The 123,489-nt window shown below is 41.2% G+C and overlaps 2 protein-coding genes across 8 annotated transcripts; both read left to right on the top strand.

Annotated features, from left to right (window-relative positions):
* The first annotated feature begins 2,258 nt into the window (after positions 1–2,258).
* REEP3 (receptor accessory protein 3) lies at positions 2,259–46,113 on the top strand. 4 transcript variants are annotated; one of them, XM_074830322.1, is made up of 8 exons: positions 2,259–2,277; positions 24,650–24,722; positions 29,027–29,103; positions 29,599–29,719; positions 31,032–31,145; positions 38,520–38,667; positions 41,135–41,298; positions 42,079–46,113. In XM_074830322.1, exons 2-8 carry the CDS (start codon positions 24,663–24,665, stop codon positions 42,133–42,135), a joined length of 741 nt encoding a protein of 246 aa, XP_074686423.1. In that variant the 5' UTR covers positions 2,259–2,277; positions 24,650–24,662; the 3' UTR covers positions 42,136–46,113. The 4 variants fall into 4 exon arrangements, with proteins under 4 accessions (XP_074686423.1, XP_074686422.1, XP_074686421.1 ...); XM_074830321.1 differs by lacking the exon at positions 2,259–2,277 and adding an exon at positions 2,675–2,755 and having other exon boundaries at positions 41,147–41,298; XM_074830320.1 differs by lacking the exon at positions 2,259–2,277 and adding an exon at positions 2,675–2,755.
* A 2,583-nt stretch (positions 46,114–48,696) lies between these two features.
* Positions 48,697–74,380, top strand: LOC141925778 (solute carrier family 22 member 15-like). Of its 4 annotated transcripts, none has more exons than XM_074830316.1 (12): positions 48,697–48,787; positions 50,488–50,634; positions 54,358–54,490; positions 55,158–55,322; positions 56,955–57,084; positions 58,805–59,026; positions 60,652–60,792; positions 62,492–62,577; positions 67,093–67,201; positions 71,652–71,724; positions 72,222–72,385; positions 73,389–74,380. In XM_074830316.1, the coding sequence occupies exons 1-12, from the start codon at positions 48,698–48,700 to the stop codon at positions 73,399–73,401; spliced, it is 1,473 nt and encodes a 490-aa protein (XP_074686417.1). In that variant the 5' UTR covers position 48,697; the 3' UTR covers positions 73,402–74,380. The 4 variants fall into 4 exon arrangements, with proteins under 4 accessions (XP_074686417.1, XP_074686419.1, XP_074686418.1 ...); XM_074830318.1 differs by lacking the exon at positions 48,697–48,787 and adding an exon at positions 49,100–49,670; XM_074830317.1 differs by lacking the exon at positions 48,697–48,787 and adding an exon at positions 49,100–50,386.
* Positions 74,381–123,489: the final 49,109 nt, after the last annotated feature.

Raw genomic sequence — 123,489 nt, 5'->3', positions numbered from 1 at the left:
TTAAAAATATCCTGTAGCTGTAAGTCTCTTCCTTACATAAAAGTAGACAGACATATGAGTAAGACACCCCAGTGTAAGTACATGGCACAAATTTAATTGCCATGCTGCTTCCTATGTTCCTGCTATGCAGGAGCATGGATTATGATTCCGTGTGAACTGAAATACAGCCCATGTGGCATCCTTGTGCCTGTCTGCCTGCTGCCCAGCAAGCACCACCCAGCTTCTTGCACTGAATTAAGTCTCAAAACATTTGATGAAGTAAAGCATAATCTTCTTGGCAAGATAAATTATTCTTAGGAGCCATCTGCCTTCACCTTTTAAAAAAATGCCTCTTTAAATGTAAATTTAGCTTTCCACCAGGCACAGTATTGCCATGGCAACAAATGCAAGAAAAATAAATACCTTTATACAAAATAAATAGTGTATACATTAATTCCATAGCTGGCATATTTTATTTCATATGGAGTATGTTTAAGAGAAAAAACACTATCTCAGACAGTAAAAAGGAGTATTAATCTTTTCCTGGAATGGTTCTCTGAGATAGTATCAAACACACAATTGCTTGCAGTAAAGAAATCTATTGTATGCTTATTTAATATGCTATAAACTAGAGATCTCATCTTGCAGCTTGCACTAGATGGTCTGGAATGCTACAAACTTCAGCAGAGTGTTATGCAGGCAGCAGGATCTGCCTCTGTGAGGGAGTTTACAGAACTAGAGTCTAAAATGTAATCTCTCCCAAGTAATTTATATTTTGAATGCTTTGCTGTGCGAGTTTGCTTTGTACAGTGTATCACTAGAGAGGTTTGTTATTCAAGAGGCATATAAGTAGTGGTTCAGATTTTTCCTTTTGTTGAATGTGATGAAGAATGCATTCATGTTAGGTCTGTTTCAAAAATAAGATTGAGTGGTGTTCTTCAAATTGCCCACAAACAAATTCCTCTCTACCTCTTTTTGCATTGGTTACCCCCTACAGAGGTCAAGGTAAGGAGAGACCCAAGATGGCCAATATAATTATTTTCAAGACCCAAATCCCTGCATGGTAAAAATAAAGTTTATTGTTATATTATTGTATGCTTTCCTATTTCAAGCTTCAAATTTCACAGTGTACAACAAGGGTTTTCAAACAGTCATTGTTGAAATGTTCCATGTCTGTTTATTTACGCTCTTCTTTCTTTCCAAAGCCACTTTTAGCCTTTTGACTGTATGTGTTTGTGTTTGAAGGCTGCAGAGGAGTGACGATGCCTGTGGCTGGGTTTTACTCATATGAGGAGGTGAGGAATTGTGGTTCTTGCCTGTGGAACAGAAACCATCTGGCACTCACCTCAAACCTCTCATCTCAATAAGGCAATAGTTTACAAAGATTAAGCCATTTCTTCTCACTGTATGGCAGGCAGGAGACCTATATGTTATCCTCACTCAGACATGTTGAAGAACTAATTTGTGCTACAGATTGTGATGCTGACCTTGACATGTCACTCACTGTGAAAGTCAGCAGGAATGGTGCTGAAAACAGTAACCTCTTTTTCTACCTTAACTGCCGAGTGGCATGTTCAGCAGCATCAGTATCTATCGCTTGGGTATCACTGTTGTGTTTGTTGGAAACATTCAATTTTCCTCTTCTGATACCAGCGATGGCACAGTAAGAAATTTCTACAGCCTCTGCTTCTGGGAAAAGACAAAGCAGTCTGTTTCAGGAAACAGTTCTGCATGAAGTGTAAAGCTGGTATGCGGAGATGGATTGTAATGGATTACCTAAGGTATCGGGGAGTAGTCACCTTCTGCATGTCTCGACCTGCCAGACCATGAGCTTGTTGAGTACGTGGGCTGGGTCATGCCGTGGACTGTCTTGCCTGGTGTCCTGCCTTGGGCAGTGGCTGATAACAAGGTGTCTAGGGAGGGAAGAAAGGTAACAGGGCACACAGGCACTAATCCTCCCCACACTTACCCTTCAGGTCACCTGGAGTTTTGTATGAACTGCACGTAGCAGTCTGTGTGGGCCACGTAAGGATGTGTCCTTAGACAGCCTTTGGGACTGAGCACTTTTAAACAAGTACGGAGGAGGGACACCTTCCTGCGGTGGTTCAGATGGGTGCTGGAGCTCGGCTCAGAAGGGAGGGCTCCAGCCCCTGGGAGCAGGCGGGGAGTACCGCGCCCTTATCTCCCGCCGCCAGCCCGCACACGTGCCTGGGTGTGCTCTGTTCCCCCGCCAGCCAGCAGCCGCGGGGGCAGCAGGGCCCGCCTCAGGTGACTTGAACGCGTGACACGAAAGTTTTGGTAGGTCCTACCGCAAAGAGGATGTAAGCGTAGGGAACGCAAGGACAAGGCGAAGGGCCAGCATCCCAACCTGCCTTTCTCGCTAAAGGGGGTCTCTGCTTCGAGGGGAAGACATGAGAGGGGGCGAAAGGGTGCCTTCTTAATTATTTCTGCTCCTTCCCCTTCACGCACCCGCCGCAGGCCCAGCCCCGCGGCGCTGGCACGAGGCGGCGGGCAGGAGGGCTGACGCTGTCCCCGGGCCGAGCCGGCCCGGCCCGGCCCTGCCGCCGGCGGGGGGACACCGCCTCCCGCTCCCGCCGCCGCCGGGCACGGAGCCGCCCCGCCCGGGCCGCGCCGCCGCCAGGGCGCATGCGCGCCGCTGCCGAGCCAATGGGGGGGCGGGGGCGGGGCCGCGGCCATTCCGGCCCGGCTGGCTGAGGGGACGCGCCGCCGCCGCGGCCGCCGCGATGGTCTCCTGGATGATTTCGCGGGCCGTTGTGTGAGTGCCGGACTGGGGGGAGCGGGTGGCACCGGCCCTTGGCGAGGGGGGCAGCGGCGTCTTGACTGGGGCGGAGGCGGGCCCGGGGCTTCCCCTGGCGGGGCTGGGCCGGGGCGGTGGCGCCCCTTTTCTCCTCCCCGCCCTTTTCTCCTTCTGCCCCCCCCTCGCCTTTCATTCCTCTTCCCCCCCGTTCCCCTCAGCTGGGTGCCCTTCGCGCCCGGGGGGCGGGCGGCAGGGCGGCTGGCCTCGCGGCTCCAGCACGGCCCGGCCTGGCCTCGCCGCTCCCGGCGCAGGTGGGGCGGGGGGCGCCTTCCCCCGGTGCGGCGGGGCCGTGTCGGGCGGGGCGGTGCGGGGGGCGGGTATCTGGGCCGAAGCGTCGCGGTGCTGCATCAGCCGACGGCTTAGAAGTGTTGGTTAAAACAAATCACTCCGCTTTTAGGAGTTGAAGTAGTTCAGAGCGCTCTCCTCCCGCCCTTGAAAGGCGTGAGGTAGCAGGAGCTGCGGCTCTGCCCAAGAGTGACACTTGTTCGGCAGCGGTTGAGCTGTCTGGTGCCTTAGAGGGTCCTTGTGCTCCCAGAAGCGCCCGCAAAACCCGCGCCAGGTTCCTGGTGAGCACAGCTTGGCTCTCCTGGCCGCACTGTGTGTTTCCCGCCGTAAGTGCATGTTTCCTAAGGCTGTAGAGCCGAGAAGCTCAGGCCGCTGGCGCCTGTCACACATAAATTGTAAGCGTTGCTTGTAAATTGATCCAAATTAACCTATAAAATCTGTTTGGTAACTGTTTTCCTTTTTAACTTGTGGCAGAGCTGAAAGGGCTAGGAGAACGCTTGTGAGTGTGAAATGGGGGTCTATGGTGAGTATAGGTCATCAGCTGATGGAGAGAGACTGGCAGTGTTATTGTGTACTGGTCTTTGTAAAGTTGAGTTTATGGCAACCAAAGGGGCAAACTTTCTTAGGTGAAAAGTATCATCTTACGTGTTTTCCACATTCTGTTTGAGAAAGAGTAAACTCCAGTGCATCCTCTGGTCTTTTTCTTAGGCATTGTACTGTTCTTTCATGAAACTGATGGGTTATTTTGCTCATTTGAATAATATTATCTAATAAATGTTGAGTAATATTTGAGCACCTGAGTCTTCCTTGTGCTCCTTGCTGAGTAGCTCTGTGACTCCAGAGGCCCCAGTGCTTACTGGGTCACTTGAGCTGAGATTTGCTGTGTGTGACTTTTTGCCAGGCATATGAAGTGAATCTGCTCACAAAGCAGTCCAACAACATCTGAATTAGTGCAAAGTATGTAGCAGGAGTGTATGACCCAAAGCAGGGGGTAATAGGATTTCCCTGTTTTGTTGGTGACAAACATCCCCCTTAAACTGTCTGGTGTAATTTCATCTGAAAGCTTTCTTGTCGGGAAGCCTTCTTGTACTGCCATGTACGTTTTCCTGCTGCGATCTAGTCACCCAGATAAGTAGCAGTCCTCCTCCCTCTCCCTGCCCTCCCTGAGACTTATCAGATAATTGAAACTTGCAAAGTAGAGCACGGTGTTCTGGGATTGGCAAAGGACGACATTGGTTTGGAAGAGAGAGGCTGTGGGAAGAATTGCTGTTCGTGCACTTTGTCAATGTGGTCTTCCCATGGGCAATACACAGCAGTAGAGGCAAGAGGCTTACACTTCCTTTCTGAACATCAGATGTAGCTGCTGAACCTGTTTCTACTTTGCTATGTAAAAGCACCAACCAGAAAGTTTTTATTTTAACAACTTAGATGAAGTTGGTTGTAAGGGTAATACCAGCAATGTTGAGCACCGCAATTTCTAATGGCCAGGTTCTTGTGCAGTTGTTTGTTCCCTGAAATGAATTGCTAAGGGTTGTATTTGAATTTTGAAGCTTAAGTCTTCTATAGGCCTAACCAATAGCACAGGGCATGAAGAGAATAGCTACTGCTACCCACAGATGTATTGCAAGGGGCAATAAAGGACAAAGTATTGTGCAGTTCTGTGTAGTTTGGTTTTCTGGTTGCTGTTGGTCACTCATTTGTGTGCCCTAATTATTTTGGCTAAAAAGGGCCTCCTTAATGTTATTTATAAATCCACTTCACCTTCTTGTGTCCTTGTTTCCTAGCTGTGGGACTTAACTAGTTTGCCAGTGTTCAGCTTCCCAGGAAGGGGGAAGTGTTCAATGAGAACTTGGACAGCTTCGAGACTATTGTTTAACTTTGCCTAATAGAGCAAAATTCATGTGGAAAAGGAAGATGGGAAGTAGCACAGAAGTAGGTGTGGCGTGACATAAGAGGTCTTGATTTCAATGGTCTTGAGACTGTCCTTGTCCTCTTTTCTCAGGGTCCATTATGTTATCTTCCTCTGTTTGATCCATTTTCCTTTTTGGTTTCTTTCCAGACATACCTGTTCCAGCAGCTTTTTTTTCTCTGACTTGTTTGTCATGTTTGGAAGGCGTGTATTGCCTTTTCCTTAAACAGCATAAGAAAGATGGAAATATTTTTAACCACTATGTAGCTGCCAAGACCTGAGGTTCTCTCTTACATATGTAGTGTTTTAATTTTGGTGTGGTGACTTTCTGTTCTGTGTGAGAGCTATTCTACGCTGTCCAAGGCAAGTCCAAGAAGGCCTGTTGTCCTGTGTGGGCAGCCATCAGGAATACCTATTGTCTTGACTGGTGATTGGAAGGAGCAACAGTTCTTTTGACTGTAGCAGAATTCTCCTCTCCTGACTGACTTGCTATTTTTCAGGGCCAACAAAGCAGCAAAAATATTAATTTGTATGTGTGTCACAGTGCCCTCTGCTGACCTTTGACGTGGAGGACTTGTTCTGACATGCATGTCCCAAGCAAACTGACTTCTGATTCTTATTTGAGAGTTGGCAGTTTGGGGTTAATCAACTCCACTAAACCAGTTCTGTTAAAACCTTAAGAAACTAGGGAATGGAGCTAGTAGAGAATTACAATTCTTAATTGCATATGAATTGTCTTGAAGAGTCATGCACAGGAAACAGGGAGTGGAGTTCAAATTCACTGCTCCACATAATGATCTTTGGCAAAACTTTGTTTTATTGAAATCTTTTCCCTTTACTCTGTAAATGCTATTATACTTAGGCATCTAAACATGTGAAATACCTTGTACTAATTGCATGTCTTCTTTCAGTCAAGAAGACGACTTGAAGCATATAATTAAAACATCTTTTCATTTTAAAGTTTTGTGTCTATGGGGTGCTGCTGTAGGAAGTATAGGTCGTTATTAATTCTGAAACACACTGGCTATTGCAACAATTTTCAGAATGGTGGCTGCAGGGTTTTTCCTTTTTTCGTTTCCAAAACCAACAAGAAGGTAGTAACTTATTTCAGTCTCAGAAAACTTCTGGAAGTGGTACACCTTGTCAAGTTCTTAGTCTTTAATGGTGGGAATAGCTTTTTTAATTTGTGGCTGCCCATCCTGTTAACTTCTAATAGGGCCTGTGCCTGACTTTTAGTCTGCTTTGATTGCTCATTCTTCTCATTTGTAAGGTCTGAGCAATTGTGTACACATCAGTTGCTGAGACAGTATTTAATAGTAAACACACTGAGTACTTGTCAGTCACAGCCTGGTATGGATGAGATCAGACTATCCTCTTGTGCCAAGCAAAGATGTGAAGCATCCTAAATACAAAGTAGATGGCCATTTTGTTCACGCAATCTGTTAAAGCAGACTGTCTGCTGTAATCTGTTAACTTTTTTTCCCCTCCTCACTTAAAAATGAAAGTTCCCCCATCTGTGTTGCTTTGCAACACTGTCTCTACCCTCATATTTAAGTAGATGTTTTGTTTTCAGTAAAGTTGGTCAGCAGTCACGACTGTCGGAAGGGAGAGTTGTAGTGGTCCACAGGAGGATGTATTTGTCTTGTATACTAGTAGTTACTTTTCTGTCTGCTTGTACTTACAGTGCCTGCCTTCCCCGCTCCCATTTTAGAGCCTTGCAAGAAGCAAGAGATGTACTAGTAAAAGATTCAGCAAGCACTCCTTGGTTTTGATACTCGATTCGAAGTGTAGCTACATTAAGCTGGACAAAGTATTTGTTGCTTTCAGCATTTGCTACTTCATAGATTGGAGCTGTTTCTTTCATGATAGCTTCCAAGGCATTCTCTTACTCTAGTTTTAATATTTTTGTTGTTGTTCAACAATTCCAGACATCCAGCTGCCCCTAGAATTACTAGGCAGCTGAGAATGGGTGGCCAAAGCCATAGCTTCTGTGTTGATTGGATTGTTGTCAGGAATATCTGGCTTAGTGCGGTGATGATGTTTTATGTAACTGTGTATGCTTTGTTTGTGTCTTGCTCTTGGAATACAAATTTTTTTAATTAAAAGCCATAAGTACAAAAATATTTAGCCGTTGTTTGCTAATCAGCATGCTGTCAAACATTTTGTCTTGAAACAACCATAATTCATCAGATGGAATTAAGTAATGATACCACTACATGCTGTGAGGAAGGAATAGCTATATACAGCCTAATCTTCAAGTCAGAAGGGCCATTTGTGGGAGAGTTTCTTTGACTGTTAGTAGGCTGCTCTTCTCCTGGTAGGATGGTTCCGGCTGAAGCCTGAAGGATGTTGAGTGCTGTTGGATGCTGAATGCCTTCCGGTATCTTTCCAATTTAAAGACCTATAAATTGTTGCTGCACCTGTGGGGAAAAAGGAGTTGCTGTCATAGTGTGAGTGACTGAGATGGAGAGAGATGCTGAAATGTCTGTCTCGCCACAGACCTGCAAAGATTCAGTCACCACGTATCAGTTATCGTTGGTGCTTCATGCTATGCTTAAACAGATCTCACTGGCCTGTTGCTGGGAGAGGCCATCCTGCCCTTCACCCTCTCCTCCGTTTTCCACAGGGTCCAAAAGTTGTGTGGCCACAGGGTGAGTCTGCTTGTTTTGTCAGCCCAAATGAAAATTAGCATGCTTGAAAGAGGTCAAGCTTTTGTTAGTTGCAGCGAACTGCACCAGCTCATGCTGCTGTCGTGTAGTTGCTAGGTAAGTGCCATGCTGAGAATGAAAAGTTGCAGGACAAAACCAGCATTGTTTTTGGCATCAGCGTATTACCAGACTGGTTAAAGCGTACTCTGAAACTACATTCTTCACTTGCACACTGCTGTTTATTCTTGTAGTGAAACTAGTTCCAGTAATAACGGTGCAGCTGTTCTAATCAAACAAGGTGTCAAATTTTTTTAAAGGGTCTTAAATTTTATAGCTCGAAATCTGTAAGCATACCTAAGTCTAGGGATTAAGCCTATTGTCTGTTGTGAAAGTTTAAAATAATTTACGTAATTGAGCAATGAAATCATCAGAGCGCTTCAATAGTTCAGCTTCTCAGTTAGGCAATCCTAGTAACATACAGCAAAAAGTGTCTGCTCACTAAACTTGACTTGTAATGCCTATTCTGTAAGTCAGTGCAATGCAAAATGACTAGCTCTGACAGTTTGTTAGAAATAAGTATCCCCACTGCCTGCCTGGCACACCTTTCCTTAAAGCAATGTTTGCTATGCAGTCTAGCTGCTCTTTTCTCTCCCATGTTTATGGGGCTCTGGAGGCGCAGAGCATGCGTGGTCAGTGTTCACAGCCTGTGGCAGGCGGGTGGACTAAAGCTTGCTCAAAACAGATGGAGCACTAGAGGCATACTGTGGAGTCTGACATTCTTACTTAATGATCTTGGCATGTACTCTGTTACAAAACGTGCTGAAATCCACATCTGTGTCCTATGCGTTGTAGATAAAGAATCACCAAGCACTGCATGGTCTGGCACAAAAGGACATTTCTAATTAAAACAAACGACCTCCACTCTTGCATGTTCCACAAACCAATGTCTGCTTGGACCGAGCATATTTTAGGCTCTTGAGCATTTCTGCAACCTAGATGGAATGGCTTGTCTTTCCTGGTTAATTTGTATGTAGAGCCAACTCCTGATATGCTCATATAAGGCTCAGGAAGTTCCCAAGCCAAATTCTGATTTTTAAAAAAAAAGTTGCTTTGGCGCAATACTTTAAATCCTTGATAAGAAATTACTAAAAAATGGATGTAAAAATATGTCTGGCAAAACCCCCTGTTCTGGTGCTTCATGTGTAAAGAATGTGTAAAGCTTTCTCTAAGCTTTTTGATCCTTTTTATTCTGCTTTTGAAATTTTGGAATTTGTTTTTTGAATTTACATGAAAGTATTAGGTTTTTAGAGAAGAAAATATTACAGCTGAAAACAATACCATCTGTCTGTTGTGAATCTTTCAAATTTTAAAGACCTGCCAAACTAGTCTGTAACAATTTACTATTGGACAAATGAGATGAGATCTAGAGAATCTAGGTAGGAAAGATCATTGCAGGTTTTTTGCTGACCAGTCTGACTTTAAACATGACTGGCCTCGGTGGCACTGAATAACCAATCTGATGAGATGCTTTTGGACATAGGGGGAAATAAAACGCTCTGTAGTGGCTAACTTTTGTCAGCCATCACTGTTACTTTCCAGCTCAGTTTATCACTGACAGACTAATAGGGCGTAACTTCTGTTTCTGTTGTGTTTTATAGCCAGTCTGCAAGCATTGACATGGACGTGGGTTTGACTAGATGAATGTTTTGCCTCTCTATCATCTTTTTGAAATATTGCTCACGTATCCTGAAGACAGTTGGAACTTGCATTTGATGTTGAAAACTAAGAGCAATTTCCTTCAAAAGCCTTTAACCCAGCTTTTAAATGCAAGGATTCACAAAGTAGATTTTTTTCCTGAAGTGAGAAGTGTGACATAATGCTTTATTTTCTTCTGTTAGTAAAGCTGTTGGAATTTGCAATGCTCAAAGGGGAAAATCGGAAGACAGTTTGTGCTTGTGCCTTCCTACCACTGTCTGGTTTTGTTGTTTCCTCCCCCCATTCCCTTTTGTAACTCATTGATCAAAACGATGGAAAAGAGAGTGAGGAAAATGGTCTCTAGCTTAGAGACATCTTGATTAGTTTTGATAGTATTGGAACATTACCTTCAACTGTAATGTTAAAAAGAAAAGCTAATTTTTTGGCTCTATGCTCTTATTCACTTTTGTCTGCTAATATTTTTTCCCAAACTATGACTTTGTTCTAGAACACAGGTTTTCCCTTATGTCTAAAAGCATGTAGTGTTACTCAGTTGAAGTGTATTTACTATTAGACTGTTTTAGAAGCCAGAGAAGCAGCTGACCTATTCACATTTTTCAGCAGCAAACAGCTTGAAGTTGGAAGACAATATATCTACAGAAACATAAAATACATGTTTTAAACGACTACTTTAATAGTCGTTAGCTTGCCACAGATGCAATATAAGCAGTGTTGGTTTTACTATTCTACATATAGAACTTTGAGTGGTAGTTTTTCTAGAATAAAAGATAACCTTGAATGCTTGATACAAAATGGAATTGGCACTTGTATAAAGAGGATAATGTGTATCAGGCAAATTACCTTTCAGATGCATTTGGCAAATGACCTTTCTGAAAAGGCACACTTAGGCTCCCTCTGTATCTTCTGGTTTCTCAGCCTGTTCACGTATTACCAATCAAGCATATTTGTTTTAACAGAATTCTTCTCTCAAAAATGAATCTTTGGTTAATTAGCATAGTGTGCATTATCTGTTTTTCAGAACAAAACCTACCCCTCAGACTACTTTATTAATTCATGAGTCTCTAAAGAAAAGCCAGTCAATGATTGGGGTTCAGAAGGGAGGAAATTAAGGTATCTTTTAGCATGATATTTTTGACAACTAAGTTACTAATACAACTACATAAGTAAGTTTGGTAGAGATTCTGCGTGTTGTCAGGTCTTGGTGTCAAACAGCATATTCACAGAGTTCTCTAAGTACCGGTTGTAATTGAGGAAACACGTATACTTTGGAATGACAAGTCTAGATGTTATCTCAACAGTATCTGCCAAATACAAATTTCATAGAAGAAGCCTTTTCCTGTGTACAGTGGGGAAGTTGGGTTTTTGAATGCTCTAAGAGGCTTCAGAAATACTTTTCTGGGTCATAAAATTAACAGAATTGTTTGGAAATCAGGGACCTTAAGGCCAAAATGGAGATGCAAGTAACAACTTCATGATCAAAAGCAAAAAAAAAAAAAGACAGCTCTCTGGGGAAAAGATAAGACAGGCTAATTTTTACTTCAAGGGTTGGTGTTGCATGGTTGCACTTCTTTTTTGGTGCAAATTCTTGTCTTTTTGTAGCATTTTCTTGGGAGAGGCAGGACCTTGAGGCTGGTCTGCAACAATACCCTTAGGTTCTAGGATGTGTAACAATTAAGTAGGAGCTTTCTGGGCCTTTGGCTTATGAATTTCATGTTTCTCTCTAAAACCAGCCAGCCAGATTAATTTTCCACGTAGTGTGGCATGTAGCAGTGTTGGACACTTTTTTTTTTTATTTAAAAAAAGTGCAAGCCATATGATGAATGTACGGTTACATGCAGTGTGGTTTGTCTTTCACTTACAAATGGCTCAAAAATAAAATGTGGGTTTCCTTGGAAAAAGCAGAAGCAATTCTTAGTTGGGACCACTCCTATTTTAAATGTTAGTTTCCTATAGGCAGTTATTTCGATGTTGATGGTGCTCCAAAAACGTTGAGAGAAGATATTCTCTTAGAGCAGCAAGCAATGGCATGATTGTGGATTTTAACTAGTGAGATTCTCCAAAGTCTCTGGCAGACAAATGTAAGGTAAAAAGGCAAAGCTGATGAGGTAAGAATCAAAGTGGAAATCCATTTTTTGTTAACTATATGGCATTCTGAGGTATTGGAGGGAATGCGTCTAGATGTAAATGATGGCCAAGGCCAGGATGGGGAAACTCCAGTGCAGTGACTAGCTTTAATGCCACTTTCCAAAGCTGAAGAAAGCGTTAGATTCCAAAAATGGTTGAGAATGAGCATGACTTTATAGTCTTGAGAGAATGCAGACTGTTTATCATCTAATAGGGAACATGATATTAGACGTACTAGATTACTGAACTTCCACAGTTTGAGTGTTGGATATGTCAGGTCACTTCTTCCTTATGCAGCGGCTGAGAGAGTAGAGGAAATATGCTTGTATATATTAATATAAAAATTTTCTCCCCATCTCATGCAGTTGAGACTTGGATGTCTATATAATATTTGCAATTATGCATGGTCTTCCCATCATGACTTCCGTAACTTGATTGAAAATAATATAATTTAGGGTAAATAGGCCCAAGTTAGTGCTAACAAAAAAAAAGCTGGCCATGGATCCTTTCAGACAGCCAAAAATTTCTTTTCCAATCACTGAAAGAGATTACTGCCATGTAAAATACTGAGTTTTCTTGCTTTGGGACTTCAGTACATTAACAAGTGAGGCTACTTTAAACATTAAGTACAGGTGCTGTAATGAGAATGTATTTTGTTGGAGTTTCCTGGGTTTTGTTCTGGAGATGTGGTGTTCGTGTATTTTTAACAGCATTGGTTTCAGATTTGTTTCTATCAACTGAAGAGCTTTTGTCACTTAATTTGTATTGCTATTCTTCAGCTATACTATCTTACTGCTTCTGTTCCAGTTTTGTACTGGATAAAAGATCATGTTAATATGCAAATCTGATTCTTACCTGGTCATTTCACCAGGATTGGGATCTTTGAGGTCTCCAAGAACTGAAGCGTTCAGGCTGTTAAATGTGTTTAAAAATGTGCAGGAGTTGGCAGTACTGAGGTGATAGTAGTTGCTTTATTTTTTTATGCTAGCTTTGGCTCTCCAAGCATCCGTCCCTCTTTGCTTCTTTCAAAATTTAGTGTGGTATGGAGCAGAGAAACCTTTGAAAGGAAGTGGCCACTGACTTGACATGAGTTATTGTAATGAATGATTTTTCAGTGTACCAGTTAGATTAAAATGGAAGGTGTTTGCAAGACCTCTCCTGGATTCTTCTAGAGTATCTTTGGTATCAAGGGCTTCATATTCTTATATAGAAATTAAGACCTAATTAAAAAATGGTAGGAACTTCCAAAATTATTTGGAAGACACTAGGCACAAAGCTAAGAGTAGTAAGTAAGTAACTAAGAGAGCTGGTAGTTTTTTACTTCTATTTATCAAAGCCAAGAAACTAAGTATCAAATGCAGATGTAACTTTAAACCTCATGACAAACACCTCATTCTTGAATTTGTAATGTTTGTGTTAATCTTGTTCAGCACTTAATCTGCATTAAATTAGTGATGTCTTTTAGGAGCTCATCAGTAGTATCCTAAATTGAGAGGATCATGTTGCTCATGAAAACTGTATGTGTAGGTTGTAGTAACTCTGAGAGAATTAAGTGTAAAGAACTTTTTCAAAAACAAGGAAGCTCGTTAATGTGTTTCTTTCTCTATCACCTTTGTTATGTAAACTCTTTTAAAGCATAATCACCTAAAATAGAGTTTATGCTATTTGACAGTTTCTTTGAACGTCCCTGTAGGTATCAGCTTTCATCTTTAACCTTAAAAAATAATTGTGGTCTTAATTGTGTTCTTGCTCACCTGCTCCATGGAGTAAGCTTATTCATGCATGTACTAAACAAAAATAGAAAATATCTGCTGAAAACTACAGTTGGTTTGACTTTTTTTTAAAAAAAAAAATGTAAAATAACAAATTAGTTGGTTTCTTCTTGCTGATCATAAAAAACAAAGCACAGTTCAGTGCAAGGACACATCTTTGTCTTTGAACAGTGTCATGCCAGGCTCTCTTAAGAGCTGTGTGAGAGGTAGATGCAGTCATTCCTAATTGTTGGCTAGTTTTCAGTGTTCAGTTGTGCTCCTGCCTGATGCCACAGGTGGCTGCTGTGAGGCCACAAAGACTTTGCTTCCAGTGGTAAACAGTCATAGCAACAGGTGAAATCTGGGACTATTTAAGGTAGATTTGAAGGAAGGTAATTTATTTGAGGTTTAAGTAAGTGTGAGCGGCTTTGGAAATTAATACTTCTCCAGCAGGGATTAAATTCTGCTATTGAGTTTGAGGTACGAGGCAGGTGAAAGATTTAAGTTCTTTAATAGGGGTTACTCTGTACTGAAGGCCTTCAGTGTTTGCTCTTTATCATGTGGACGTTGTTATAGATGCATCTTGTTTCAGTTCCTTGGTGTGGGTGCTTGGAAGTTCTGAGCTCACCTGCTGACTGTTCTGCACACGTGGTTCAGCTTAGTAAGTCTGTAAACAGGAAATAGTCCAGGGATAGGAAGCTATTACAGTAGTGATCAAACATGTATGTTAAAATGAAGCAATGACTAGGTAGGTATGCAGAGAAGTGACTAAGTGTTTTGTAACAATTTCTATTCCTACTATATTTTCTATTTTGCTTTACAGTACTAGCTTTGTGGAATTTTCTGTACTGCTGGGTTTGTTGGGCCTTTTGACTGTATGTTTTGAACAGGATTTGAGAACTGGTGGTGCTGTTTGGTGTGTGGGTTTTTTGTTGTTTGTTTTTTTATGACGTTGATGGTGTTAAAGGCTGTCCAGCAGCACAAGGAGAGTTGGTTGGACACAAGTTTTGGACACCATCTCCAGACATAGGCATAGCTTTAGTGAGATTGATATGCAGTAGCTTCTCCCCAAGTACTTCTGCACTATATGTGATCTATACGTGAACAAGAGGTGAGTTGTTTCACAGGTTTGTGTACCAGTAATGCCCTGTGAACTCTGAGAAGAGAGTGATGGGGAGAGCTGTGTTCCTAGAGCACTGATGCAGCTTGTCTGTGTGAGAGACAGTCTCCAGGCTGACTCGTTAACAGAGGGTAGCCTGGATTTTGCTTTGGGAGTTGTTTTTCAGCAGTACCTTGTTCAGACTGCCACAGGCACCTGAGACAGGGTTGTTACAACACACATGCAGTAGGTTCTCACATGAGAGAGCGGAACTCAAGCGACTTGTGTTTGGGATATATTGCTGGCTGACTGAACTGGCCTAATAGGCTGCAAGCCATATGTAGGCTGTGAGTTGAATATTCAAGGTTAATTTTTGCTGAAGGAGGTAGAGCATCTAATGTGTGTTCAGGTATCAAGTTATTTAAGATCGCTCTGATCTTTATTGTGTTACGTAGGGTTTTGTAGTAGCAAGTAGAATGAGTAACAGGCAACCTAGAAAATGCTGTGAAGTTTCCAGTGCTTTCAACTCTTTTTGAGCATATGGAGAAAACAAATGGAAATTCTTAGGAGGATGCATTTATAGGTGAATTTTGCTTAAGGTAATGACAGAAAAGGAGCATCCTTATTTTGGACAAATGGCTTAGAAGTTTAAATGTTCTCTTGGCATCTAAATCTTGTTTTCTCTGAGAGAAACCTGGTGACCCTATGTGAATAAGTGATGAAGCTTACTGATGTATCTTGCCCATAAGTACGTCAGTACTTGAGCACAGATTCCAGTACAGAATGTCCCTTACAGAAGGTAATTTTTTCTGATTTTTTTGCTGTTCTCTTTTTAGACTTCTTTCAAGGTTCAGGCAGGGCTGTTTTGTGTTGAGAGCACTTGAAGAGTATCTGGCAGCAGGTTCCCTGTTTTGGGATAGGTCAGTAAAGTAGTATTCCATAAACTTGAGTGGATAGGCTACATGTAATGAAGCCTGAAGCTCTGCATTGGAAGAAAGGCTTAATTGTCTCCTATCAGACTACTTGCAGTTATTATACTTAGGACTTATTAAATAAATGTTTCTGACATAGGAAAGTCCTGCTTTCTAGTGGGATTGGTAGGGAGGTCACATTTCCCCTTAAAACTTTAAGGTGATTTTTGGCTGCTTGAGTAATTGCATTACTTTCGGTTATGTTGTGCTTTGGAAGAATCTGGCAGTTGCTTTGGAGAATTCCAGCTTCCTAAGCTGGAAAGTTAATAGCCTTCTTGCTCTGCTCAAGAATGTGCTTTATTCAGAGCTGTCAGTGCTTCTGGGTGTGTTTTTTAACTGTTAAGACATTTTTTCTATGGCTTTTGGGGATACTCTCTATATAAGACTGGTATGAGGATTTTAACAGACCTGTTTCTGATTGCATTCCTGCCTTTTGGTAACTGTAAATCTGCTAAAGGTGTTGCTGAGTTTAAGGCTTCCTACTGTTAGCAGACATGTTCTTTTAATAGTATTTATGTGATTTCCCCTGCTCCTTGCCCAAGGCGGGGGGTGGAGAAGAAAGTAGGATACAATTTGGTGTGAGCTTCAGGAGCTTATCCTCATGGTCCCCTGTGCCTGTAAGAGACTAGCGTTCTGGTCCAATTCTAGTCTTTGTAATTACTTGAAAACACAGTCTTTTAATGTAGGTTGTTATGATTGGTGTTGTATATCTGAATGTTGTCCGGTAGCAGAATGGAACTAAATTCTGTCAGGTGTTGGAGAGAAGCACTTTGTTTAGTGTAGTGCCTTTCAAAAACATTCAGGACAAAAATGCCAGGGTGAACTTTTGTTTGTCTGAACATGTAAAAACCTAGGAGATAGCTGGCTTAGTCTAGAACTTACTACCCATTTGTAACCCTCAGGGGGTGTTGGCAGGCATGACTGAGGGTCTTGCATTTTCCATTTAATTGCAGTGTATTGGGTTTGCATTGCAAGGTTTTGATAGCAGGGGGGCTACAGGGGTGGCTTCTGTGAGAAGCTGCTAGAAGCTTCCCCCATGTCCAATGGGACCAATGCCAGCCGGCTTCAAGATGGACCTGCTGCTGGCCCAGGCCAAGCCCATCAGCGATGGTGGGAGTGCCTCTGGGATAACGTATTTAAGAAGGGGGGAAAAAAGCCTGCGCAACTGCAGCCGAAGAGAGGCGTAAGAATATGTGAGAGAAACAACTCTGGAGACACTAAGATCAGTGAAGAAGGAGGGGCAGGAGGTGCTCCAGGCGCTGGAGCAGATTCCCCTGCAGCCCGTGGTGCAGCCTGTGGTGAGGCAGACCTCCACCTGCAGCCCGTGGAGGTAACGGTGGAGCAGACCTCCACCTGCAGCCCGTGGAGGACCCCACACTGGAGCAGGGGGATGCCCGAAGGAGGCTGTGACCCCGTAGGAAGCCCACGCTGGAGCAGGCTCCTGGCAGGACCTGTGGCCCCATGGAGAGAGGAGCCCACTCTGGAGCAGGTTTGCCAGCAGGAAGAGCTTGTGACCCTGTGGGGGACCCATGCTGGAGCAGTTTGTGAAGAACTGCAGCCGTGGGAAGGACTCACATAGGAGAAGTTCATGGAGGACTGTTTCCCATAGGAGGGACCCCATTCTGAGCAGGGGGAAGAGTGTGAGGAGATGAGTGCACCTGAGGAGAAAGGAGTGGTGGAGACAGTGGGTGATGAACTGACCGCAACCTCCATTCCCTGTTGTTCCCTACACCGTTGATGGGGAGGAGGTAGAGAAATTGGGAGTAAAGCTGCACCCAGGAAGAAGGCAGGGGTGGGGGGAAGGTGTTTTTAAGATTTGGTTTTATTTCTCATTATCCTACTCTGATTGGTAATAAATTAAATTACTTTTTTTCCCCAGACTGAGTCTGTTTTGCCTGTGACACTAATTTCTGAATGATATTCCTGTCCTTGTCTCTACCCATGAGCCTTTTGTTATATTTTTCTCTCCCCTGTCCATTTTAGGAGGGGAGTGATAGGGCAGCTTTGGTGGGCACCTGGCATCTAGTCGGGGTCACCCCATCACATGCAGGGTGTTTTTTTCCTGAATAGGATTCTTACAGATACTCCTTATGCCTTATTTTGAGCATGAGGGTACCACACAGAGATGCATAGCAGTTATAACTTAGTGTATAACTGATTAGCCTTATTGCTTTGTGGCCAAAAAAAGAGGAAAAAAAAAAATCCAAACAGCTTCTCTTTTATGGGAGTGGCTTACAAGTATATGAGTAGCACACAGTTTAAGCCAAAATGTTTATGCTTTTCCAGTGTGTGCTGATTGAAACCTCAGTGGACATGTTGAGGAGTGTGGCCACATCTGCCTTTTTAAAGCCAAGGACAGCCAGCCAAAGACTTGAGCACTGTTCTTTAGACTAGATTTCATTCTGTTGTTTTTCATTGTGTTGCACTGTCCCACATGACATCCTTGTTGCTAAGCTGGAGAGACATGGATTTGATGGACGGACCACTCGGTGGATAAGGAATTGGCTGGGTGGTCACACTCAAAGAGTTGTGGTCAACAGCTCGATGTCCCAGTGGAGAGCAGTGACGAGTGCTGTTCCTCAGGGGTCGGTGTTGGGACCAGCACTGTTTAACATCTTTGTTGGTGACATGAACAGTGGGATTGAGTGGGATTGACACCAAGCTGTGTGGTGGGGTCAACACATTGAAGGGAAGGATGTGCCATCCAGAGGGACCTGGGCAGGCTGGAGAGGTGGTACCATGCAAACCTCATGAAGTTCAAATAAGGCCAAGTGCAAGGTCCTGCCCATGGGTTGGGGCAATCCCAAGCACAAATACAGGCTGGGCGAGGAGTGGATTGAGAGCAGCCCTGCAGAGAAGAACTTGGGGGTAGTAGTGGATGGAAAACTGACTGTGAGCCAACAATGTGCACTCGCAGCCCAGAAAGCCAACCGTGTCCTGGGCTGCATCAAGAGAAGTGTGGCCAGCAGGGCGAGGGAGGGGATTCTCTCTCTCTACTCCGCTCTCATGAGACCCCTCCTGCAGTGCTGTGTCCAGCTCTGGGGCCCCCAGCATAAGAAGGACACGGACCTGCTTGAGCAGGTCCAGAGGAGGCCATGAAGATGCTCGGGGGGCTGGAGCACCTCCCCTGTGAGGACAGGCTGAGAGAGTTGGGGGTGTTCAGCTGGAGAAGAGAAGGCTCTGGGGAGACCTTAGAGCTGCCTCCCAGTACTTAAAGGGGGCTACAGGAAAGCTGGGGAGGGACTCTTGATCAGGGGTTATAGGGATACGATGACGGGTAATGGGTTTAAATGGAAGGAGGGTAGATTTAAATTAGGTATAAGGAAGAAATTCCTTACTGTGAGGGTGGTGAGACACTGGCACAGGTTTCCCAGAGCAGCTGTGGCTGCCCCCTCCCTGGCAGTGTTCAAGGCCAGGTTGGACGGGGCTTTGAGCAACCTGGTCTAGTGGAAGGTGTCCCTGCTCATGGCAGGGGAGTTGGGACTGGATGATCTTTGAGGTCCCTTCCAACCCAAACCAGTCTGTGATTCTGTGGTTTAGTTTGCATTAGTGAACTTCCCTTCAAAAGAAATCTTGCTTAAACTGAACTCACTAACCATAATGTGGAACAGTAATTAGAGTTTATATAGAAGCAAAGTAATACTAACAACATCAGACCTAGTTTCTGCATAGATACTGCAGTACAGTTAAGGCTTTCATACCACATGTGGAGCTGGGAGTAGTCTATGTTACACTTGGTATTTCTGTGGTGTCTGACCAGCTCTTAGAAAAGCTTGTGTGTGCATATGCCAGGAATGGAAGATGCTTCTTTCGTAACTTGCAGGTAAAGACTAGTACTGGGAAGGGGAACTGGGCATGGTCAGCAAAGGAAGTAAGTATATCAGGTATTTATATTTGCTTCCATGGTTTTGTGGAGATGGGGAGAATTCTTTTATTCCCCAACCTGCTAAATGCTGTCAAGTGATCCTTCAGGGTGTAGGTGCATATTACCACTGTAGATGCACACATTAGCAAATGTCTGGCTCTGTACCAGCCAGTGCCAAGATTACCAGTCTGTCCGTGGGTGGACAAGTCGGTGTCATCTCTGATAACAGACTTGTTAAGGAAAGGGAGCTTAGCGAATGGCATTGTCTCCGAAGTATCTCATACTGAACGAGTCTCCTGAATGGCTTTTACTATTAGGGAACACTTGTGACCCCTTCTGTCTGCATTTCAGAGGAACAAAAGAATAAAGTGCCAAACGCTGTTCCTTGCTTCAGGCAATTCTTGGGCAATGTGAACAGACTGAAACAACAGTCTTAAATGCGCTGTTGGTTTAATGGCTTAGTGTTTTGGGAGTCGGGATGCAGGTAGTCTTTTTGAGTAATTTGGTGGCTTTCATTTGTGTGGTTTTTTTTTTTTTTTAAACATCAGCTTTAGGGTTGTTTACTATCCAGGTTAAATGTGCTCAGTGCAAGAGCGATGTGTATACAGGTGACTAATTTTTCAATTATCAAATGCAAACTCAGTTGCTTTGCTTCAAAAATGAGTTTTTCAAATAGTTGTGCACTCTAAAGCTATTTTAACTGTAAGACTAGATTATATGATAATACAGGCAGTAGGTTATGTTTGTTTTAATACAGCTATATGGCTACACAAATACATTGTTTTATTGAGATTTCAGGGCTTTCTGATAGTTTTTTTTTTTGTTTTGTCTTTTGATTTTAATCTCCTAGTATATTTGAGAAACATTTCTCTTAAAATGACCAAGATGTCTGTAGAGGAAGTGGCTGTACCAAAAAAGGAATTGCTACATTAGTTGCTGAGTACAGCTGGAAAACTGAAATAGCTAGGCATACAACTGGCAGTAAAATTACATTGGTAAGCAGGATTATCCATATATCTACTAGTAAAATCAAGTAAATGACATGACACTCGGCTGAAATCTCCTTCCATCTGTGGAAACTGGCTTTGTTTTTGTCTGCTACCTTAGTGCAGTGTGCTGATATCCAGCATGAAATACAAACTGCACTTTTAAAAATAACACTTAAGCTTTTAAATTTGAAAAACCTTGGAATAATTGGGCACATCCTTGAAGTGTGTTGTACAGTTACTGTAGAAATACCAGAGGAGGGATGTGCTTATATTGCATAACAGGAGGTGTTGCTAACAACTTTGAGATTTTTGGAGGTATTGATGCAAACAGGAAAACTACTAGAAAATGCTCAGCTGTTGTAGCTATCTATGTCAATGATACTGATTGTGCCCAGGCTCCCTACTGCTCCTGTTCTATGTGTTTCTGCTTCAGTCAGCTGCAGTGATTTCTCTTTTGCCTGTATACTAATCTATGGTGTATAGATTGAGGGTAAAAGTGAATTTGCTGAGCTTCAACTACACTCCCTGGTGTCGAGTTGGCTTGTCTACTGTTAACTTGCCTGGTAGCTTTAACTAAGATAAGATGACTTTGCCTATGTGAAGGAGCTAGTGATGCCAGAGTTGGCAGCAGTGTCATGCCACGCTGAAAATGCCAGCTCTGGCTGTAAGGAGATAAAAATTTCATGGTACAGGTTCCTGTTATTAATGGCTAAATGTGCTGATGTTTTTCATTTTAGTCCTATCTACCCACTTTTAGTGAACAAGTGGCAGTTTTTCGAGCACTTCCATGTTACAGCAGTATTGAACACTAGTAAGTAATAATATATTGTGATGTTAAGTTTCTTGTTCTTTGATTTTAACATTGATTTCAGAAGAATTCTTTAAAAGAAAAAAAGTGAGTACTAAACCAGGGATTTTTCTGACTTCTGATTTGACCAGTATTGAGTAACATAAAGATTCCCTAGTTGATGAAAACTAGCTATTTTTATTGTGTTTGTCTTGTTCTCATTTAACTTGATGTTGTCTTTACCTTAGCTTTATGATCATCTTACTGCTTGAAGATCAGTTGTTTCCAAAGCTGTGTTCTCAAAATTCCATTCTGTCCCAATTCTTGTTTCTGCCAGGTTTTAGAGGATGACACATTCAGAGGGTAAATTCTGTTTAAATTTTAAAATATGTATTTTCTTTTTTTTAAAAATAGAAATGGTGCTACTTGACAGTGAAGAGAGTGGAGAAGTATAGACCACAAATCTTTTAAGTGAAAGATTCAAACTGTTTTTCTTTCATGTGCTTCATAGCAAGAAACTTATATGTGCAGGCTACTAGTAGCTATTTAAATAACTTTGGACTGTTTTTTGAGAATTTGGGAGCAGTGCATAGATGGCCAGTAACTGCTGTCGTATAATTATGCAGCCATCTGACAGTTGGTGACGGCTATGATGTTCAGGATCATCTTTTGTATCTTTTTTTTTTTTAACAAATAGGTTTCTGCCCTTATAAAGTCTGTGCTATGTTATTAAGATTAACGAAGTTTTCCTGATCTCTGATACTTAATGGTTATAATTTCAACCAGAAGAATAAGGAAAAGTGAGAGCCCTTAAAGCTGATGTGTTAATGAACAGGGTATTCCACAGGGACAAAAATGAGAGGAAGAGCTGTTGTCTACAGAATTTCATAAAAATGAAGGGTGTTTGGTCTCTTGTTCCTTCTGTTGCCAGATCTCCTGTTACTTGGGTGAAGTGAGGTTTTTAATTTGTAAGGCTTTTCTCCTCATCGGGAATAAAACCATTCAGGGTTTTTTGATGGTTGTTTTTCTTGGCGTTAGGATAAAAGGTCTTTGGATTGTAGTGGAGCTGTATTTGGATAGGCTTCTACAGATCAGTATGCTGAACTGGCATTCAAGCAGTCTAGACTCTTTCAAAAGGCATTTCAACATCTGAAACGTGTAGGTAAGCTCTGCTGCAGTGGAGTAGCAGCTTGCCTATATATTAATATATAGAGAGCTTCAGGATCCATCTTCTGTTAACTCCAGTTTAGCATGAATTGTGAAATTCTGAGCATCCAGATCCAGGTTTTAAACTGCTGCAATGGTACACCAGTTACGCCTTTTCATATCAATATTATTTTAAATGACCTGCAGTGCACAGTCCCTTCCCACTGCAGAGGAATGTGATCTCCTGGGGACCTGCCTGAAGTGCCCTTTAGCTCCTCTGCTGCTATTGGCCATTAACAACTCTGTTGTATGGGTAAAGGCCCAATGTATGCAAAGATTGCAAATGTGCCCCAGAAGATCTGTTCAGATATAGTATGTTTTGTGGAAGGGAATGCATCCTAGAAAAGGGGATGTAGATGTGAGATTTATACATTTGACTGGGTCCAGCTTTGGGCTTTTCAGTGCAAGAAAGGTGTTAATTTATTTGACAAAGTTCAGTAGAGACCACCAAGAGGGTCACAGCCCTGAATGAACTGGGCATGTTCAGCCAGAAAAGAGAAGGCTTTGGGGGGACTTACTAGCAATCTTACATAACTTTGGAGGTTATGAGAGCCAGGCCCATTTTCTTGCTGTGCTACTTGGTCAAGAGAGACAGTGGTCATAAACTTCTAGTTCTGGCCAGATATAGCTAAAACTTTGCACTAGGAGGCTCACTAAGCATTGGAACAGGTTGCCCAGAGAGGATGTGAAATCTCTTGTTGGAGGTCTCTAAGACCTGACTGGCTGAAGCCTTAAGTAGCCTGGTCCAAATCTGATGTCGACCGTGGTTTGAGCAGGAGATTGGACTAGATGACTTGACAAGGCCCTTTCAAACATGAAGGGTTCTGCAATTATGATTCCATAATTTTATCCTCCCCCCTCACTTGTGGCATTTTTACCTTAACATTAGTACCTCTGCCAGTATCCCCCTGCAACAGGCTTTCTTCCATGGGTAACCATGTGTTTGTCTTGCACTAAAGATGGAGAAACCCTCTCCCTATGGTATCTGTGATGTTGAAGAAAGTATCTCACCTTTGCTGTTAACAATTCCACATTTTTTTTTCACTCATGTACTATGTGTTAACTGTTAGAGATGACTGTAGTACTCTAAATTGGCTTCCTACCAAGCAGAAGACTTCTGCCTACATATTGGAGTGGTTCTTGGAAGATGGTGTTTATCAGACTGATTGAATTCAAACTTTCCTAGTACACAAGACATCAATTAAGTTCTGTGTTAGTCTTTGCAAATAACATCTTGTAGAAGATGAAGGCTCTTGCAGTAGTTGCTTAAAAATGTAAATTGGGCTACAAGTTCTTAAGTCTTTCCTGGGTCTAACAGTACAGTAAAGCTGGGTAGTGTCATGCAGTCTTCTGTAGTGGCTCTGTAGGTAGAACCACTTATTTAAAGCTACCTGACACAAGTATAGTTGATTATTTACTTTTGTAAGGTAAAAATTTGAGATGAAATCTTACAATGCCAGATTTGTCTCAGATGGACTATTAAGAAAAACCTCATGTGATGCTTCTGCCTTTGCCTAACTGTAAGAAGTTAAATTACTTTAGAGTTCTGAACTTTCTTAGATCTCTGGATATCCCTACAAGTGTAAATTTCTCCCACATAACCATCCTGAGCAAGTTTTAAGTGATGCTGCAGAGATGTAGCCAGACTTTTCTGTAATTGCTGCTTTAGGCCAGCTGCAACTAAGGGAAGGCAATTGCTTGACTTTGAAAGTATAGCAAGCTGGTTAAGTATGGAGCTATTGCATTTGTTAAGGAGATGGCAACTACTGCTGTCCAATTTCTCATAAAGAACTGTTCCACTGCTCTGTGGCCAACACTCTTAGTAGAAAATGCTGTATTGTAACAAAGTTGTGTTGGAGCAGATCTTTTTTCTGATCCTGCTCTCAGCGTGGGTTGTTTGGCACCCTCTTACCCTGCTCTGCACCTTACTTTTGATGAATTTTAGCAGAAGTTGTCTGTCTGAGCAAAACTGGATTAATTCCCACTTGCTTCCGTTTCCGTGTGTTGCTCTTGCAGAGTTCTAGCAAAAGGAGATGAAATTATGTAACTCATTGTGTTGTCATAAAACTGCTTTTGAAGAATTTTCTGGTGATCTGATAAAAGTAGATGATTCTGGTTACCCACCTATAGTTGTTAGAGGCTCTTTAAGTGTGATAGCACTGCCAGTGTGAAAACACTCTTTTGGTATGGACAGACTGCAGGACTGGTTTTACTTGTAGCTGAACCAGTAGAGCTACTAGTTTTACATTATATTAGAGGCAGTCTTGTGAAACTGTTTGTTGTCTTCAGGGCATACAGCCTGTTCTGTTTGTGTTGCTCAACTTTTGCGTATTGATAAACTTCCTCCAAGCAAACTATAACGTGATTTTTTTTTTTTTTTTTTTTTTCAGGCTAGAGAAAGAGATTTTTTTATTAAGTTGGCTGCATTGCTTTAACAATGTATTGTCACTCTGGTCATATACAGTATAACAGATTCTGAAAGCTCTTTTTATTTTCCAATAGGCTGGTGTTTGGGATGCTGTATCCTGCATATTACTCATACAAAGCTGTGAAGACAAAAAATGTGAAGGAATATGTAAGTCGCATTCCTTTTAATTGCTTAATTAAATGTCTGTGCTGACATACAACTGTGAAATTCTCATTGTGCAGTGCAATAAATCATGTGAAAGTTTCATTTGATATAGTATTAGATACAACACCTGTGTGAATCTAGTGGTAATCTTGTGATTTTGTTTGGAGGGCTAAAGTTAAGGTTTTTCAGACTTTCATAGACTTTGCTGAAACGTGTCCAACACACTGTGCTGTATACGGATATTTTTAGGAGGATTTTTAAACATAAACATTCAAGTGTTGGTTGCACTTTTGGGCAAGGGGTAGAAAAAAGGTGTCCTAATTCTGACAACACTTGTAGTATAAGCAATGACAAATTGATTCTCAGTGACCACTTGAACAGTAACAATAGTTTAATTGTCATTGTATGGAGCTCAACAGGGGATTTGAAATCTACCTGGGAAAGGGTAGCTCTGGTTAATCTGTTGGTCCTCCAAGAGGAGAAAAAATTGTAACCAGGGAAGGAAAAGATTTGGTTAAGGTGATGTGGAGGAAAGGAGCAGAACAGACAGAAGAGTACTGCAGTTTAGAATTAATCTGTTAAATTATTTACTTATCAGTGTGAGCAGTGATGTTTACCACAAGAATCTTACCCAGCTGCAGTCACAAGGAGCTTTGCTTGCTGAGTTACTTCCCTGTTTTAAGAGGCAGCCTGACTTGATTTCGGCAACTCACCTATATTCTCTCCTGAACCTTGTTCTTAACTCGGCTGCCTGACTCAGGATGGAGTCAGTGCCATCAGTTACTTGAATTCGGCAGCCATAGCTGTGACCTAACGCTGGATGTGTGATGTCTTTGCTTTGTACTTGGTTGTAGTTGTAGTATGCAGTAGCTGTTGTTCCTCCACTCCCCTGTTATGTCTTACATGTAGTCTGATCACTCCATCAGAGCTCCAAAGTGGACATCATAGTCATACTATTTCTGGTTTCTGTGTAAAAGCCGATTAGAGCTTATTTGTGCCCATAGAGCTAGTGCCTGCCAGAGCTAAGCTTTTGGGAGAAAAAAATCATCAAAAGTAAGAGAAGGATTTCCTCTGTCTCATGCTTACTTTACCCTATCAGGAAGGTATATAATGCAAAGAATTTATAATCTACTTTTCCTCTCTGCTCCCTCAAAAGGAATCCACAGGCTAAGTAGAGGATAGCAGTTTAAAACTCTAATACAAGAAATCACTTTAATTTAAGAGGTTACCATTGCCTCTTGAAATATATTTTCTAGAAAAAGAAAAGCAATGGTTGTACAGTGCTGAGATTTTTGACTCTTACCTCAATTGTCCTGTTATCTATGACTTAGCTGTCTTTCTGGGGCATCCTTTTTTAGAGATGCCTGTCATTTACACAAGAGCTTTAGTAGGGCCTGGGTCCATATTTTTCCAACTGTGTATTTTCATTTAGTGTGAAAACACTGCTTTTCAGTCACCTGGGGTCTTTGACCAGTCCCTGAATTTGCATTGCATACAAAATGTTATGGGGCTGAGATGAATGAGACCCATCTCAGTGACTTTTTCATGAGCAGAGAATGACATTGATTCATCAGTGAATTACCACTCCATTGCTGGTTGGGTTGAGTGTCTAGGTAGATCTTAGGGACTATCCATGGCTTTCATCTTCCCAGCTGGGACATTTTGTTTGACAGAGAGGGTGTAGGTTTAACTGCAGCCTTCCAAATGGCACAGCTCTGCTGCCAGTCATGTTATGGCTCGAGCACAACTTCCTTTCCAGGTTTATGTGTGGCTCAGGAGCCATCTGTTTTTGTCGCTGGATTGCAAGAGCTTTGTAACAGTGAAATTTTTTACTTAGCCACTGCTTCCACCAGTAAAAAGCAAATAAAAAAGACCAGACATCTTGAGTTGCTGTGTAGGTCATGATGCAGCAAATTGTTCAAAGATTATTTCTGGGGAAAAAAAAAAAAGTCATGTTGCTGGTTTTGGTAATTTAAAAGTCTTACGGTCTTTAGTTCTAGAAATTAGCATCTGTGCCTTTGAGGAGATTTATTTGTTCTTGTAATTACCCTGGTTTAATGGAGTTGGCCAGGTTCTTTGAGGAGTTTTTTCACTGTGTTACACCAAAGTCTTTGTAATAAGCATCTGAAACATAGTTTAGAAGTCAGAATGACCAGTCTTCTCAAATCCTGGCTACAGAATCTTGACCTGAAAGGATGTACTTCAGCCAGAGCCACCAAAGATGAGCTTAACACTTGGATGGTAGAAAAAAAGCTTAACAAACCATATCTGTAATCACCCTTTTAACATAAAAAGCAATACCCAGTCAAAGCTTCTGTAACTTCATCTTTAAGAGTTAAGTTGTTTATAGTCTTCTGGGCAGTGTCAAATATGACCTTCTGTTTTTCCTGAGGTTTTTTCTGGTATGAAAACCACTGTAAATCACACAGGCTCATTTGTCAAGGATGCTTTTGGTACCTAATGCATTAGTTGTACAAAATATGATTTGACTTGTGTTTTTGAGAATTTTTGCCCAGACCTCAGCAGGACTCCTGGCAGATCTCATATGACCTTCTGCAGGGCATTTCTTACTGTTCCGAGCAGCCCAAGAGAAACTCCACTTCTATTGTTGTTCCTAATTGGATAAATAGATGTTGATTAGAGAATGAACAGCCTGGATAAAATATATTGGGGGGAAAAAAAAAATTTAGGCTTACGTGGCATCTTAAAAATTACATTGCATCATGCTTAGGTTGATGGGGCAAGGGTGGATGTTAATTTTATTTTTATTCAGGTGTTGACTCTGGTTCATGGAAGGGTCACCAGTCTAAATGTCACATGGCCTGTCAGAGGTGACTTCAGCTGTTGTGTACCGTCTTAGTTTATTCAAGCCTGAAATACCTAAATCCTCTGAGAGATTGAAGCGAAGAATGTCATCACATGACTGAGTTTCTTTTCAAATTGAAATATAGAAAAGCATTTAAGATAAAGGGGTCTCAAGTTGTGACAAAGGAAGTGGTTTTAAAGTGTAATGCACAGCTACAAAATAGGCAGCGGTGTAGCATTAGGTTTTGAGTACTTATTTAAGTCCACTTCAAAAAAAGATTGCTTTAAAGGTGAAGATTAAATCTGAGCCACATCCTCTGTAGGAAAGTCTATATAGCCCTCGTTTTGAAAGAGGGTCCCATGAATTTAGGACTCAAGCTAGTGTCTATCAAATGTGGTGTTTAATGCTTTGAGGGTATACCAGAAGAGTTAGTAGTCTGTATGTCGCAAGTGAAAAGAGGTTATTGCATCTGGTTGCGGGTGATGCTTTTCTTCTCTTTTCTTTCTTTTCTTGAAATCTTTTGTTTTTTTCTAGCATAGATAGTGTTGGAATTTAAAGAACATGTGGGCGTTCAGTTAGTATGAATAACCAGTGGTGGTTTGCACTGACCTATTTTGGAAATACATTGCATTTGGCCGCTGATATCTTAGAGAAGACAAATGTCTGGAACTACTTCTATAATACATATTCTGAAAGATGTAATCAGTTTCGACAACTAAATTTGAACAAATGTTCAAGAAAAATGAGCGATTTAATTAACTATTAGAACTAAACCTGTACTTCAAGAGCATTGTCTGATTTCAAAACAATTATGTATAGTGTAAATCTTAAAACCAAAAATGAGTATATAGATATAAACCCCTGAAGCATTAAGATGTTTACATGTGAGCTCTTTTATTAACAAGACTTCTGTGGTTCTTGGCGTATGAATAGAATTAAATTTCCATGAGAAATACTGTTTTCCTGCCTTGCCCCAGTATTAATACCATAATGCGAAGCACACATGTAGAACTTGAGCGCAGTGTATAGCTGAATAACGTATATTCTGAAATGAAAGCAAGGGCTACCTGACTTATTAATTTTTGACTTCTGTGTGTGTGGTATAAACATACGGATGTGTGTGGAAGAGAGTGAAATATTCTTTAGTGCTATAGTGGGAATTGCACTTTGTACTTTTGAGAATCTACTGACTCTTTGCAGTGTTTTTTCTTATCAGTAAAGCTCTTTAGAGGCAGAGCCAAGTCTGTGAAGCCAGCCTAGGTGAGGTTGTGACCCCGGTGACCCAGCCATTTCACTTAGCTTGTTGCAGCTGCCACCAGTTCTACTTAGGAACAGAAGACCATTAGGACCCTCATATAATTTCCGTTGAAACCTGGTTGAGGCAGACAGATACTGTTGAATGTCTTGCTTTGGCAGCTCTGAACTGACTGTACAGTGTATAGTGTATTCTGTGTAAAGGTGAAATCAAAATTCTTACTGAAGATGGTGTTTTAATTTTCAGGTTCGCTGGATGATGTATTGGATTGTGTTTGCTCTTTATACAGTTACTGAAACAATAACTGACCTAACAGTCTCTTGGTAAGAGCCTGCTTTTTATGAACTCTAGATGAGACTATATTCGTTTCTGGTGCTCTTTGATTTGTAATGATTTAATTTTTATAAAGAAGTTGTGCTTGTTGGTAGCCCTTTATTTTCAGGAAAAGATCTCAGTGTATGTGAAAAATAACATCTGTTTTCAAGTGTGCACTGTCACTCGAAGTAGGGACTACAAAACTGCCACCTTTGCTGTAGAAACTGAATAGAACTCTTAAAAGGATGGACTATAATTTCTCTGCAGGAATGTATAATGCAAAGCTCTTAACTGTTTTCATTTCTTAAATGACAGTACAGTCAATTAAAATTAAATCCATAGGTCTATAACTCATTTAATTTGTCTAATATAACTTCTTGTACGTGAAGAATCCTGTATGCTAACATGTAATTGTGTTTTCTGAGATCTCTTCATGATGATTAATTACTGTGTGTTTTCTTATTGCAGTTGTTGATTTCATACAACTTTTAACTTGTCTGTAGGTTTCCACTGTACTATGAACTGAAGATAGCTTTTGTTATTTGGCTCCTTTCCCCATATACTAGAGGGGCAAGTTTAATCTACAGAAAATTTCTCCACCCCCTTCTTTCTTCTAAAGAAAGGGTAAGGAATAACTTCTCATATTTTTTAATGCCTAATATGGAAATACCATATGTTGAAATACTAACTGCTGCTGGATACATGATAAAAGCAGATCAGTGCGTTACTGGTTTGCCAGGCAGCGTGAACTTGGCCTAGCAGAGGCAAGTGCATATGACTGTCCATGTATATGTTTCTATTTAACTTGCATGAGCAGACAATGTACTACCTTCTTTTGACATGAGATAGCTTGGTGTTCACTGGTCTACTTAGTGCACTTTGAGGAGCTCAGTTGAGTGGAAGTGATGCAGTTGGACTTTCTACTGGAAGAACATGTGCAGTACTCTCTGTGAAGAAGCATAAATGCAGTTTTAGGAACAGCTCTTCATGTTACCATTTTTTTCCAACATAATCTAGTAATAAAACTTCTCAGGACAAATGATGTTGATGACTTTTCTGGTGTGCAAACTGACAGGATAAGAGAGAGACTTTCTACTAAGTTTTAAGGGAAGAATAGTCTGCAGAAATATACCCCAACTGAAAGCAGCTAAAGGATATTTAGCTTTAGCCAGAGTATGAAGGGGCCACGGATCTGCTTAGCTTTTTTTCGGTATCCTGTTTGTGTGGAAAGGGTGATTAGCAAAGGTGTGAAGACTGCCACCAAAAAACCTCACACTACAGAAAATAGCATTCATAAAGGTCAGTGCTGAGCTTGGCCTTTATTAGGCAAAAGAGGCAGCTGACATAATTGCCACTGACATGAACAGTAAGGTCATCCTGACCTTTTGAAGGTTGAACTGTAAACCGTTTGCAACTTCATAAGCTAAAGGATTTTTTCCCTGTAGTCTGCTAGCTGTTGTGAACTACCTTGAAGCCTTTATCTCCAGCTCCAGGCATTTAACCACAGCTGGGGATAAACGTCATGTCTGTATTGTCCTTGGTACTTCACAATGTCAGAGCTCTGGCTTCAGAAGTTCTTTCTGAGCCGACCCTACCTTTCTAAGGAGCTCTCTGATTTCACCTTAAGCATGTTATTTCTTGAACTTTTGTCTGACAAGTTAAGCTTACTCTCTGTAAGGAACTTGCTATGTAGTGGTGATGTTTCTGAGCTGGACAAAAGTAATGTATTTTATCTTGTTTGACCAGACGTGGTTATTTTTTAAATGAGAGAATATAAGTGAATGAAACATCAGTGTACAAAGGCAAGAGTAATTGTCCCATTAAATAATTTATTAAAGATTTCTTCTGTCTTCCTTTATTGATGGAAAAATAATACTGTAGGGAAACGTGACTCTCATGTACAGCCCTCTAAAATTTAAGTATGTTTTGCTTTTAGGAGATTGATGAGTACATCGTACAAGCCAAAGAAAGAGGCTATGAGACCATGGTGAATTTTGGAAGGCAAGGGTTGAATTTGGCAGCAACTGCTGCAGTGACAGCAGCTGTAAAGGTAACTTTCTGCTTGCATTAATTGCTTTTGCCCCTGATATAGAGCAGTGTGATTGTACTGAGGACTTGACATTCCTAAACAAAAGGATTGATTCTGTAAATGCATTGAAAACCTGGAACACAATTTAAGGGTTGCAGCCCTCTAGTCCTCCTCATACGATGTTTGTTTGTTTAACATGGCTTGTAGTTATTTCTTGGATGGTGGGGATCGGTTTACTGTGATTCAAAAGATACCATGCATTTTTCTATGCAGATTTTTGGTAAAGATGACCATTGTTTCTCTTCTGTTTCTGTTGTGCTTTCTTGTTGGTAAACAAACTATATAAAGGATTTCTGGCTTTTCTGCTGTTTTTCTCCAATCAACTTGAGGTAACTCCCCATACGAAGTAAGGCATGAAAGATTACTACCACAGATAAACGTTATCTTGACACAATTAACTTGTTTGCAACTTGTTGATTGAATTATTAAATTAATACACTAAGCGTAAGCTTGCATATTGCTGTTTAGCATACTCTTGCTTTGTCATATAATTTTCATTACATCATGAAGTAACCTGTGGTTGTTCCCAAATTACATTCCTACAAAACTCATGACCTTCAGTTGAATTTCAGAGGGTTCTAGGTCTAGGAAAACAAAATGCAAGCTTATAAGTAAGATTCTATGCAACTTGTGGCCCACCAAAAGGAGTATAACTTTAGACAATGTGTATCCTGCTTAATAGTCATTTAAACCAAAACACTAAAGAAAGTATGGAAATAAAGATGTATATGACCTAGTTAAATGATAGTTTTATGGCGATCAAGATTAATTTCTTCCTGGGAATAAATGAAACTGCTGGGTTCATAGTAACAGCATTGAAAATGTGAACACTTAGTAGATACCAGTAAGTAATGTAGAGATCCCTGGCTGTCAAAGTTAAGCAGGTATAGCTAGCATTTAACTTAAATTTCTGTGCTTGTACATGAACTTGCTTTATAAATCAAAGACATTTCTAAAAACTACATTTTCAAATGCCATCTTGAAAAGGTTTGGAAAAACAGTCATGCATATCTTGTTTGTTCATCTTCTCTCTTTTTAAAGATACATGTGGGTGGTAGTGTAAGAAGTATCACTTTTTGTTTTAAAATATGGACATAATAAGCCTAAAATACTGAGAATGTGATTCAGTTTGATCACTGGTTCTTTTTTTTGTTATTTAAAGTCTTAGTATTGCCTTGAGGCATGAAATAATTTAGAAGGAAATAGAGTACACTTCTAGAGAAATGAAAGTATCCAGAGTGAAAATCGGTTATTTAGAAAAAACAAATCTGACAAACAAAAACTCGAAGTACTCTACTGGGAAAAAGTTTAAGAACTATGCTAAATGCTAAAATGCAAGTTCTTTTCCAAACAGCAAATCGTAACTTACTACAATGTGCACCTGTGATGATAAGCTCTGTGTGTTTTCCTTATGTCTGGCTGCCTGGCTAAGGTTGGATATTTCCTTGTTAATCCTTGTGGTGTTATAGAAATATTGTAAAATAAATAACAGAAATATCTCCTCCCACTTTCTTCTGAAATAATGAATAACTTTTTCCGAAATGTCTGTGTTTAGATTTCATTGCTATTCAGCTGTGACTGGCAAGACGCCTGCTCTATTTGTTAAAACTTGTTAAACATGCTCATGAATATTTGTACAGAATTAGTTCAGTGCAGATGAGATGCTTGGGCAAAACAACCACCACAATACCAGAGACCTAAAATAGACATGATTTTTAAACAGTATGAAAGAGGAGACTCTGAAAATCTTTATTTTGGCATGTTAAACCTCTCTTCAGTTTGTCATTCCAAAAAGCTGAGCGTGACTGCTCCATCCAAGCAAATGGAGACAATGCATGTGTTCCTGATTTTGTACCCTGTTTTTCAAGAGTTGACTGCTGCCTCCAGCAGGTGAAAAGATTATCCCTTCAGCATGAGCTGGTGGAGCACGCTATAGGATTTCAGGAACGGAATCCTATTAGTGGGATCAGTTTTGATGGGAAGGAGACACAATTTCATCCTTTTTTTTTTTTTTTTTTTTTTTTTTTAAGGAGCAGGCATGCTTATTCTGACATATCGGATCTCAAATTAGGAATTGAGAATGTGGAAGGTTAAACACAACAGGAGGTCCAAAGAAAGAAAGCTTCTGTTCACTGACGTGTCCAAGCACAAGATGCTACGATGTCTGCTTATGCCAACTTTAGGAGGGTGGTAAAATTGCTTGGAAACTCTCTGGAATATTTTCAAGATCAAGTGTGGGAAAGAGCGGTTTTCTCCAAGGGCTGTCAAAGGAATTGGGGATTAGTATTAAAAGACTAGTTGGCTGTGTAGGGGAGGCTGGAGCAGCCAGCCAGCCAGGTCAGTCTACTGAAATTTGACATAGATTTAAACCTGCTCCACTGTAGTTACATTGAAATGTAATTGGCAGGAGTCATGGCTTGTAGCTTACATTCCTTTACTGATATTTTTAGCTGGTACTAGTTAGCCACTGTTCATGTAAAATATGGTGTTTCAAAACCTGCTAAATAGCATACATTAGCAAAACAAATTGTGTTACTTAAATTAACATGACAGAAAACAAATCTTTGTAAAATCCTGATTTCAGGAGACTTAGGGATGCAATATGGTCGAGGTTGACTTTTACAGTCTACTAATAAAAATTCTCTTTGGGATATAAAAGAATCAGCAACAAGATGCCTTTAATGATAGGGCAGTTGTTGGAGTTCTTTCAGCTCAATAGTGTATGGATTTGTGGAAATTCTATCCACAACACCAAGTTCTACTGATAAATCTTGTATTTTGGTGCATCTGCTTTCCAGATCCTCTGAGATGCAGGTTACTTGTACGTTCCAATTTTTGCCAACACATAAATTCTGACTTCTCAAGCTACTAGTGAAAACTGGTTTCTATATCACCACGTGTGGGATGGCTGCTAATTAAGCTGTGATATGCACTGTCATTTTTTTTGAACAAATTTTGAACAAATATTGTTCATTTGTGAAGTATTATTTGGTAGTAATAATAATGATATATTTTGAGGGCTGTGTTTCTGCATGTCTTTTAGTCATACTGAATCTGCTGCCTTTCTGCTGGTTGAATATTATTCTAACGGCCTTGCTCAGACTTCCCCTTCTTCCCACTCGGGGCATGGCAGTGGGAGGCCGTATCTTGCAGCCAGCTGTGGCACACAGCCAGTATCGCTGTGAGCAGCTCAGCTCCCCGGCAATATTGCTTTCATCCCTCCTCCCTGCCCAGCATGCTGCAGAGGTCATTCATGGGACAGCAGTCTCTTTCCAGGTTGAGAGGGATCAGAAGTCGTTCCCTGTCAGCCCGGATCGGATCAGGGGGAGAACAGCTGGGAATGTGGGTGCTGCACACGGCAGCTCTGTAGCCACAAAGCTCTAAGCAGCCCTGTGGATGCAGAGTCCATTGAGAACTTGTCCAGTGCAGGCCAAGCAGCTTTATTCAGTGATCCTGACCACTGAGGGGGCTGCAAGTCCCATTTAAACAACAACAGAAAAGAGTCCCTGAGGCAGACATATACTGTGTGGTGTCTGTTTACTGCAGCTTCCCTGGGTTAAGTATATAAACTATAAAAAATACATGTTCAATAACAAAATAGAGAGTGGCATTTCACATATGAGGGTCAGCTGATGAGATGGCGTACAAAAAGCTTACCAGAGTCTGAGTGGTCTCAAAAGGAGTCCCTTAAGTAGGCTATGTTTATCAAAAACTAGATTTAGAAACCTATTACAACTTCAGTGTTTCAGATTGGTCACTGGTAATGAATGTGGTCTCTGAAAAGAGTTTAATATGTTTTAAGAGCTACTATTGAATAAATAAGCAAACTCGTGCTTTAAGACTTGTGTTTTGTTTAAGACCACACAAACTTCACAGTTCATCTCTCTTCAAGGTTCACTTACATAGAAATTTGATCACTGAAGTTCTGTGCTCTTTTTGCTTACACTGTAATTGTAAATGTGTGTGTCTCAATCTTTTGTGGTGTAATTTAGTTGGCAGCAGCTGGGCTGGATGCAGCCTACTGTATTTCTTCCTTACTAGTAGTAACTGTTGAAATAATGGGACACTAGTGCAGGCGTGGCAACTGCACTGCCACCTTCTTGTGTGCAGCATCTTGGGGTGTGTGTATGGCTGGGGAGAGGTGATGGCTGCTGCCATACCCGTGGCATGAGTGTGGAAGTAGAACCCCCTTCACTCCACCTGCAATTGCATTGCTCTGCCTTCTGTTTTGCAGGCAAAATCTTGCTTTCGAGCTGTGGTAGTAATTCTCTGAACTTTCAAACAAGATATCAAAGCTCTTAATGCATTAATATTCTAAAATGTGAATGTTATGTTCACGTTTCCTGCAGTAGAGGGTATTTCATCTCCCATTTCCAGCAGTAGGAGGGTATTTAATATTTTTCAGCCAGACTTTCATTCTGAGTTGATAGTAATCCAGATCCTCACATTGTTTTGGCAGAAAGCAATTACCTGCTGCTTTTGGGCATGGGGGGTGGAACAATCTTCCTAAATATTAAGTACTGTATGAGCACAGTGATGTGGGTTGTTTTTTCCTTTATAATTAAAAAACCCACACAAAACGCCTTGAAATTTGTCCTCCAATTAGTCCATGCAGTGGTGTGAAGTAGAAATCGATCTTGATATGGCTAGACTGGATCTTCCTAGGGGTGAGATGTAGACAACATTCAGGCAGGAGACTGGGGGGACTGTAGGGAGTACCTGTATAGGATCAGTGTAATTTGTGACTGTGACTCTGCAGTACAGCAGTGGTTGTGCAGCCCCCATTCCTACTGTGACTCTTAGGCATGTGTGCTCCATCTCTTATTTGTATATGTATCCTTTCAAACTTCTTAATATTTGCTGTGTGTAACTTGAGTAAAACTTTCCATCCTGGCAAGTCGTTTTGGAATGAAGGGCCCATTGTATGAATCCCTTATGTCCTCCCTGAATGAGGCAGTGCTCCACAGGAGCTCTAGCCTCGTTGACCGTACAGTTTGGTTAAGGGCACAATGTTACTTTATGGCACATAGTTGACTTTTTTCCCCTTCAAAAAACAAAATTCTGTATCCGTGAGCTGCACTGAAAATTAAGTCTGAATGTTCCCAGCTTGGATCTAGTCCTCTATCTCAACAGTGGAATTGGAAATACAGGCTTGTAATGTGAGTTCTTCTTAGCATGTTTTATTATAATCTTAATTACATTATCTTGTCCAATTTGCAAGTGTCTTTTTGTAGTGTGTCTCATAATGAATGAACTCACTGTGCAACTGTTACGCAAGTGTGTCTTCCTACGCTTTTGCTTCTGGCCAAATCCAGCTTCTGTCACTATTCTATAGTAGACTCTGTCCACACTTAGGGAGTGGAGTTGTACTGAATTTATATGGATTCTGCTGAGAATCAACTGGGTCCGTTCTACACATTCATTGGTGTGCAGTGATTGACACCTGAGTCCAGTTGTGTCTCTTCAAGCAGTGGACACAGCCTGATCAAGAGTCTTACTGTTTTATAGCAGATACCGTTAGCTGTTACTTGTCAAAAGAAACAGTCCTGTCTCTCCAGTTCTCTGGTGTCCTAGCAGCTGACTGTAAGTTCTCACGCATAGCTGATTCCTGATTTGGCTTACTGTGCAAATGCTTTTCAATGAAAGAAGTGGAGTAGTGGAAGGACAGGATTCCTGCCTTAAGGCAGGACAGACCTGCCTTAAACAAGACATTTTAGGGGATAAAATTAACTTCAGAATTTCTACAGTAGTTTATACACAGACTGTACAGTGTAGTGCATTTTAACCCAAAGGCAAGCTGTAGTTGTGTTCTTGAGAAATGTTAGTCATCCTACAGGTATGTAGGAAGAACGAGAAAAGTAAAGGCTTCTAACTTCTCTCATAAGAAACCCTTTCTTTGTTTTTGTTTAGTGGCAATGTATGAATGGTGGTGTAAGAGTTAAAATAGAGTTAAAATAGGTTCTTCTTGCCTGTGTAGCACACTGTTTTAGTTTTATATGCTGTACTAATGACTAGTCATTAGAAAATGAGTATTAGGTTTAAGCCACTTCCCTTCCCCCCCCCCCCCCCCCCCACCCTCTTTGGTGGCCATGCAAGCTTAAGGAGTATCACTCTACTGTCTCTTCACTTTACATGGCTATTTTTAACATGGAATAATTTAGTGTGCTGGTCTACCATCTGCAAACAGTTGTTGCTATGAGAGTGAGAACAAATGGCTTTGGCCAGTGGTGCAAGAACTGCTGTTGCGGAGAAAGGTGTGTGGAATTGTATGCAGATTTCTGCTACTGCTAGCTAGCGTAGTGCTCACATTTTACTTAAGAGCTTCATTTTTAAGAAAGAAACAAAATCTGGAGCCCTTGCTTTGAAGTGGGATTCGTGCACAGGCTTGTCAACGTTCCTCTGAAATGGTTATTTTTTGCCATGTATGCCAGAGAGGGAAGAATCAAATGTTATTTTAACATCACATTGAGTAATGTGCTTGTTCTTTTAGCTGCTTATACAATAAATTAATCTTCAGTGCTTTAATAATAACATCATCTGATGTAAAATGAAAGAGCTGTTTGACCCATCTTTCTAAAGGGGAACTTCCTATATGTCCCATGTAGGAAAGATGTAAAGACAATCAGAGAAGGCATACTAATGTTAAAATGTGATCAACTATCTTTACATGTAGCATTAGATTTTGGGTTGGTATTATGGTACTATGTCCATAAAGCTACATGAGTAAGAGAACCTGCTAGCTTGTAGTCCAGACACGACTTCTTTGGTTTGTGGTTTCAAGTTTCTGTCAACTAGAGCTTTTGTAGTGCTGCCAGTGTCTCAGTTACTTGAGTTAATGTTACAGAGTGTATTTTTAACACATATTTCCTTTCTTATGCATATTCAAATTTGTGGAGGATAAAATCTAAAACAGCGGAAATATTTATTTATTGTCAACCACGCTTTTTAAAATGGAAGTGTTAAACCCACTGTCATGCTACCTAGCACTGCTACAGAAATACCATGTTTGAAGTGATTTGAGCATTTCTGATGTTTTTTTTCTCCTTTTAAACTCATCCCCTCACCAAAAAAGCCTTTATTTGCTCAGATTAAAGGAGTGAAATGAGACATTTGTAATGAAACTGCTAGCTTATCTGTAAATTATTCATCTCAGAGCAATATACTGTTAAGCTTGGGTAAAAGCAATACTTAAAGCAAACGTAAATCTAACGCATGCTTATGTTCCATGAATTTTCTAGTGCAACAAAGAAGCATGGGCTTAAACGTCTTCACCCATCTCGAACAGCAAAGTTAAACCTCTGCTTTGTTTTCATAGATACTGTTGTTGTATTTCAGAGTCAAGGCGCGATAACTGAGAAACTGAGAAGTTTCAGTATGCATGACTTGACTACTATACAAGGAGATGAGCCAGTAGGACAGAGATCCTATCAGACATTACCAGAAGCAAAAAAGAAAACCAGAGCATCTGCAAGTGAGTCTTCAGGTAAGTATCCATCTATTTGTTTTCTAGCTAAATGAACAACTCACCAAAGATAAAAGTGGGAAGGCAGAAATACATTTACCCCATTTAGAAATGGAAAAGACCTCAAAGAATTCCAGTACACTTGAACAGAGTTTACTTGAGCAAGATATATTATGACAGTTGAGAAATCCTCCCTGAATTATTTTCTTCTTGCAGCCACTAACAGTGTAGTCATACCGTACTCATTACTCCTATCTTTGCCAATTAGCAATGAGAATTCCTTGCCAAAGTAAAGCTTAATTGGAAGTAAAAGAATATGTGAGTAAGTGGTGTTTCTGTGACAAGTGTACAAAAAGTTAAACGTGAGAATTTATGGAAGCTCAATAAATAGGAAGAGAAAATTAATGGAAATAAATTCAGTAGGTCTGTAATAACAGTTCAAAATGTAAAATTGCTTGTGGTGATCAGAATAATGAAGGCATTAAGTTGTTATAATGGACTGATGCACATCAACATTCAAAAGATGGTTTGTGGTGACCAATATATATTATTTTATTATATTATTATTATCATCATCACTTTGCTTTTGAGCCTGTCATGCTTGAAGGAAGGTTTCAGTGGCAGATACCTTTTTAAATGGTAAAGTTACAATGTAAAGTAGTTGATATTTCCCACCAAAGAAATAGCTCTGGTCTATTTCTTTTCACCTAATCCTGTCATTTCCTCTCATCCCTTCATTTTTGGGGAGGGCTGATGCTTGTGGAGGATGAAGAATTCCAGGAATCACATGGTAGCCCATGGTGTTTCTAAGGAATAAATGGCCACCTGAATGGCCTGAAGCTGAATTGCTAATTGTGCCCAGAAGGTATCCTGTGCTGGACAGGGGTCACTGGCCAGAGAGAAAGCCCATGGATTCATCAGGGGTTGCATTAGGGATGATGTCACTGCAGCTGTTGTGCAGGGGCTATTCCTCAGTAAGAGAGCATTAGTTAGCTATCTGAAATAGCTTGGAAATGCTCAAAATTCCATTAAAAAATATTTACTTGGGTGTAGTTTATACTATGTAAATAATCGCTGATTGTGAGATTCAACCTCACATGTCAAAATGCTTTCTTAGAGATAGTTTAACTTAATTGTTTCGACTCCTGGACCCAAATCTAGTGTACACCTCTTCTGTTTTCTTTGAATTTTCTTCAGCATTAGATTAAAAAAAACCAACCAACCAACCAAAAAATAACCAAACCAAAACAAAAACCCACAAACCACAGGTAAGAGTTAGGAACACTACATAGCAATATGTCATTGCACTTAGCAGAAGGTTATTTTTTGTGATCTGAGCTGTGCAAATTAGTTAAAAAGACCTAGTTGTAGAAGGACATTGATCATAGGATGATTGAGCTGCCAGTATGCTTGCTGTGAAAACGGCAAATGTGATTTTGATGCATCAGAAGAGGTGTTACAAATAGAGATAAGGGAGTATTGGTGTCACTGCAAACATCCCTAGTGAGAGACTATATGAGCAACAGATGCAATTCAAATCTTCCATATTGAAAAAGATGAATTGTATTGGAGGCAGAGACATGTTGCCTCTAGAATGGCAGAAGAGGCAAGTCTGCCTTTAAGTAGCTGTGGAGTAGGTGAGTGTGATTCTAATTTTGGGAAAAAAATGACTAAAGGAAAAGAATCTAATTAAGCCTAAATATTGGTTTAAGATGAAATGTACATTGATCATCATGAAAGTTGGGTTTGGAGTCTAAAAGGTATTCTGGAGTGTTACCTCTTGTAGGTTCTGGAATGGCCTTATAAAGGGAGAGGTTGGCGAGGGGAAAGAACCAGAGTACATTTGGAGACCTTATGATACGTCTGTGATAGGGATTCAGGGCTTTTGGACGCCAAGGATCTTTTCAGGACGTGTTTTTAAGCAGTTTGCGCCCTCTAGTGTGAGTCTTTGGTAATAATCTTGGTCCTATTTTCGCAGGCTATAAACAACCCTTAATAGTACTTTGACATTGTATCGATCTGAAAGGAACTTGGGCATTAAATATGCCGAGAGGTATGCAAGTGTGAAGAAAGGTCCTGTGAATCACAGAATTATAGAACGGTTTAGGTTGGAAGGGACCTTTTAAAGCTCATGTAGTCTAACCCCTCTCCCATGGGGATTATGGCCAAAAAACCTTAAGTACTTTTCAGGATGACCACTGAGGTTTTTGCCTCAGTGTAAAGCAGAAGATCGTAGCAGACTGATGGTTTAATTTTTGACAATTGAGGAACCACTGCATTACATACCTATGGAACAGAGTGGCTTGTTACTTAAAAATGGCAGAATTATAAGCAACAACTCCTGGCAGACTAGATATTTTGCTGTTCTGAAACAGCTGGCAGACTGACTGTATTGTTTAAAAGAATAAAGGATGTGTGTTAAAGATGAAACTCATGGCTTTCTTAGAAATCTAAAAGTTACAGCTACTTCTTAACATCTTAATAAAAGTGTTTTTTAAAGGTTACAAAACTCCACTGGAAAAAAATCCTGGAGATGATAAAACAGATGAAGAGATGGAGGGGACACATTCAGAGGATGAAATGTTTGCTCAGAGAGGCCTTCGAAGAACTCAGAGCATGAAATCTGTGAAAACTATTAAAGGCCGTAAAGAGGCAAGTATAATCTTAGTTAAGTATTGAGTTTGCTTTTAACAGTGTATCCCAACATTTTTAATAATGCAGAAATTATTTTTTTTCTTAATCTTAGAGGGGTTATCAACAATAACTGGGTGGTAGAATACTAAATGGAGGAGGAAGTATGTGATAACAGTATCTAGTCTTGGAGCTTTTGTACTTCCAGGTGTTTAAGGGAAATACATGAATGAAATGAACTAAGCGAGTTAAAAAGGAGAGGAGAGGAAATAGACTCTGTGCTTGTAATGCTAATTCTGGCACCACCCCGCCCAAATTCCAGGAACTACTCACCTTGAAAGGGGTGTAGATAGTGATATTGTCATCGGCATTTGCATATCTTGGTTCTGCAACTTAAACATCTGCTGTTTAATGGATTAAAGAAGATTCAGACTTTTTTAGTTCCCATGGACATATGGCCTGCTCTGACTTGTTACCCATAAAGAGAAGATCCTGTGTAGGATTCAAAGTGCTTTATATTTGCATGTGTCACAAAATTTAAAGATACTTCTGGATAAATCTCTATGGAATCTCATAAAAGCTTTTGGGTAATTCTGGGAAAACAGTTGAGACTTACCCTTGCCCAGTTCTGTTGAAACTATCTCAGTCATAGGTAGATTCTCTTGCTGAAACTGTGGAGTGTTCAAAGCACATTTAGACACTTGGTAGATTGGATTGGTGGAAAGGCAAATAATATTTCTGCCTGAAGTGATCTCAACTCTTAGTGAAGTTGTGTGTGTTTTTTTTTTTTCCCTCCCTCAGATACGGTATGGATCACTGAAATACAGAGTAAAGAAGAGACCCGCTGTGTACTTCTAAGTGTATTGCACAATGCCTACAAGACAAACTGCTGTATTATAATAACTTGAATTCAGTGTGTCAAGTGTTTAAAGATCTGTGTATGATTCATATAATGAGTATATATGAATAGATATGGTAGGACTTGGTTTTATGAACCTAAACGGTTGGATAAAGTATTACTCTGCTTTTCTGTAATTGCTTATTGTTTTGACTCAAATCTGGACAAGTTATAGTATGACTTTCAGCACTCCTTAAATGGGAGTTAAATGAGTAACAGGAAACAGCCTTTTTCCAGAGGTACCTAACAGACTGAAATGATTACAACTCCAGTTGAATTAGCAGAAGTTGTAAGTGTTTGGAACTTGTGTAAATTGAACTCATAGTGGCCCCACGTTTACACGGAAAGATAGGTATACTTGAAATATTTTTCTGAACTACAATTCCTGAAAAGGCCTTTCTGTAATTTAAAAATGTACAGTTTAAAGTACAATGGAGGATGGTGGGGAAGGAAAAGAAAAGACGAGGTAGGTATGGTAGGTACATCCTTAAGATCATCTTCTTGCATCATATTGCCAAGCTTAACAAACTTATACAATACTAATACGTACAAACTGGGGGTACATTTAGCACTTTATGCAAAACTGTATAGTTTTGCACACTCTTACTGATTTACAGCTGCACATGTCATTTTAGTGACTTCTTAGGTAGGTTAGACTTATCTTTTGAATGCCAGCAATTCTTGTGCTTCGTGATTTTTTTTTTTTTAATTTATCTTGATTGCTTAAGTACACTTAGGATGCTGTAGATAATTGCTACTAACATTTAACAATATTATCAGGTGCCTTTTTATGTATTACAAGGCCGTGTGGTTTTTTGTCTGTGTGTGGGGTTTTTTTTGTTTTGTTTTTGTTCTGTTTTGTTTGTGTCTTTCTTCCTCCTTCACCTAGAGAGATGTAACATGATTTTTAGGTCAGTTTTTGGTTAAAATTGTGGTAAGAAAAACTTGTAGCAATTCCAGTGATAGACCTCAGGGATCTGATCAGCCCATCAGCTGTGTATTAGAAGTCATGCTGACATGAAGGCATGTATGATAGATTATTCAGGTCCTGGTTTGGTTTTGCTCTGTGTTCCTTTAAGAATGAATATATAAAAAAGAACATGTATGTGTGTGTATTTTATATCATATGTGGATTCTAAAATTGGCTGTGTAGAACTTTCATTGCTAAAGTTATTACTAAAATATTTACATACAAATAGCTTTTTCTAAAAGTCTGGCTGATATAGTCAGCTATTTTATAACCTAGAGTCCCATGACATAACTGTTTGCACAGAGATTAATTTTGGAATGTCATTCAAGGCAAGGACTTGTCAAACTGACTTTCTGAGGCCCCCCTTAGTTCTGTTTTCTGCAAATCAGAATTAGGCTGATTTTAGTTTTCTGTGTGACTATTTCTACTGTGGATTCAGGGAGAAAACACCCACTTTCTGTAGACAGTATGTTATTACTTGGCATGGGGAGAGATGGTGTTACTTTTCTTGAAGAGAAAATGGTGTGTGAGCCCTCTTATCTTTGGCTCTTGGAGTCCAGTCATTAGACCTTCCCCCAGGTATGACAGTCATCTGCAAGTCTACTGCAGTGCTTTTCAACATGCTCTTAAGGCTTGGGCCTGCTGTGGTTCTTTTTCTGTGTATTACACCTATAGCGGATTCACTGCTGGGAGGCACTTAATGGCCTGTTAATATATACTGGCATTTGAAGTAGTCTTCTGTAGACTGTGGGCCAGGGTTTGAATTGTAAGGATAAAAATGCAGCTGGTCTGTATTGGTGTTGCGTTACTCACTTGCATTGTAGGCATTTGTAAGCCAAGTGCAAAGCCTTGGTCAAATACCACAGTAGTGATGGTGCAGTGCTTTTAGCATCTCCCAGGAACTGAAATGCTTTAGTAAGACGTTGCAACAGTCCATATGTGATTAAAAGGCCAAAGTTTGTGTTACTTTACTTGAAGATGCAGTTTTGTACCAGACAACAGGAGGGCTGCTCCCTCCGAAATGAGTGTAGTGCCGAAATCCCATCCTCTAATGGAAACTGCGACTTGTCATCTAGCTTTCATAAGGAGCTGTTGTCTGTGGGGGAGGCAGTGGTCACAAAGGCAGCCTCCCCGTGGTATGGTCCGGCACTTGGGCCTCAGGACTGTTTGTGCTTCTCATCCGTTTCCCTGAATGTAGGGAACGGGCTGCCTGTGTGTTAAGGTATGGAAGACGTTAGTGGAAACTGAGGCTTTTGTATTTGCATCTTGCCCCTCTTTGAAAACCAGACTAACCTGCGCCTTAGGTGGAATCTCTAACTCTTACTCTCCAGTTGAACGTCCTCCTTCAGCACTTGCTGCCACATCTTGCTTTAACTCATCATGTTCGTTTTATCAGCAAGCATGACGATAAAATTGTCATCTTTCTACAAATCAGACTCCTGCGTGAAGGAGCAGGGTAAGGCCTTCTTTCAGAATTACCATTCCTGTTACAGGTTCATGTAGATCCTCCTTTGGGGGTTGTGTTCTTTTCACATTTCCAGGGCTAGAGGTCATTTGAGTAGTTTAGGCTCTTGTGGTCAGTAAGTTGCTCTACATGTTACACATTTGAGGCTGTAACTTCTGGCAGACTTAACTTGCTAATTAAGTAGTGACAAAGGCTAAATAAACTCATTTTTCTGAACTATGCATGGATCTAGGAGAGCTGGCAGTCTTATTCGTATTCATTGCTGTTTGCATATAAATGTACTTGTGTTCTCTCAGATACTGTTTTAAGTGATAAACTTCCAGTGTTTTCCTAGCTGTTTTTTTCAGTCTAATATCCTGCTGTAAGATTCTTTTCTTGACAGCTTGATTTTGTTCTTTGGATTCATCCTGAAACTGGGTCACTGTATTATCTTAATTTTTTTTTCCTTGCTGTTTATTGTCAGCTGATGCTTGGCAGGGCGCAATGGCATGATTAGCTTTCATCCCAATAATATGTATTTCACTCTGCTTGTTGAATTTAGTTTAGTTTGGTTTTGAAATATGACACAATCTTTTAAACCTTGTGTACATTGAATTTTCAAACTTTTTTGCCTTAGCAACTGCAAAAGTGATCTGTCTAGCTCTTGCCAGTAAACTTCTTGGAAAAATGTTAAACAAAAATGAAAATTTAACTTAACATTCTTTTTGGTTTTGGAATGTAAAATGTAGTTCATGTCGAATTATATAATCATACGGACAAAGCATTGCCTGAGAACTGACTGACTGCCACCAACAGGACTGCTAATATAGTTAAAGAAAAACTTATGTAGAGGTTAAAGGTACTTTAAAAGAGAGTATGTATTTCTTCTTAAATCACCTAAAGTTTCAAGGCTTTCCAAAATATATCTGAACTGACTTGGATTTCTCAGCAAGAGCCCTCTGTATGTTTTGAGATGAGGATTAAATTGATGGCCTCAGTTGCAAATAAATTTAGGCCAGACTCTGATTACAAGGTAATTGCCAATATTAGCTACTTAATGCTAATTGCTTTGCTATGTGAAAGTAACTGAATATTATCCAAGATACTTTTTGCAAACTACAATGAATTTTAAAATGAACAGAAAATAATTTGATTAAACAGAATGGTGGAGCAAATGCTAGATGCATTTAGCACGCTATTCATGACAAAAGATGTGTTTTATTTTTCATGTTACTTTTATTAATGGGAAGTTGGTATTTTTAAGTATTTTTCTACGAAAATGTGTATGTGCAAAGGCAATACTTTAACATTTTTCAAGAACTTGTATTTTTAAATGCTACAGACCAGAGACTGTCTACATTGAGACTGACATTAGTAGCTTTAAAAAAATGCAATGTAAGCTTTAATTTTTATATTGTAATAATAACTTGCTGTCAACTTGTTTACATATTTGTAGGAGGGAAAGCTTCATTATGTATTGACGTATCTTGATACTATCTTTAATAAACGCTGCTTTGAGCAGGATGCAGTGGATATTTTATTACTTGAATTATGATTAACAAACCAGTCACTATGTACTCTGTATTCTGTTATTTAGTATAATGATTCCAGTACTGAAACAACCTATCTGAATTTTGAAGAGACTTTTAAAACTGTTCAAAGTATGACTAAACTGTCATTGAGGTTTCGCTGTGAAGCCTGATGCTGATTTAGACTTAAATGAAACTTACCCTGCTAAAGGCAACTTGAAAATGCTGTAGTGTTACTTATTTTACTTAGACGTTCAGTTCAGAGTAAACTAAAAATAAGATCTTAGTCTCCCAAAAGAGTATTCCCAGGGAATGGTTGGATTTTTAAGTAAAACACTTATTTTTATTGATGCAGCTTTACTGTTGTGTGTGCAAACAAACACATATTGCTTTGTATTTCCTAGCTGAACAGAGTTCTTCTGGTAACCCAGAGAAGGAGATGCATAGGTTAACTTCCCTTTTTCAAACCTGCCTTTAAGTAAGCTGTTAACACCCCTAGCAAAACCAAGCAAAAAAACCCCTCAGTAACCATATTTTCCGGGCCTTTTTTGCAAGGCTTCCTGACTTACTGCCTCAAAGGAAAGAATTTCTTGGTATGGTTAATTGAGGATAAAGACTTAAAAACTACTATTTATTGCTACTGTCTCCTAAACATTATGAAAATACACTCCAGGAGCACGGACCGTTAAGGGACCTCGCAGTGATTCAAGTCCTAATGTCAGAACAGTTCATACAGTACAAAACCCTTACCTACTGAAGAAATTGTGGATGTCAGAAAACAATGCTGATTTTTCCTTCATTTGTTCAACTAATGTTTAGCAGGTAGCAGGAACATTCATGAATATGGGCTAAAAGCAGTCTCCCTGCTGGTGAGATGTGCTCAGGGAATGAGTAATTATCTGGTGATTCGAAAATAGCGCTGGTATGTATGTCCTAGGCTAAAATGATCAAGATGAAGCAGATGCAGCAATGGTGACAGTTGGGGGGGCTTTTTTTAAATTTTTTTTATTTGAGACTGTAAGTGTTGTGTATTTTCCACACTAACGTGGGAAAACAGATGATTGAACATGAGGGGGAACCTAACAGGTTTTGTAAAATCAGTAGACTTCCAAAATTATTTTCATCCTTTCTGTAGATGTATTCAGGAACAAAACAGGAGCCTGTTTTGTTTAAGTCTGCCTGCTTTTGCCAGAGTTCAGCAACAGATTGCTCTGCCTGAATTAGGGTAGGAATCATGAAAGCAGCTGAAACAGAGACTATAAGGACTTCACATACAGCCTAGGATTTCACTCCTGTCTGCTAATGTATGGCAGCGACATGGATGAGGAAGCTCAGAAATTATTTAGAAAGTCCCTTTTATCCACGCTGTCACAGTTCCAAGGTAAGCAGCACTTTGACCCTCACTTAGCTCTTCCTGGGCAACGTATCCGCTATGTTGTGTGGCACTCACAGCTTTCTCAGTGAGCTGCGCCATCCCGTCCAGTCTTTCCACTAATTTTAGCTCTCATGGACTAGATACTAAGGAGAAGTCGTCCTAATGTACTGCCTCAAAGGAAAGAATTTCTTGATACGGCCAAATGGGGAGAAAGACTTAAAAATACCCCTAAAGCAAAACAAAAACCCTGCGTGAAGTTAGTGTAATAGCAAAACTGCATCTTCCAGTGTAACGCTACGAAAAATGCAAGCATAACCACGTTATAGTCTTGAAGGAATTACACCAAAGAGACCACTTAGAGTGCTTTTGTCACACACTTTTTCCTCAGGTCTAATTAGTAATAGTTAGTGTCTCTAGTCTTAATACTAGAATTGCCAATTTAACTGGAGTTTTTCCTGTTGTCCATAGGATGTGGAGCTCTTAGGTGGCACTCCACAAACTGGATGAAAGCCATGGGGTGAACAGAGCATTTATGGTAGTTTAATTTGTTTTATTGAATCAACAAGCAGAACTGACTTGTTCTGTAGGTGCCCGAGTACCAGATCTGGCCACAGACAAGACAGTGGCCTGGGATGGGGGCTCCAGAGCAAAATTAACCTTTGGTAGCAGCCTGCGATTACTGAGGCTGGATTAAATCCTGATGAAAAATGCTGCTTCTCTTAAAATCGAGGTTACGGAAGAGGGAGAGCTGCTCCTGTTTTACAACAGCTCTGGAGCAGCTGCTCGGCTGTTCTGCTCTTCCCTGGGGCCTCTCCTGCCGCTCTCCCGCGGGAGCCTTTTCCTGCCCCCTCCCCTCGGACCCCACCTTGCGCAACCTGGCACCTTGGTCGCCCTTTCCTCCTGGAGTAGCGGTGAGGCAGTTCCCCACCACCACCTGCTGGTGCTCCCCGCCCTGCCCAGCTCACGCCGGGCTTCTTCTGGATCACTTGTGGGGTTTTTTGTTTGTGTTTGTTTTTTTAATTAGTGGGTAATTCCTGCCTGGAGCACGGCCGCTCGGGCACTGCCCGTCTCTCCCCCCCGGACCTCAGCCCTCAGCCCCGGGGCCGGGGCCGCGCCCCGCGCCGGGGCCGCCGGTGCCAGCGGGGGGAGCGGCGGGGCGGGGCCGGGCCGCAGCTCCGCTCAGCGCCGTGGCGGCGGGCGGGCCATGGCGGTGGGGCTGGAGGAGGCCTTCGGGGCGGCGGGCGAGTTCGGCGGCGGGCAGCGGCGCCTCACCGCCCTCCTGGTGCTGCTGCAGGTGAGGCGGGCGGGCGGCGCTCTCCCGCGCCCGTGTTTGGTTCGGTTGGGGTCGGGCTGCGTTGGTTTCTCTTTGCCTCCCCCGGGGCCCGCCGCAGCCCCGGCAGCATCCCGGTGGCGGGACGGGCCGGGAGGAGCGGGGGAAAGAGCCGGGGCCAGCGCGCGTCTCTGGGCCGGCGGCGGCCCCCGCGCTCGCCCCGCCGCCCGCCCGGGCTGGCCCTGGCGCCGGGGACCCGCGCCCCGCCGCGGGGGGCTCGGGCATCCTTCCCGGGGCCGGTGGCAGAGCCGGGGCCGGCCGGGCCGCGGGGGTCCTGCCCCCCGCTCCGCCGCCCCCCGGCACCTTCCCCCTCGCCGGTGCCGGCCCGCGGCAGGGACCCTCCCCGGCAGGGCTGTGGCAAACGCCCTCCCGGAGCCCCGCGCGGTTTGATGGGCCTTTCGGGACGGGTTTGCTGGGTTTTGTTCCTTTTGCAAGTCGCTTTTCAAACGTTTTTCTCGCCTCGGTACTGTCTTGCGTGCTTAACTTCTCAGAGTTGACGGTCCGTTTTCCTTATTTCTATGCGCATCTTCCGCTTCTCGAAGAGCGCCTTTTAAACTTCTGCGGAGTGGAAGGAAATGGGAGTGTAACCACAGCAACTGGGGTTTTTTTGGTGGTTTATTTTATTTTTTTTTTAAAACCTCTTGTGAAAAGCGGTATGCAGGGTGCCGGCTTTAAATAGTGCCCACACCCCCGCATGCAAACATGTTTCACTCGCTTAGTTTCTTCCTAACAGGCTTCCTCCTGTCAGTGCAGTTCTGCATTTTGAATTAAAACACTGTTGTGAGGGCGGGAGATGGTGCCGATTGCAGGTTTTTGTTTATAACTTGTTTCTGCAAGAACGTCTAAGGTAAGCACGGGATAAAATAGCAGATTAAAACGACGTCCAGTCAGATGCACCACCAAAGACTTGGGGTGCAATGAAGGAAGCCGGTCTAGATTCAAAACTTGTCTGTCAGTGGTAATGTGCTAAAAAACCACTAATGAGTGGGTATGCTTAAGGATAATGTTATTTTAAGTTAGAAAAAATAAAAACACGTGCAAAGCCCGGAAGACTTTCAAAACATCTTGAAGCCCATGTTGATGGATAAATATTCCTATAAGGGTTTCTTTATGAAAATGTTTTTATTCCTGCGCGTTCTAGTTTTTCTAATGATCAGGTTAAGGTTTCAGTCTCTGCAATGGAAAGAACTAGCAGAGACTTTTAAAAATACAATCTTAGATTTCTTTTTTTTTTTGACTTGTCACTATAGGTTGTATTCTTTGAGTATAGTAAGTAAATTATTATTTTTTTAAATAATAATAATAATAATCTTGGTCTAAGTGTTAGATCTTAGCTATGAAACTGTGATGAAGTTCTTAACATCTTCCTTTCCTGTGCCTGGCCACAAGACTGCAAGAACAAACTGAACAACTTTGCAGCAGAAAGGAGGCACATCAAGATGAAGCTTTCACTCAAAGTGCACTGGTATCTCTGGTGTGGTACCTGCTGCTCCCAACAGCCTCAATGGTCACATCTGGGGATTTAAACGTAGTAGACTGACTGCATTCTGTTTGTGATGCTGGGTAAAGGGAAACTGTTAATTGTTAGCTTAATGAAGAGCTTACAGTATTCTGTCAGGTCTCCTTGGGACTTTTTATGGTAAGTGATTGTGTCTTATTTTAAGGTATACGTGGCTTGTCAGTCAATGCTTATTGTGCTTGTGGGAGCTGTGCCCGAGTATCACATAGACCAAGAAGGAATTGGAACGAGCAGAGCTGAGCTGGCCAAGCGTATCCATTTTGCGGACAACTTCACGTCTATAGTAACTGAGGCAAGTACTTCCGTCACGCCTAACCATTTCTTCTCTTCCTGGGATTTCTGCCACGTGGCGCTTGTAAAAGCTCAGGAGGGCTTAGTGTAAAGTTTTGCTTATACTGTTAAAAAGTGTTGGAACCCACCCATCTGGCTCTTTTATTTTAAAATCTGAAAGTGTATGACTAAATGATTAGCTTTTGTAACATAAATCTAATACTAACTTACGTTAAACTGTCTGTATCCTGTTTATATTGTTTTCAGTTTACTTTCAGGTGTTTTAGAATCTCATTACTAGTGAAGAATGGTCATTTAACTACAGTTTATGGAATTTAGGATGAACTCCTCCTAATGTCTGTTTTCTATCAAGAAAAGGTTCAATTTGTCCTGTCTGCACAATCTGCTGTGCGTGTGAGCTTTACCATGAGTTGCATTAGTTTTTCACAGAAGATACATCTTAAAAATTAAAACTAGTATGAAAATGAAACTCGTGCACCACATGTCTGGGTATTTTAATGCGTGGTGAGAGTGGGAGATGAAACAGATTGAAGTTTGCTGAGTGGGTCAGAAGCTTGACCCTTCATCCTTACGCCTTGTGAATTCTGTGCCAGAGGCTGCGTTTGCTTTTTGCTGGTCCCTGGTCTGTAATCACTCAGGCAAGTGCAAGTGACTGAAGCATCGCTGCCAGTGCCAGAAAAAAAGGCTGCGTGGGTGGCTTGGCCTGCAGCTGAGCTGTCAGAGTCCTGCTGATGGGATTCTTGGAGCGGTTGTCAGTAAACTCGTATAAGGCAGGTTAGCACTTGGTGTAGCTGATACCAAATTTTTGCTTCCTTCCCGTTATGCCAAATGTGACAGTGTAATGTTTTATCTTGGAAAAATGTAGTGACTATACATCAGAAGGAATGATGCAATATTGATCATATCCTTTGTCAGAAAAACATTTTTTGATTAGCCTGTTTTCCAAGATCACCCTTCACTTTCAGAGTCTTAGCAGGACACGTGATACAGGGCAGTGCTTAATTTATAATCAGAAATCAGCAACTTTTAACTAATACTGTGTTTGTAAATGCGGAAGTTGGTGTCCCTATTTCCAAAACATGCAGTAGTTCTCAAGACTCATCAAAACAAATTTATGTTTTCATTCATTTCAGTAACTTTAGAATGTTTAAAACTATATTGTTAATAGTCTTTTCATGGAATTTTTAGATGCTGGTTAACTTTTTGCTGTATGCTAGTGGTCTGGTAACTATCAAACTGCCACATGGATTTAAAGAGCTGAGAGGATGTCTGTTTTGGTGATAGCAAAACTGGCAGCATTTTTGTTGGCAAGCTACAGTTAATTTTGACAAATATTTAACAAGTTCCTTTTGTGCAAACAAAGTAGATAGACGTATTCTTTTAAAAGTTACATTCTTCACAGATTATTATATCAGACTTGTTAAAATACGAGCATCTTCCAGTGACACACTAAGCAGCACAAGTAGCAGTTTGTGAAAGCGATCTTTTGTCTTGTTCTATCCTGAGAGAGGAAGCTGCTTTTGTAAAGTTTTATTTCCTTTATTTTGGTGATGGAGCTTAAACTGTAAATATTTTCAGTTCTGTTCTGGTTTGGCAGGGGCACTGTTCTATTCTGGAGGTCAACAGTGCTGCAGAGCAGCTCTTCAGTTCTGCTTCAAGAACTAATCCTTGTAATTAATTTTGGTGTAACTAAGACTTTGTAAATAATAGCTCAGGCTTGGTTCATGGAGAATGCAGTTTTACTTCTTGGTCTGGCATCAACTCAGTCCCCTGCTTTAACAAGTAATGATGCTTTGGAAGGTGAGTTCAGGAATGTCCTACATTTGGTGTAGAAATCATCTTTTACCTTGGGAAGTTGATTTTTACAGCCACATCCAGGACCGTAAAGTTGTTTTGTCTCTTGCATCAGCCTGAAACAGTCTGCAGACAAGAACTGGGAGTTTGAGATTTGTATGCTGTGGCATGCTAGCACGGAGAGGAAGGACTTATGCCAGCAGTGCTCTGTGCCTTGGAGAGTACATGCTGTGATATTTCTATATTTGAGGTTTCCTGAGGATTCCTGCCCAGGAATATTTAATTGTTGAAGTCTCCTCAAAAAGTTAAGAAACCATAAGTTTTGGGACTACATCCTTATCTAGTGTGATAGGGTAGAATCTACTACCCAGTGGGGTATAGTAGAAACCTGTTGCAAGTGCTGCTGCACAGGAGTTTTACTTTCCCAGGGTATCCAGAAGTCCCCCAAAACTCTGAATTGCTGGAACACTGGGTACATTGGACTAAAGAAGGCATCCTGTGATCGTGTTAAATCTTGTCCCGCCCCTGCGACCTGCATCTTGTGGGCTCCTGGATGGGGAGAGGACAGGTAACTGGTGGGTTACGGGGTGGATGGAGCCATGTCTTCTCTGTACTTTGCCACTGTGAGTTCTGATTGAGTAAAAGCACATTTCTTGAGATTGCTATAAGTAAAAGTTTCAGTAAATTCCTAATATTCTTTGGGGTTCTATATTAGTTCAAGGCAGACACTTCAGGGCTGTGGTCCTAGTCTGATGTATTGGATTTTGGTCATGGCCCTCTTCTCTTAGGCTTTTTTATTTGTTTGTTTTTAAACCAGCTACTTCTTTTAAAAAAAAGCAAATGGGATTAGGATCCATCTTCCTTTTCCCAAAGGACATACTGCACATGTCATTTAAAAAGTCAGCATGACACTCATCTACTTTTTTGAAAGTAAATTTTCCAATAAATACACTGGGAATTATTTGAAATACTCAAATAATGATTAAATGTTTCTTTGGGTAAAGCTTTGCATTGAATCAGTTAAATTTTTTTCCTGGGAAATCATTTAGGATTTTCTGATTGCCATTCTTTCCCAATTTCATGCTGCCAGCAATGTTCTATGAGTGTTGATTCTCCTTGTTCATAGCAGAGGGGTTGCATAAGCTGTCTGTGTGCCTTGCTCCATCAGGAAATACTATAAGTTTCATTCCGATTTCAACTCGCTGTCAGCTGATTTTCTTTTCTGCCAGTTTTTGGTTATGATGCCTTAGTTTAGCTTCTGAATGAGGTAGAAAGTACGTTTTATAACGAAACCCATCTTTATTTCTGACTTTTGATTATAAATGCATGTATGCAATAAGATAATAAAATATCAAAGAGTAGTCATTATAAACAAGGACATCGTTCTGTAATCCCTTCTTGATTCTCTTCAGCAATTCAACATGTATATGATGAGGAAGGGCACCAGGGATTACTCTTGCTTCAGGAAGCATAGCTGCACAGCATTAACTCTTGAAGTACTGCAGTAGTGAACATGCGCTATTCTTGCGAATGAATAATTTTTGTTACCTGTTCATTGAAATAGCTACGCTTGGTCAATGTTGAAATGGCTAAGCTGTTAACATTTCAGACTTCCCTTGTTTTAGTATCTTAAGATAAGTTGCCTTGCCAAAGCTTGGGAATTGGGGTGCAACTAACTATACTTACCAAGTTAAAAGCTTATAATGTATTATAATGAAATTTCTTGGAGGAGAGAAAGTAGATGTGAGACTCTGTTAGGGAAGAAAAAATAGGACTACTGCTGGCTTACCTATACAACTTTGAACAAAACTCTAATTGGATATAAAGCAAGAAGTGGGAAGTGGCAAGAGAAGAATTCTGATAGTTTTTCGAGGAAGCCAGCAACTTGCTGTTAATACTTTTAACAATAAGGAGATTCTTTTTTTGACAGTGGTACCTAATCGAACAAGAAGCCTACAAAGTAAGCCTTGCATCTTCCCTATTTTTTGCTGGATTGCTTATTGGAAATATCACATTTGGCCCTTTGTCAGATAAACTGGGCAGAAAACCAGTGTATATCTCAGGTAAGGTTTTTCAAAGGTTTTTCTTAAGCATTCTACATGGATAACATCATCTCTTTCTTTTCTGCCTGTGGGCCACCCTACCTGGAGGCTGCCCGTGGGTCACCTGCTCTGTCCATGATATGGAGTCAGTGATCTGTGTAAGCGTTTCACTCTGAGTAGAGCAGCACTAAAATTGGTTAGTATGAGTGCGCTGAGCAACGTAACGGTCGCTGGAGTATCGATGGGAGATAAAAAATAACCTGGTTTTGCTATGACTGTCACTATTGGAGCACAGTATTCCACACACTGCCCAACCATACTGTTCCCAATAAAAATAATTTGCCTTTTTTTTGGAGGGGGAGAATGATTTACCTGAACATCTTTAGAGTGGGTTACTCATGTCCTGGTGTTTTGCTTTCCAGCTGCATTTGCAGCCAGAGGATTTTTGTGTTGAATGACAACATCGTCTCAAGGAAACATCATCTTTGGCATTGCACACCTCAAGTGTGTGACTTGAAAATGATTGTGATTTTCATATGGTGTGATTTCAGGAAGCCAAATGCGAGAGATTAGAGACGAGTACTATAGACTACTCATTACAGTCAGTAACTGCCTGTGGTCCCTCTCTTTCTTACGAGTTCAAGCTGCGTAGCGTAAATACTAATTACATTTTATTCTCTCTCTGCAGGTCTCTTTTTTGATGTCGTTTTTGGGTATGTCACAGCATTAGCTCCGAATTATGACATTTTTGCAGTTTCGCGTTTTTTTGTTGGAATTGTGAATGGTGGAATGGCTCTTGTGTCTTTTGTCCTAACACAAGAATATGTAGGAAAATCATTTTGGTCATTTACAGGTGGGATTTGGGAATATTTAATCATTATTACTGTGCCACGTATTGTTCTGACTGTCAGTACCTTACATTGTACATTTGTGCCAAGTAAAATCAGTTTGTAGCGTAAGTCAAAAAGTGTGATGTGAGTCACCCAGTTTCTAATTTGTGTGGGAAAGGTGCCTGAATAAGGAAGATGGGATTGAGTTTGTTTGATAAATAGCAAAGCTGATGTTTTAAAATTAGTACATTGACTCCTAAAATTTCTCAATTTGTACACGGCATTACATTAAAAAATAATACATGTTTTGGCAGATCCTGCCAACTTCAGAACAGTGCTGTATGGTGTCTTAGGAAGGTATTCTTCAAAGTGTTCGGAGGTTTCCCTGCACCACAAAGTGACTTAGTGCCAGGATAGTATTTTTTCTGCTGCTGAATGTGCTGACTGTCCAGTATTTTTAAATGTCCTTTTTTGTATGCCACTGCCAAGTCTTAAAATAAATTTAACACTTGCACGTCAGACTGTTGTAAAGCTGGAGTAGCTCAGACTGTAACACCTTTTTGGCTAGCACAACATGGGGAAAAACTTGGTCCAAATGATGACTTGCTGTGGCTGTAAGCATATTTTTCTCTCTCATTTCTTCAGTTACCTCATTCTACTATTTTCTTCTTCTATGGACTCCTGGGAATGTAGGAGACAGTTGTGTTTAGTTATAGCTTTCCACTTTTTTTTTTTTTTTTTCAAAAAGTGCTGAATTTTCTTCTCCTGGGTTCACTTTTTTGACTCACGTCCTCTCTCTCTCTCCCACCCCTCCCTCCCCCTTGCCCTGTTGTCTCTCTCTGCTCTCCCTGGCCTTTGTCCCTGCAGGGCCAGCCTCCTGATGGACCGAAGAGACAGTCCGTTTCCTGCTGCTTGTTGCTCTAGATGCTTTATTCTAGTTCTGCTCAGCTGTTGAGAAAGAGGTGCTGGACAACTGATCAGGGGCTGAAGGAGAGGGAGCTGCTGGAGGCAGCTCAGCAGGGCTGAAGAAGCTCTTCTAGGTGTTGGCTGGGAGTTAGGCTTTGTGGGTGATAGCAGAGAGCTTCTGGGTTAGTACAAGATCTTCTGTGTTAGTCTGCAGAGGGTTTGTTGTTAGGCTTTTCGAGTTCTAGTTGACCCCATTTTTAACGTTTTTATTTATGCTTGTTCATCAGAAGTCTGCTGCAATAAACCTCTGGCTTGCAGCTGGTTTTGTACTGAACTCAGTCCTTGTACTTTTATAATTACTTCCAACTTCTGTTCCAGCCTGCCACCTCTATTCAAGATTGCCTTAATAGACCTAAATAAATCGTTCACGCTCAACACTTCCCCTTTCTATCCTCATGTTCTCTTTAGTCTGTAGGTTCCTGTTCATTTCTTGCTCTCTGCTGTGTACCACCATTTTTGAAAGGGAAAAAAAACCCCAACCCCCCCTACATTTATACAATGCTATTCTTCATTGGGATTGCGAAATACATTTAAGCCAGCTGGTTCACAAATGCTGTAAAGATACATCATAAAATTGCTATTTTATTTAGGTATATCATGGGCTAGGAATTTCAGGTTTCTGCTTAAGAATGTTTTTTTTTCTTTTGCCAATGGTTTCAGTAGTCACCGTTTTGGTCTTGTATTTTCAGGTTCGTTAACTAATTTGACATTTGCTGTTGGCATTGCTGTTTACGCTTTACTGGGTTACTGGGTAAGACAATGGCGCTACCTTGCCTTGGTATCAAATAGTCCAGGAGTCATCTTCCTCCTTCTTTCTTTGTAAGTGGTTCACGTGCATTATAATGATAAGAAAAACTATGTAGCAATTTAACAATTATCTTTTTTTTTTCCCTCATCATTTGTGAGGGGTATAAGCAAGGATGACATTTTCCTGTATGGTTTTGTGAACCAAGCAAGAGAAAAATCGTGTTGTGAAGGAAGAAGCAGTTTGAAATGAAGCAGAAGGTCAGGGTTGCCCAGAAGACGAGCTTGTGTTTCTGCATGTTGTTACAGTTGTGGTGGGCAGCGTTGCAAAGAGCAGCTGTGTGCCAGCTGTCCAATAAAACTCAATTACAAATCTGCTTGGGGAAGGGAAGGCTTGCCAGAGGCTGCGAGCTGGCGTGTCAGCCAGGAACACTGCCTCCTGCCAAGAAAGGGCTTCGCCGCTTGAGAAGTTTTGGAAGTGATCCTAGAGGGATTTTGGAGTTTCTTTTTGAGACACATGCGTGCCAAGGGAAATAAGTGAGAGCACTTGGAATTGCCTTTTTAGCGTGGTACGCTGTGTGTCTGCTTGCTTTTGAGGTCCCTTGTATCTGTTCCTAGCACTGTTGTGCTTGGGTGCTCCTATTTAGAATTCCTACATGGACGTTATCATAAAAATTATTATGAAATTCATCAATATTTAAGAAATTAAAAGTGCAAGCTTTGGCCTATGTTGTTAAAAAAATATTCTTTTAACATATCAAGTAATACACCTTGTATACTTCTGATTGCTAGTTAAAGCTGCACAAGAAATAAAAGAATTAGTGTAGTGGGTTGTCTACACATTAATACAGAGAATGTCTAGCATACAGCATAGAAAAAAACCTGATTTTTACTTCAGTTGGTTTTTTAAATTTAAATTATTTTTTAGATAGATCTGCTCTTGAAATAACTCATGTTAAAGAATACACCACCACCCCCCACCACCACCCCCGTCTTCTTGTACTCAAGGAAAACAAAGCTTCTGGGCTGAGGAAAAGTTCTGCATAATATATTTTCTTTTATGGTGTTCTGTTTCTGATGGAAACAAAATTACTTCCCCTGAATACTAAAAATACTGTGATCCTCTGAAGTAATGAAAGTTTAGTTTGATTGTAGGATGTGTATGTCTGTTAGGAGTACCAGAAAAATGTTCAGTTAAATATACTCTATTCCTTATTTTATGGCTTGTATAAAAGCAGCAGCACACTCTACAACCTGAAAAAAATAGGAATCGTGAACTGAAGTTGTGGTAGACAAGGATATTCTGGTTATACTTGGGAATAAGAGATTTAAAACTTATGCTGGTAATGGCACCTGACAAGAAATTCCCCAGTAAGTTTTCTTTCCTCTTCTCTTCACTGCAAGTCAGAGCCCTTCCCATAAGTGAGAAGCTTGAAATAAACTTTGTGCAAAAACGTTTTGTGTGTGCTGTTGAGATATTTGGGATTTGAGGTGCTTCCTGGATAATACTAGTGTAGCATTTCTTAAGAAGTCAGTTCAGCAGAAGTCAAGATTTAGATTTAAATATTTCTAATATTGCCTTGTCAAGCATCTCCAAGAATCCTGTAAGGTTAACTGTATTATTATCAGAGTATGTGGAATTTAATGTGCAGAACAGTGCAAATAGAATGTTTTGCTCTGGATTTTGTATTGGCACTTTTTTTAAGAATTGATCTGCAAAATGGAAGGATTGACTTTAGTGCTGTGTTCGTATGAATGAACTTGTCATAATTGATTTTCTGTTCTTTCCTGTTAGTATGCTCCCAGAATCACCACGATGGCTGTATTCCCAAGGGAAAATGGCAGAAGCTGAAGATGTGTTGCAATATATTGCCCTTGGAAATGGAAAAGAGAGATTAAATCTAAAATTAAAACCAAGTGCAGGAACTTTGAGAAAGGATGAATTGGCACCTGGCATCCTAAACTTAATAAAACACCCAGTCCTTCGGTGGCGAACCATCGTACTGATGTACATCTGGTACGCAGTAACAAGATACTGAGATGCTGTGAATGACTCAAACATGAGGAAACAATTAAGATTTTCATCCTTTTCTTTTAAAAATTCTTCCCTCAAAAACTAAATTGTAAATTTGCTAGTTGATGGCAGACAATAATCTAAAGTGATGTGTTGTAAAGTTGATGTTTCATTATTATTTCATTTTCAGTGTGTTACTTAGTAGATTTTGAAGCAGTTTCTAAGAAATAATTTGCTGAGAACATATTTACATTGAGTGAAATGAGAAGCTGCAGCAGAAATTACTGAGAGCATGAGTATTTGAACCATTTAGAAAGATGGATTAGGCAACAGTAGAGACCTGGAGTAAGAATAGGCATTAAGAGCCCAAAAGCACATTATACAGGTTCAGTGAAAGAAAATGGTAAGATAAAATACAGATTGCATAGATTTATATTAGGTGCTGTCTTGAAAAGTGCTACAACTTGGAAAAAAAAGAATCACCCTGAAGCACTGGAGGATATATTACCAATAAATGGTGGTGCAGAGGGAAGCCCTGCGGAGGGGAGGGTGTTGGGTTGGTTGTTACAGCAGCTGCTGTTGCAGATTGGCTTGAGCTAAGATCTGTTGGAGGAACAGCTGTGTTCCGAAATGCAAGAACAAGTTTTTGCTTTAAAGTTCGAGGTCATTTGAGACAGTTGTCATGAGGTAGATGAGAAAAATCAGTAGTTTGATGTGTGGGGTAAGCAGAGATGTGCAGGATGTGGGAGGAGCGGCAGGAACATCTTTGCTCAGTAGGACCTTTCCAGAAGCATCTTAGACTATTAAGTTGCTGCTAGGTAAATATAAGTAACTATGGTGATAAGCAATTGCACGAAGGCATTCTTACCTCCTGGAAGAAGAGGTTGCAGCGCAGTTTTGCGGCCTGAAACCCTGTTGAGATACAGTGCGTGGAGCTGTGGAGTGGCGTCACAGCGCTTGTCACCCATCTGCTTGTGCTGTTGCTCAGGAGCCCTTAGCACCACCCTCAGCTGAGACTGATGGAGGACATGCTGCTTCTCCCTGTATCGGGCAAACCTTCCCTTTTCTACATCACTTGGCCCAGATTTTGCTTGGACACTAAGGGAGCAACTAGGGAATAGGCAAAATGTCTTTGTAAGACCTGGTGGCCTTTCCAAACCAGTGTTGTTTTTTGTGGGGCAGGGATGTGGGGGCTTTGTTCTTTCCAAGGAAAGTGAGAATAGGTTTGCTGGGGAAGCCTTCCCTAGGTTTGGAGAAGACACTCTGTGTTAAGCAATGGATGTACATAAAATTTTCTTTAATAGAATTGTTTTTGCAACAGATAAGTATTGGCTGCTTACGGTTAAACTTATTAGATTTACTAAATAACCTAGGAAAAAAAGCAAGCTAAGAAAATTCTGAAAGTTATGCTGTGCATATATATGAGCATTTGTTTTCTTTCAAGAAGTTACTTTAAATAGGAACTATTCTCTTTGCCTTGTTTCCTTTTTGGGGGAAAATAAGAGTTCTCTTCCCAGCATGCAACTCAATATAGCTAATCCATAACTCGGCATAATTTACCTTTTAAATACTTTTTTAGCCCTAAAGGCTAGTTACGTTAGTAATGTGACTTTTGTGGTTATTTTTAGGTATGTCTGCAGCTTTGTGTACTATGGACTAACTTTAAATGCTGGTGAATTAAAAGGAAATCTGTATTTAAATGTGGCTCTTTCTGGTCTTGCAGAAGTTCCAGCATTTCCTCTCTGCATGTTTTTTATTGAGAAATCCTGGTAAGAAAAACTTATTTCCTAGTTTTCTACATATGTTTGTAGATAGCCTAGAAAAATATTAACATTTTTCTCAGTAGGGAACTTCACTGTTTCTAAACAGTGTTGACTCTTTGGGAATTTACTCCGCTGCAGGGGATTTTGCAGTTGATACAGAAATGGGACTCTGATTTTCTACCTCTACTGTTTTTTAGTTTTGTTCATCTTTAGAATTACTCAGAGATGAGCTTTTCAATGATAAATGCTTTCAAAAAAAAAATTGGAATTTATAGAAAAATTGTGAGTAGCCTAGTTATTTAAGTATCTATAGCTTATATTTCTCTTGCGTATTTTATTCAGAATGACTTGTTTTTGTACCGCTTGCCAACTGTGGTTGAAAGCAGTTTTCAGCATTGTTCGTTTTTACTTAAACTTTTCAAAGAGAACTTTGAAGTGAGAGCTGTTCAGTTTTGATTAAGGCATGAACGATCGATGTCCATGTATTTGGAGGCCATCCTTTATGTGGGTACTTACTTCAAAAGGCCGAACAGTCTGGCAACTCAGAGCTACTCAGGGTTTCACGTAACCTTCAGTTTGAGTATCTTTGTAATGATACTTTGGTCTTGCTGAGCTCAGTGGCAGAAAGCCCATTTTCTTCAGTTAGGTGAGGATGTCACCTTTTGGGTTTTTTGGGCTGTAAAAAGCTGTCAGCTCGATCGAGCTAAAAATCAAAACCACCAGCCACCTTTCACCTCAAGCGTGAGTCAAGGACGTGCATTTAAACCACAAACTGCACAAGTCCTTTTCTACATCTCTTTTTCCATTGTAATTTGTTAAACTAATTGTAAATTTCAAGCTTTTGGTTTCCTGAAGTAAGTTTATATGTAGTTTTAAGTGCTTAATGCAAAACAGAACACGATGAGCCAGCTGCTCTGTTTTCATTCAGTTTTAGGGACTAGTATCCTTAAAGTATAGCTTTTTTTGTTTCAAGAAATATTCAGAAGATCTTAAAAACGAGTATTGTGTGTTTGTTACAGATAAACTGTAGTTCTACTAGTATGGGGTAGTAGTTAGAAATAGCTGTGAGAGTTCATGAAGTAACAAGCATGTATAGTATTTCTACATGCCTGCAAACTGTTACTAAGAATGTCTTTATTTGTGGTCCTTTGCAAATAATTATGAAATACTTAAGTATGGCAGATGTGGAGATGGGCTGATGATTTTCTATCCTGTTGTCTTCTCTTTTATTTTAAAACATTAATCAGTAGAAATAGCCTTTGCTTGTTTCCATGCATATAAGACAGAAAAGTATACAAAATAGTTTTACTGTGTGTCATAACTGCATATATTTATGCAAAGTTGTGAAAGAGACATACAGCTTAGAAAGAATTAGAATTACATTTTCATTAATTTGATCTTTGTGGGTATGCATTGTAATACCCTTTTGGTGACAGGGCCCATTGCCTGCTCAGTACAGAGAAGAAAAGTCTATGCGTTCTTGTTGCTGAAGCAGATGGGTTCTTCTCAAGGCCACAAATTCGGTAGCTTAGAAATCAAAACTTGACTAGAAATAGGAAAGCTTTTTGAAGCACTTACCAAGGTACAGTAGGTTTATAACTGCTATTAATGCTGCTATGTACTTTAGTTGGTATTTTGAAGATAAATTCAAAAAATACTGAAGGACTTTGTTTCCATATTCATCTGGGTGCTCTTTTCCTTCTAGGTCTGGAAGACGTAAAACTATGACATGTTTTCTGGTATTTGCAGGAGTTGCCTGTATATTGACCATGTTTTTACCAACAAATGCTGGTAAGTATGTAGTGCTGCTAAAGTAAATGTTTGTTAATTAGGATAAAAGCTGACAAAACAGGTTTATGAGTATTTTGTGATTGAGTATATCGGGGCCTAAAGCCCTATCCATTTATACCTCTGTCTTTCCCTGTCTATTCCTTCTGGGGCTGGTCAGGGAGCCAGGGTCTTGTCTATATTGCTTTTAACTTCCTACAGGCATAATTTGACCCTGTTAATTGACTAAGTTTGTCTGACTTGCAAGCCCTTGGCGTTTTGAAGGTCAGACCAAGCTATCGCATTCTGTCTCAAATACTGGCACTGCATGTATTTATCACTATTAAGCAGCTTACCTTAAAATACTGGATTTAATATCCAGACTGCATTGCTGTGTAAAGTTAATTTGACTGGATCTTGCCAAGCGTAATTTTACATTTGGTTTGGTGGCATGTAATATTTATAGAAATAGGAACTGAGGTTTTCCTGAATTAGAAGCTTAATTAATCATAAAAAACCCAAACCACTAAAAAGCCGTAAAAAAATGTTGTACTTGAAAAAGAGAAATGGCTGTCAGATTTGCAATATGGAAGCCATAGGGATGGCAAGAAGCTTGCTGCCTTTCTCAATCTCGTGCTGTGTATTGCTGCATTATGCAGTTGTGAGGACAGTTCATGGTAACAGTGGAGTATCATCAAGTACATTTCTCATCTCAAAAGATGTGGTTTTTTTCTAACATTGTCAGTGCTATGTTTGTTTGGGTTTGTATTTTTGCTTTTCCTTCCATTTCAAGTACAACTTTTCTGTACTAATACTTATTTTACCTACTGAAAGATACGTCTGTATGACACTAACAAATTGAAGCGGCCTCTCTCTGCTTGTATTTTTCTTCATATCTCTTCAGTAGAAATGCTTTAGCCTTAACAGTGTTTTGAGGAGCACCAGCGATGTGATTACAAGGTAGCATTCTATAGGTTGTGCTTATCCTTAAGTTATATATGCTGTCTGGCATCCATTTCAATTTGATCTCGGAAGAGTCGTAGGAAGAAAGACAGAGATAAAATATCCCGTAATGCTATTTGCCATGCTTGTGTTAATTCAAGTCCTCAGATATTTTGTTGCTCCTTTTGTTGAGACAGTTTCTTCCTTTGTTCCAACAAGTTTGCTCTTTGTGCTTCTTTTTATATATTTTAAAACAAAATTAAAGAAAAACAGTAGTGACTAATCAGGATAGGGTAATAATTCCTGAAGAGCTGCTAAATTTCAGGAACTCTTCTGCCTTTTCCAGTTGACTTGACTTTAACCCCATTAAAATGTCTTACTTTCTACTGTGGCTCTTTGCCCAGAGTGATCTGTGTCAGTTAAGTAGAAAGGAATTCAGCTCCCAGCATGATGAAGATGAGTCACTTTGGATGAAATGAGGGTTGTTGCATCTCTAGTCTGACCCTCCTGCTTCTAAGGAGAACACTTATGTTTGTCTAAGTCTGCATTCTTGTGAGTGATTGATAAGATCCTTGATTTTATTGCAAAGATTTTAAGGTTTTAATAAGTAAGTGGGCACTTGCATCTCATGCCTGTGACCTTCACTCGATTTCTAAATAACTCTGCTGACTTGTGAATAAGAATCTGATCCATGTCATCTTCCCTGTGGAATAAGCCGAGAACATTTCTGTTATTAAAGATGTGTACTGAATTTGAGACTAAAAATCTCTCAATGATTAAGTAAAAACTGATACATCCCTTCAGCTCTATCTTTCCTTATCGCTTAGAACTCATCAGTTAATTTGTGTGAGTATCAGATTGGAAGATGGTGAGGGAGAGTGACAGCGTGGGGGGAATGGAGCTGTAATATTCTTCCCTTTCAAAAGCTGTTGTAAAGCATGGAAACATCTGCATTTTGTGTTTGCTCTGCTGTGGCAAGCAAAGGAGACTTCTAGTCTAGGGGGAACTAGATTTTAACTGCTGTTTCAATTTATGTGCTTGTGCTGAACACAATAATTTTTTGTGACTTTCATTGATATGCTTTCCACTGAAGAAAGAAACTTTGCAGTTCCTCAAATCAATTTTGCCTCAGCTTTTGCTAATGTTGGGTATTTCCTTTTGTGTTGAGAACTGCCCTTCCTTGGTGGATAGTTTTTTCTGAAGCAAATTTAAAGACTCCTTTAGGTTCAAAAGTACTGCTTAAGTGAACTTTTACTCATGAAGATGACAGGTGAATATACATAATGGCACTGAAAACAAGACTACTAATGGCATTGATAGCATCAGAACTTAATCACAGAGCAACTCCTGTTCTAGAAGGTGTTAAGCATCAGCATCGTTTGTTACTATTTTCCCTCCTTTTCCTTTTCTAAATTCCAAAGCTGAATTAATGGAAGATTATCACTTATCAATAAAACTCAAATGCATGAATTTACTAAGAACTTACAACTTTGCCTTTTACCAAAGTTTGAAACAGTTGCCCTGACTGTACTGCTTCAGGCAGAATTGTGTGCACAGCGCTGCTACTGGACATTCAAGTGAAAGGGTGTTAGATGAAATAGAATAGAAATGTTGAAGGCGATCCATGGGCGTGCTTGGCTGGACCTAGCAAATGACCTATAAATGGTCAGCAGAATCCCCATAGCAGAAAGTGCATTCCTGCTTAACGGCATTACATTTTGTAGATGTAAAGAAAATAATGGACTGTTCTGCAAGAATTGCTAAAAATATGTTCGAGACTCTGAGGAAAATATAAAGACTCTGTCTGGGCTGGCTTACACAAGGAAGCTGACGTGCAGTGAATTTCCAGTATGCTTCTAATCCCACAATAATTCCCACATGGCCGGCCTTCAGCCTCCCCTGCCGGAGGGAACCTGGAGAAGACAGTGCACTTCAAATTCACTCCTGAGCTTCTGAGTGCTAATTTCTCTGTCTAGACAGACTCTTTCTTCTGTTTTAATAGTAAGACCAAAACTTTGCAAGTGCACTAATGCTACATTTCTAATACATGGATATGCAGTGTTCAATTTAAGTCTCCCTGGGAGAGAAACAGCAAGCTTTAAAACATACTTGAGAATTACAAATCTCTTTTTCATTGCTTCATGTTTGATTGATGGAAGAGAAGGGATGTCCCAGCTTTCTGACGGCACTCAGCAGGGCTCTGAGGACCAGGTTCACACCTTTGCATCTGGCAAGTGTATGTAGTATTCCAGTCCTTACTGAGCAAAAGGAGAACTTGGATGAAAATGTTACATCTGTTTTGCGTGAATTACATACATAACTGCAAAAATGCATCACGCTTCAAGAAATTAAATCACAGAATCATCTAGGTTGGAAAAGACCTTGAAGATCATCCAGTCCAACCATCAACCCAACATTAACAGTTCCCAACTACACCAGATCCCTCAGCGCTATGTCGACCTGACTCTTAAACACCTCCAGGGATGGGGACTCCACCACCTCCCTGGGCAGCCCATTCCAATGCCTAACAACCCGTCCTGTAAAGAAATGCTTCCTAATATCCAGTCTAAACCTTCCCTGGCACAACTTGAGGCCATTCCCTCTTGTTCTATCACTTATTACTTGGTTAAAGAGCCTCATCCCCAGCTCTCTGCAACCTCCCTTCAGGTAGTTGTAGAGGGCGATGAGGTCTCCCCTCAGCCTCCTCTTCAATCTTTCTGGATTTCATTTTATGTACAATTGAATTTCTGCTTCAGTTGAAATAGAATCTGACTTGATCATATGAATAGAACTGAAAATATTCAAGGACAAAATTAAAAGAAAAGCAATTGAGAAGCAATCAGACTTTCCCATTACTTAATCAGCATCATTTCATCTAAACTGAAACATGCTGAACTCAGTGCCGAGGAAGAGAACCTGAAATATAACTAATCAGAGCATTCATTCTTCTTCATGCTTTAAAAAAAAAAATTTGAATTCTCCTTTTATTTAAATGGGTGGTGCAAAGATAACCATAACCAAAATCAGGATAATGAAAGCCACGTTTCTTTCGGACTTTAAAAGATGCACGCTTCAGTTTAGCCAACTAAACTCTGTCCATTAGTAAGCTAGGGTGCAATAACATTTTTTCTTTCCAATTACAAAGCTGTTACATTTTAAGTCCCAACAGGATGTCCTTGGGGAGCAAATAAACTGTTGAGGGTGAATAAAGTTTTTATGGTTTTAATCTAATAAATTAGTCAAGGAGGCTATGTTGCCTGTCAAAAGATGCAGTTACCTGGTAAGGTATTCTGACTGAAGAGCTGGAAGTGTTAGCAGTCCATTGAGAGCTGTGATAGTTTATATTTTCCCCCCAGAATGGGTCAGAGTTTCTTGGTCCTAAATACAATTTTATGTATCTGTTCTTATGCTAGCTCTTAAAATGGTTGGGAAGAACTGAGATACTGCTTTCTTGCTTTTAGTTGAAAAACATATGGATGAAACATTGTTTTTGCACGACAGTCTCTTTTAAGAGGACTGGATGTTTTCAAAATTGTGTGAAAAAGAGTAAGAAAACAGTCTATTTATGCTTACAGCTTGTTTTCTCTTTCTTGAAAGGTCTGCTCCTCAGTCCCACTTTGTTAGCTTTGTGTGGAAAAATGATGGTCAGCGCTGCTTTCAACATCGTGTATATTTATACATCTGAACTATACCCAACGGTACTGAGGTAATTTAACAGAGCTCCTGGGTGAATAAAAATACTTTTCATGCACGGTGATACTGATTGCTGGTGTGCTTATCTGTAACTATTTTTACCTGAAATATATTGATATGAGTTTTTTCTCTAATTACGGCAGCTGCCAGGGCTTGGAAGGGCTTCTCCTATTAGTAACACATTCTGCATCAGTACACTTTCCTGGGCTGTTTGTGGCAACTTCCTCTAGGTCTGAATTTGGAATAAAAATATGAAAACCAACTTCTTACACTGCAATGTTAGGTGCCATATTTCTCATTTCTACTATTGATTTTTGGGAGTAAAATTACAGGGTGCAAAACCAAACATAATGATGTGGTGGAAGTGCATGCATACTTCATCATAAATATAGACTATGCAGTAAGGACTATTTACAGTCCTTCTGTATAGTTACATCTCCGATACGATTATGTTTGTTTGCCTGCTGAAAAGCAAGTGGTTTTCTATATCTGTTATTTAATTAAATATTCATAATGCAATTCATTTAAATGGTTTCTGTATGACAGTTATTTGCTTTACACCATTTAATTCATGAACAAGTGAGCTAAAGCCTTAGTTAACTATTTTTCATAGTTCTCACCAAGTGTATGTGAGGTTACTCTCTCTCTTCTTGTCCCAAGATCAACCTGAGGTAGGAAAATACAATACCACACAGTCTTGTTCTTCTCGCCCCCATTTTGGTTCCATGTGATTTTCTGAATGGTACTCTTAAGTACGTGTTCAGAATTTGAGCCCTATTGCACTAGTTGCTGCAGAAACTGAGCCCTCATTGGAGAGCAGGGAAGTTGAAAGCTGCCGTGGCGTGGGAGGGTGTCCCAGCTGATAGCTGTGTCCTGTAGCACCATAGAGGTAGTTAGGATGGTGAGGTAAATCACTTGATTCCAGGACACTGAGGGCTTTGGGGAGGGGAAATAATTATGTGGGTGACTCCTTGGATTGGCTTTTTTTCTCTTTTGAGGTTCACAAATTACCATATTTTACAGAGGCATAAAAGCTAGGCTGCGAATGCAGTTTTTGCAGTAAAACTTGTGAGGATGGAGGTGGATTGACTGTTTCTAGATACTGAGCTTGTGATTCTTGGCACAGGTTTAGGTTTAATATGCAAGCCCCAAGCACGCTGACTGAAATGAGATGTGGGTGTTTGTTTGCATTCTCCCCATATAAACTTTTGTATCCTTTTTAAGGCCTTTTTTCTTAAGTGGATATTTTTTTGACTTTTTGTTTTCCTGTCCCCTCTGCTTTCCTGGAGTTGCAAATCAAGAGAATTAAATCTGAAAATGTTTTAATTCCTCAGGTTTTGCTTGTTGCACTGTGTTTTCACGTTACTCTGAGTTCCTAAGTCCCGCTGACATTCAGTGCCAAGTATGTGACAGCTCATACCTAGCAGGAATTACAGTAGTGTCTCTCGGTGTTTGAAACTAAGCATTTGTGATTAGGGAGATTAAAAAAAAAAAAATTAATCAAGTGCTGCTTCATTTGAGAATATGCACTAATATTCTGGGAAAAAAGTAACTTTATGTGTCAAAGATACAGCCAGCTAGCGGTGAAAATGCAAGAGTAAAGACAGTTAAAAAATTAGCAACTTTATTAGACCACTCGTGTTTAATAATATGACAAACTGTTGTGTTAAACTATATGAACATTCCTCACATCTGACAGTTTATACATTTAAAAATATGTTTGATACCTCTCTGGTACTTCAACTGCAAATACTATATTTTATGCAAGAAAAGCAGTGATGGGTGAGTGTTAAATTTAAAGCAAAGCATCAGCACCATCTGGTGGTCTTTGCAAAACTTCGTAGTGATCCTGGCATTGCCCTGGCAGCAGAACTCAGGCATGCCCTGTGATGAGACATGTGTCACTCAAAGGGGAGAGGACGTGGAATAAACTGTGGTGTGGTTTTTGTTTTGTGGGCTTTTTTTTTGTTTGTTTGGTTTTTTTTTTCCCAGTTGGATGTTTTGCAGAAAAATTAAATATCTTCAGTGTTACTGCTCCTTATTTAAACCTACTTATTTGAGCATGAGGACTGTAGGTATATTTTTTTAATTAACTGGTACATGGAGTAATGACAAATACACTTCATGCTAGGAATGGGGAAGTGCTGCGAGCTGGAGAGTGTGTACATGCTTTGGGCTTTTTTTCCTTTTTGATGTGTCTTTAAAATACCTGCTGGGGTACAAAAAAGTTAAAAATAGAAAACATCACTGCTGTTGCATGTTGGACAAAAAGGAAGGTTGTCTTGGGGAACAAAATGTAATCATACTGTAGTAATATAGATGTAAAAACTCACGTTTTTTTCATGAGAAGATGATTGCAAAATGATGACATCCTTGTATGTGATGGGTGAAATCAGAGTGGGACCACTGGACTGTCTAAGATAGCTTTGGAAAGCTTATTTGCTGATTTCTACAGTGGGGAAACTACTGTATTTTCACTTAATGTCAGTGGTGGTAGATAAATTAGTACTTCTTTAAAATACCTGCCCTTTTAACCTCTAGCTTTCTTTGCAAGGCTCTCTCAATAATTCTTTCTGTTGAACAGGAGTCCTTGGTGAGCGTAGTGCAATTTTGGGTGCCAGCAGCAGAGAGGTTTTTGCCTTTGTGCAGGGCTGTACCCCGCTCAGGGCACTGTGCTGGGCAAGCAGCATGGCTCGGGGCGTGCTGCGTGGCACGGGTAATCTGCCAGGCAGCTGCAGCTGGACTAACTGGCTTGAGCAAAGCCCCCAGCTGATGCGATTACCCTGGTTGTGGAGCTATTCTGGCTGGCATTAGCTCGGTGCTGTGCTCCGTGGGATGGTAGGAACACATGCGGTCAATCAGGTTTAGTGGGTCTTCACGTGAGGGGGGTAAAACTGGGGCAGTAAGGTGAGACCCGCGGTGGGTAGTCAGCTGTCGGCAGCGCAGCACCTCAGGAAGGCTCAGCTGATAGTTCTTGGGTGAGAATGCATTTTTCCTCTTGGATACCGTGATGTTCTGCATAGCCCAAAGTGTTGAATACTGAGTTAAAGATATCCCGAAGTCTTCTAACAACTTTTATTTTGTATTGGAATTGAAATGGCACAATTTGCATTTAGGATCACCTTTTGCCCTACTCCCTCTTGGCAGACAGCAAGAAGCCATCAGACCTCTGGATAGGGACTGGTTTAGGGTCAGTGGGAAGGATGCTTCTAAATGAATGGTTCACATGCACACTGGTGTCTCTCATCTGTTCAGGGATTTTGCTGACAAGGGGAGGTGCTTGGCCTTGTCTTGTGGGATTTGGGTTGATACTGCCTCAGTGTGAGGAAGCATGGGTTGCTGTTCTCCTTTTCCCAAGAGGACCTGATGAGAGAAAAGGTTGCTTTGTCTGTGACAAAGTGACAAAGTCACTGGTGTCTCATCAGCTCCTTCCATCATCTATCTGTTTCCCTTAACCTGTGCAAAAGGCCATTAGGAAGGGACGTGCAGGTGGGCGGTTCTGCTGTACTAGTGACCCATGTCACCTCTCTGCTTGTCATCTTTAGTCCTGTCACTGTCTTCCTGTCTTTGGAGGAAGAAAAGGAAACAGGGTGAGAAGGAGCAGCTCGGCTCGGTGGTGTGACTGAGGATGATGAATGAGAGGAAGCAACTGAGAGACGTAGGGAGAAGAACAGCCACCGTGAGCTGGTTCTTGCTGTCTCCCTGATGACTGGTGCCAGTGTCAGTCTCTGAAGGGGCCGTTAAATACCATATTTAGGAGCGATACAGAGATGGAAGATTTTTGCATTTGATTGAGAAATGAAAGACTTTGAGGATTTTTGTAACTTTCTTTGAAGAGGATCTTTGAAGAGGATCCTGCTGTTCTAACCCATGCTTTGATTATCACGGTCTAGATGAGATTGTTTTAAACTTGTCTGAAAATTGAAGGGGTCACAGAATTCAGCAGCCCCTCTAGTGACATCTGGCCAGATGTTTTCAAGCTTGACTCTGGCAGATAGCTATTTTCCATCTGGAGGTAAGCACTGACTTTTCATCTGTGCAACCTGAGGTGGCAGAAGAGAGGCTGCAGCTGATGGCCTGAGCTGGAGATAGCATTCAGGATCTTCCCTCTGAAGATCCTGCTAGATTTTGAAATCATTCCCCTTCCAGCACAGGGATGTCCAATTAAATTGCCCTATATGGCAGGTTGGAAAACCTCTCTGTTTGTTCAAACTTCTGTGAAGGATTGAACAACAGGGTGGTTTTGCTGGGGTTTGAAAGGGTGTGATTTACCTTGCTGGCAGCTAGTTGTAAAAAATCTTTGGAGTAACTGCTAGAGGTCTTTAATTTTTTTTTAAATGAAGACTATTGATAACTTTAAAAAAAAAAAGTGTAAGTTAGTTCTGACAGTGCCACCACATGTTCATGCATGATTCAGTTGTGGATTCCTAAACTACAAACCTTTCATCCTTTGTTTGAAACAGAAATGCTGGCTTGGGTGTGTGTTCCATGTCTTGCAGATTTGCGGGCATTTTGGCTCCATTTGTGCCATCTATGGTAAGATTATTTTCTACTTTTTATGTAACTCAGATTTATTATATTCTCTCAAAAGCACTTTGCTGACTTTGGTACCACACATGCCTATATTCCTTGAAGACAAATTTGTTTTTATGAAAAATTAAATAACATTGACTCATTTACAAGAATTAATGAACAAAATGTTTAGAAATACCTAGTATTTGATCCTTTTTGGAAACAATTTTCTGTGTTGTGTTAGCATTTCATTTCTTAGTGAAATGATTGTCATATAATGTATTTGGTACTGCTAAGGCTCACTCAATATCTGACTTTTTAGGCACATAAAGTTTTCATATGAAGCTGTTCCTGTGAAAGGACGTTTATTGGGTTTCTTAGTTCTAGCAGTATATGGATAATTGCACACATTGCTGGAGTGAGAAGTTGCGGTCGTTTGGATTTGACTGCAGTTCATATGGGTGATATATTGTAAGAGCAGGAAACAATGCTGGGTTTTTACTGTGGATTTTTAATTTTAGAAATCTCTTAGTCCTTCTGTACCGTTCGTGGTGTTTGGAATCAGTGGACTGTCCGCAGGATTCCTGACTCTCCTTCTGCCAGAAACACTAAATAAGCCAATTGCTGAGACCATCGAAGATCTCCAGAGTTCCAAATACCAAGTGCTTAAAACCGAAGAGGCAGAGTAATATTTTTTTTTTTTTTTTTACTGTAGCTTTGCATTATTTTCCCCTTTATCCTACGGGAGCCATGATTTAGTGCATATTGCTTAGATTGTGCATGAATGAATGTGTGCATGAAGTTTTTAAAGCCATTTTTCTCTTGCATTCAGTAGAGATTAAATTTATGTTTCGTTTGGCTCTTAAAGACAAGAAGGCTAACAGTTTTCACCTGTTTCCATTAAATAATATGTAAACGAATACTATTTTGTTTCCTTAAAGGAAAACAAATTTTAGAAAGGCAGTCTAAAATAATCAGGGACAATATGTTCAGCAACATTCCTGTGCTTTTACAATAAAACAACTAGGCATATTTTTCATATCTTGGATTGTGCTTTTTTGTCATGTTTTGTAGTGGAACATAATCTAAAATTAATATATAGCTGAGGAAGTGTTTTATCCTTCATTAGTCTCCTGGGTTAGAGCTATTTAAAGTGTTTTCCTGTTGTTGATATGCACTAAATAAAACATTTGAAGAGGGAAATGAAAGTTCTGTTTGTTTCAACAGGTAGTATAATAGAAAATGTGGAGTATATCCCCTAAGTTTGGGAATGGCTTCCCAGAAGAATTAGTTTTAAAAGGGAGTGGGCAGGGAAATTCCTATAAGAAGGGAATTGTTAGCTTAGAACTAAGAAGGCTTAGTGTGGATATAAAAGAATATGTTTTTCTTACATTTTTTTTCTTGACATGCTAGCTTGTTAATTATCTGGTAATTATTGTATTTGATCAGTTTTATCATGCTATACACACTATTATGCTTTCTTTTTATGCCTAATACATAGTAATACTGCATTCAGTTGAAATGGAAAAAAAAGAATAATTTTTGAGCTTTTTGAATATAATTTCACTTCTGATTTTTAAAAAAATCAATGAATTTTGGTTTTCACATTTAATATTAGCCTATAAAATAGGACAAGAAAAATAAGACATGTAAACTTTCTCAATAATTACTTTTCTTCCATTTGACAGGCAAGCCAGTTAGAAGAAAACACTGAAGTTTCAGAAGGCCTGTCTGTGGTGGAAATTGAAGACTCATTGAGAAGGTGCAATAACAGTTGAAGGGCAGATGCTTGCTGTATATATTTCACAGGAAATGTTGGAGGACTCGTGTATAATGCTGTTTGTAGCATGTTGAACAGTTTTATGTGGAGGCAGATTGAGAAGGTGGAAGAAGTTGATCAAAGCTTGTGAGAAAAGAGGTGACAAATCTCTGCCTTAATTTAATGACTTAACAAGAGCATACTTTGGATGTTTGGACTTCTCTATGACTTCTTAAAGTGAAGTATTAATTTATTTTACAAAATGTAATTGCTAGCTTCAGATTAAGCTATAATGTTGTAATTGAAGTGATGTGTATAATTTAAAATTTAGATGGCTGTATATATTCAGGCAAGCTGTAATTGTGAAAAGTAACAGCATCCTGTATATGCTAGTTTTCTCTAGAGGGTTTTTTGCCTCTAAATTATGGTATACCTCACAATGTGAAGAGACCAAAGATTTTTATGGGTTGTTGGCCTTAGTATGTCTAGCATAAGAAACCTGAACAGGAGATCTGAAAGGAGGATAAATGGATTTTATTGTGGGAGTAAGTAATTTCTTAATACAGTCGTACATGAACAGATACATAAAGTTAAAAATAATACTGTATTGGAAAAATGATGTCAGGCCTTTAGGAGGTGCATTTAAAGGAGAGGATGAGTAACCTTTTAGACAAAGGTTATTAAGTTCTAACTGTACATGTGGAACTAGAAATTATTGAACACGAGTCATCTATTGTATAATATATGTAATAGTGTATAATCCAGTACATTTCCACATGAATTGGAAATTCTTCCTGCGAGGGGTTTGTGTGTGTGTGTTTGGTTAACAGTTAATATATTTATGTTGGAAGAGATGCACCACAAATGTTACAGTTTTTTGATGGCCAACACAATTTTGTTATTAAAAAGAAAATTACTTAATGTCTGTATTATGAGTTCTGCTTCTTCCAGGCTGTTTACCCACGCGTTTTGAAGCATACTTGTGCAGTTTTGATTTTGATCCTTTATCTAATGCATCTGATAGGAGAAGGTTACTGAAAGGCCTCTATTTTGAGCAAGTTCCATAGTTAAATAATAGTTCTGCAAATGAACACTCACCCGTGCAGGTGTGGGTGCACTTATGCACACACATGTGCACACAGAAGCACAGGCGGGTTGCTCTGCCTGGATGCCTCACTGCAATCTGTGCTGTGTCCGTGCGTGCTTTACAAATAGCCTGATCGGGTTCCCAGCAGGTGAAAATCAACTGGCAATCAGAACATTTAGAGAATGCTGACATACGGGTGGATTGCGCATGTGTGTACTTAACCTCTGGGGCTGAAGCTTGATGTCAAACAGCCTATAGAATATGCTGCAAACTTTTATCTTCTGATCATTTATTTATTCATCATTTTTGTAATGTTTTGCTTTCATGAGGACTCGAATTGAGTTTGTGAATATTTTTTCCTGAATAATATTAATGTCTTCCATTGCATTAACATTTATAACCATAGTGATGGATTATACCTCTTCAAAGGATAATTGGGTCAGCAGGGATATGGTAAAGACCAAGTTTTGTTACTGTTGACTTCAATTTTTTTTATTACAAGAAATAAAATTTAATAAGAAATAGAATGATATAAAGTTGTATTCCCAAAGCAAGGACAAGATTTGGAACAGGAGGATTGTAAAGGTACCATTATGTGCTGGGAGTCTATTTCTTCCTCCTGTCATAGCTATCAGGCTGTATCAGTGCATTTTTCCTCTGCCTTTTATTCCACATTATGTGGAAAACAGGAAACAAAGATCATTTACATTTTGAACATGTCTTATTTCTGCTTTATTTGCCCTAGAATTAATGAATTCTTTGCCTGGGGTGGCTTCTGTGAATTTGGTGGATTGATGACCAGAAGGCCATGTGTCCCAAAAGGAAGTTAATGATCTTTTCAGCAGCCCTGGCATGACTCATGGTACCTGCAGCTCTTTCTGTGAGCGTAGGCCAGTGTGGAAGGTGGTTTGGTACTTCGTCTCCAAGACCCAAAAGAGAATATGGATGGAAACATTGACTTCCATTTTTGCTTCCTGTCTTTTCAATTCAATTTTAACACCTTGTTTGACTTTATACGTCCTTGCTGCATTTTGCTGTAGCTGGATAAAAAGATGTGATTTGGAAAAAAAGTGTTTTTCCAGTTACACGTTTAGAAATAAGGAAATTATCTGCATCTTTATTAGGAATATTTTCAGTTGGATTAATGTAATCAGTGCATTATATCTTGCAAGGTCCTGAAGTTAAGAAAGCAACTGTGTCATTCATTACTGAATATGTCACGGCAAATCAGAAAAGGCAGCATTTTTGGGCAAATAACAGCTTTTTTGGGGTAGATATCTTCCCTTAAAGCTTTTGACTTTGTAGAATTAGAAATTCTTCACTTAAGATCAACTCTTCCCATTATTTTTAATGAAGACAAAGCAGTTTTGGGGAGGAATGCCCTAATAAATTCTTTACTCGGTGTGGGACTCTTATCTATTGCTTTCCATTTCTCTGTAAAAAGAACAAAGGGAGCTGAGTTAATTTAAGTGGCTTAATTACACACACTAGGTCACAATCGCCATCGTTAAGTATCACTTCTAACTCTTCCCCTGTGCTTTATTTGTGTGTAGAAATTCGATTATAATGTTGCATCTGCACTGTTTATCTGTTTCTGTTAGAACAATGCCTTCGCTGCTTTATCACTTAATTGTGAAATTGCCTTTATTTCTTATCTGTTTTTAAACTGATTTGAAGACTTCTTTTTTTTTTTTACTTCAGAACTTGAGAAAATTCTGCTGCTTTCTGGATTTTACATTGTTTCGGCTGCAAATATCAAGGTTTAAAAGAAAAAAACAAGTTGGTTGCTTTGCACTGTCATTATATACATCTGTGATATACTCACAGGTTGTCCAGAAAGGAAGTCTGAACTGATTTCAGTTTTTTCACTCCTTTCTGTGTTTCACCTTTAATCTTACGGTGTTTTTCCCTAAGGAGCACTGGGGTTTTTTTCTGTCTTAGGTGCTAAGAGTGCTGAGCACACGCAAAGCTTGAACATTCATTTATGCTATGATTTAATGCTATTTCCCTGTCGCTCGGCAATATTTATTTAATTCTTCATTAAATTTGCTTAAGCCCCAGTTTTTCCCTTGTCAGAGGAAGAATATCAAGTGTAAATATTCAGAAGTATTTTTCCATTATTCCTCCAGTTCGTGCTATATTTTGTATTTTGTTTCCCATTTTGTCCTTCCATGGCCCTCCTGGTGATGGACTCGCATGGAGAAGCAATGGGAGGTTGGCTGAATCTACATTTTCCTGGCTGGCAAACATCCTCTGCCTTGTTTTGTCATCAGCCAGTGATACACACCCACACACCATGTTAAAAGTCAGGTCAGGTATAAAGGCAGGGCTTAAGTTCCTTTTTCTGTAAAGTATGCTTTGCCCAATATTCATGTCAAGCTTATCTCAGTTATCTTTTTCATTATCCCATTTGATGTTTCATCAAAGCTGTTTCCTCCTTTGTTGGAGCACTGTATGTTATTGCTTGAAGTGAAGGCTATGGATTCATTTTTAGAATTTATCCTTTTTAATCTGAGCAGAGTGAAGTACAAATAATCCTTTGCTTTGTTGACTAATACTCTTGCAGCTAAGCAGCAGAGAAAGGAGGAGGTGAACTTTTCACACTACCATCTGTAACCAGCTGGCTCTGCCATTCAGTTTTTAGTTTGCTCCAGGCAAATAACTATCGTGTATTACAGCATGCAAGAGATCTAATTTTTTCCATGCAGTGAGTTTCAGCAGTTCATTGGAAAGGTCATCTTTTGTTGTATCACTTGCTACAGAAGATCTAAAATTTCCTAGAGATGATCCTTCCATTACAGTTAAATTTGTGAAAACAGTGGACAGATGTACAGCTACAGGCAAACTAAATGTAAATCTGGGATGATCTTTTATTGTAGTAGCAGAATTTCTTTGTACCAGGATTTCCAAATCTGTGAAGAAATGTGTGGGCTGTAGTGTACTGTTTGTGCCCACCTGAGGGTGGTGGTAGACCACAGTAGCTGGAGATGTTTGCAAGGGAAAGGGAATGTGGCTGAAAAGTAGCAGAGGAGATTTGGAAATCAAATTATTTCCAACTCCGGCATACTTGTGACATGATCCTGAATTATGCCAGGCTCCTTTTTAACTTGATATTAAATAGTTACAGTACTTTCTATACTAGGTAAACTCCTGGTCCTCTGAGTAGTCTTCTGGTTTAGGAAACAAGCTAGTATTGGGATGAATAAACCAGAAAACAAACATGTTGCAGCAATTTTGATATCTTATGAAAACACAGTACGACTCTGCCTGTACTGGTTTGACAGTGTGGGTTCCTACAGTGGTCCAAACTGGAGGAACTCCAGCATGTCGACTGCACATTTGCAGTCAATCCCACTGTCCATGTCACTGACAAAGATGTTAAGCAGTGCTCGTCCCAGTCACTTGGGCTTATAATTTCTATACTGAGCTTCTGTCTGCTAGGTAGCTGTACTGCCAACATGGAGTTGGCTGTATTTAAGTGTCCTTGTCGTGAAAGGCTCCAAGAAAAACTGGTGATTACATGGTTTTTAAACTCTTTTTCTCAAAGAGATTCTGCATCTGCAACACCTCATTACTTGTTTGTCGTAGCCTCACTCACATAATTTTCTACTTTCCTCTGCGTTTTTTCCCCTACTGTCCCCTCCACAGTGATGCAGGGCCTGACTGATTTCTTATCTCCATTCTCTGTACCAGTGTGCAAAGGAAAAGACTGCAGTATATTGCTGGTATGCATAAGGAAACTAGGGTCTCTGTACATGAAATGGAGTTACTCCACATGTGTCCAGTTTGAACGAAATTGCTATTTCTTTTCACCACCTCATATCTCATGGTTGGTCAGGTTTATGAATGTTGGTGGCAATATTCAGTGACAGCTGGCTCTGAACATTGCTGCAAGAAGCCTGACAGCAGCGATATTACACCCGGCTCCCTTCACTGGGTTTCTGCTGCAGCTCTGGAGGTGTTTCATCTGTTTCAAACCATTATTAAATCCTTATGATAGTGTAGGCTTTTGCTCATACAAATGTCTAATCCTTTTTTAAGGCATCCTGATCTCTTGATTTCAAGGCTATGATATGACAGTTCAGCTGTCTGTTAATGCATTATGTTTGTTCCTTTTTATCGTTTTAGATTTGCTGCCTCTCTGTTCCACCAGAGATACCAATGATCGGGAATAATGACAGCGAATAGGGATGCTTGACCTGAAGATACACCCTGCAGTTTAATGCTATATATTTTGTATTGTCTGGTCTCTCTTCTTTTGAAAATGTTCCAGTTATTTCTTTGAATGGACACTTTTCCAGGGCCTCTCATTTTTGTATCTGTCTGTGTGCCTTGAAATGGGTAAGCAAACGGCTCACAGGGCTGGCATAAAGCAATTCCCTCAGCATGTGTCCAGTTTTACTTGTATGAAGACCTGCCTATAAACCAGCAGCCAGAGCCTCTGAGAGGGGTCAGAGTGACCACTCTGACTTGCAGGAACATGTCCCTGGCTATGTCTGAGAAAATTATTGCCCAACCTTCCCTTTAACTAGAGAGGGGGCTCTTCAGTGTTGAATTCCGAAGCTGCTTTGATGGGGTTTGAGGGGTGTTTTCAATGCTGCTATCTTTTCTTACTGCTTCCCCCATGGGTATGGTGACCCAGAGGGTTGGGGGTTAGAGCTGGAAACCAGCTCCACCTCCCACTGCCCTTGCGATGGTCCCACTCCCCAGTGCAGAGCTGCCTGACCAGGTATCTTTTATCATTGCTGGTTTGCTTTGCTCTGCCAAGTTCCCAAGCTTTCCTGGGGATTGTGCTTTTACTGAGCAATTTCTTAGTATTTAACTCCAGAGAGTTACTTCTGCTGCAGTTAGCAGAGTTTGTCCCAGGTGTTGTAGCATCCTTTGAGTGTAGAAACGGAAATATTCTTGCTGGAGTGATGTGTGCACGTGCTCTGTACTGTGCTGCCTCAGGGGCCTTCTTGGTACAAGTAGGTGCAGGTCCAGCTCAAACAAATCTTGTAACAAGCAGCTCCTCTCTCTCAGAATATTTGGCTGCTTGAGGGGGTGATCATTCTCTCTGCTCCTCACCTGGAGGTAACTTTTTACGTTTGACCTGGTAGTTCTTAAAAAAACCCCCACCAATCAATACCCATGCCCCCCCCCCCAAAAAAAAAAAAAAAAAAACAAAACCAAACCAAACCCCAACCAAAACAAAAAACCCAACACAGGTAAAAATAAGTTTTGGAAATGAAAAAATAAGGAAAAACAATTACCTATGCAGCAGTTAGGCATCTCTGTTGAAGAATGTATCACAGAAAAGTAAAATTGGCAGCAGGAGGGCTCCTGCAGTCATGGTCTTAACAAATTGCTATGAATTGGATTTGGCTATTTATTATCTTTAATCCTAGTGATCTACCAGGAAGGAAGGAAAATAATTACTAATGACAGATTTTAGTTAAAGTTAATTTATTGGTGGTGGAACTAATTGAGTGTTCCAGGTGTTTATCAGTTTAGCAAGACAACATTTAACTATTAAACAGTCCAATTACAATGTGGTTAATTAAACATGATTAAACTGTTGGGTTTACAAACACATAACTAATTATATATTATTACACTTATAGTGGGTTTATGGTATGCATCATGCAAGATATATGTGATTTTAAAAAATTGCTTCCTTTAAGAAACTACCTCATGCTTATACGTTAATATATAGGTATTGACAGCTTGCTGTGTTTTTAAACAAGAAATTTTCTGTGGAAAAGTTGCAGCAAGATACTGAATTAACAGATCAGTTAAGGACCACAGAAAAGGCCTGGCGAGGGAGGGGAAGATGGAACCTATTCAGAATTTGCAGCTGAACAGTGTGTCTTGCATGAATTGGTAAAAGCTGGTAGTTCTTTGCTATTTAGATTATTCTGCTATAAAGCAGAAGCAGAGGTTTTTTTATACAGTAGGATCAGTGGTCATTGGGTGCTCCAGGTTGCTGGGTCGCCCTTAGCACCTGCTTCAGAGGAGATGTTTGGTGAGGGTTCTGGGGGCATACTGGCTGACTGGGAGGATCTGGGAAGGGTTTACGAGGCTCTTCTGTGGGTCCTGGCTCCTCTGGTGGATTTGCTGGAGCTGGGAGATGGATATGTCTCCTGAGGAGGAGAAGAGAAATAAGTGGGTGTGAAGTGGGCAGCACTGACTGATGGTTATCAGCCAGACTCAGGGGCAGGGCAGGGGGGGAAATCTCATCCCCTTGACATCTAGTGTTTATCAATGCATGTATTTGAAGCCACTACTCTAAAATAAACTGAAATTGCTGAATTAAACAACTGTGGTGCATAATTTACGTCAAGTGTTGAAACTCCCTTTGTCTTGCTTGCTCTCTTGTGCCCGCTGGGACCGTGAGGAGAAGCCTGGGCCCAGCCCTGCCGAGGGGCCCCGGCCTGCCCGGTGCCTCACCCTGTGCCTCACCCTGCTGGGGCCCCGTCACGTCACTATGGCGGCCGCCCGCTGCTGTCTGCTGCTGAAGTGTCCTGTTGTTGGTTGTCCCAGGGTAGTATAATCATTTGTGCCTTTATCATAACTTAAAAACAAGGTACGGATTAAGTCTTTGGTGCTTGGGTTTTGGTTTTGTTGTCCGTTATTGTCCTTTTGGTTAACACCTGGTAGTTTTTTCACGTACAAAGTCTCCAATAGTCCTTCAGGTTTAATTCCTGTCCATCGGGATACTGGTGTCATTTAATTATGGATAATACTTTTGTTAGGAAAGCTGTGAACTGCACTGTGCTTGTAATAAGGGCTGTTTTAATCTTTGATTTGTGTTAAGAGTCAATTTAATTTGAACTGTTGAGAAAGAGGCACCAAGGAGAATGGGTGTTAGTGTGGGAGGGGGTTGTGATGGCTTAATGTGGGAAACATGAGGTGGCCACCTCTCCCGGTGCCCACGGGCATAAGGGGGCAGCTGTCCCATGTGCCAGGGAGGGCCCACGGGGGCCAGCGCGAGCAGGGCCGGGCTGCCGGTGGGTGCCTCATCCCCCAGCACCAATGATCATCTTTGCATAGGACCTGGTGTAACAACGGGTGACTTTGGTTTTGCAGGACGTCCCATAACATTACCTATTTAATAAATAAAATGGTCTAATTTTCTGTGCTGTAGAAGAGAAAACATTCAAGCAATGTTTTGAATTGTAGATGAATATTACAGAGACAGCTACATCAAGGCTGCTTTCTAATTAGGTGTGACCAGGTGGTTTGCATATTGGAGAAAGGAGTTACTTCCCACTTAAACATCTGTATTTGTAGTGATAATGCACACACCATGATCATCAGTTCTGTCCTAATGAATTTGTTCATCACTATGTATGAGATTGGCAGAGCACAGATTTTTTGGTAAACCTTTTTGAGTTCATTTTAGCGTGTCTGAGTGTTTAGGAATATAACGCTTGCTTACCAGAGGACGTATTTTGCGTGTGTCATTGGTACCCATATACTGAAGTCTATTCAGTCCTCCTTCCCTTTGCATACAATTTCACAGCCATGCAATTGGAAATCTGCAATAGTATCAGGAAATAATTGGAAAGCCACAGTAATATGAGGCAACTCTGGTGAGAAATCGTGTCCTTTCCTCCCTAGTCATCAGTGAACATTAGCCTAATCGTTAGTAACGAAATCAAATGAATGTCAATAAATACTTCTAAATAACTTTAAATGGGACTTTTTTTTTTTTTTTATTTCAAGTCTATGTTATCCTGACAGAGTTGTTTTCTCTTGTTTCTCTCTTTTTGTGTGCACAAGTATATACCAGATGGGAGATCAGTTCCTCCTCTAATTAAAATTTATCTTTATGCAGACATCTAATGCCAGTAGGATATACTGGAAATACCAAAACTGCAATGGGTTTATAACTGTCCCAAGTTTTCCTAAACCAGGAGAGCACTGTGTGAAGTGAGTTTGCCTTAATTTTCCTGTCCTGTATTGGAATTGAATTTTGCATTGAATTTTCCTGTTCTGCTCAAGACAATTGCCTGGGCTGTCAAACGCATCAATGAGGAGCAGTGTGACTGTGCCAGGTGAGTGTCCAGACTGGCAAGGCCTCTTGTTTGGGGAGAAAAGATGTTTCCTCCCATGTTGTGGATAATCCAGAGCTGGCCCTTGGGCAGAGCAGGCCTTGCTCTTGCCCCCTGGCCTTGCTGGGCTCACGTCTGTTTCCCTACCGATTGCTATAGTTTCAGTTTAAATAACTTATTCCAGGGACAGTTAGTTGCTCAAAGAAACCAATGAGGCATGTGGCAGTGTCAGGATGGGGTATTGTCCCAGCTCTGAATCCGTGCTGTTGCAGGAGGAAATGGGAAAATGGGAAGAGAAGGGTTAGTGCTGCCCTGGAACCTTTATATTATTGTTAGCAAAAAACCCTAAAAAACATCCGATCCCATCCACCCCCACCAAAAAACCCCAAACAAAACAGCCCTGGGGGCAGCCACATACTCAGATTTCCCTACAGCCTGTTCCCAAATGTCTGTCTGTCCTTCAGGCTCGCGAGGGACCCTGAGATGAGCTCGGGTTAGTGCCAGTGGGCTTTGTCAGCCTGGGTACAGGATGAATGTTTGGGTGGATGGGTGCCTGTGACACCAGCAGTATCTGCAGCGGTGCCCATGGGAGTGTGCTTGGCACAAAGCACAGGGCTTCTCTGGTGCCTGCTAATGTGCTCCTGAACCACTGTGTTGCCCATCAGGGCTCCTGGTAGCCCCATGCTTGTTGCTGTACTAGCCATGAAAGTCTGGAAATGGCATTAAAAAGTTTAATCTTTTTTTTTCTCTGTCTTTTCAAGAGGAGCAAATTACAATGAAATAAAAGAGGATGAAAATAAAATTTTATACTGTGCCTTTTAGGCAGTTTTATACTTCTCTCTGACAAGAAGGCTAAAAGAGCAAAATAATATTGACTAAGTGCCTGGTCTTACTTAAGTGCTCTTGAAAGTTAATCAATCCATTTGTGCCCTAAACAATGTTAGCTTTTCAGTTTAGAGGGTCTGGGGAAAAATTCACCTGGCTTTTTGGGCTTTAAGAGGGTGGCGGGGCTGGAAGCAAACTATGATGAGCTTGTTTGCCTGTGCCTTGATGGGATTAAGATGGGATGCTGTATTGTCACTCAGATGATGTTTTCTGTATATTTAATTGACCGTTGCAGCTTGCGAACAGCCCATTAGCTAATGTGTTTATGCTTCAGGAGGCTAGTGCTGAGTGGTGATAGTGTCTTCCTCTTGCATTTGTTACATAACAGCTTAAGGTAATTTGAACGAGTTTGGGGAAAGAACAGCGAAAAGGCAGAAAGATGGCTTTTCTCTTGTGCTTATTAATACAGGTCTATAATTTGGGGGCTTTGTTGAAGAGCATTAAAATGCGTAGACTTTTAATGGAACTGCAAGGAAAAACAAAATAAATCCCTATGATTTAAGTAATCTATCACTGAAACTTTGTTCTTGAAAAATGGAAAGGGATGTAAAAGTCCTTCAGACTACCCCTGGTGTGGTAGCCCACCTCTGACCACATCAAAGCAGGACTAGGCAGGGAGAAGAAGGGTGGCTTCTGGTTTTGGGACAGCTGTGGGGAAATTTGGCTGGCTTGGAAAAAAGAGCCTGGTGATTTCTGCTTCTCTGGCAGTAATATGGATGAGGGCTCCATCTCTGGTGGGCCCTTGGTCTCAGTGTGAGCCATGACCCTTTATATTACCACAGTGAGATGTAAGGATGCTTGTATTCATTTAGGTAGTTTATTAGCTCTAGATGTAGCAATATTAAGGTTCTCTATTTATGTTAATACACATATATTGGTGTGTGTATTGTAACAGGTTTAGGTGGTTTTCATTTGGAGGGGTTTTCTGCGCTAAAAATCTCACAGACAAGCACACTCCCCCAGCCAGCTGCATTTTTTGCATGAATTTTTAAAATCCATCCAGGGAGACTGTTTATCCAGTCTGGAATACATCGCCTGCCCTGGGTAGAGGGGATCTTCCTGCCTGGTCAGCCATTGCTGCTGGTCCTGTGCCGTCGGGGTGGCAGCCCGGCTGTGCCGACAGCGGTGCCTCACCTCTGCTCCGGAGGGGACACGGCTGCTGCCTTTGCAGGTGGACTGCAGTTATTTAGGCTTGTAATAAATCTCCCTAGTGGTTTGGTCTCTGCTTTCCACTATACCGTAATTGCATTATACAGAATGAAACCGTGAAATGACTGTGTGATGAGGTGGGTAAAAAAAAAAAAGGTCTCAAAATGTGGCTTTTGAAGAGACTCCTGTTGACACAGGCTTGATCTTTGAGCTTCATTTTACTGCTTTCAAAATGAAATCCCTGCTCTTGCCTCACTCTGGTTTCTTCCTGTTCCTGGTTTGTGGCTTTGCCTGACGGGTGATGTACATTGATGATAACTTGCAGATGCCTTTGTGTGTGACAGCTGGATTAGTGTTTTTAATCTTGCTCATTTACAGCATGCAATCCCCTTTGCTCCCTGCTCCCGGGGAAGCTGTCTCCTTGTTCTGTGAGCTTTGGTGGTGAGGTGCGGATGCTGGTGCTTGCTGCTGTCTTCCGGGTGCAATTTTTCCTTCACGTTTCTGGGACCAGCTCAGTGGTGGAGCAAGCACAGGGTTATGCTTGCCCAAAGCCTGCTAAAACTGAGGGTGGGGGAAAGTGCAGTAAAATGCATGAAAACCTTGAAGAAACTGCAATGAAGCCACTTAACGACTGAGGAAAGAGCTAAGTAAAAGTGGAAAGAAAATTACAGGAGAACACAAAGTAAATTGCCATAAAACGGGTGTTTATGCACGAGTGGGTTTGTGAAGCCTTGCTCTACACTTCGAGTATGAGGTTAATGAACAAAACCTTGAGACAGTTTTTGTTCAGTTGTGATTGTTGCCAGATTTGTCCATGCAGAGAGAGGAGAGATGAAAAAAAAATAAAATAAGGGCAGCTGCTTGTAGCAGATGGTGAAGGTGAGCAGGAGGGTGAGTGCATGGCAGTTTGGCCTAGTCCTCTTCTGCACCAAGCCAGAGGGTGGTTTTGCTCTCGATGTCTGAAAGGGGATTGTGCCGCCTATGCACGCAAGCAAGGCTGCTTCATTATTAGTCCTAAAATAACAAGATGTGTGATCACACACCCAAAAGAGCATCTGAAGACTGTATACGTGTACTTTACTCCCTATTTTTGCCTTTGGGAATGTGTGGGGTGCCCGTGCCCAGGGATGACCATGGGACTGAGGGGTCTCAGTGAGGAGAGGCTGGGGCTGCCCTGGGCCAGGCAATTTGTCTTTGTTTCTCACCATCCAAACCTAGTTTAATTGGTAAGAAATTAAATTAATTTTCCCCAAGTTGAATCTGTTTCATCTGTGACGGTAGTCGGTAAGGGATCTCCTTGTCTGTATCTATCTTTGTATCTTGACCCACAAGCTTTTTCACTGTTTTCTCCCCTGCCTTGCTGAGGAGGGGGAGTAAGAGAGCAGCTGGGCAGGCATCTGGCAGTCAGCCACGGTCAACCTGCCACAGAGAAATACTTAATTGACCTCTAAAACGTAACTGTGGTGGGATTTAGAAGAAGAGGTTCTGATACTGACCACTGCTGGGACCTGCAGCATGCATGTGGTCAGAGGGAGCTGCCCACTGAGACACTGTTCTCCAGCTGTGTCAGGAATTAGAATGCAAATTGTACCATACAGAAGCCTGTATACATACTTAGATATTAAATTATCTCTCCTGAAGCAATGACTGAATCACATATACATTAGTGATTTTTAAAAAGTATTTTTGGTTCTTTTAAATTTTACTTATTTATTTGCAACAGGTGGTTTTGGGCCAGCCTTGCGTTGGCTCTGGCAGGGGAGAGCTGCAAGGAACATGGTGTGGCTCCCAGGGGTGCAGCAGAAGAGACAATGGCCTGCCAAAATTTGTGCCAGACTGGTAAGGCCAGAGAAAGAAATTGAGAAGTGCACAGATGCTGTTTGCCATCAGGATTTGCATATTTGAATATGCACAATTCGCTTACCCAAGGGACAGCAAATACGGCAAGGCCAGAGCTTTAACCTGGCAGGTCTCTGCATCCCTGCTGAGTTTGGTGGCATTTTCATAGGTTTTTGGGGAGTGGGGGGAGTGTGAGTGAGAGCAGGATGTGGCCTGCTTTCACACAACAAGCATAAAGCAGTTAAATATTAATTGTGGAAAGGATGATCCTTACTGTTGCCTGGTTTGACTTGGCACCCCAGTTTTGTACCCAGGGGTGTTCAGCAGCTTCTACTTGGAAATGGAAACGCTTAATCAGAGAGTGCATTTTATGGGAACTGCAGGTGGCAGTAGGGGCTAAGTTTTACAGAAAAAAAATGAATTAAATTTCCTTTCTCCACAGTAGCTTGGCATATGGCAGAAATTTGAATCTCTGCAAGAAGCCTTCTCTTAAAGCCAGCACTCCATATTTTTAAGGACTTGTCAGGTCCTTTTTCAATAACTGTAATGGCACTTCCCGGTCCCTTTGGGATGCCCTGCACCGCTTTCCCCCAGGGTGGGTTTCTGGTGGTTGTTTTGCACCACTGGCACTGGTCTATAAATGCTACTTGAATTCTACCTTTATTTAATGTGTTCTAACTGGGTAAGTAACTTAGGTGGTGTATTATTTACGTTTGCCGCAATCAAAATCATGTCCATTTGAATTTAAGAAGCAGATGAATTACTGTATGTTAACTGTAGGACTTTGAAATCCTGTGTGTTACACAGAAAAACCTTCAGCAGATCTGACTGAACTTAAATGCAGGATATTTTATCAGTCTTAGTTTGGTTTCTAGTCACTGAGAAGACCTTAATTCAAGGATTAGCAAAGAAATAATTAACAGACTGTTGTCCCCCATGTTCTGTGTATTTTTGGCTTAGGAGTTTTCTGTCATCTAGTGCTTTTTCATTTAGGATGCACACATTTATTTGTCTGGCTCAGTCAGAATAAAGAATGTACTTATGTTTATTGCATGGCATGGGGAACTTGAGAGAGACAATGTGCTGAAATAAAGGTGAATTTGTGTGGTTCAGACACCTCATTGTACAAAGAGATGCATGTCCATGTGCTGTATGATGCTGGGATAAGGCGGTGGGTGTGGGTGTGTGTTCATTTTTTAAGTTACACTGCATTGGATGATGATTAAGTTGGTAAAACTTTCCAAAACACCTAAGGCTCCTGTTTCTGAGCTCTGAGGTGAGGTTGAGTACAGAAGAATCGGCTTCTAAATCGGTACTAATTGTTGCTACTGATAAAGTTGTACCATAGTAAGTGAAAATTCCAGAGGGACTCATTCTGATACTGGCAGGGTCAGTTCAAAATCTGCAGTAAATGTTCTTGGTAGCATGTTTTCCAATTAAAAAGCAATAGTGAAGTACTTAAATGTATTGCTGGGAATTAAATACTTCTCTAGAGCTAATTGCTTTTGTTGGTAGCTTTTCAGATGTACACTAGCAAGACAACAGATAGTTTGGATTGTGAAGGACTCATCCATGTTTTAAAAGCCTTCTCTGGCACGAAGCACTCTGATGTTGTTTTCCCCTTTGTGCTTCTTCCTTGGCACTAAGTGCTGATTACAAGCCATGTATCTGCACACTTGCTCCTGGTCAGAGCAGGAGCATCAGTGAACCTCTGTACAGGAGCCAGCGCTGTTAGAGAGCACGTCCCAGGCTCCCGATGGGAAATACTAACATGCAGAATGATGTAGAACTGCATTACCTATTAAAAAGCAATTATTTAGGGCATGTAGATGAGAAAACTTATTATAAATTAAACAAAGAACAAGGTGCATTTTAATAACTGTTCCTGAGTAATGGGAAATCTCAGGCTGCGCATATAGGGTTCTACTGTCAGTATGCTGGTGTTTGGGAGGATCCTGGGGAGGGGGCTCAGGAGGGAGAGAGGTGTTCTATGCACGTATTCAATCAGTTTAAAGAGAATTAGCTCAAGCTGCACTCATGGACCCTTCCTATTCCCTTATCACAAACATTTGTCTGAATTTATCTGGCTGAACATCTGATGAGAGCAAATGTCAAGGTTGCGTTGCCTGCCCTGAGTGCCAAATTTGGCTTGTATGCAGGAGCGTGCCTGTACTTGTCCAATCCAGGGAGAGCTGGAGCGCCCTGTGATTTACCTTAACAATTATAATCAAAGCCACGCAGCTCAAATTATGAATGTTTGATCTTCAGAGCTTATAATCAACCCAGAGAAGAAACACCCCAGAAGCTATTTTATTGAATAAATTTAAATAATGCATTAATTTTAGAAAATAATCGCATATGAGCAAATGGCTAAGTTAATCAAAGTATTAATTTGTTCAGCTCTTAGGGATATGTAAAAACTTAAATAATGTGTAAATATCACATTTGGCATGTGCATACTCACCACAAACTATGGGTTAGATGTAGTGCAGACATAGCTGAACAGAGACTATGTAAATGTGTTTTAATGATGCTTAATGGGGGACTGATATACATCAGGTTTGGAAAAAGTATAGGAAATGGCACAATTCCAGCTTTGGAGCACAGGTTAATGTGTATTTCCCTTATGACCAGGCTCTTGGTGGAGAATCCTTGTCAACATGCACAGAGACATGCTGCTAGCATGCAGCCTTTTGGCAAAACTTCTTGCATGTGGTAAACTAAATGCAAAGTGTGTCTGTATTTACGAACTATCCCAAACTGTGCAACTCAGCTGGAAAAGGGGAGAAATGGGAGAGGTGCCATTGCCATGTGAAATGCCACCACGGCTGGTGCTGCAGGTGATGTGAGGTGGTTGAGGCACGCAACAGGTCATGGTTTGCTCCTCCGTGGCCTCTGGGCTCAGCAGTGGCAAGCAGGACCCGTCCAGCCCCAGCAGGCTGGGGTGGAGCTTTCCAGAGGCTCCCTTGGGAGCTGCAATCTTCTTTCTGAAAGTGATCTGGGAAGTTATGAACCTTGCTTACGGTGGCTCCATAGCATGTATAGGTCTGTTGGCAGATGTTGAGGGCTGGTGGCAAACTCTGGTAGCCTTCAGTTTGTCCATCTCTTACAGCCCATCGGGGTTTGCACCGTTTCTGCATCTGTACTGAGCAAACGGTGGCTGCGGCAGGGAGAATGGTGGTATCATGCCCACGCAAATAGTAGCACAGAAAACGGATGTTTAAAGTTGAAGTTAACGTGCCTCTGGTCTTACTGTGCCTGCTTTGTGTGTGTGATATATTCATGGGCAAAAGTACTGTGTTCTTTCCTAGATTGACAGGAGATTTTAATTTCTTACAATGTACCAGTCTTGATCTGATTTAGCTATTTCTATCCTGGCATGTGGCAGTGGTGGGGTATATTAACAGTCTCGCAGCAGTCTTCAGCGGGCTCAATAAAATTAATGTGAGTATTAGTCAAATACTGACTGACAATTTTCTTAGGCTGGGCTCTGATAAGAGTTGTAGTTGGGAAATTATGATTTTCTTTTGTTATTTCATTTCACTTAATATTGATGTGTGGGGCGATATATATGGTGGTTATTTTTTTAAATAGGCTCTTTATCCTGAGTCAGTCAGGGACTGGAGTCTGGTATTTGTATTAAATATTGTATCAAGTGATTTGCAGTAGCTGTGGGGTTTAGTGGGATGAGAGCTATTTGTTTTTACAGAGAAACCTGTGGTTCCTATTGTTAGGGCTTTGGGTTGCTTTTATGCTCCATTCTCACAGGAGAAATGCAAATGCTACTGAAAAATTATATTTTGATTACAGACACAGATAGCAAAGAAGCATTACAGAAGAAGTTAGGTTTGCCTTCTTTTTGCCTGATTTTTTTTTTTTAAAAGTATGGAAATTATATTCCACTGCCCTCCTGCTGAGAAAATAGCACACAGAAGCTTGGATGAGAAATGCAACATTGCAGCTGCTGTTGGCTGGGCTTCAGTGGTCCGGCCCTGTACGAAGTTACAGGGGAAGGCACCCCAGGGACAGCAGGCCATGTCCGGGCTTTCGGGGGTGATGTGGAAAAAGCAGACTGGGAATGGGCTGAACGTGGAGAAGCCAACAGGTGACTTTTGAACCCAGGCTGGCAGAGGTGCTGCAGCAGCTCACTCAGCAGGAGGGCTGTGTCTGAGCAGGGTGAGGAGGGAAGCCACCGAGGGGCTCTCTAGGGGCTGCTTTTCCCATAAGCAGAAGCCAGCTGGGACTTTTTGTGCCAGCAGCCTCCAAACTGGAGCGCCCTGCAGCTCTCCCTTCATTTTGGTGATGGCTCTCGCCTCTCTTGCCCAGCGCCACACTGGTGCTGGAGAAAACTCCCTGCAGCCTCATCATGCTCTCTGCATATGTGCTTTTATGTTCCTCCTTGTTTTATTTATCTTAACTCATTAAAGTAAATTCATGGCTTCATTGCTGTTCCCCCCCTAGGAGGGGGTGACCCTGTCCTTGGGCAAGGTGGTGCTCTCTGGCAGCACATGACACTGTCTGGATGTGATGCGGGTTACTTCACCAGCTTGCCTGGAAGCTTCTGAAATACACATCCTTTGAATTTTACTGTCACCAGGTAATCTGATCAATATAACAGATGGCAGCCAAAATTCAAGTGGGCCCTTGAAGCTGATATGCAAGGTATATTACGTTATGAACTGACCTGTTGCACCTTAGGTTATTTCCTTGCTCTTGCAGAACAGCTATTTTATTCTGTCCTCCTGCAGCTCCTGAAGAAGAGCAGGGAGGATTAATCTGGGTGTTTTGTGGAGGAAAGAGGGTCTTTCCAGCTGGTTGAAAGACACAAAAACTCTGTTTCATCTTGACTTATAAATCAGCACTAGAAAAGTGCTATAGTTCTGCTTTTCTTGTTATCTAGTACATTAAAACCAGAAAGCAGTGCATTTAATATTATATACTTAAGTGTGTTGGCATTTATTTATTCAGCCATGTTTACTAGAGTAATTACAAGTCAGATTAGGTGTGATGCTTGCTGACCTTTAAGGAAGGACCAAAACAAAAGGCAAAACAAGTTTTACAAATGTTAGGCAGAACAAAATACTCAACTACTCACCACGATCTTGGTATATATTCATATAAGGAAAGTAAAAGTCTTGATGCAGACAAAAGATAGTCTGATAGGTCCCAGTAAAAAGTTCAGATAAAGTGGCTTTAAAAGAAAAAAAAAAAAAGGCAATGCAATTTTCTTCTCTAATAGCTAGGGGGAAAAAGGTTGCAATTCTCCAATTACAATTTTTGAAAATATAGAATAATCGGTGCTAGCAGAATAAGTAAGATTCTCCTGATATTTTTCAATTGTGTCTCAACTGTTAAACCCTGATTAGCTTAAACACAAGTTTGCTATTTGAATGTGAATACAATTTATGGTAGCACAAGATAGAAATTGGAACTCAAAATATTTATGTTGGCTATTTATCTACCGGTTGCCTCGCACGCAAGCAGTTAATTTGAGCACTCAGGTATTTTCATGCAGTCTGTAGGACACTTTTGTGTCATTTACATAGAGAAATTGCTTATTTCCAAATTACATCTTGTCCACTGAAGAAATTTCTCTGAAGTGGCATTGCCTGTTGAAGTTACCCATGTTCCTGTCCTGCCTGGTGGCTGCCCCGGCTCTTTCCTGGCATGAGGAGAAATCCTCTTCCCATTGCATGATTCTGCAAAGCATAAGGAAAGCAGCTGGGGGCCCCTTTGGTCCCAGTTTGGGGCAGCTTGTGCTCCAAAGGTGATATGCTTTGCCTGTGGGTGGGTGAGTGTGAAACTTGGGCAATTCGGGCAGCTGGAGGAACCGCTGCTGCTTTTCAGTAGGGCTGAGGCCAGGTGCTGCCACAGTGGGGTAGCAACACCCTTCTGAGGATGGTTATTTGCAAACTTTGGCAGCTTCAGGATGACTCTCTTTCCAAATGGAAAAATTTGTCCAGATGCCAGCATTGCCATGAGTGATCCCCTGAGTTTTTTTGTGTCAGCTGATTTGCTTACAGAGTTTTGCTTGGTTTTGTCTCCCTTGACCATCCATATGTATGAGAGAGATTTTCTTAATTTCCCTCCATCAAATGCGGAGTCCTCTCAGCATAGATCCTGTGCATGTGTGGCAAGTGTGTCCCCATCTGAATTACTTTAATAACACAGTGCAAAAGCAAAAATTCTGCCTGGGCAACAGAACTATCATATAGATTTTTAACCTTAATATTACTTTTAGAATATCTCCCCGCACCACATGTGGTAGGCTGTAATTGCTTCTTCCCTTTTAACAGGAGCACCTGGAACTGCTCTGTTACTAATTTCACTGGTGTCATTTCTCTCCCAGAGGAAAAACTAAGGCCAATTCTCCTTCAGATGAATCAACTTCTGTCACATCCATGGCTATGCAAAGCTATATAGGCTCATCCTGGGATTTTGCAGACTCTCATCTGTGACCAGTTACATTTCCATGACTCTATTGGTTATCTTCCCAGACCACGGCCTGTTTTGCTTTTCCTGGGGACAAAACAACTGCTCACCCCTGATGTTCCTGTCGAGGCTTAGCTGAGGAAGGACAGCGAGCTGCGGGACAGCATGCTGACCAGCAGTAGCCCAGTATCTGTGTTACAGGTCTTAGGGTCTCTTTTCCTTTTTGTCAAGCAGGTTTCTCTAGTCTCTCAAAAATACTTAATAACAAAAAACTACTTTGGATTGCTTGAGCATTACACTTTCTGAAATACTGTTTGACAAAAAAGTGGGTTCAGTGATGCCCGCTGTTAGTAGCTTACAATACATTTTGAAAACTGGCTCTGTAATATACTTCTTGCTTGGTATTTTTATTTTGTTGCTTATTCTGGGTATGTTGATTTGTCTGAACACCCACAGCTGAAGATTATGGGCATTGCAGTAGCAAAGCCTAGCAATTATATCCCCTTTTCTGTGCCAGCCTGGAGGCTAATCCCTGTGTCCCTTTGTTTCTCTTCCTTTGTTCCTTGGTAAAAAGGAAAATGCCCCTGGCCTGTCACTTTGACTTTATGTTTTATAAGTTTTGCATGTTTTTCTAAAGATGGACAGAATTTTCCATAGGGGACAGGCACCACATCATATCTGCAGGACCTCTGTCCTGAGGCAGACGCTGAATTAATGTATTTCACATGAATGAGAGGCACATGCAGAGAGGGAGAGCAGATCAATGTTTAATTATGCAAATAGTCTTCTAGGCTTTAATATTAAACTGGAACAAACCTGTCATAACAGCTATGCTGGGGACAGGCAGTAAGTGAGCTGTTGTGGCTGGGTGCTGCATTAGTGGAGGGGACATGGTGGGTGCGGGTGCAGGGGGTCAGGGTCCAGCTGGCAGCTCCTGGCATTGCTGGAGAGCAGCACCCGGGGGCTGAGCTGCACCCTGCTCCCGCTCACAAAGGGAGAGATGAAGTTTCTGGGTGAAAACTCAGCATAGCTGGGTCTGGCTATAGTATAGCATTGTACAGTGGTGTTATTTAGAGCTCTCTCAGTATTAATTCAGGCTCTGCTCTGCTCACCTGATGTGCATGTATGAAGCCACTTGTTTCTAGTGCTCTCCTGCCAGCTGTGGCTGCAGTGACTTGCATGGTGAAGACCGGGAGGTGAGAGGTACTGCACTCTGACAAGCCTGTGTTTGGTAGGGCTTCTATAATGAGAAGGCCACTTAATTGTGCTGGACTTGATGAGCTTGTGTGGGAATCCAGGCATGAAATTTCCTCTTGGCGAGTGCTTCTCCCGGAGGGTGGGAGTTAGCTCCCTTCCTTGCGGGGCTTCCCTGCATTTGGTAAGCAGTGTCCATGGAGCCACGAAGTCTTCTGGAGGATTCAGATATGGGTGCACAAGTGTTATGATGATGGAAGAAAACTGCACCCATTTGCAAAGCTTGACATGCTTTAAAACGTTTCTCTTAACTCTTTACTATGTCACCTTTTCAGTTTTAATTCAAATTTAACTCAAACCTTCATAGCGACACTCGCACTTCTGCTCGTTTTATCCACCCGTTTCAGCATCTCCGTGTCTCACCAAGTTGCTGGTGAGCCCCAGGAGAAGGAGATGCAGCAGGCAGGCAGTGTGTGCCTCCTGGCAGGGATGAGGCTATTCAACCATTTGGGTGTGTTCAAATCTGGAGGAAAGGTAAAAGCTGTGCACTGCAAAGAAGTCTTAAGGGAACAGATATATATTTTTTTTCTCCTTCATCTCTTTTCCCTTTTTTCCAGCAGGGAGTCCCCCCCATCCCTTGGTGCTTATGTCCAGTGCAGGGGCAAGGCATACAGTTAATGTGGCTGGTGCGTTTCTCTTAATGAGAGTGGTGTTGAAACCGTGTGGGTCTCCCTTTCCTGTGCTGATTTTTGGGACCTTTTCTGCTTTTGTCATTTTTTGCTGTTTCTTTTTTATACTCTGCTGGATCCTCACATGGGTGAGCAGAAGTGCTCATCTGTGAGATGCTCTGGGGGACATGGTAGGGAGGGCACATTTCTTCTGATACCCTGCTTGCCTGGTAGTTGTGTCAGCATGACTCTTACCTTGCGTAGTTAAGATAATGGAGGAGGAAGAGGAATATTGCCTGCTGTTGTGTTAGATTAGGTAATGATTTTCTAGCTCTCACAAGCTTTATCAGGTTTGTTTCGGTGCCCACACAGTGCCTTGATTCGCTATCAAAAGAAAGTCTTGAATTATGCAAAGAGTAAGGTATAAGCAGCAGAGCTACTGCTGAGCATGGTTTTACATTGCCTCTGTTGAATATTCATGATAATCAAAGATCAGACAACTTTGTTTCCTAGAGTTAAAATATTTTTTGACAGCCTGGACAATTCCAACCTGCACAATAGGTATTGATACAAATATCAAATAGCTCTGTTACCTCCTCTAAAGCAACATTTTTTTAGACTGTGGACAGAGGGACTGAAAACACAAGTAGTCATAATATTTTGGGTGTATCTGACAAAAACAAGCACTTCAAAATGTTAATTTTTCTTCTTTGACAATTGTTAATTCAAAAGTCTTTGCTCTAATACGGTTCAAAGCTAGCAGATGAGCGAAGGCATTCCCATCCACAAACTGAGATAATGGAGTTTAATTGCCATCTACCATGTTTCTGAGCTATTTATTACGAGACTAGCTGTCATGAAGTGCCTGGTACGGTGGGGAGGCAGAAAATGAGAATATTTGTCACTGCAGGTTTGTAGAACTGTCTCGCTCTTTAACACTTGGGAGGGGATGCTCATTGCATAATGAACACACAGAAAATGTGTCTGATTGGGAAGGAGGATGGTTAGGAGTGAAATGGGGCCAGTATTTGCCTGTTTGCTTTTATGATGTGCTAAGGGACGTGCTTTTCCCTTTGGGGTCTGCATGTTTCATTAGTAGGGTTTTGCGGTAGGGAGAGAAGGTAATTGAATACATTTTGGGCTGCGACAATGAGCTCTTCCCTCGAACAGAATCATGTTTTGCAGTTTTCACTCTCAGCTTGCTGACAAGATGATAAAAGGTAGCATGGTGTGTGTGCCTTGTTAAATAGGCATTTTACTTCCAAAGGTAGGTAGATAATTTAAAAAATGCTCTGCTTGAGAAAGGCAATTAGAGGACAGACCTATGGAACTTTAACATGCTGATACAGGGGGAGGGATTGATTGTTAGTCAGGGAGTGGTTTAGGGGACAGGCTGGATGTGAGAGCTGGATTTCTGGGCATCCTCTCCTGTTAGGCCTCGGGTGTGGGACAGTCTTGAAGGCTTTTGAGGCTGCCGGTGAAATGCCCCTTGCAATCACTGCTCCTGACTGACTGGGGTGCCAATGCTAGGGAGCAGCTGCTCCCTAGTAATGAGGCTTGAAGGGGGGCTTTAAACATGGAGGATAAGAAGGAATTGCCTGTTAATTTTAGGGGATTTTCATCTTTCCTGGTGGTTTTGTGCTAAGTAGTAGTGTCCCAATGAAGTATAAAGAGGTCAGCATTGGCGGCCAGTTTCCTTGGTGCCGTCGAGGGTGGGTGAGAGCTAAAGGAAGGATGAGGGATTACATTTCTTTCTGATGCTTGGTGGTAGCTGAAAGCTTAGACTGCAGCTCCATCGCATCAGCAGACATATGTGAAGGTGAGGGAGAATATAGATGTTAGCGGTGCAAGCATATGGAGAAAGCAGAGAGGCCAGGGAGGGGGAAGGGATGAACAGATGGGAGATAGAAAAATAGTGAGCAAGGTAGAAGCGGAGGAAAAGCCTTTCTGCCAGACGCATCCCCGTTTCCATGCCCGGGAGAGGCTGTTCCCCAGCGAGGAGCTCGGGTACCTGCAGATGGCAGCTGCGACACAGGAGATGGAGTTTGCCAGGTCTCCGGCGGCAAAATAAAGACCAGTATGAATCAAAGGGGAGAAAACAGCCACATTTCTCAGTCTGCAGTCTGTGTCTGTGCTGCTGGTTCCCTGTTGCAAAAGGGTTTGCAGACAGCAGATCTGACGGGCAGACCAGAGGCCATGTGGCTGTGGGGACTCTGTGATGCCCCTCTGTCAGGGTTTAATAGGGGCCAGGAAGGAACCACCACTACATCCTCATAATCCACTTAGTTAAAACAGCTGAGAAAGCAGAGGGGGGAGTATCAGGCATTGCTTCCCAGCTGGCTGATGGCTGTAGCATGGAGAATGAGACCTTAAGAACTACAAATGCTTAAAGGAAAGCCCCTGCAGGGTCTTGCTACTCAAACCTAAATCCTTCCAGCCTGCCACTGGTTGCAGCATGGCGCTGTTGTTGATGGTGCAAGGCTGGGTCCAGGCAATGAAACATCCACGGTTGCTTGAAAAAAGCCAAAGGGATAAAAAAGGTTAAAAACTTGAATAGGACAGTGGCAAGAGCCGTTAACTGAAAAATCAGCAAATGGTACGACAAGTGAAGGATGACCTGGCAAACACTCTGTCATCCCACCAGCATCTCTCTCTCTCTGTTCCTCTTTACTGCTCTGCTTTTATGTTCCCTTTGGGATCATGCAGACAACAGGCAATCAGGCAAGGATTTGCAGGGAAGATTAGGAATAAGTGTTGTATTTTTGTTTTTTTTTATTTCTTGTGGCATAATAGAATAATGCCAATGCATTTTTTTCAAAAGCACCTCAATTCTTGTTGCTCTTTCTATGGATCACTGAGGATAAAAGTAAAGTGGTCTGGTTGCTGCACTTTATATATGATGCATTCAAATATATTTAAACACATCCTGATGTTTCAGACTCATGATAGAAAAGCTAGGAAATGCTAAAAGAAGGCTGTTTGGGGAAACATTTTGGATATTGCAAGCTGTTCACAGGTAAAGCAAGGTGCCTAGTTAGCCATCCAAAATTGTCAGCAAATCAGTATTGGGCTCGATAAAACTGTGCACTAATGTAGGCTTGATAGTATGGAGGGAGGATCACATGCTCTGCTCTTCTCACATATACGCTGGACTCTATGCTCTGGCTTGGGGTGAAGTGCCTGTTGTGTTTCCTCGATGTTTGTGATCGCCTGGTGTCTAAGCAGCCCACACTGCTGGTGGCTACTCTCCCCTGGGTTGTGTGTGATGTGCACACCCAGTGCTGGCATCACAAGAGGGTTTTGCATAACACTGAGGTATCTGCACCAACCACACTCCTCTGTCCATCCAGATTAAGTTTGAACTCAAGTGCATGTTTTAGACCATTTTAAGGCTGCTTCATGGCCTAGATTGCATATCAGTGAAATGAATCTGTCACAGATGAACAGATCCCTGTGACATGTCTACACTATGGGGCTTAGTGCTCATAAACTCGGCTGCTGTGTTTGGTTGCTCATATAACAACTTAGTTTAAAGCACAGGTAAGGGCAAACACTGTTCTCCAGTCATCTCTTCCATTTCAAAGAGCAATTAAGTCAGGCAACTGTTGCCTTTGCAACTTCTGATGGTAAGAAACACCACATGAATTTTTGTATCATGAGAAATTTAACAGCAAAAGTTACTCTGGTGCTTCCTTAATTAAGGTACCTGAGTAAAGTGAGTTTGGGAAGACCTGCGGTAATCTGCCTTACATGTTCCTCTATGGCTCTTAGAGTGAATGTCAGAGAGGAGTAGAGCTCAGCTTTGCTACTTGAAATCTTTAAGTGTCTTACAGTAACCTAGATTTATAGCTATTTGGAAAGGATGCAGCAGAGCAGAGCAAGTTGGGGACCCCCTGCTGGAGCCAGAAATTTGACTTCAAGTACTTGGCGCAGCTCTTGTTGCGGTTGCTATCAAGGAGCTCACAGCCTCTATTGTTGGATGGCTAAAAGCATCTCACACCTGTTTAAACTTCCAGCAGTTTGAGAAGAATGCAGCAGAGTGGAACAAATTGTTTGTACGGGTGGTATGAGCCCGTGTGAACCCGGGCTGTGTGTCCTGGATGAGCAGGTGTGCCCCTGTGGGATTTGCCATCTTCAGGGCCACCTACCAGCCACTGGGCTCATCTCAGCAATCCTGAGCTGCAGGACTGGGATTTGGGCAGTGAACAACCTGATTGTAACAACAACTTTAAGCAGAGGACATATTAGTATTTGGAAAACAAGGAAGCAGAAACCCAACCCAAAATGCTTTTCTCTGGAGGAAAGACATGCCAAGGAACTGTTCTTGCCTGAAATATTAGCCCTGAGGAGCTCTTACCTAGGGCTGACAATGTCGGTGTCAAGTTAAATGAGTGTGGCTGGGTCTGAGACAGTCTCCTTGCTGCAGGTGTGTGTGCACAGGTCCCTTGTGAGTCAGGCTGTGTTCCTTGGGCATGACAGGTAACAGCCAACTGCTACATAAGTATGGAGTGGTGCCTAGGATGAGCTTGGCTAGGACATCTTGGAAACAAAAGCATGCTGTAACAACAGATCTAAACTGAGATTTTAATTCTCTGGACTGACCATAGTGGAAGTGGCTTTAAAGGTAGGACATAGGGATTGATTTTCTGTTGGGAACACAGTTCTCTGCCAGCACACCCAGCAAAATGCAGGGTCTTGGCTTTCCCTCCTGTTCTTTATACCGGTCTACTGCTTCGGAATGAAATTGAGGTGTTCTGTACAGTACTTTGGCCTTAAGCCTTTGCAAACATACAGCAATGCTTTAAAAAAAAAATCCCCAAACAAACAAGAAGAAACCACACAGTAATATGTAGTTTTTCCAATGTACTTTGAGAACTGGCAAGTGCATATTTCCAGTGTTTTCAAGCTCTTTATGGATCAGAGGTTCCAGAGATGTATCTAGTTTGAAATGAGGTTGAAATTGTCTTTTACGCATGTGGCCTAGGAAACCTGAATTTAAAGTGGGTACAGCACTGCAGCACCACAGTGAATTTTTGAGACCTGGAAACACCTCCAGGGAGCATTGCTCTCCCACCACCCCCCTGTACGACACGGCTCCTATTATTAGGAGAGAAATGTGAAAGCTTCTGCACTAACCCTGGTTCATTCTCTGTGTGGAAAGGGAGTTCAGGGTGCCGGGAAAAAGTAATTTAAGGTATCTGCACTGCTTATCGATACTGCCGACTCTCATGACTTTACTGGCATCATGGTATTTAGTGCTAATGCCATGGCTCCTGGGGAAATCTGAGTTCATCGGACTATTGACATCTCTTAGGCTTGTGATCCTGTGGTAAAGGGAAAAGCTGAAAATGAAACACAACTGCAAGTTAAACAAGCAACATTCAGATGTGAAGAAACCCCCCCCCCCCCCCCCCCATTTTCCCCAAACATTTTTGATGTTTTGAGAACTCTGTTTTGATGACACTCTTGCTAATAAGTCCAAAAAGAGATTTGTTTTAATTGAGATTTTGACCTGGGTGCAGTTAGTGATCTGCTATAACCCTGTATCAATCCTGTCATCTGGCCAATTATTCTCTGTTTTGTCTTTACTACTGAGCTCATTTTCTTTTCTCAAATACGGTATAAAATTTGTATATACTTCCTGAAAATTGAAAGATTTAACAGTGCTTTGTGAAGTGCTGTTCAGTCAATGTGTGCGTGGCGTGCAGGACTGACTATAGGGGTAAAAGTTATTTTAGAGGTGCTGAGGTTTATGAAATATTAGTAAAAAATTCAGCTATATGTTTGTCAGAACCCACAAAACTTGCCAAGACTGCAAATATGTAATGTCTGGGCTTTGGTGTTTGCTAAGCACAGTGCAAATACAGGTGGGTACAAAAGCTGGAAACAAGAGGTTAGGTATTAAAAAACCAAACGAAAACAAAATCTAAGGTGATGGAAGAGAGAAGATGTCCTGCCAAAAATACCCCTTTAATTGTTCATTGACAGAAAAGACAACTTCCAGAAGAGATTGTCTTCCCAGATGCAACTATGAGAAGAAACCTAATTACTGAACCAAAATCTTATGCATATTGTAGGCTCATAATAGTGTATTGAGTTTAAAATACACAAAAAGTCAGGAGAAGCAATGCTGCATTTCCTTCTCTTCCGAAGATACTGAATGTTTACCTGCCCAGCACTAAGAGCACTTTAAATATATTTACTGTTTGTAAATGAAATATTTGAATTGGAGGTAAAGGCTCAGGATTATGAAGCTTTTCACTGCCAACAAAATACCTAGGTGCTGAAGGATCCAACTGCATGCTGGTCCTAGGGTGCAGGTAAAGCTACTTTCTGATTATCAGAGGAGATTCAGACTCTCAGACATTGCCTGACTCTTCATTGTCTTGGCGTTGTGCTGAATACCAGTAGCAGGCAGGGAAGGGGGTTCTTGTGTCCCTGTCTGAGATGCAAAACTGTTGATTTCTGCTCTCTGTCCCGGGAATGCGCCTGTGCAGGCAGCTCGATGGGAGCTTTCCCTCTGCAGAGAGCTGCTCTCTAGGGTTTGCAGAGAATAACGTTTCCACAGCTTTGTTTTCAGCTTTAGGCAGGTCTGTCTTTGTTTTTCAGGGGAGGCAAGAAAGCTTTCTTGCCAGGAGCGTGGTACACTGCTGTGCTGCTTATTGCCCCTTCTGCCCCTCCTCTGAAGATCTGATAGAAGAAATGCCTTTGAGAAAGGGTTTTCGACCTGCTTCAATGCAGTAATGGATTACTGAGAAGCAGCAGTACCAGGGAGTATGAATGCAATTTTCTCTTGCATGATTTGGCTGAAGATCAGAAATGTGCTTCAGTGAATAGGAACATCATTGATTAAAATGGCATGACTGTTGATGCCATATTACAGCAGTATCTTGCAGTGTTGGTAGCTCAAATCAATCTTTTCCTGTTAACTTAAAGTTTAAACTCTGAGAAGACTGTAGGAATTTAAAAATCACCACCTGCAACCTATGCAGACCTTGAGGTATGAGCCAGACTGAGAGATAAGCTAAGAAAATGCATATTTGCTTTTCATTCACGCTTTTTTATCCAGCTGAAAGAGCTCTATACAGCTTTAAATGCTGTTGCATTTCATTTTTGGCTGAATATAAGCTGATAGTAATAGATTAGGTGTCAGATATCTTCTGAGGGCAACTGCCTGGCAATGACATATTATTAACAGTAGTTTAAATGATTGCACTTGTTTCAGAACAAAAAGTGGAGTTCTATCTATTTTTATCCTGAGTTTCTGAACTATCTGATTGGAACTTAGTACTGGGGAGGCCTTAAAATAAATAAAATTTTTCTTCATGGATGATCATTAGGGTATGATGGTTGTGTGTTATTTTTAGGTGGTATTGTCAAATCAGAGGATTTGAAAGCTAATTGTTTGGGCTGTTTTTTCTTTGTTTTCAGTGTTTGTTTTATTTCTTTTGGAAAAGCTGAAGATTAAAATCTCTCTGTATGTACCTATGCACCCCTTCTCCATGGTTGATGGTATTTCCATAGATGTTTAGGCCATTTTCTAGGCTGTGTCCTTTATGCAGGACTGTCTGGAATCACCTTAAAACATCTTTTTACCCAGCACCTGAGAGGGATCATCACAGCGTTTGGGGACATCGGTGGCGCCAGTGCCTGAGGATGGTGTGTGTGCACACACACATGTTTATCTGGGGTGTTTCTGCAACTCCCCGGGACAGGGCTGCAGCCAGGCCCAGGGGTGGTGAGCCCTGTTGCCTGAAGTTTTTCTAGGACCACAGCGCCCAGGAGGGCAGGAGCAGATGGATGGGGAGGAGAAGCATTTGCTGAAATGTAGCAGGGGCTATCACCAAACCAGGCTGATTCACTCGCCAGCTTCTCCATTAACCTGGTAGAGATCCAGTACCACAGAGGTCCCTGGTGTTGCCGCATCAGGAGGATTGTCAGTGGGCTGCACTGGGAGCAGATCGTGGGAAGTAAGAGCCTGTAATGGTCAGACTACAATGCTATGAGAATTTTAGTTATGCTAGTGCTGCAAGAATCCAAAGGTCAGAGAGGAAAATTGCAATACCAACTCCAATTAGTAACTGAGAAAGGGAATTACCGTCATTATGTGTCAGACTGTCCCTCCAAGCCCTCGGAGAGGCTGCTGCCCTTCTCCAGTGACAGGTAGCAGCGCAGCAGTGGCTACTGCCGGGCCAGGAGCAGCGGGCGATTCTGCGCAATAAAATGAGAGCAGAGAGCAGGCAGGCTTCATCTGTGAAGGATCTATCCCATAATTCATTCCCTGCCCTTATTCACCAGAGGCTGAATGTGAGGATCTTTGTTCGCTGGGTTTGTTTGTTTGTTTTTTTTTTTTCCTTTGCTTTGGGTATTATTATTTTTTTTTTAGGGTGGTTTAGGAGAACTAAGGGAGGCAGAGAAGATCTGGTGATTCAAAGGATCTTTTTTCAGTTGTTCATGCTGGAAAGTTCTACTTGTGGGATTTTTTTGTTTTTTTTTTTTGTTTGTTTGCATCCTCCTGTCCCTGCTCCACACCTCTGGGATCCATTACATTTTATGGGGATTATTGCTTTGGAAAATGGCAGGAGGTCCCGTGGTGCTTTCTGCCAGCCATCCCCGCAAGAGCTGGGGAGCTTGGATGGGAGGAGGAGGCTAAGGAAGGGTGTAAACAGTTGCTGCACAAATCCAGATGAGTAGTCCAAGTACATAGGAGGGCTCAGAGGTACAGTCTGAAGGATCCACAGAGGGATGTGCTTGATTGATGACTGTTCCCTTCCACTCCAGTTCTATGAAGGAGGTTTGTGCCCAGGGCTTGTACCAAGGGACTGTCATCCCCTTGTGTATGGGGACCCCTTGTACACACACCCTTGCACAATTAACTTTACACAAGCTTGACCCCCTTACCCTTCTTCAGGGGAACCCCAAATAGTAAAATATTTTGTGGCTTGTTTTTCTTCCTTGCATGGTGAGGATGGACCATGGCAGCACAATGTCCTTACAGTGTCACTTGGCAGGGAGACTTGGACTTGTCCTCTACAGGCTGGACATTAACTGTGCTGCCAAATGACATCCTAGAGCTGGCCGCAACAAAGAAATGCGGTGCCACGCTGTGGAGGAAGTGACAGAGCTACAGCTGGATGTCTCCCTCCCAGAACCTATAGCAGAAGAACAAAATGAGAAAAATGAGAGATAATTACAGACTGGTTTGCAGTTGTGACAGGGAGGTTAAAAGCTATAAAAGGAGTAATTAGACAATGTTAATTGCTCCTGACAATGGTGTGTTTTAAAATCAAAACAGAGATTTTTTTCTTCAGAATTTCTGAGGAAGTTTTTGATGATGTTGGACTCTCCATTTCAGAATGATCTGAACATTGTTGCAGTGTCCTGATGATAGGACTTTTCCAAGCACTCAGCTTTAGAAATAGTCTATAGAAAGATGTCCATGTTCTGGGCACCAAATTAAAAAAAAAAAAAAAAAATTGAGAAGAAAGTCCTCCTTCTTCCCCAGAGCAATAATTCTTCATGGCACTTGGAATCATGCTCAAAAATGTTGAATCTCTTTCCCTTAAGTTTGAAAGATAGAAGAAAAAATTGAAAATAGATGTGGAATAACACCTGGTTTGTAGGAAACTTTTTATGGGAAAAATGTTACCCAAAGCAGTTTGGTGATTTTTCTTTTTGCTATTGCTGTTTAGATCAGAGGAACCACTTTGTATGATTTTCTTAAAAGTGCTTTCATGTGTGAAATTTAGATCTTGTAAATCACGACTCAAACAAGACAATATTAAGGGTGGAAATGTTTTATTTACTGGCATACTGGGGACAAAGTTTTTAGTAGGGCCTGTTGCAATAGGATAGGGTAATGGTTTTAAACTAAAAGAGGGATATAAGGAAGAAATTTTTTCCAATGAGGGTAGGGTGGTGAAACACTGGAACAGGTTGTCCAGAGAAGATGTAGATGCCCCATCCCTTGAAACATTCCAGGTCAGGTTGGACCGGGCTGTGAGCAACCTGATCTAGTTGAAGGTGTCCCTGCTCATTGCAGGGGAGTTGGACTAAATGTTCTTTAAAGGTCCCTTACAACCCGAACCATTCTAAGCTAACACATTTGGAACAATGTCATCCAGTTCTGGGCTCAGCAGAGAGGAGTGAAACATCACTGGAGTCAGGGTGCTACTTGTTTCTATTAAACATTTCGTTAGAACAATGTTAATTTGAATCTTTTCTTACTGTAGTTTTGTACAGGCATTCATCTGCCTCTTCCAGTGTTTAATATTCACATGCTGGAAGAGTAATTTAAATAGGTAATAGATACAGAGTGTAACTATTAAATCTTGTTCATAACAATGCAAACTACTGGATGACAACAATTGCAAATATATGCCTGGCTTTGCAGGATGCCAACTCGTTGGCTTGGTACACAGAGCTCACCTTAAGTGACAATAAACATTTTTTATTTAGATGTTCATTGCTGAGCCAGATGAACACAGAGAGCTGCAGCATTTCATTTTTTTTTTGTCATTTTATGTAGAGGCCTTATGCGGTCTGACAGCAGTCCTGGAGAGAGATCCAGCCTCGCTCGAGTGGGATACACATGCAGCTTTTAATCAGAAACGACAGCTATAAAGCAGAACTATGTGCAATACCTCTGAGACCTGTACCCTTGCTGGTGCTCACACTTGCATGGAGGAGGAGGTGAGCAGGATGCCTAGTAATAAGAGAATGATAACATCTGAAATTTCTGGAAGAAATGCAGGCATTTGTTTTTAAGAAGAGTTATTCTGTCTATTTTTTTCTTCATTCCCATCTTTTCTGCTCCTTCGGATAAGCAATGTGGCTATGTTGTCACAAGGATAAGCTGTGAAGTGGGTTAAATGAGAAGGTTTTCCTCTGAGGGGGAAAAGCTGGAAGTGGCTTGGACCCATATTTTGTAGTTAAGTGGCTTATAGCTGTAAAAATGTGCTGTAGCTAGACAATGAGTAAGGCTGGGTCACAAACTGGAGAAGCTGTGGGTGACTGAGGAAATCTGGAGAGTTATTTGTGTTTGTGTAGAGTGTTTTTTAAGGGCTTCTGGAGAGTTGGATAGCTTCAATAGTAATGTCAAGTTGTTTTGGGGTCAAAAAAGAAATGCTGAATTGCTGCAGGAGGAGTGTATGGGGTTTGTTGTGTCTGAAATAGCTTGTGAGCACCCCTGGAGGTGCAGTATTGTGGGCAGTGTTGTGGGGACACCACCAGAGGAGCAGTGCTCTGGGCAGTGGGGTGAGGGTGTACTCTTGTGGCTGTCACCCCAGCCTGTTTTTCTGTGTAACTGTGCTTGTGTGGGAGCTGCCTGTGTCTAGGTGAGCAAGACCTCAGTCACACCTTCATTCTCATGTTGTTTCAGTGTTACCATATTCTAATTTCTCTCCCATTATTAATCAATGATTTGAGTCCCCTTCAAAGCAGGTCACCGCTTTTTCCAAGTACTGAACTGAAAATTGTGAGCACATCTTGTATACAATGATACTGTGCTGGAAAGTCATTGGAATGATTCAGGCACCCACTTTGGTGCTCATCCATTAGGGGAGGACTTCATGGATGCTGTACTTTGGGAAATGAGTGTGCATGTATTCCTCTGTTTAATTGGATTTTTGCGTGAGTGAGATTTGTTAATATCATTGTATCACAAATCTTCCCCCGAAGAGTTAACAGCCATTTCTAAACCACATCCTCCAGACCAGACACATCCTGAACTGTTGAGATGACCTGGGAAGCTGTCGTAGCCTCTGATGGAGTCGCCATTACAATCAGAATAACTCAGTTATCTTATTACCAAATTCTCCAGCTCCCTAAATTGCTGATCTCACTTCTAAGCTTTCTGGAAGTGGAACTTCTGAGTCCCTGATGTAAGAAAAGCCTCAGCAGCTTTTAGTTATTTTTTTGGCTATTTCCATCAAAGTTTCTGACTAAACTTCAGAGCTTCCAGCTGCCTACTCGGCTCTAGCTTTAAGGGAGCTGAGCCAGCACTAATGCCAGCCCCATCGGGGTCTGCGCCTGGCCTTGAGCTGTGGTGGCTGGTGTGATGCTGCTGGTGCTTTTGGTGCAGAAAAAGGAGCCTTCCCACAAACACAGAAATAAGGCACAAGTCAGCTGGCATGCTCAGCTCATGCTGCTGTAAATAAGCTCAAGTTTTCTGAAGGCTGACCCCAAAGTGACAGCCTTTCCACTGCCACAGGAATATGAAAGTCTATATTAAAGATTGTAAAGTAACTAAAGTCCATAGTAAAGATACAATCCTTGTGAAGCCCCCTTGTGACAGCAACTTGTGTGAGGAATACCTGCTCTAGCCTGAAGTTATTGAAAAGAGAAATGTGTTTGTTAGCATTTAGAGGGTAACAGTTTTCTGATTTATGTTGATTGCATGAGCTAAAACCAAGAAGTACTGAATGCTTACCTGGGAAGTACAGCAGAGAATTGAAGTTAAAGGAGATTTGGAGAATGTCTTGTTGGAAGAAAAAAGTTTTATCTATGCAATTTTCTGAAAATAAGTGCACCCACACTCCATATTCCTTAATCTTTTATTCCATTTTTAATTTCTACTAGTTGTGAAAACTGTAAAACAAAAACTCATTTGTTACCCTTGTTGGGCCAAAAGGGCTTCCTAGAGGAAAGAAATGTTAAATGGGCAAACCCAGCAGGATTTCTTGCAAACTAGGACAGGGTTTATCAGGTATAGCATAGGTCTGGCCATTTCACCCTCCCAGGGTTTAACAGAGGGCTGCGATTTACCTGAACTCAAAGTTGAATCAGGAGAACTGGATTTGCCCCAAACCAGGAATCAAGATTTGTAGTTGACTCAATAGATACAGCGTGATATAGCATAGGGGAGATGGTAAACACAGCAATGGTTTGTGCTAATGTTAAATGGAAGGAAGAAGGAAAGGAAGCTGAGAGAAAACCTAGCAGGTAATGGAAATACACAGTCATGATCTCACTGTTTGCAGTAGGGTAACCTGCAGCTACTCAGAACAAATATAAATGTCAGAAACCTATGGGAGAGATGAGATCATCCAAAGGTTAGGTACCAAAACAAAGCAGCTTCAGCGTATTGAAATAAGCAGTCCTTATACTGAATGTTAAAACATTCCTATTCTATCAGTTCAGTGCTAAATGGAAACTGTGAAACCAAATGATAAAGTGAGTCAAAGCAATGTATGTTTGGCTGCTTATTGCTGACAAGTGGCCCTGGCAAAGGCTGAAATGGTTTCGTGGGGATCAGCAGGCTGCTGCATTCCTACAGTATTTGCAGTTAATGAGGTTATTGGGTGGTTGTGTGGTGTATAAAAAAACCCCACTAATATTGTATCTACAATACCAGGGTGTCTGGGCAAGTCAGAGATGTGGAAAGATAAGATGAGAATGAAGTTATGGGATTTGTATATGGGGATGTATATTTTAGAGATTTTGTCCATTTACTTCTTGCCGAGAATAGAGATGATTTATTACAGAGTCCAAAAATTCCATTAGTATGCTGCATTTGAAATGCATACCCTAATCTTATTTACCATTGTCCTCTGTGAGGAATTTTAATTATTCTCTAAGGTTTAAGGGAAAAATACCTCCTGGAAAAAAAAAGAAATAATACTGCAGTAAACTGGTTTTCTCAAATGTAAGCTTTCAGCAGTAACGAAAGAGAAAATGTGGAAATGTGAGCAACATTCATTTTTTACTACATTACCTCGTGGAAGCAATATACAAGAACTATTAATATTTTATTACAGAGATCTGTAACTGTGTTTGCAGTTGACTGATCTGACTATGATAAGAATTAAGTTGACAAACAGGCATTTCTCAAGTACTGTCCTGGATTTTTGTTTGTTCGTTTTCATGGCCAATTGTTAGGTTGTATCGGCCAAGCCACCATGCTGTTATGCAGGGGTTTCCTTTTCACACTACGCATTTTTATCCACACGTTGCATGTGGTGGGGTGCTCAGAACAGAGAGAAGCCTGCAGCCAAACACAAATGATGACCTCCTCTGCTGGCACCCCTCTCAGAAGCGATAGCATATAGATGAAGTACTCTTACTGAAAGTTCCCCACAACAAAAAGCCTGCTTTTCATCTTCATTTTATAGAAGATGAGCTGAAACCAAAAGATTACTGAATATCGGAGTCCTGTTCAGTACTTGCTCAAGGCTGGCATACTGCTACAGAGCAGAGCAAGGCTGGGAAGCAGAGCTGGCTCTGGGGCAGCCAGGGGAAGCATGGCAGGGAGATGCTCTGCTGTGTGGGGCACCCTGGGTTTCTGTGTGTAGGGTTCCCCCCCCCCCCCATTATATGATCTTAGGATAGATAAATAGATAAATTCGTGTGAGTAGCTATGTTCAAGTCAGTGGGAGAAGGAAGAGCTGTTTTGGTGAGACTAGAGCTGATATTTGCTAAAAGTAACTGTGGTGGTGTAATTATGAAATTTAATTGTTAACTGAGTGTACCATATACACATTTTAATTATTATTATGTTAATATTTTTTTCTGTTTTGAGCTATCATCTACGCAATTGTCTGGTTTCAAAAATTTCCCCAAACAAGCCTTTAATAATTTTCTCTGCTAGCTTCTTGAATCTTCATATACAAAGAACCACAGTAATTATTTTTTTTTAGCATTCAATCTCAAGCCCTTGGGATACAGTTAATTTTTCTGTCTCCGTATCACTGCTTTGCCAAGGATGTGAGTACTAGATGGCTAGTTTGAAAAACAGCAGCTAATAACTGCACTTAGTTTCAGACAGCGTTAAACTTTTATTCCTCATTTACTTGAGTCTGTCGAAGACGTATTTGATATGGAAGACCTAATTCTGGTACAATCCTGTTCTTGTAAGGTTTAGACTGTGCTGATGCAGAGACTTTGTCACATACTTAACAAGTTATTCTGATAATAGAAGAAAATTACTTTGAAAGAAATGCCGCATGTATGTGCTTAGAAATACTTGTATCAAATTGAGTCTGATAATTTTAAGTTTCAACTGTCAAAGAAAATATCACAAGCTCAGCAAAACCAGATATATATGTATTTTCCACAGGGCCAAATAAGACCATCATGGAAACTTTGAAACAGACTTTTGTGTTTGGACGCCTTTCTATTGTATTCTCTCAGTGTTAGGCCACTCTTGTCTCATAGCTGAAGTTCACTGAGATGAAAAGGTTGAGAGCACGCTGCTCTTGTACAGCCCCTTTTTTTCTCAGTATGTGTAATGGTCCCCAAAATGAATCCTAGTATTGAGATAATATTTCTCTGAGCTCAGAGGTGAATTCTGGTCTTAAGTTGGATCCACCTAGCTGTCTTTGAATACTCAGGATGCGGAGACAAATGCCTATCACAAGGTAAGAGATAACATATTAAGGGACCTTGAACCTGCAGATAAATTCCTTCTAACTGGTCCAGCTGAGGGGGCTCTTTCATGAATGAGGGTGAGAGAAGGTCTCTGATTTGTATTAAAACCTGCTTCCTTGCTAGGCTCACAAAGGAAAGAAGAGTTAGGGTCTGAGAAAAGCAAGAGCAGCCTGTCATGCCTGGTGTGACCTTGTAAAGCAATTTAGGCCCAAATGTGCACAATGGCAATTACACACAAACAGATGCATTGGGACTACAGTAGTCCTGTGCCTCACTTTTCCATCTCCAAAAAGGGGGAAGTGGTACTTCCTTACCTGTATTTCCACCCCTCCTGGGTGTAGAGAGGTTAAAAACATTAGAGGTTGGAAAGTGCTTGAATGCTAGAAAATGTGTCTTCTCTACGTACCACTGATGTATTTCTAATGCCATAGTTGCTGTTACTAGGAGTTTCTTCCTGACATATACCTCTTGCTTCTTGGGCTCTTCACAGAAGCCAGTACTTATAATTGGTTAAATTTGCTGTGATTTGATGTAAAACAGCCATGGACCACTACTATACTGAGACAGAACGAAGGCAACAGCTGGTGTCACGCTCTTCAAAGACATGTCATTGAAATGTAATCTAATGCTGTGACACTGCTTCCCTTCAGGCTGTATTAAATGATGGGGGACAACAGCCTTTGGCTGTCCACTTTTTCACCATTAGAGAAATGTTATTTTCTTTTATTTCATCTTCACATTTTGCAATGTATGTTCTACTGTTCACTGCAGAAAATTGTCAAAGGTGTGTACAAGAGATCTGTATTAATCTCTCTGTATCTGGGCAGGAGGTGGGTTTTTGTGGGCTTTTGGACTTCTCTAGGACTTACTTGGAGCATCTGGGGCAGGTGGGGAGATGGATTTATATTTTCAGTGAGTGCATCTGTTTGCACAGGGGGGAAGTTCCCTGGATGCAATTCTGGTGCTGGGCAGAGGCTGGGTGAGCCAAGGGCCTGTCCTGGGAGCTGGACTTCTATGGCCAGCTCTGGGCCACCACCAGCCATGGTTTGGGCATTGGAGAGATGAGGCGTGGGCAGCTGATCTAGGCTATGGGGGTGCAGAGCCTCAGTGGTGTCCCCCCTGGTTTCGTGCTGGCGAGGAAGGGCGGCACCTCCCTGCGCTGCTGCAATTGGGGTTGGACGTGGAGGAGCCCAGGGCGTGCTGCCTGCCATCCCATCCGGCGGGGGTGTCAGCCTGCTGCTGGGCAGGATGGGGCACCCCAGCAAACTCGCTGCATCCTCGGTCCAGATGAACACTGTGGCCAAGATGTCTGACTCAGTTTACATGAGGTTAAAACCATGGTGTGGCGTCATTTCTTTTTTGCACATTGCAGCAATACACTGTGCAAGTGCATTACCAAAATATCCTGGAACCCACCCACAACTTTAGCTGAGAATGGATTGTTTTCATCATTTTTTTCTTTTTTTTTTTTTCTTTTTTTTTCTTTTTCATCCCACTGAGTCTACTCGCCCACAATTTAGTGAAGCAGGGATGTACCGTCCTCCCCTGGCATAATGCAGCATGGCTCAGGAATATAGAACCAATTTGTCTGCATGACAACATGAAAACTCAATACAAATATAAAAATAGATTTTTGTTTTTCCATGCAAGTGTGTATTATACTCTTCTCCTCATCCTGATAAATACACACACAGCTCACGTAAATGACCCTCAACATAAAGTGAGAGTTGGTTCCTTTAGGCATGGAATTATTATTCATTTTTAACTTGATACTGGTGCATCAAATTGCATGCAATTTGAGGGTTGGTAAGGTATTTATGTTTTTCCTTTAGACTGTAAATGAAACAGTTTAACTCCTTTAAAAAACAATTCTCTGTGAATTTTGTGCTTTTGAAGCCTGCCAGAAAATTTCTTCTCAAAACAGATATCACATAATACTTGCTTATAGAAATCAAATGACATGTTGGTATGCTATAATGACAATTGCAACACACAAGGGCAGGACTTCATATTTTTGTAGTCTCTCCTCACCTACCAGTGATGATGACAGCCCTTCTTTTTCCCTTCAGGAGTACAATTCATGGTGACCTGGTGACACCATCTTTTTTTCTGGGCTGCTGCAGAGAAAGAAATTGTGTCACCTGATGTAGGCCCTTCAGAACTTCTCCAAATCCAAATACAGTCCTGTTCTCTTATCTCTCTTTCTCCTCAGCCACCCTCAATCTATATTGTACTTGTGCATGAATTACATCCAGTTTACAATAATATTGACTGCTACAGAATAGCCCTAGTTAGTAAGCAGAACCACCAGGCCAGAGAGACCTGGGATTTTTCCTATTCTTCTCTGTAGTGTTGATAAGTTATCGATTCCAATTCCAGCTGTATAAGGTGATTTTTCTGTGGGTGTTTTTCATGCATCAGTCTGAGCTCAGGTCCTGAGGCCAATAATTTCCTGCTTTGCCATCTGTCAGTGTCAGTAGCTATAAAGATACATTTTTTTGGTGCAGCTATGCACAGGGACCACGGTGGCAGATGTGGCGGGCTGTGCTGCATCCCCCAGGGTGATTCCTTCCCTCTGCTTGGATGGTTACAGCTGCAGAGGTGGTTGCTGCCTGCAAATGCCATCTGACCTTGCCTGCAGGATGTCTGCAAATAGTTTGGGTTTGAGTCTTTTTAAATGGTCCTTTGGTTTGCCCAGTATGTAATTTCCTTTACTGGCAGGCTACCGCATTCCCCTGTACCACTCCTAGTGCAGTGACTTCTCAGGATTTGACCCAGAGCATGTGTATTTGTTCTTCTCTCAGCATCTCCTGTTCAAATTTGATGAAGCAGAGCTTGCTGCTCATTGTCAGGGCAGCACAGGGGAAGACTTGCCACAGAAAACCTTTGTGGTGCAAAGCTGCTGGAGTTGAGCGTCTTTTCCTGCCATCTATCAGCTTGCCACTGCTTCTGGCATTGTAAAAGGGCAAATCCCCTTTGTGCTCCCACGTGTATTTAAGACCTTTCACCCATGCCATGGAGAACCCCACAAAGAAATAACGTGGGTGATGAGCCGCTTCCCAAGAGTCCTGCTCCTCTCCAGAGAGAGGTTTTCACAGCCTTGCACTCACCTCACTGCTGTGAGGGGTACATTTTTTGCCAGGTAAAAAGCCCTTTTGCCGTTTTGCAGTTGTGGAGTCCACCTGAAAGAGTCAGATTCAGGAGGACCCCACACATGGCAGTACTGGCATGCAAAGGCAGGACAGACCGTCCTATAGCCTCCTAAAGATGCAACAACAAAATACCCCAAGCAGCAGAGATGCACTTTTGCATCACTTGTTGGGAAGCTGTTACCTGCAAAGGTTGTAACTATAGTGCACGTTAGGGCTGTGAGTTCTTCTGTGGTGTATAGATAACTCCTGGGAAGTATCACTGCAATGAATATGTAAGTGCAGCATAGTCCTTGGCCTCTCAGCTGAGCTGCTGAATTTTTAGTCCCACAGCTGGCAGCGATAGTACAAATGGTGGGCTTGTGCCATTGACAGTAACACTGATTTCTCGTACCTTATATTCAATAAAAACCTGACACTTTCTTCACTGACGTAGTTAATATTTTCTCAATCGCACATCAACGTGCATGTGATCAGAATCTGGCTCCTTTGAATTAGAAAGCGGACTGTTTCAGCAGCAAATTTTGCTAGGCAGCCATCCAGCTGACCTAAACCGTTTTTAACATGGTATTATAGAGGTAAAAGGCACTTCTATATACTTTGCTATATCCTGAATCATCTGTGCTTGTTCTCCTCATAGTTGCACTATGTCATTTTAGTAGAAGCACTGTAGCTGAAGCATTTACACTCAGCTCCAAAAGCTATTTGAATATTCTTGTAAGAAAAAAGTTGCTTTATAGGAAAATAGAGCACAAATTATTACCAGTCTGGAGCTGACATGGAGATTTGGCACTCCAGCTGGAGTGCTTCCTTTCAAGAGGTATTTCTATAAATTCTGCTCTGTTCCTGATGAACAGACAGTCTCTGTTGTCAGTCTCAAACTGTAGGCTTGTCAGACGTGATCAAGGCAAAGGAGAATATATACAGTGTGCGTTGGCTGATTGCACATTGTCTGGAGCTGTAGAATTTCCCTACACTGTTATTGCTTTCAGGTGATTTATTTGTGCAATTTCTTGGAGAAAGTCATCTGCAGGTTTCAAAATGCATAGTGTTATGATCTTAGGGATTTATTTTCACCGTGTAAATGGGGACTATCAGTGTCATCTGTGAAACTACACTGAGATAGTATGGAAAATAATAAAGACCACTTTTAGAACATGGACCTCAACAGAGTGACTGCAGGTTTATATTAACACGCCTGGTGTATAATAATGTGACTGGAGAGCAGTTGATAGTCTATCTAAGAAGAAGTACTACTTTTGGATAAAAATTATTGAACATTAGGGGCAATGAACAGAAGGTTTTAGAGGTGTAGTGTGTAGAATTTCCCATATCTCTTGAAAATAAATGTCTTATTTTCATGCTAAGTACTGCCTTTTTCATCCTCTACAGGAAATACTTTAAGTCTCATGGAAATAAGTAGGGAAGATAATTATAGTTTCTTACTCACTTTTGCCCCCAGAGGAAGGAGACCAACTTTTCTTTTAAGACTGTGCTTACTGTAATTGAACCAGGGTAATTACTATGCAGACAATACCTACTTTTCTCATAACTTCAGGAAATTTGTGATCTCATTATTTGTTTGCTTGTTTGTTTTCCACTGCCTGCAAATCACTGGCTAGATAAAGTAAAGATTAGCTTGGTGAACTCTTTGATAGTTTGGGCAATACTTTCCATATGTAGAGTGGTAAGGTCCTGGCTGCTGGAAAGGCTGGGCAGTTTAAGATGCCAGCTTGTTGCTCTATGATAATAACTTGTTATTCTTTGGCTGTGAGAAATAAGCACCTTTCTGGCTGATGTGGTGGAACAGGCCGTGTGGCTTAAGCTCTCTTCTGTTGACTGGAAGAAACCATAAGGTATTTGCTGTATTAATCTGTTTTTTCTTCATGCTGAAATTGCATGCACTGGTGTTGAAATCTTTCCTTAAAGAAAACTGATAGTGACTTGTGGTCCAGCTTTTGTATAATGGTGAAACTCTCTAAAATCAGTAGACTCCTCTCCGGTCTGTGGGATGGAAAGCATTTCTAGATATAAAACAACAGTGCTTAGTGTGGGGAAAAAAATAACCCTTCCATTCACAGGTCACATATAGAGGTAAAGACAGTGGAATCACCAGTGTAACATGGACACATTAGAAAAAGTTTATTCTTTTCTCTTTCAGTCCATAGCCTAGAAATATGGTGCTGTGATATAAGGAAGCAACTTCTTGTGGTTTTCTGAAATAGTGATTTGAGTTTTGTTTCTCTCTCACAAGTCCAGCTGCAAGGTCTGCCCCTGAGCTGCCCACAGGGCTGTTGTGGGGAACAGCTCCTGTGGCCAGCTGGACCCTGGCTGTCTCGGTACTGGCTCCTTCTGAGGAACAAACTCCACATTAAGCATGCTGCAGCGGCAGCAGATGACCTTCCCTCACCGCTACCTTTCTTTTAAGATGGACAGCATCGGTGGAGTGCTTTTTTTTCAGCTGACACAGCATGTTTTATTTACTGCAGGAAGCAGAAATATCTGTGTCACTTTTGCTCTGACTACCTCAAATCACATTCCCCCCCTCTTTTGTTTTATTGGCTTGTTGGTCATGGAAGTGCAACCTCCTACTGTTTTGTCTTTGTTGCTCTATAAATTACTGAATATTGCCATGTTTCATCAGTTCAGAACCAGGCAGTTGTTGCGCTTGTAGCAAGCAGGTGTTCTGCACTTTTATATCCTTTACTTTCAATGTAGAGATTGTATTTTCTGCTGATCGTAAAAAAATGACAGGGGCACATGCGATTCTTTGGATGCTGAATACGTGACCGTTTTGACCCAGGTAGTGAATCCAAATGGAAATATTCTATTTCTAAAGGAATTAACTGCCAAAGTACCGGCATTGGAGCCCAGCTTGGGGTCATGGTAAAACTGCAGAAACAGAGCCCCCAGGAGAGCTCTGTCATTTACTGTCAAGTCCCTGAAACTGAATGAAGTCCAAATAACTAGCATTTAGGGTTCCTTAATACTTCTCTTCATCAGATCTGGCAGTATCTTTTTCAGTCCTACGGTTTTCTGAAACGCTATAAAGAAATTAAGTGAGCAGAAGAAATATCTTTATAAAAACTGAAGGTGTCAATATCCTTTAGTTTTGCACTACTAAATGTACAAGATCTTTCTGCTCTTTGGTGTCCCCACAGATACTCTCTCAGCTGAGGCCCTCTCATTAACCCCCTAGGAAAGGATGAGGCCTTGAACTCCTACTTCAGTGACCAGAGCAACCATAAGTCTTTCAAATAATGGGGAAAATGCGTTGTATCCTCCATAAGTATCTGCTTATGTTGAGCATGTGCTTGTGAGTTCAGCTTGTATATGAGGTGTCCTCTAGCTCTATACCTCTGTGTGTTCTCTGTCACTGTATGTTTTCTGCACCTAATATTTCCCCTCTGTTTCCTCAAGGTGAGAAATTGTTTTTCCTTACACATTCCCAAGCGTGCTGATCCCCAACTCAGCCTGTCTGTAGTGAATCAGTATTTGTCGGAGATGAAAAAATGTGTGCTAAAGAGAGAAAGAAAGAAGCAGTATCTCCATATCTGTATTACTCTAGATGAACTCAAACCACAGCCTTCTTGACCCAGTTCAAGTCCCATTTCAAATGAGGAACAGACAGCTTATAAACTGTCTGCATCAAACTTATTTGCTAGTGATTGGTCTTTCCACAGGGACCTAGTCTGATCCTTCCTGACAACAGAGAGAGTTGCAGAGAACTCAGCATTTCCGTTGACTGAGTTGTTAAGTTTCAGTCTACCTGTACCACCAGAAATGTCCATCCTCTTTAGCAACTCTAAGCTTACTTTTTGAGTGACTAAAAAAACCCATTTTAGCATTTTATATGCCCCCTAGTCCCTCAGGCTTCTCAGTCAGCAATTCCTTCCATACCCTTTTTCTTAACCAGTATAGTTTTGTAGGCTCTTCCACAGAAAATATGATCTCACTGTAATGTCCTGTACCTTAAAATAAACCAGCCACCCTTCAGTCCATTTCCCTCTCTCCATCCTGTCTTCTTTCACCCTAAAGCTTAATGAACTGCTTTCTGGTGTCTTATTGTAAATACTTTTCAGTTTATCCTTATTTCCGAACTGAAACACCTTCAGCACTAACAGACCTTTGCTAGAGATCTAACTATATTTTCCTTTTTTCCTGTGATGTGCTGTCTCTGGAAATGTCATATATATGGGCTCAGATTCAGGGATCTATGTACACTGAGCAAATGCAAGCTAAGGCTGTAGCATTTTGGACAACTCTTTGTGGAATTCCAGTTAACAAAATTCAGTCTTTTGCCCTTTTCTTGCTAAAGGTCACTTTCTCTCTCTTTTTTTGTCTCTTCCACACACTGAAGGCAAGACCACCCAGTGTCTGTCATGGCCCAGCCTGCAATGTGAGTTTCAGTGTGTCCCCTGTCCTCAAAACCTACTTCCAGGGTGTCTGTACTTTGCCATTCTGTTCTGTGCAGCAGCATCTCTATGTCTGTACAACTAAAATTCTGACCCAGGTTTCATCACCTCCTGTTTGGAGTTACCTAGGAGAACACTCACACTCCATTTGTACTTGCTTAAAATGCTGCTACTGAGATTCATTTCTTGCCTTGTTAATTTAAGCGCTTCATCACTCTTCTTGCATCTCTCCACTGGCTTGCTTTCCTCCCCTCTACACACTTTCATTCTTCATTTTTTAAGACGTTTCTAGGCCTGCCCCATGAGGCTATAAAGCCGTTAACTCTTGTTTCTGCCCTGAAGATGGTGCCAGTGCTTCTCATCTTCCTGCTTCACCTTTTCTTATGTTTCTTGCCAGGGGTGGTCAAAGTTCCTTGTAACCCCAGCAGAGCAGCTCCATTGGGTGTCTCCTAGACTAGCCTTGAAATTTCTCCTTGAAATTTGCAGTAATGCCTGCGTGACAGCAGACACCGCAGTGCCCTGCCTTGTTCTGGCTTGTGTCTATGCCCTGGTGCTGCTGTCTTCTAGGAAGTTGTGTTTGAGGGGACAGAGCCCAACTTGATTTTATCACCCAAAAATGAAGCCTTGATAGCAATGCAGTGCTATAATATGAACAATGCAGCTTACTCCTTATGAAAATTCTGGGTTATCTATATGCATAAGCTCCTCCTATACAAATTGTTTGGACTGAAAGTATCTACATTTTATAAATGTATTTCTATAAATCAAAGTGTTTTCACAAATCACACTTTCCTTTTATTGTTCTTTGTTATTTGAGGGCATATGGTAGCTTTCTGTAAAATGTTGCCTTAATTGCCTTCTGGATATACCCTATAAATCCTGACAAATGCTTTTAAAAGTGAAAACAAAGGCATATTTTTCTTCTATCAGAATTTGCTCAACAGACCGCCTGTACCTTTTCCGTAGGGCCTTGCAAAATGGTGTTATGTCAAGAAGAATAATGCTATTTAATTTATGAACCATTAATATTTATTGCACATGCAATCACTGGCATTTTGTGTGTGAGAGCTGGGCAGCAGCTAATAAAATTGGGAAGAGGTTATATATTTACCAGTGCTACCCAGATAATTCATATGGGATAATTTTTGATGAATTTATTTCTTTGTGTTGACAAATGTCCTGGTAGTGGCCAACGAGTTGGGCTTTTTTAAACCTATTTGTTAGCTCTTAATGAATTGCTCAATAATTACTACAAATATTTCAACTCCTTTATTATTAGGGATTTATAAGTGTGTTGAGGAAGACTTGCTTATACCACTGTACAATTAAGCAATTGGATCTCAGTCTTATTTCTGAGTCGAGATCTGCTTATTTTTCACAAAGATCAGGACTGGGGACTCTTTATTCTGTATTTTGCATCAGTGCATCCAGAGACCCCAGGGTATAATGCTGCTGCCCCAAACCATGTATCTGATTCCCCAGTGTGAGGAATCGGTATTGCAAAAACTTGTACCAGTGCTTAGCTTTACAGTGAGTCCCCACTGCAGTGTGTGTAATACTGGCCCAAGATGGGGCTCTGGTGCCACAGTATCATCTTTTGATGCAGTAGGATTAATTTTGGAGCATAAATTAGATATATCTGCAAGTCTCTGTAGAACAGGTTGCCTGAAAATAACCTCTAACAAGGTTTTAAAATTCAGGTTGTGTTGGTTTCTACTGATATGTGTTTGCTCTTTTCAGTTCCTGATGGGGAATAATATTGTTTTCTTGAATCAGGTTCTGGCTGCAATTTAAGTTTTATTTCCTTATGTATATATGTGGCTTAGTTTAGAGTCAGCTGCTTCTAAGAAGGTTCCAGCCAATAGATTACTCTGGGAGATACTCGCAGAAACATGTGAGTATGGGTGATAGCCATGTATATAGAATGGGTGGGAATTCTGACCAATTTTGATTAAGGTTTGGGGTTTTTTTGTTTGTTTGTGATACTGTGATGTTGTGATACTGTGATACATGCATCTGTAACAGAGTGGAGTCTGTGACTGTGTATCACTGAAGAGATAGACAGAGGAATATTATGCCCAACGCACCAATACAAATACAAATTTGATTCCCATACAAATTGGAAACCTGGAAAGCAGCAATATTGCAGCCAATTAAGAGTCACAGTTAGCAGTGTGCTAGTCACAACTGAACTACTGCAGTGATACAATTCTGGCTGATACAGATGTAAGAACGCAGAGATAATGGAAGCTTTCACTACATGCCTGTGTTATACAAAGGTATTAATCGTGATTGGATCTAGGGTATTATTTTGATGAATTATTCCCAGTAAGCTATTCATGGAACAAGAGGGACTTCAAGACTGGTGAAGCACAACAATCTTATTAGCTGGTTGGAGAAGATCTGATTTAGCTTTGTCTTCTAAATTCAGTCATTGGAGTCTAGGAGGGTGGAAATGGCTGCTCAGGCTGTGGCCCAGATGACAAGGTAGCAAGCAGTCCTGGTAAGAAGAGAGTAGGCTACACAAAGGTCTACTCCCATACAGTCCTCTGGTCCCTCAGTGCTGGTGTCCCATTAGACTAAGTTCTTGCACACTGGAAACGAGGCGCAAATGTCTGAATGTGTGTAGGGGAAACTAGTAAGTACAATCAAGGGAGCAGATTTTAACTACTTTTCAGACCCAGATATGCAATCTTGCAGAAAACTCTTCTTAAATGCATTGGGAATTTTGCCTGAATAAGGGCAGCCAGAAAGAGTCTCTTGCAGTTTTTCTTTCAGCACCCTGGGGCTGGAAAAGATTCAGGGAAAACCTGGCATTGCTAGCAGTAGTAAACTTCCAGCATGCATGGCAGACCAGGGTCCCTCACTCGCATTTTGAAGTTGCACTGAAGTTACAGTAGGTACAAACTCTTGCATAGTGTCCCTGTCCATGAGAGGAGTCAGAGCTTTTAAATAGAAAATAAAGAAAAATTAGAAATATGTTGTCTTTTAACTCCTGGAAGACATGTCAGTGCTTTTGAGGAGATGGTAGAGATTTGTTAGTTAGGTTTGAATAAGGAAAGCAAGGAAAGCAATGCAGTGTAGTTACTGGCAACTTCCACACTAACATTTTAATGAGCTGGTTTTTCTGATGTGGACAAGCAAAAGCAGTAGCAGCATTTTATTTGTTTCCATAAGGGTGCATCAGAAGCACAAAGCTGTGCTTTTGAGTTATGAGGAAAGATGAACATTAATAAACAGGCAGGTCAAGAAACCCCACAATACAAAGGATTTTGTTATTCCTTCAACATTTGTCACCAGATGCTAGCCCTCCAATAAATCTTGCTTTGAGAAATAGTTTTTAAGTCTTGCTTAGATCTGACAGCAGTAAAAGTCCCTTGTGAACTCTGAAAAGGCAATCTCAATCCAGCTGCTGGTGTTTAGGGCTACGCAAGATGAAAAGTGCTGTAAATGACAGAATCTATCTTCTAATAGATTTGACAAACGCGGGGGCTGAACCTGTGAATGATGGGAGCTTTTTTATTGACTTGCCAAAAGCAATGGCTTTTGTAACTTGCACAACCGAAATAAACAGTAAAAACATGCAGTGATGCAAGTTGCTGAGTAATCATGTATGCTTCCAGTGAGCAGTAAATACATTTTTGCTAACTAAATGTTACATTCAAGAACAAAACATAGAGGACACAATAAACTTCAGAGTAAATCTGCCTCCTGGGTATTCAGGACTGGTCTGCAGTTTTACTGTGTGACTTTCGGTAGACTGTCTAGCTCAGGCTCCTCAGTTTTCTTCATCTAAATCATAAGATCCTTCAGATCACTGGATGAAGGATTAATACTTAAGTTGGAGTATTTTTAGGAACTTGCTAATCATTACCGTCTTGGTAGGGTGATCTCTCTCACTTGCTTACTAAAAAAGTTTGTCCACTTTTTCCACAAAGCCTCAATAGAAGACAGGTGCTCATCATCCAGCACTACTAGTTTTGCTGTAGTGTGTGTGTGTATATATATAAATATATATATATATATATAATTTTTTTACTTTCCCCAAATAAACAGCCTTTTAAATTAGCGTTTTAAGAACAGTGTTATGCTGGAATATATAATTTACCACTATCATCGCCAGCAGGTCAGCTTCTTGGAGAAACAATCCTCACTAGGTTTATCAGTGTGAGATCTGTTGAGAACAGGGAAATTCTAACACCAGCTGAATTTCCTCAGGGACACTTGATAGTAGAGAGGAATACTGCAGGTCCATCGCACACACCATGACTCCCAGACAGGTTGCATTGCTCAGTGGTGGCTGAGTGAACATGACCTTGATGGAGACTTGGGATCCTGTGCAACTGCTGGGAGTGTGGGGGCACTGGCCGTAATACGTGCTGTGTACCACAAGCCCTCGAGCTGACCACAGAGAGTGAACTTCAGAAGCGGTGGTGTGACAGCAAAACCTCCAGCTAAGGAATGTAAAAATTCCTTGGGCAAACATTAATCTTTCAAGGGCACACACTCTATTGGTAGGCAAGCAGAGAAATCCCCCTTTCTCTAGCAAAATAAATCCACTTCAAATAACTAAAATCTGCACTTAAACCTTAATAACACAATTCATGGTATTTTTTGAAAAAGCCAGTTGCTCCCACACATGCCTTTCTAGCTAAAACTGGGGCACTGAAAAGATTAAATCTCTAAATATATTAACTGTCTGCAATTGACATTAGGTCAATGTACCGAAAACAACACAACAAACAAAAACCGCAGTGTATCTCTTCAGCAGATATCCATGGCTGCTTATCAGACGAAATGATCTGAATCACTGATCACTGATGGGCGCGTTTAACTCCAGCCAAAGCCCAAACTGCCTATCGCATTCCCCCTCCGAAGGTCCCAGCAATATACAATCTTAGTAATGAGTCTTTGCCCTTGACACAGTGCTTTTTTTTTTTTTTTTTTCTTTTGTGCTAAAAGCTTGGGTGTAAAATGCTAGCTATACAAATTTAACTCTTGTTCATTTCCCCCACACTATTTCTCTTAATTCTCCCTGCCTTTTAAAAAATTCTCTGTTCTTTCTCCCTGCTGGTTTAGGATTTTGCAGAAGTAGAGGAGATTTTGTTGTAGTGATTGTGATGAGTATTTTCCATACAGGTATCACTGAATGTAATGACACTACACAAGTGGCACTTTATTTTCTACATGACCTAGATGTTTTCTGGTCTTTTCAATCAATAGTTGATTCGGGAATCTGCAGCAGTGAGCTGGAGGAAGTGGATGGTATGGTAAATTCAGCAGAGGAGGAAACTTTGGGGTAAAATGATGTAGCTTGCTTTGCTCTGGGGAGATAAAAGTCATTGCGCAGTTGCAGTAGGGCACATAGGGATGGTGTGACCATCCTTCAGGCAAAAGCAGGAACCTTTCAGCACGTGGCCATCCCCACACATTCAGCTGTGGCAGTGAATTTTGGTCCCAGGACCACTTCTGCTTGACTGGTGGGGCCGTCGTGGCTGGCTGTGAGCTCCTGGTGCCAGGCTGAGCCTTGGAACCAGGGCTGCAACTGGTGTGCAAACAGCACGCACTGGCTTGGGCTGCAGTCTGTCATGTATGCCTCGTGTCTCCTAATCCTGAGGGAGAAGGAAAGAATTGGCACTCCTGAGCATGGAAAGAGGAGTGTGGGGAGCGTGTGTGGATAAGTGTCTGAATTTTGGTCCCACCCGCAGAGGCCATGCCACTCTGTAAGCAGTCTTGTGCTCTCTCTTTTCTTTCTCAGGTTGCAACCCACATAGCCTGGGAGTGTACACGTGCAAAGAAAAAGGTGAGAG

This window comes from Strix aluco, chromosome 7, assembly GCF_031877795.1.
Source record: "Strix aluco isolate bStrAlu1 chromosome 7, bStrAlu1.hap1, whole genome shotgun sequence".
In the NCBI taxonomy this organism is placed as follows: domain Eukaryota; kingdom Metazoa; phylum Chordata; class Aves; order Strigiformes; family Strigidae; genus Strix; species Strix aluco.
This window is presented reverse-complemented; position numbering and strand designations above follow the sequence as displayed.

What these genes read in the sequence shown, in the direction of transcription:
- REEP3 (XM_074830320.1), top strand. Translation starts at nt 2,724, where the DNA reads ATGGTCTCCTGGATGATTTCGCGGGCCGTTGT. An exon ending in CAAAAAATGTGAAGGAATAT is followed by an intron (nt 24,723 to 29,026) that starts GTAAGTCGCATT and finishes TTTAATTTTCAG; the next exon opens with GTTCGCTGGATGATGTATTG. An exon ending in CAGTGACAGCAGCTGTAAAG is followed by an intron (nt 31,146 to 38,519) that starts GTAACTTTCTGC and finishes GTTGTATTTCAG; the next exon opens with AGTCAAGGCGCGATAACTGA.
- LOC141925778 (XM_074830316.1), top strand. Translation starts at nt 48,698, where the DNA reads ATGGCGGTGGGGCTGGAGGAGGCCTTCGGGGCGGCGGGCGAGTTCGGC. An exon ending in AAAACCAGTGTATATCTCAG is followed by an intron (nt 54,491 to 55,157) that starts GTAAGGTTTTTC and finishes CTCTCTCTGCAG; the next exon opens with GTCTCTTTTTTGATGTCGTT. An exon ending in CTATACCCAACGGTACTGAG is followed by an intron (nt 67,202 to 71,651) that starts GTAATTTAACAG and finishes TGTTTGAAACAG; the next exon opens with AAATGCTGGCTTGGGTGTGT.